Source organism: Vicugna pacos, chromosome 19 (genome assembly GCF_048564905.1).
Source record: "Vicugna pacos chromosome 19, VicPac4, whole genome shotgun sequence".
In the NCBI taxonomy this organism is placed as follows: domain Eukaryota; kingdom Metazoa; phylum Chordata; class Mammalia; order Artiodactyla; family Camelidae; genus Vicugna; species Vicugna pacos.
This window is the reverse complement of record NC_133005.1, coordinates 24,766,993-24,907,372: the sequence shown is the minus strand read 5'-3', so window position 1 is coordinate 24,907,372 and position 140,380 is coordinate 24,766,993. Positions and strand designations below refer to the sequence as shown.

The 140,380-nt window shown below is 47.8% G+C and overlaps 6 protein-coding genes across 9 annotated transcripts in view; all 6 read right to left on the bottom strand.

The window, feature by feature from the left end:
- Positions 1-25,229: 25,229 nt before the first annotated feature.
- On the bottom strand, positions 25,230-46,193 carry LOC102545183 (uncharacterized). Its single transcript, XM_006202645.2, has 16 exons — positions 46,154-46,193; positions 44,561-44,684; positions 43,361-43,577; positions 41,314-41,418; positions 38,152-38,283; positions 37,221-37,305; positions 37,051-37,114; positions 36,608-36,693; positions 35,606-35,788; positions 33,243-33,296; positions 32,113-32,265; positions 30,977-31,044; positions 30,688-30,732; positions 30,236-30,299; positions 27,502-27,581; positions 25,230-25,382 (listed from the first exon to the last, which is right to left on the bottom strand). Exons 2-14 carry the CDS (start codon positions 44,667-44,669, stop codon positions 30,272-30,274), a joined length of 1,329 nt encoding a protein of 442 aa, XP_006202707.1. The 5' UTR covers positions 44,670-44,684; positions 46,154-46,193; the 3' UTR covers positions 25,230-25,382; positions 27,502-27,581; positions 30,236-30,271.
- Positions 46,194-50,385: 4,192 nt separating this feature from the next.
- On the bottom strand, positions 50,386-68,918 carry BPIFB1 (BPI fold containing family B member 1). The gene is made up of 15 exons (XM_006202742.4): positions 68,804-68,918; positions 66,143-66,278; positions 65,355-65,462; positions 64,268-64,417; positions 63,447-63,528; positions 62,279-62,342; positions 59,818-59,903; positions 58,624-58,803; positions 57,659-57,712; positions 57,000-57,158; positions 54,808-54,875; positions 53,868-53,913; positions 52,887-52,950; positions 51,830-51,906; positions 50,386-50,415 (listed from the first exon to the last, which is right to left on the bottom strand). The coding sequence occupies exons 1-15, from the start codon at positions 68,916-68,918 to the stop codon at positions 50,386-50,388; spliced, it is 1,419 nt and encodes a 472-aa protein (XP_006202804.1).
- Positions 68,919-90,716: 21,798 nt separating this feature from the next.
- On the bottom strand, positions 90,717-102,117 carry LOC102528344 (BPI fold-containing family A member 1). Its single transcript, XM_006202743.3, has 14 exons — positions 101,358-102,117; positions 100,992-101,079; positions 99,320-99,387; positions 99,077-99,180; positions 98,780-98,840; positions 97,482-97,559; positions 95,827-95,983; positions 95,495-95,654; positions 93,917-94,024; positions 93,453-93,602; positions 92,511-92,595; positions 91,866-91,929; positions 91,407-91,479; positions 90,717-90,910 (listed from the first exon to the last, which is right to left on the bottom strand). Exons 7-13 carry the CDS (start codon positions 95,966-95,968, stop codon positions 91,442-91,444), a joined length of 747 nt encoding a protein of 248 aa, XP_006202805.1. The 5' UTR covers positions 95,969-95,983; positions 97,482-97,559; positions 98,780-98,840; positions 99,077-99,180; positions 99,320-99,387; positions 100,992-101,079; positions 101,358-102,117; the 3' UTR covers positions 90,717-90,910; positions 91,407-91,441.
- Positions 102,118-103,426: 1,309 nt separating this feature from the next.
- On the bottom strand, positions 103,427-112,204 carry BPIFA3 (BPI fold containing family A member 3). 4 transcript variants are annotated; one of them, XM_072944035.1, is made up of 9 exons: positions 112,167-112,204; positions 111,857-111,995; positions 108,678-108,828; positions 107,706-107,891; positions 106,735-106,842; positions 105,919-106,068; positions 104,659-104,743; positions 104,173-104,236; positions 103,427-103,647 (listed from the first exon to the last, which is right to left on the bottom strand). In XM_072944035.1, the coding sequence occupies exons 2-9, from the start codon at positions 111,978-111,980 to the stop codon at positions 103,613-103,615; spliced, it is 903 nt and encodes a 300-aa protein (XP_072800136.1). In that variant the 5' UTR covers positions 111,981-111,995; positions 112,167-112,204; the 3' UTR covers positions 103,427-103,612. The 4 variants fall into 4 exon arrangements, with proteins under 4 accessions (XP_072800136.1, XP_006202708.1, XP_072800138.1 ...); XM_006202646.2 differs by lacking the exon at positions 107,706-107,891; XM_072944037.1 differs by lacking the exon at positions 112,167-112,204 and having other exon boundaries at positions 108,678-108,853; positions 111,857-112,094.
- Positions 112,205-122,942: 10,738 nt separating this feature from the next.
- Positions 122,943-129,700, bottom strand: LOC102528603 (latherin-like). Its single transcript, XM_072944643.1, has 6 exons — positions 129,616-129,700; positions 128,315-128,444; positions 126,600-126,701; positions 125,627-125,753; positions 123,058-123,121; positions 122,943-122,956 (listed from the first exon to the last, which is right to left on the bottom strand). The coding sequence occupies exons 1-6, from the start codon at positions 129,698-129,700 to the stop codon at positions 122,943-122,945; spliced, it is 522 nt and encodes a 173-aa protein (XP_072800744.1).
- A 9,368-nt stretch (positions 129,701-139,068) lies between these two features.
- Positions 139,069-140,380, bottom strand: part of BPIFA2 (BPI fold containing family A member 2) — an 8,783-nt gene continuing 7,471 nt past the window's right edge. The window contains exons 7-8 of the mRNA XM_006202745.2: positions 139,697-139,747; positions 139,069-139,109 (exon numbers count right to left, since the gene is read on the bottom strand). Coding sequence (XP_006202807.2) covers positions 139,069-139,109; positions 139,697-139,747 — 92 coding nt within the window. The remainder of the gene's footprint in view (positions 139,110-139,696; positions 139,748-140,380) is intronic.

Genomic DNA, 140,380 nt, shown 5'->3' with positions numbered 1-140,380 from the left:
TTTGCTGCCCGAAAATCCTTCTGTGGGGAGACAAAAGAGACAGTTAGTTATATTCTTAAATATATAAGCTGGCTGCAGGCAGAGGCTGAGCCAGCCAGTGTACTCCATCCTCTTGATCACAACACTTGCTTCAAGGATGGGGATATGGAACAAGTCAGGTCAGGGGTTATTTCTGGATGATTGTCATTTGAGTTATTCCAGAAAGAAATGGAGGGTGAAGTTCCTGGTAGTGGCGGGACCTGCAATGCAGAGCCAAAATAGAGCCCACCCAGAAGCAGTTAGAGCCAAGAAATGGATTTTGGTGTCTTCACTTGGGCCACTGCCGAAGCTAGCGCCATCCTTATAATTTTATTGTTGTTGCTTAAACCAGTTTTGGTTGAGCTTTCTTTCACTTGTAGCTGAAACACAATTGGCGTTCATCTGATCCAGTCCCTTAACTCTAGGCTGACTTGGGGGAGGCTAAGGGATGTGTCCAGGCAACTTATAGTTATGGAGCATAAGAGCAGAGGTAGAAAACTAACACTAAGGCAAATGCTGATTTTACCGCACTCTAGTAATTGATTTGGCCACAGATACAGGGACTCTGGGGGTAAAAATAGGAATATCTAGTTTCTGAGGTTTGTACCAACATGAAAGAAGATACGTTCATGGCTGGGTTGCATACTCATTACGCATATTTATCAAGAATGGAACATATGTGGGAGATGGAGTTTCTAAACTTCTTTACTCTCTCATCTATCTTCCTAGTTCCACCCCTCATCTTTCACTGTTTTCCTAGTGATAAATTTACATAGAAACCCCATTCTTTAAACTGTTTTTCAGAAAGCAAGCTCTCTTTTCAGTTTTCTCTGGGTATAGGATTAGATAGATGGGAAGAAGGAGAAATTTGAGTCGGGGTAGCAGAGAAGGAGAGTCTCCAACAGTCACAAAGTGATGGTGTGGATGAGTCAGGCGTATGTAGTGGGGATGTTTCCAGAGGAAAGATTGAGGCATATTCAGGTCAGTGTGAGAGTCTTTGTGGGGACAATAGGCAGACTAGTTGATTATGTACTATCCAGAGTGTCTCAGTGTTAGGACTTGTATGGTGACTAGGATGATAGGCAGCTAATCTGCCTGAGAAAGAGTGGAGAGACTAGGTTGAGCTGGTGGGGCAGCTCAGAACAGACTGTGATGCCAGGGCCCACTGGCCCTATCCGTTACTCTGAAGACAAGCGCAGAGTGGGCTTTAGTGCCAAAGGAAAATATTTTTATTTCTTTCTCTTACCGATTTAAGTACTTGAACCTTAGTATTGTTTAGAAGATTTGAGGTTATTCCTGGTGGAACATTCCATTGATTTAAATTTTCTGAAATAAAGAAGGAGCATCTTATAAGTTGAAAGAAACAACGATTAGGCTGGGTTGTTTTAGGCACAGTCAACTGGAGGATTATCTCTGGATAGTGTATGGCTGTAGGAGAAATCTCTCCCCTGCCCAGTCAATGGAGAGATTTGAGTTAAGACATAGCCTCTTCCAGTCTTTTGTGTGTGTCAGGATGAGTTCTCAAGGACCGTAGAACTGTTTATCTGATGGATATTATTATGTATTGATAGAGAATTAATACCCAAGAGATATGCTGGCATGTCTGCCCTCACTATCTTGAGAAACCAGAATAATTATGCCCTGCTGTTTTGATTTCATTTGCAATACATTGAATCCTGTACATTTCATCATAAATATATACAGATGTCATTTTGTATCATATCTCTTGATGGTCATAAGGGTTATGAACTCAGACCCTTTAATTTCTCAAACCCTAGTGTCTGTGTGACTAGGTGACTTGGTCCATGGTTCCTCTAAGTGGCATGATACTGTTGTTATGAAAACACCTGGTGGGCTGGATTTCATTTGGACTTGTAGAAGAGACGTTTTGATTCGGTTTTCATATTTTGCCATCTCAAGATGCTGAAGTCCCTATCTAAAAACCAATGCTTTCTGGTCCAGATGGTGACCAGATCTGCTCTCTGCTGTGATACACTTTGCAGAGTGGTTTCCCATTCTTGTACCTTTCTTGTGACACTAACTCCTGTAGTGTTCACATTATTGGTTCCACATACCAGTAATGGCAGGCAGTAATTTCTCCAGGACTGTAGATAACACATCTTGTACCTTGTTTTTCTGGAAGACATGGGAGGAGCATTTTTGTAGTACATCTACTAGTCCCCTAGCTAGTTTGCACATCAGCGGAAGCAGTCTTGGATGCCTCTGTACACGTGGGCTATTTTTTAGGTGGAAGAAGTCTGGAACTGGACAGGGCTGTGTGGGGAGATGGATCTTAATCTCTCCCTCAGGCCTCTTAATTCTTTGGGGATTTTCAAAGGCCCTTCAGTAGGTTTTGATGCCTTGGATGTCTCCTTGACCAGTGTTTATTGGGTTCCTTTTATGTTCCAGACATTGCTGTAGGCACAGCAGTATAGCTGCGTGCCCCCAGGCCAAACAGGAATTCAGTCTTGGGGAGGATCAGTTGTTGCTGAATGTGCCTTCTTTGGATCCATTTCCAAGTCCCTCCGTGATGTGGTCCTCCTTGCTGGTGCTCTGTTTACCTTTCTTTTGCATTTCCCTCAACAGGCCTATGATTCCATGCTGCCTACCCTTTGCACATCTTGTTCCCTCTACCCAGTACACACTTTTGCTCACTGGTAAACTCCTGCTCCCCACTTCCAGGCTTAGTTCAGGCGTCATTTACAGTGAACCCACAGTCTGCCTCCCAGTTCATGCTTTCTCCACTCTGTCTTCTTCATGCTCAGTTGACAGCTGTTTGCATGAACGTCTGTTCCCTGTCAGGCAAGTAGTTACATGAGGTCAAGATTCATACCTTCTGTGCTCCTTCCCCTGCACAGACCTTGGCCTAACACATAGCTGCCTGGCATAGATGAGATGAAGCAACCCTGGGCTTGCAGCAACTCCCAGAGTCTACCTCTCGACTGACTCCCCTCTATCTCAGGGCAGACGTGGGACATAGTGCACACAGAGTCATAAGATTGTTCACCTCTGGGTGCCCATTGTGCGCCTCCACCCAATTTGTCCCTGTCCTCTCACTTAAACTAGAGGGTCCGTCCTGGAGTTTGGGACCTCAGCTATTTCATGCTGCAAATTTAGGGCCAGGCATGTAGTGATGCTCACTGAATGTTTGTTGAATGAAGGTATCAACATGTGGAAGATCAAATGTCTTAAATGTGGGGGTAGTTGGTGAAGCTTCTGTAAGTTTCCATGTCTCTTTATGGAGCCTGGTCACTGGGTCCCACCCTCACTCTCCCCGCTGCCCTCCCTCCCAGGTCTCCTCTGGTGTTCCATGTGCTTGCTCTGTAGAGCATGGGTTGAAAATGTCTAGTGGGAAGTGTGAGGTCACTGGAGTCTGGATATGCTTCTGAGAAGCTCCCAAGAGCCGAGGCAGAATTAGAATCTAGGTCATCTTTTCATCCTTCCAGTGGACCCCTAGAGTTCTTGGTGTATCAGACTCACTCAACACTACAAAAAGCACAGACTCTAGGCCTTCCTTCAGGTCACTGGCTGAGTGCAGGACTCCAGGAATGAGCTTGGGGAACTAAGCTTTAAGGGCTTCCCAGAGAGAACCTAGGTTTCATTGTGTCTGTGAGCTAGTCTGTGTGACCTTTTCCTTTGCAGCGTCTCTGTTTCGCCGAGTGTCTGGCTTTAAAATAATGTTTCACCTATCATAAATAAATGTTTTGAAAATCAAGTCGACTTACAGCCTCAGGGGGCGTCACACTGTATTCAGAGCTGTCAGGAAACAAAATACAAGAAAAATTATTTTCAAATAAAAAATATTAGCCAATTCTTAAGTGGAGTTTGGGTATTAGCTCCATTGCTTCTTAAAGTTACTTATAAAATGTTAAATACAGAAGAGAAAGAGGAAATTTAAGATAAAGAACCGCATGTGAGTAAAACTCCCATCTGATTTCCCTATAATTATCCAAGTACTTCCCAAGGGCCTTTCTGTTACTCTTCTCATGTGGTTTGAATTGGGCTCTAGATATTGCTTCCTATCTGAGAAATGTCAAGAGGGATTTTGTAGCCATAGATTGTACCTCAGAATCCTGATGCCTGCTGTCAATTTGTCTTTTGAAATCTTGCCTTTATGGGAGATGATTATAGTCTGCATTAATATAAAACAAACATGCGTTAAAAAATAGTACCTTCACCAGGCTACTCAACAAACATGCCATATTGTGATATGACCAACAAGGTCACAGGTTAGGACTGGAGTAGAGACAACCTGGTCTCAGGAGACAACCTGTGTTTATTCCCCCCTCGAGGCTGAGCCCACCAGCCTGGTTGGTCTCCTCCCCGAGAGGCAGAGCCAGGCACTCTGGCCCTCAGGGTTTTGGTACTAGCGCCCCGTACAGAATACTCTTCTTTCCACGTGACCTTCCCTCCTGCTAGTTCTCCCTCACAACCCAGTTCTGATTTGTTAGTCAGCACTCACCGTCTCCCCAGTGGCAAACTTCTCACCATTCTCTTCCACATCAACCCAGTAAGTGCCTTCGATTTTGCTGCCTGGCTGGTGGATGTAGGCTATTTTGGTGATCTTTGCATCCAGGTTATTCATCTGTTGTAAAGAATTCATCATTCAGAGTGTGGAGAGGAGGAAGGACTGAAGGACGTTGCATTATGAGATATCCATGCAGTGTTTAGTTCATTTATTCAAGTGTTTATAGATCCTGTAGTATGTGTCGGTCACCTCACTGGGTCCTGGCACAGCTGACATGACCACATAGTGTCTAATTCCAGACATTTCTCTTTATCTCATTTTCTTTCTCAGAAGGACAGTGGGATATGTAACGCAGAAACACATTTTCTATTACTCCTTATCCAGTTTAAAGCCCCTTTCTTTCTATGTTCTTGTGGCAGATAGTTCTGCACTTGATAATTTGGAGAGACTCTGTAAAGGAAACATTGTACGTTGCTGAAATAGGGCCTGACATATAGAAAGTACTCTTTGGCTAGTATTTTGTTGTAACTATTGCTACTATGCTTTCTACCACTTTGGGGGCTGGGAGCATACGAGTACCTCATATGGAGACAAACCCACTCCCCTGTGCGTGCTGTGACTATTAATAAGTTACTTCTCTCACTTTGGCACCTGTAAAATGGGATAAGAAACCCTACCTCCCAGTACTGTTGTGAGGATGAGATGACATCATGTAAAGGCACTTGGCCTTGTACCTGGCTCACAGAAGGCACTCAGAAAACGTTTGTCCTCCTGTGCCGCCTGCTCTCTCCTTTTCCCCAATGTAAACAAGGATCCACTTCGATTTTGTTGCCTGGCTGGTGGATGTAGCCATTATGACCATTAAGGGAAAACATGTATCCCATAGCATTTCCTTATGTTTATCTCTGGAAGAATGTTCCAGAACCCACTTGATTTCTACCTTCTCATACTTAGAGGTTGGTAGACTAGACTTAAGCAAAGAGGAGAGTGGAGGGGCCATGTTGATGAAGCTTACCTTAATGGAGCTCTGCTTGGCACTTTGAGAGATGATTGCTTTGAGCATTTCATGGGACAAAGTTAGGGAAACGCTGGCATTTTTAGGATCTAGAGGAAGGAGACTTCCAGGCACAGGGGATGTATTTTGGCGGAAGTGGGCCTAGAGAGAGAACAACAGAAAACTCTCTGTATGTGAGGCTACCATCAGTTTTCAGTGTCGTGGGAGGCCCGGCTATGACGTTGAGGAGTGAGGTGGCCCCGTGTGAGCGCTGCAGTGGACGAGCATGAAGGCAGAGGGCAGCTGACCTCCCAGCCTCCACGGAGCAGACTGCGGGGAGTGGTGGGGTTTGTGGAGACGGGGGAGAGGAGCCCCTCACCGAGGAGGAAGCACTGCTTTCACCAGCTGATTAGCCCTGGATAGCGTGGCTCAGACCGTCAGTCCTCTGATTTTCCAAGAGAAGCCACACATCTTCATTTTTCAGGTGAATTCCCCCATTTAAGTGTTGCTTCAGGTAATGTGTGTGTGTGCATGTTTGTACACAACTCACAGTTCCTGCCTTTCCTTACATGTTCTCCCAGTCTTAGAATGATCTCCTTGTCAAGCAAGCTCAAGGCTCATCTTGTCTGTGAAGGCTTTTTCATAGAATCCTGGCCTCCACTGAATAATTCCTCTTCCTTTCATATGTGTTGTGCCCTCTGTTTGTAAAATGCAAATTCCACGTGGCAGGGAGTTTGAAAAGTTCAGAGAAGTATGAAGAAGGGAAAAGAGATTCTGGGTGACATCACTGGTATTTCTCCTTTTTTTGTTTGCATACCTAATTTCACTTTTATTTTGCTTTTAAAAAATTAGCAGTACGTAGCACAGGGAACTATATTAAATTTCTTGAGCTGTAACGGAAAAGAATCTGAAAATATACATATATGTATATATATGTGTAACTGAATTGCTTTGCGGTACACCACATGAAACTAGCATTGTAAATCGACAACACTTCAATGAAAAATAATTTTTAAAAATTTGTTTAAAAAATTAACAGTATTTCATAAGCATTTTTGTGTGTCATTATAATTTTTGAAAAATTTCTAGTCATTTCTTACTTTGCTCAGATATTTCCTTTTTGTTCTTTTCTAATTTTTTTCTTTCTCCATCATTAATACCTCTGTTTCTTTGTGCTTAAATATATATGCACTTAAGATATTTAGTATAGATGGATTCACAGAAGTGAGTCTAAAACCTTGCATCTCTTCATTACTCCTCATGGCCCAGGTCTGCATTCCCCGGGTGGTTAGGATGGGTGGGTGGGTGAGTCTGCACTTTTTGTTTCTTACGTATTGTCTGTTGAGTGTCTAACCTGTGCTGGGCACGTCCTACTGGTCAAGAAGTGGTTGTCATCATTGAAATGCCTCACGGGGATTGTGCATTTGACTCTAATGGAAGTGAACACATGGCTGACCTCTGTGGCAGGCGCTCAGGTGTTAGGGTAGGAGCCTGGGAGATTCACCCCATGGTCAAGTTCTGGGCATCTGAGAAGGGATGAAGGCTGGATTGTCATGTATTTGGAGGGTACTTGGTGAGGTCAGGGATGGCTTCAGCCTTCCTGCAGAATTCATTGTAAGCACAAAGAATACTTACAGAGTAGAAGATTGAAAGACTTTCTGGAGAAGTCCTGACACTTTTAACGTGGTACTTGAACAAGCCAGTAGCTGCAGGTGAGAGGAAAAGAGCATGTAGAGGCCCCTGCAGTTCCCTGAGGGTGCTGTGCCCTGGGCTCTCTGCTGGGCTCTGCCCTCCAGATGGGAGACCAGCGTGGACCCCTCCCTCTCCCTCCGTCCCAGGCAGAAAATTGGTGCCTAACTGGCTTTTCCACACGTGTCCAGGAGGAGGCTATGGAGAGGAAGGTGATGCGACCGCATGGCACTGTCCCTGATGTGCCAGTTCTCTGGGGGAAGGAAATGTCTTGCTTCCCAGGCCCTGTATTTCGTCTACTCTGGGACATGGGAAAAGTCAATAATTTCCTGCTTGGACTGTCTTGGCAGCTGTGGTCCTACTGTGTCCTGTTATCTTGGTTTCCTGGATATGTTAGGGGACATTGGAGGGAATTTCTGCTTCTCAGCCTCCTTGGTGTGCTCCTAGCTCAAATTCAACACTATGTACTTTGCAAACCAGTTGGGACCAGGGAGCTACCAGAGACTCCAGAGGGGCTCTTTGTCCTGTACCTCCTGGAGAATGAGTCACAGTGGTTCAGTGAAGCAGTAAGTTGCCACATTTTCTGCTTGGATGCTTGGAGGTGCATGGTGTTGCAGTTCACAGCCCCATCCTCTCCTGCTGGCCACCTAATTGGACCCCAGAGGAGCCTTTGCCATCTCCCTCCATTGACCTCGGCAACCCCAGGGAGGCCAGGTGTTTGTACTCACCATTCTTGCATTCATTGACATCACTGAGCTCAATGTCACACAATTTTGATTCTTTAATCTGTTAAAGAACTTATCTGTTAGATTGGCCAAGGAAATGCCACAGGCCTGTCCTCTTTACCCCACCTCCTATTTTCTTCCCCTATCCTCCTTCCCTTCTCTCTGTCCTATTTCCTGGCCTCCTTTTTGGCAGAACCCCCCCCCCCAATGCCTCGCCAAATGAGGCATTGTCCTATCCTGCTGCCTTGGGTATTTGGGGCCAGAGAGGATGTTGCTTCCCCAGAATCAGGACTCCTGAAGGGCTGATGTCTCCTCTGAGTTTCTCCCAGCATCAGACCATATCTGTGGAAACGGCTTCCTGTGTCCTGTAATATGATGCAGGGTGGTGCCCTTCCTTTTCCCACTACTTACATTCTCTTTCATAGTTACTGTCAACAATGAACGAATGACATCATCCAAGGGCAGACACACAGGCAAAGAATCTGTGACCCTGTGGAGATACATGTGGAGAGCCATGTCATTCTTGCATTTCTGGTTTTGCCTCCAAACTGGAGAAAAGTCATTCATTGATGAACCAACTGCAGTAATGTCCTGCTGTTTAATTTGCTCGCTGAGCCCTTTCACTTTCAGTTTTAGTCCTTAAGCAATCAATATGTAAGGATACCAGGCATCTGATCCAGCAGTCCCATATGGAGGAATTTATCCTTCAGATACTGTGACATTAGTAAACAGACTTGTCTGGGCCCTTACTCACTGGAGTTGGGTACAAAAATTAGTAATTTGAAAAGGCAACTATTCCTTTATAAGGAACTGTTAAGTTAATTATAGTACCTCTTCATAATGGAGTACTAGGCAGCCATAAAACATGAAGCTATTTATATACTGATGCAGATGATTCCAAGCAATCAAAAAATATGAACAGAGACCAGAAAAGTGTATATAATACCCTCCATTTCTGTGTGTGTACATAACACACGTTAGCTGCATGTGCAAAAAATGTCTCTGAAAGCCAACAGAAAAGATGGGATCCATTGGTTGCTACCAGGGAGGATAATTAGCCAGCTGGTATATCTGGGTGGGAGGGAGACTTGCACTATATGGCTTTTTGTATCTTTTGAATTTTTATCTAGGTGAATATTGCTTATGCAGAAAAATAGAACTAAGTATGAAAACTATGCTTAGCAGGGGGAATGCAGGCAGAGTGAGGGAAGGTTGCTCTTAGACATAGTGGGCCATTCCCAAGCAGAGACCCTTCTCCGGCTTCATTTATTGATCATTCAAACCATTGGGTTGGCTGAGTGCATCTCTAAGGGTGGGGCCAGCAGGGATATTCTGGCACACAGGCTATTTGATGCAGAAAAAGAGAAAAATGGTCTCAGTACACCTTCAGTAACTGCAGGCTCACTTTCTTGACTTCAATGTCCTTGTCCTGGACTTGGAGGTTGACACATTGAGTGTTGTTTGTAGAAACTTTAATTTTCAGAGTTAAGTTGCTGTTCACTTGAAATCCCAGTAGGCTGACTATGGGTCCTGCTAGGCTGTGGAGAACAAAATGCAGGTGAAATCAGCCCTGGTTGCAGGATGTTGCTTGGCTAAACCAATAGGTATTTTGGGAATCATCCTCATGTATTTGTCTAAGTTTTTCGAGTGAGGGAAATTTTGGTGTTTTCCAATGTGCATGCCCCAAGGTTGGCCATTCCTCCATACACAGGATTTAGAACCTGGCTCATGAGAGGCACTCAATAAACATTGTCAGAATCACTCTCCTAACCAACCTTCAAGGGTCTTCTTTTGTTGGGGCACCAGGCCGACTTGTGTCCAGGTTCACTCTTGTGCCCAGCATCATGGGAAAAACCCACCACATACCAGAGCCTGATCTTATTTGAGTCAGATATTTTGGAGAAGACAAATGGCTCTTCCTGACACTGCTAGCTGTAATGGTCACAAATGTGGGCTATGGAGACAAAATGCCTGGGTTCAAATCTTGTCACTGCTGTATTTCAGCTGAGTGACTTTGAGCAAGGCTTGGAACTGGTTTTGCTAGTTTAAACTGGTTTTCTAGTCTAGAAACAGGACTACTTTCCTGATTAAGTTTTTAAGAGGCTTCAGTGGGTTCAGAGAGCCTCAGTTATAAGGGCCTGGCCGGAGCTCGATCGGTGACAGGTATCAGTGCTGTGTGTTTTAGTCCAGAGAGTTGTCTTCTCCCTGGTGCGATTCTCTTGCCCGGCTCAGGTCTTCCTGTGTGCCCTGGGCCTACACTATTAACCTGTTCCTCCTCCAGGGATGTTGGCGCTCACTGAGGACAGGGACCGCCTTTAGTCTTCTCTCTGTGCCCAGCATAGCATCTGGTACAGAGCAGAGTTTATTAACTATCCATTAGGTGGATGGATGGATGCGTGCATGTGTGCATGTTTAGATCTGTAGCTTCCTGAGGGCATTTTAAGCATCTTTATCCCCTGCAGCTGCCTAGGACAGTGTGCAGAATGGACTGATTCTCCTTGGGAAGTCCAGATTATTTGGAAGGTACATTTCCCATAAGAGCAGTGTCCATGTTGGTATGAAATGAATTCTCTGTAGTTTCTCTTTTCATTGCTGATCTGTAAAATTGTGCAGATTTCACATGGAAATCTGGATTTCTGGCTTTGTTTACACTATTTGAGAATGGGGCTCCATGGTGTCATTCGTCACCTTGCTCCTCTGGGCTGGAGGAGGGGGCAGCTGTGCCTGGTGCCCCTTTTGCCCCATCCTCTGCCATCCTGCCTTACTCTTTGTGGTCTCTGTTTGGCCCTTGAACACTGGATCTAGTCACTAGTCCATGCCATCCCAGTTGACTGATTTGGAAGCAGGCTCACCCTTTGCCACCTATGAAGGCAGTTGTCATGGCATGGACAAGGATCCCATCAGCTGTCATGGTCGATGTCATGTTCTCCACTGTCACTTTCTGAACCTCTAATCTGTAAAATGATAGCATCAAGTGTGTCAGTTGTGGCTCAGTGAATCAGTCTGGGTAGCAGAAGTACCTTTGAAGCAGGCAGTTAACAATCTACCAACCCATCTATCCCCGGAACTCCCTAGCTCCCTTACCCGCCCAGTTTTTTTGTTTTTGTTTTCTTAAACAGTATGACAGCTCTGGCTCCTGGGACAGCTCCACAGACTCTGTTGCTACCCTCAAAAATGTGGCCTGATTCTTTAAGCTCAAGAAATCTTGATCATATTTCCCCCTGAAAGGGCAGCCTTTCAGCACAGAGTTAGAATATTGCTTCATGAAAACAATATTCCTTTCCATGGGACTGTTGGAGATTGAACATCAGTGTCTGCAGATAGTAGCTTTCTTCTTGTGCCAGGCATTAGGGTCAAGGAAGCACCTACCCTATCAAGAGATCTTCCACCTTAATATTTCCCAGCAAGCCCTTGAGTGCGTTGTTGACGTCTTCTGGCACCACACTGCTCAGCGTGTCCGTGGTAAATTCTTTGAGCTTGTTACCAGTCAAGAGACCAGTGTTGTCGACAGGTTCTTTTACAGGATTTTTCTCTGCACCAATGAGTGGTAGACTGCCCAGAGCCTCTTGGCCCACGGACACCAGGCCACCAACAGCATCAGTAGCTTCTGAGACCAATGGCACTGGGAGCTTTGGGGACTGGTTGCTTCCTTTGCCCAGGAGACCACCAAGGCTACCATCTCCAAGGATACTGAGGGCTGAAGTGATGTCTAACAGAGACAGCACATCTAAGTTGGACACCGTGGATATCACTTCCCCCAGCACACCAGCCAGATTTATCTCCTCACACTTCAGCAGCTTCTCTATCTTCAAGGGCAGGATGGTGTTCAGATCTGAAAAGGGTCAAGAGACACGTTCCTGCTGTTGGCTGCCCATCTCGTTCAGCCAGAGGAACCTTTGCAGCTGGAGAGCCAGCACCTTGGAATTGTGGGGTCCATAGGCACTGTATATCATGCCTCCCGGAAATATCAATCCCTGCCTCTGCCTACCACAAGGTCGGTCTGCTGTTCCAGAAGTATACCTGTCCCCTCTTAAGAATTAACATTTATTGGCACCTACCTGAAGCCAACCTGGTGTTGTGTTACTCTAAAGTGATTTGGGCATGGAATGAAGGGACCTAGTTTAGCTTTTGAGCCTAGTAACCCAGGATATGTATAGTCTGGACTCTGCCCCTTGAAGGCCAAGTACCCTAGGGCAGGGTCCAGTCTTGCCCCTGTTCAGGGGTGCATGATGGAACCTGCAGTGTGGGTCATTGGGTTCAGGACAAATGAGTGATGGCCGATTTTAAGTGCTGAGTGGGGCAGGAGGCAGCTAGGGAAGTGGTGGTGGAGCTGACAGATCTGAATCCCCTGTTCTCCATCCATGTGATTTCTATGCAAGTCCCTTTTCTTCTCTAGGCCTCATTTTTCTATTGTAGGTCATTGGGAGGTTCTGCTACCTTTGACAAGCTGCCCCTACTAGGAGAATTCCTGCATCAGCTCTAATCCTCCTGCAGCATGGTTGTCATCAGGGTGAAGGAGGTGCTAACCACATCCTTGCCTCTACACTGGAGGTGAGCAGGGTGGGGAGAAGAGGAATCCTAGAAGATGGTGGGGAAGGGAAGGAGGGTCAGGAGCCAACTCGGAGAGCCATGAAGTCTCATGAACCTCTGTGCCACGTTCGATGGCCTGAGGAAGGAACTTGGAAGAAGAGGTATTACAGCTGGATGGTGGCCACCTTGCCCACCTCAGTGAAGAAGTTGATTAGACAGAGGGACAACATTCCTGGCCCTGCAGAGTAGCAGGAGGAAGAAGTCGGCTAGTATCAGCTTGTGTTGAGCTGAGGAGCCATGGCATTTGGAGCCTTGCTGCTGCTTCCTGTGCCCAGGGCTCTGCACGCTGGAGAGAGCCTTTGCCTGTGATGTGGATGCACCCCCATTCTAGTTCTGTGCCCTTGAGAATCTCTTGTGCACATGCATCCAGAGAGGTGCATGGGAGCGTTCAGGTCAGCCTTGCTCGTAGTAGCACAAAATTTAAAAAAAAGGAAATGAAATAGATGCGTAAATCGTGGAGGACTCATCAGGTACAATAGTGCAGTAAAAGTGAATGGACAAGTCCCTTTATGATTGGATTACTTCATTCTGCTGATTCTTGTTTTGTGGTTGGCTTTATTCCTTTGATAACTATGTAAATTTAAAAAGCTAAAAGTCTAAACTGTTCTTAGAAACTGATCAGTACAATATGTAAACTAAAAAAAAGTCCAGTATATTGTGTATTTGTATTTACATGCAGTATATTGTATATGTGCTGTCAAATTGTAAAAATTCTACCTAATAAAACTGAAAACTGAAAAAAGAATGAATGGACAAGTCTTTCTCATTACAACATGGATTAATCACATCAGAAATATAAATTTGAGAAACAATGCAAGCAATTCATCTTTAGAAGACTTTATAGCATGTAGTGCAAAGTTTGACATTGAGAAGGAGTATCCACATGTCATACAATATAAGCAAATGGCAGGGGAAAAATAATCAGGCCAGAGGCCTCCTCAGGAGGGTTGGTAGGGAGAGGAATACAGCTCAGTGGAAGCCTAGGGGTCATCAGCCCTCTGGCTTGTTTTACTCCTTAATCTCAGTGGTGGGTACGAGGGTGTTGGATCTGGATCTGGATCTGGATCTCTCTCTCTCTCTCAAGGTTTTTGTATGTCTGATGATGAAATTAACAACCACCACCCCAGATTATTACTTGGTATACAGCTGTCATCTGTACTACTGTCTGAACTTTTCTATATATTTGAAGTATTTTGTAATAAGGCAAGATGGTGGGAAGAGCAGAGCATTTGTTCCTAAGAGACAGAGCAGTGGATGTGTGAGCTGTGGGGCTGGGCCCTGTAGTCACTAGGCAGGTGCCGAGTCCCCCTCTGTCACCTGTCCTGTCATCCTGGAATGTTGACCTAAGCCATGGCTACAGAAGGCCATTATGTGGAGCTCTGAGGGCTTTTCTGCTGACTCCCAAAGGGAGTCACTTCTTCGCCAAGGCTTGCAATTCCTGAGCTCTTCTGCTCTCAGATTGCTGGAGGACCGAGTTCCGCATCTCCCTGAGGAGGGACGTGAGACTCAGGGAGGGAATGAGAAGGGAGCTTGGAGACTGTGAATCTGGTCAAGGGGTTTGGTGGTTTCCCATTTCCTGGCTCCTGGTCAACCAGGCTGATGCTTTAAGCACCCATGGGTGTCTGGAATGAGTTCTGGAAGCCAGCAGTGAGAAGCTGTGAGATCTCCTGGCACAGTCTCCAGGGGATAAGAGTCACTTTAAGGGCAAGTAACCAGACAGGTTGCTAGTTCCAAGAGCTCCTTTCTCCAGGGTTGCTTTAACTACTGCTACCCCATGCGGAGACCACAGACCAGCGGTCCCAGCATCGTCTTGTATCTTTTTAGGAAACAGTTCTCAGGCCACTACAGTCCTGCTGCATCAGAATGTCAATGAGTGGGGCCCAGGTAGCTGTTTTGGTAACAAGCTCCAGAGGTGATGCTGATACCACTCCTGTCTGAGAACCACCTGTTCAGAAGGCCTAACTAGCCTTTGGGCTTGGAAATGAAAAGCATGTGTGAGCGAGAGGAAAGTCAAAGGTGTGCAAGCAGAACAATTCTTACTTACAGTCACCGAGTCTGCTGTTAGACACGAAGTATCTGGCCACGGGTAGATTCTCAGCTCCTGAGGTCCCAGCTGGATGTTTTATTGGTGGAGAGCCTTTTGGAATTGAGCGGAATATGGGGATACTCGGGAGTGGCACCCTAACAGGGAGTTTAAGGGAGAGCTCAGAGGGTATAGCAATAGGAAGGTTTCCCGGCAGTGAAGGTGGGGTCAGTAGGTCAAATGCTTCTGCCTGGACAGCTAGCATGATGGCTAAGGCCCACAGGGTCAGCATCTTGTGGCTGATGATCTGCAAAGGAGGGATTCCTCAGACACCACATTCTCATGGACCATAGGGCCACCAGAATGTTTGTTTTAGATGTTCTCATACAAGGCTCCTAGCTCTTGTAGGAGGCTGCCTTTCACATTGTCAGTGTTCTAGTCTGTATACTACATTCAAGGGACGGTGTTCCGGCACATGGCAGTCAATGTCTTGAGGAAGGGTCCCTTTTTCCTACATCTTTTTCAACTTTGCACAAAGGTGTCTATAGACCTTTGAGTATAGGACAAACCCTGCCCAGTGGCCTTAACGGTAGGATTCCACATCCTCCAGCCAGTCTTCCTGACTCAAACATTCCTGGAGTGGTCTGAGTCACCAAATGGAGAACTCAAGCTTTTTGAATGATCCAGCTGCAAGTATTGTCACTCCGGTGGTGTCAAGGTCTCTCCTTGATTTCGGACAGCTAATATATAGTACTGTCCTTATTGGTGTGTGCTTGTCACGTGCCAGTCCTTTTGTGGAGTGTAAATGGACATCAGCTGCTCTAAACTCTGTACAATGCTGAGAGGGAAGGCCTGTGCCCTCATTTTTCAGTTGCTGAAACCTGTGGTACAGAGTGGGCAGTATACTCCCCTGTGCCCATTGTCTACCCTCAGCTGGTAGTTTTGTCTCGTCAGGACTAAGCCATCCGAGGAATCAGTCCCAGGCTTGTCACCCTCTACCCATTTGGCCATTAGGCTATCCTAGCATTTTAGCTCCATGTGTAGAGGCCAGAGCCATCTCCCTGTGAGTGAGGCCATCTTAGGGCTTCTCTGTCTTTTTAAAGCCTATTCCCATGTTCCAGGAGGGCACTGGCTTGGTCCAGTGGTAGCATTGGCCAGTCCACACTATTATATTGGTGGCAGGCATAACATAGCAAGCTAACTTGTGTGTAGACTGAGTGATTGGGTTATCCTATTCTTCCACTTCTGCCCCTCCTGTGTACAGGGCATTGGGTGGTCCTACTGACCGTGGGTCACCTAGTATCTTCCTCTTGGCTGGGGTCAAGCAGCCATAGCTGTTGCAAATGTGTAAGTTGTGTAAATCTTGTCTCTACTTCTTGGGATGTGTCCATGTATATCTACTTATGGTCAAGGTTCATACTGGTCAAAGTGCTAAGCACTTATCTGCAACATCTCGTACAATCCTCCCAGCAAATCCAGACACTAGATAGGATTATCACCCTTTGCCACTGAGGGGCCTTAGTACTAATGAGAAGGCAGGGAGCTGGGTCTAGACTCAAGGCAGGAAAGCTGTTTGACTCTGACCTCAGCTGTGTGACCTGGTGGTCAGATTCCTGTGTTACAATGATTCTCTGTCTTTCTTTTGCTAATGTTTTGGGTAATGTGGGGATTGAGTCTCAGGGCATTTTCCCTCAGTGAAGCAAGTAGATTCTGGAGTTCCTCTCTTTGGATTTTTTCATCAATCAAGTTTTGTAAAATCAGGCTTGTTGATTTTTACTCTTGCCATGTGTAGGCATTGCCAAAGTCAAGCTGCCTGCCATCTACCACCACCATAGGAAGAGCCACCACTGCAGAAATGTTAGGAAGGGAGGAGGATATAGCTCAGTGGTAGAGCACGTCCTTAGCATGCCCAAGGTCCTGGGTTCAATCCCCAGTACCTCCACTTAAAAAAAAAAAAAGGAAAAGAAATGTTGGGAAGGACATAATGGGAAGCCAATGACAATCCTTCACATTGAATAAATTTGGTTTTTTAAAAAACTCATCACATCTTCATTATTTTTTCATTTTACCCTCATCTGTGAGAAATGGGAATTAGTGTCTTAGGAGAAATAGAAATGTCCAATGAGGACAAACAAAAAATGTCCTATGAGGAAAAAAATAAAATTCTGTGCCTGTGACTAACTTGATGAAAAATTGTTGGACATTGTTTTGAGTGGAACCCCTTGATAATCCTAGTAATAAATCTCCCATTTTTTAAAAGCAGTTGCATAACAGGTTGTTGTGAGTGCCTACCATGCAAGACAGAGTGCTGGGCTTTTCAGCAGGAAAGGGGCATGGCTAAAGAGATTCCAAATGCAAAACCCAAGTTATCTATCCTTTGATGAACTGTCCTATGCTTGGTTCCACCCCACAGTTTCAACCTTTTCTTTTGCCTATTTGTTAGGTGAGTTCTTACCTTGCCCAGTGTTGATGGTTCTGTGTTGATGGGTGAAAGTTTTCAGAAGCTACCTCTCCTCCAGCTCTTGCCTCCCAGCTGTCAGAGGGGAAGCTACATCCCATTTTTATAGACCATTGTCTCTCGGAAAAGTCATCAGACATGTAGGGACATAATCCAACTGTGCTGATAAGGGTGGCGAGACACAGGCTGACTTCCAAGATCAGCACCTCTAATGGTTTTGGTATTTGTCAATGTCTTTCTGAGAGATATTCAGGGTTCCTGGAATTCTTTTGGAGAGGATGGCAGGCCAAGTGTCTGCCCCTTTTTTATTTTAAACCTTCATAGACCAGTTATCTTTGAGCCTTGTGGTTCCTGGGTGAATAGCAGAGTCGAGGGGTCTGTCATTGTGGCAAGTGCCAGTCTGATGAGAGCCCTGTGTTGCCGGTGCTGGGCCCTAGGCATAGTCAGCACTCAGCACTGAGTGACAAGTCCCCCATCATCAGCCCATGAGTGACTGAGCAGGAAGAGCTTGGGCACTGGAGTTAGGAAGTTCCGGGTTCAGATCCTGGTGGGCCACTTGCCAGCTGTATCCCCCTTGCCAGTGACTTAATCTCTCTGAGCTTCCATCATCCTGTGTCATTTATTTCTTCCATAAGCTGTCAGAGCTGCCAGGTGCTCTGGATATAGTGACTGGCAGAACCCAACACGGTCTCTGTTGGTGGAGAGCTTTCAAATTACTGAGGTTTACTGAGACCAACAGACGTTAATGAAGTACTTCAATGTGCACAGTCATTTACTGAGGGCCTAGTGATGAAAGGGTGTGCTCTGGTGGAAGGGACCTTAGTTCTGAGAGATATCGGGTTCACAGGGGTCCCCCTTGTGGTGTGTTATGTGAGACTTGATGTCTGAAGGATGAGTAGGTGTCATTTGGGTGATCGTTGATGTGAAACAGCATCCAGGGAGAGGGAAAAGTGTTCACAGGCTCTGTGGTCAGTGCTTGGTGAGTTTGGGGCATTCACCTCCCCTAGGAATAGCTTCTTGGGAAAAGTAGAGGAGGCAGATAAAAAGCTTAGCACAAAAGTTGACACAAAATAAAACTCTTAATAAATGAGTCTGGGTTAGGAATTCAGTTCAAATGTGCCTTCAGTAACTGGATTAGATGGTCCTTGTCTGTTGGGTTTCATCAGCACTCAAGCCACGTGAAATTCCCATGCACTCATCTATTACTCACTGCCTCTTACAAGCCCCACACTAGGCAGCACTTGTTCCCCATGGCATACTCATCCCATCCCATGCTTCATGATGAAGGCTCTGGGTCCAACTGCACTGGGTAGAAGCACCATAGTGAGCCCTCTTCTGGAGATTCTCTGAGTGTATTAGCCTGTCAAGGCCCCTGAGAAGTCCCCCATAAAGGACCCTTGTGCTCTTGTTCATTCCTGTTTTGCCACAAATACATATTGTACCAGGCACTGTTCCTGGAGGGGGTAGAGTGGTGTACACCCCAGACACGGTCCCAGCCCTAATGGAGCTGATGGTCTGGTGGGAGAGACTGACATTCCCCAACCTATCCCACAGATGAATGGATGATCATGGATCAAACTCCTAGGGAAAGGAAGTTGGTTCTGGAAGCTGCACTGGGTTTGGGTGGAGCCTCTGAAAAGTGCTCATGACAGTCCTCATGACAGTCACAGGCCTGGCCCTCCCCTCTACTACCATTTCCGAGTTTAGAAGAACCTAGATGTCCTTGCAAACATCATTATCACCTGGTGGGGTTGTAAAAAGTTTTAATTCTTGGACCTCCCTTTCCCAACTCTTTAATACTTTAATAAGTAAGGGTTGAGGTGAAGAAATTTGCTTTGAAAAGCCTCCACAGGTGGTCCATGCAAGTGGCCCAAATGTGAGAACTACTAGTCTAGTCCATTCCACACCCTTGTTTTTGGCAGATGAGAACACTGAGTTCTAGAGAGAGGAGGGCATGTGCCTCAGGACACCAAGGAGTCCAACTGATTTAGGACTTGAATTCAAATCTTCTTACTAGATACAAAACTATCTCCCTGAAACCCACTTTTTCTTTTGTAGGGGAGAGCTGGGGAGATGGGATCTTTAGTGAGTTCTTTCCGATCCCTGAAGTGGTGTGACACTCTCAGTGACCCTTGGCATGTGTACCTGCATACATTCATTCAGCAGATATCACCGAGCACTTTCTCTGTGCCAGTGACTTTGGGAGGCTGTGGGGATCAGGCAGGAGACAAGACACACAGGTACTCCACGGAGTTCACACCTTAGTGGGGGATCCTGATAATAGGTTGATTTCTGATAGTGATACAAAAACAAAGATGGTGGAGAGAGGGAGTGGGTTCCCTTTGGTCAGGGTGTTGAGTAATGAATGACATTTTATCCCCAATGTGGGTGATATGAGGGATCCAGCCATGCAGAGATCCGGGGGTTGGAAAGTACAAAGAATCTGGCATGGACAAGAACTTGACTAGTTTAAGGGGTGGGAGGAAGGGAGCTTGGCTGAAGGTAGAAGAAACTCCCCTGAGAGCCAGATATAGAGATTTCTTTCTGTTCTGGAAACCTGTGAAACAAATATGAGCCTATGGCTTGAGACATCCTCAGTGCTACTCTGTGGTAGGGACTTTGTTTTCAGGGTGACTGGACGGTGGGGGATTTTAAGCATGGTTGTTAACATAGATTACTCAGCCCCCTTTCCTTTCCCTAACTGTCCAGGGGTGAGGCTTGGATGGTGTCGGTAGCCTGCTGTGGTTCTCATTTGTTTTCAGGATTGTCCAGTCTCTAGCCCAGTCTCCTCCTCCCCTGTTACCTCATTTAATGGCTCCCCAAATTCCAGAGCCTATTCTCTGGGTCTCAGGCTTTTTCTATATTTATCTGTTGAGTTCCTAGCACTCGGTGTTTTGTGATTTTTGGATGTCCTGTCTGACCATGCTGTGATGTTACCGCAGCTTGGAGTGGGGATGATTCTGACTAATGGGATGGTTACTGCCTGGGGTGAGGAGTGAGGTGGAAAGTGGGGGTTGGGCTGGGTCCCTGCCTTCAGGTGGGCTCAGCATTTTGCTGCAGGGCCCTCTCTAACTGCCATGCAGTCCTCGCACTGTGAACCTCAGCTGCGGTGCCAGTGGCCAAAGGTCCCATTTTGGGCTTTGCTGAAATGTCAGATGCATAGAACAAATGACAGTTGACCTTTTCTCAGAGGGCAGGGCTGAGGCAGAAGCTATTCACGATGATAAGTAGAAGACAAAATTCAGCTGTCCTGGGTCTTATTTTTCTTAGACAACTGAGGGAAATGGAATGATCTTTTAGGTGGCATTTGTGACACCTGTTGGTGGGTGTGACCTTTGATGTCAGTGCCTCCAGTGGTTCTCTGGACTCAAAGAATGAACCCAGCCCCAGAGGTTGGGAAGGGGCACATCCGGGAGGTGGCCTCTGATGGCCCTTGGGGCTCCCAGTTCTTTGTCTGGCTCTCTTCTTAAACCTTAGGAGGTGGGGCAGCCTTTGATTTCTGCTAATCCAGGATGCACGTGAAGCTGTTTTACGCAGGTGTGGTTTATCAGGCTGGGCAAAGGATGTGCTTGTTCCCAAGCTCTAAGTGATTTGACCTGCTGATTCTTGAAAGAGAGGGCCCTTTCAAGGCTGGCCACAGCTTGGCTAGAATCACAGGTGCAGATGATAAGGCAGGTACCAATTCTTAATGACTTCTGTGTGAGGAGGTCTTAACAGACCTGGCTGAGCCGTGGGTGACCTGGTCAGCATCAGTATCTTGACCTTTCATAGGTGTTTCTTTACTGACATGCACACCCTTGTGTGCATATTTATATGTTTATCTGCATAGAAGCTTGTCTATGTCATCTAGTCTCCTGGAACTCATCAATCATGTGTGGCTTTCCTGCCCATTTCTTTCTCTGGTGTAATCAATCTCAGATCTTTGCCAATAGGAGGAATTCACAGGGACCTCTTGTGGGGAATTTGTATCCCTGAACACTCTTAAGTTGCTTCTGAAATGTGGGTTAATTTTCATTTCTTAGAATACATCTCTTTCATGAGATTTTCAGTGGCCTGTGTGATTTGCAGAGGTGAACAATCAGTGTTCTAGGAGGAGGCAAAGTTTCTGTGCACAGGCTTTGGGGCTAGGCAGACCTGGATGTGGTCCTGGCTCAGCTATACTGTTGTGTGCCCTGGGGATGTTAGCCAACCTTTTTGTGCTTTAGTTTCCTCATCCATAAAGTAGGGATAATATTGTACCTATCATAGGGTTGCCATGGGGTTTAAATGAGGTGAAATATGTCAAGCAGTTAGCACCAGGCTTGGCATATGTGAGTATTCCATAATTACTATTATCATCATTTATTGTTACAGCAGTTATTTTCAGATTTTTTTGTTGCCCACCTTTCAGATTTTATACCATTTTCCTAGACTTTGACGACTGATTTACATCTTGTTTGCTACAAGAAAATATGGATTTGGGGGTTATGTTTCTTTACCAAAAAAATGGATTCTTTATAATGCTTTTACCAGAATGAAGGCAGGTATAAATACATTTTATTGTCACTGAAGTTTTTATTTTCAATGGGAGGATAGAGTTTTCTTGACACATTTTACTACAACTATACATGTGAATAAACCTTGTCACAAATGCTTAAGAGGTTTCCAAAGGCTAAGTATTTACTTTAAGCCACGTTACCAGGTATCTCAGTTTTGGCGCTGTTCCTTTTCCACCCATTTACCCCACAGACGCCAATGTCCAGTGTTAGGCCTGTGGTCTCTGCTTTGTAAGTCAAAGAGGGGCTTTTCATTCATACCCAGAGGGGCTACACCTTGTTTTTGTTGTTTTTCCATCTGCTAATTTACCATCCACTGGCTACACATTGATGCTAGTGGGCACCCTCTTCTGAAAGTGCAGCAAGTTGGCCCCATGTTTAGCTACAGGTGTCACTTGCACGTGGATTCAGCCAGCTTGGGTTTTACATGGGGAAGAACTAGCTTTCTGAGAGAGGGTCATGTCGTGGAAATCACACTGAAACTTGAGTCACGAATCTGCGGCCACAACCACCAAACTCCTATTAATAGGCACTCAGAAAAAGCTTTCCACTCTTACAACCACCTGTCATCATTCTCATCGGTAGTCACATTACCATCACCCACGTCCCAATTTAGAGATGAAGAAACTGTGGCCCAGAGAACTTCTTACTCCTCTACAAAACTGGCAGGGCTGGGATGCAAGCGCAGGTGTGCCTGAAAGCAAAGCCTTGATGTAGGATATGTTATTTGTCTTCGTGTGCTGCTGGTCTCTGAGATTCTGGAGGGCTGGCCTGTCTTCCTCATCTTGTACATCCTCGTAGCCACCTTGTGCAGATAATGGTTGAGATGGAAGTAGTGGAGGGCCTCACCGATGAGGTGATTTCTAAGTTGACTTTAAAGGATTAAAAAAAAAATCCACCCCAGGCAGTGTGAGAGGAAGATGGAGAGGGAACGGCTTGGACAAGCCTGTGGTAGGGAAGATCTGGTGTGTCTGAGCGACTCGCAGACCAGTGCAGCTGAGGAGGGTGGAGGGCTGGCCTGGGCCAACTCAGGGAGAGCCTTGTGGGCTGCGGCAAAGACTGTGGATTTTCTTCTGAGTTGGATGGGAAGCCATTGGAGGTTTTTTTTCCCTTTCTTTCTGGTTTTTAAAAAAATTTTTTTAGGGGGCAGGGGATAGGTAATTAGGTTTGTGTATTTATTTATTAATTAAATGGAGGTACGGGGGATTGAACCCAGGACCTTGTGCATGCTAAGCACGTGCTCTACCACTGAGCTATACCATCCCCTCCATTGGAGGGTTTTAGCCAGGAAGTGACATGATCTGGTTTACGTTTTGAAAAGGTTATTCTGGCTGCTATGCGGATTCTAGACGGGAGGGGTAGAGTAGAAGCAGAGGGATTAGGGAGAAGGCAGTTGGACTAATCCAGGGGAGAGCGAGTTAGAAAGTAGGACCAAGCATTGGACTAGGAGTGGAGGAATCAGAGACTTTAGCCAGGCAATGGTGGTATTTGTTGTCGGTGGGGAAGTGTGAGAGTCTTCCGTGTTCTTCCTTTTGGGCCCCTTTCTTTCTTCCAATGAATTTCCCCCCATTCTTCAGGTTATCATCCCAGTTATCAAAACATATCCATCCTGTGTTCATTTCCTTCAGCATTCTTGGTTATTGATGGCCTCCCTCCTGGGTAACTCAATGCCTTGACGCCTTGGAGCACAGAGTTTCCTCAGAAGTCCCACTTCAGGGATTAGAAAGTGGAACTAAGTGGAGCAGAAATCCATTGTAATCAGAGGAGCTCCCTTGTCATCTGTTTGATGTATCAGGTTTCTTTGTAAGCTTTTATTTGAAGAAATGGATCATTAGCTTGAAAAATTTAAAGATCACTTCTTAAAAAGGTATATTTCTTTAAGAAAATCTTCAGGAGTGATGCCACTGGGGAAGAACTTAGGCCACCAGAGCAGGTGAGTAGAAGAGATTTTTTGGGCTGTTTGATCCCCAGCTGAGCTTAGAAGCTCAGATGGGGAAGGGGGAGGCCATATGGGGTGGAGGGAGTAGGAGGATGGTCTTTGGAGCCAGTGTCTTGACTTCCAGCATCAGAAGTGGTGCTACCCCACCTGGCAAGTGGGGGTAATCACACACTCTATCAGGCAGCATTCAGTGTTATTGTAAGGGTCTAATGGGATAACAGAGGAGAGTATCTGCAGACTGTAAAGTGAGTTGCATCTGATTAAGTCATGGGAGGGGAATGGGGGGCTTCTGTGGTGGGAGAGGCTCTCTCATGCTTGGACAGGTCATTTCTGCTGAGGAGCAAGCCAAGGCCTGCCCAGCTTTCTCCAAGGTCCTGAGGAAGCCTCTATTCAATTATTTTGTTCTCAGTATCGATTGGGTGCCAAGCAACGTGGGAAAATTCTGGGCTTGGTGTAAGGAGTCACATTTCCTCCGGGAAAGTGTCTCCCAGCCTCCACCTCATCTTAGGTGTGTCAGACACATCAAGGGCTAGGGGACTTTACAAGGCCAAAGTACAGGGCAATCCTGCCCTCTTGCCACAAGGCCTCTTGACAGCTCATGCACTGGGGGTCCTGCTGGGGACTTTTCCTTCAAGGTGAGACTTGTTGTTCATATTTATAAGGCAGATGGGAAGTCATGTAGAGAACTCACAGCATGGTTTGCTCTAGGCTCCATCCTCCTACAGGGTGGGGACCCTGCGCCAGACCAGGAGGGCCCCTCCATGGTTAGGGCTGCACAGTAGAGAACTGGCCTCTGGGAGGCCTCCCCAACAACTTCTCTGGTTTCAGAGGCCAGCTGGGGTTACTGGGCTGCTGACCACTTGTGCACTCCCAAGACACAGACCTTTATCACCTCCGTCCTGCCTGTGGTGGGGATTTTATCACACTCCAAATTTCTCCTTGTTTGCCTTTTTCTGGGGCCAGGCCTAACCTGCTGTGGGCTTTGGCAGGTGCCAGGTGTGGGAGGGGACATCTGTCAGCTTTGCCATCTCTCTACCCTTGGCAGCCATGGAGCTGTTTATAGTTTGGACTGCAAAGCCCTCCCTCTGGTGCTTGGTCTGCTCCCTGGCCTGCTCTGCCTGGGCCACATGGGACTGGGATCGTGGTGGGGAGGGGGGCTCCTGGTTCTCTCCCTCATGACGCCGCTCCTGGGGCAGATGAAAATCAATTCTGCTGCCTGCCAGGCCTTTTGGGGCCAGGGGAGCTCTGAGGGGCACCTGTCTCACAATCACTCACCGGCTCCCAGCTCCCTGCTTGGGGGTCTGGCTGCTTCCCCCTGTACTTGGGGCCTCCCAAATATCTCTGGCTCCTGTGGTCCCCCATTTCTCAGGGACCCCACTACTTCTCTTTCCTGCTTCCTTCCTCTTCCTCCTTTTTTGTGATGTGTGCCTGTTATTTATTCATTTTTTTCTTCTTTTTCAGTTTTATTAGTTAGAATTATTACAGTTCGAGTGCACATATACATTATATTGCATGTCCTCTTCCTCCCTCTTGAGCAGGGAACCTTTCTGGTGGGTGCAGATTCCTCGCGTCCTTTCTACTCCCCTCTCAGGGCCTGGGCTTTTGAAGCTCAAGCCCTTTCTCCATTTCTGAGGAACCTCCCTTCCCTGAGACACTGAACACAGAACTCCCTCTGAGGGGCCAAGGGGAAACTGGAACTATCAGGGAGAAAAACCCTTCATTTAAACAGTCCAAGACGGCCATGCCCCCTCCCAGAGCCCCTCAGCAAACTCTGCAAACCAGACTCCTTCTCAAGCAAGAATCATCTTTATTGCAACTAGGATTTTCCACTGTGACTATAGCTGTTCTTCGGTTCTCAAGGGTCTGGAGCACTTGTGGCCGAGGGGAGGGGCTGGCCCAGTAAGAACGGGCTGTTCCTCTGGAACGATCAGCAACAAATAATTCTGTTGGATAGAAGCAGGGAGATGTGCCCCATCTGTCCTCACCACACGCAAAACAGCCTCTCCCTGAGGCTGCTCCTGCCACCCCCGAGAGGGGCTGTGTGTCCTAAGGACGCACCATACCGTGGTGACAAGAGGGCAGAGTCAGGGACCAACTGGACAAGGGGATAGACGGGAGGGAAAAGAGGGTCTTGGGAATGTTTGTGAGGGAAGGAACAGGCCAGTCTTTGGGGCTCTTCCTGAAAGCCTGTGTACCATGGGGCCTCTTGTGTTTCTGTAGCCTTAGAGTTTGTCCAGCTTGAGTCACCCTGAGGTGGGCCTCTCACCCAGCTGGAGCTTCCACATGCTCCCACCCACAGTGCCCAAACCTGACCGTGTTGCTGGAATCCATCTGTTTTCCCTACAAGAATGAGAGCTTTTAGACGGTTCAGGGCCTAGATCTAACTTATTTCTGTCACCCAGCACAGGGCTAGGCACAGAGCAGCCAGTGACCTATATTGACTAAATGAATGAGTGAACGATGATGAGGGCAGCCATGGCAGAATGTGCAGATTGTGCACTGCCCAACCCTGGGTGGTATCATTCATGTAAACTATAGTATGAGTTGTGCGTTCTAGAGTTGTATGATATGTAACCAGCACGACAGTGCGAGGCAGCCTAGAAATGAATCAGTGAGTCAGTGAGTGAGACAGTGAGCCTACCCACCCTGTCTCCCCTGGCCTGCACAGGTCTGGTTATGAGACTGCTGCTGGGACTATGCCCTGACTTTGTTGTTTGGGGCATTCAGAGCTATAGAGGGTGCCCTGCCCTCCTGGCCCACCTTGCCAGGATTTGTGGCATCATGTCTACAGCAGCCCCAGCCCCTGTATTACCTGCCAGCCCCGGCCTGCTAGGGTCACCCTGAGCCGACCTCTCCCTAGTAGGGCCACCCTGGGCTGAATCTGAGGGTGGGGGTAGGGGTGTAGCACAGGCCTGGAGCTGGGGTTTTATGAGAGAAACTGCTGCCGTCCCCTCCTGTCTCCTTCTGCACAGTAACTGCTGGTTCTCGAAAGCAGATTTCTAGTGTTTCCTGACTGTCAGGACTGAGAACTGGGAGGCTTGGGTCCAGGATTGGACGTAAGCTGGGGGTCCCGAATCTCAGTCTTTGTGTCTGGGATGGTGGGTCACATCCTGAAAAATGTCAGAATCAGTTTCTTGTGTTTGTGAGGGAAGCCCTCACTTCCAGCTTGTGGGGAGAACTATCTTTATCTCTATTTTATAGACAGAGATGACAGGCTGAGAGAGGGCCAGTGGCTTGCCTGAGGTCACACAACCTGGAGATTCTGTCTGACTCTCTCAGCCTCGCCCCTATTGTCCCTTTCTGTGCTGCTGTTTAAGATGGGTATCTTTTTAAGGTGGGAAACAAAGAAATGAAGGGCATCTCTAACCTCTGCCTTTCCCCATCAGCCCCTTCTCAGGTTTACTCACAGAGGAAGGGAAGAGGGCCAAGGAGGCGGGGTGACTCTGGGGGCAGATTCAGAGCTGGCAAACTCCTCTAGAAGCACCTTCATGGTTCCTCTGCTGGTTTTCTCTGCTCTCTGATCTCTGCTACCTTTTACCTCCCTGTCATTTAGCCCTGGTTCCCATCCTCTGGTGGTTCACAGACAGCAGGCTCCAGAGGCACCAGCCCTGTTCTGGCGGTCGGGTCACCTGAGTTCTAGGGTGGTGGGTAGCCAGGGCTGACGGGTACAGTCTTTGAAGTCAGATGAACCTCAGTTGGAATCCTGGCTCTGCTGCCCTGGGCAAGTTTCTCTGCCTCCCTGAGCCTTCATTCCCTCCTCTGTAAAATGGGAAAAGTAACAGCATCAACTTCAAGGAGCTAATTGTGAAGGTGCCCTGTGGAAGGCGCTGACGCTCTCGGTGAGCCCAGGCTCTGGCTCCCTGAGGGATTCTTGGAGCCCCTGCAGCCTCAATGTGCTCATCTGTAAATGGGGCATCCCACTCCGGATGGCTGTGAGGAGATGGTGACGTAAGGAGGTAAAGGGCTTGCCACATGGAGTGGCTCAGTCGCCTGTAGGACCCCACAGCCTTCTGGTTCTGACCTCCCCGTGTGCCTCAGGAGGCTCCTTCTACCAGGACTTACCTCGGAGGGCTCCATTCGTGCCTGGTCGAAGGAGATGCCCTTGATGTTGGGCAGCAAGAGGCCTTGTTCTCTGAGCAGGTCTGGAGAGGGGAGGGTGCGGCTGCTCAGTGCCCTGTGGGCAGGTGTCTGTGTGTGCAGCGTGGGGCCAGGCCAGCCGACCCCTGGCTGCTCCACTGCCCAGAACAGTCAAAGGACTTGGTTCGTCTTCCTCCCTGCTCGGTCCCCCATCGGCCATCCACTCCAGAAAGCCAGGGCTCTAAACAGCTACCCCTACCCATTTATTAAAAATCTATCTTAAGGGAATTTTTCTTGAATATATTCAGTAACTATGAACACATTCTTATGCAGATACTCTTCTTAGCAGCATTTTAAGGAATGTTCAATTTGTTGAAGGCTTCTTCGGAATCTATTAATGAATTTTATTCTTCTTGTTTAACTGAGCGAAATGGCTGAAAATGCTGTGCACTCCCCTGAATGATAAAATGTTGGCAGAAACAGAAAATGTCTCAGAAAAGGATTAGGAAAAAGTCATTATAAACTGAAGAATTAACCTTAAAACACTAGAAGTTTGGTTATACTAAAAAGAAAATATCCCTTAATTATATTAAAGAAATAACATTCACAAATATACTCATTTATCAAATAAACGAAAAATAATCCTTAGAGTAAGGTTTTGGTAAATTTTAAGTGGAGTAAACTTGGAGAATTGGTCATTTTGCAAATTGAATTTCAAAGAATTATCCACTTGGCCAGTTGATTTTTGGCAAACTGAGTTTCTGAGATTTGATCTTGAGGGTCTAGCATGGGCTCCCCCTGCTCGTCCTCTGCTCTGACCAGCCCTTACGCCATGCCATTTCTTTGTCATCGCTCTGGGATCGGGGGAAGATCTGATTCACTCTTGCTGGTCTAATGTGTTGTTCTGATCCCATTGCAGGGGGTAGGATGGTGCCTCTGGTCTCCCATCTGTCCTCAGATCATGCAGAGGACTCCTTACTAGCCTTCCTGCTCCAGCCTCTGGACCCACCTCATTTCAGTCCTCTCTGTGTTGGAACCAGATGACCCTGCCTGCAGCACAGGCCTTCATGAGTCTCTCCCCTGCCAATTCTTTTACCCTTAGGCCACCTCTTACAGGCAGCCCTCCTGTGTTTTCTCGGTGGCTTTGGCCTGACTCTTTTCCTTCTTGTAGGGGAGCTTTGGACAGGACTCCAGTGTAAATAGCACACACTGGCATTGTGCAGTCCACTGGCCTGGGTGTTCAGACCCTGCAGGACTATATAGGCTTCCTGGGTCAGGCCTAGCCCCTAGCTCATCTCTTGACTCTCACCATGGATATCTGTAGTCTAGGATCCAAGATACACTTACTGAGTGAGCCACACATGGTAGGCACTGGTGAAGGTGGGACCCTTTGTCTTCATTCTTTTCTCCCCATCCCAAGTCAGGGTGCATCCTTGCCCACCTGGACTCTGGCTGCTATTACTAGCATTCCCCACCTCCAGGTGATTCCCCGTCCTGAACACAGACGCTTCATGCCCTGACCCGTCCCTGGCTACCATCGGCCACAGAACGGATGGCAAGCCCTTCAACCTGGTCAGCATTTGAGCCCCTGCCTGTTCCTCTGGCCTCACTCTGCAGACATGAGTCCTCGAGTTGGAGCAGGGAAAAGCTCATGTTGGGGAAACAGGAAGCCAGGGTTCTGGACTCAGCTCAGCCAGAGACTTGCAATGTGACCTTGGGTTAAGTCACTTAACTTCTCTGGGCCCATCTGAAAGATGAGGGGGCTGAGCCAGGTGATTTCTCAGAGGCAAGTAAGGTCTGAGCTGTTTATCTTACACATACTTTCTGAGTATCTTCTGGATGGGAGGCACTGGACAAGGTGTCGGGGACACAGTGAAACAAAGATGGGGTCCCTGCCCTCCAGCAGCTCACCATCTTGTTGGGGACAAGAACAAAGACCAAATAATCATCTGGGTAGATGGGCAGTTGTTACACAGACTGCGTCAGGGAGGTGTAAGGAGAGGAGAGTGGTGAGTTCTATGGAGCAGAGGGGCCTGACCAGGCTCTACATTCCCAAAGGACTCACTTTCCACACCCTTCCAACTTCCTGGGACCACTTCCCAACGTACTGCCGGACCTCTGTTACCTCCTGTCTTCTTCTGCGGAAGCCCAAACTAAGACAAGGGTGTCTGGGGAAAGTTTGATTTTGTCACTGATACCTAAATTTGGGAGTGATGTCACAAAAAGTTCAGCTTTCTGGCAAAGATAAAAAATATCTTGCCCTGCTGGCATTTGACTGAGCCGAGGGCTGGCTGCCCATGTAAAGCGGGACATGTCTGCCGTAGGCCCTACCTGGGCTGCTTCCTTCAGGTGTGCTACCTTCCTGGCCCCTGCAGGCCCTGGAGTTGGGGGCCGTGGGCTCCACTGCTCTGAGAGCCCTTCCTTGTCTCACTTTCCATAACACTAATCCCCCACCTCCCCCGAGAAGCCCTTCCTCACTCTGCTTCTGAGCTCTTGTTGCCACTCATGGCCTGGGTGAAGAACAGGAGGGCACACCCAGCCCCTCCCCACCCTCCTCACTGGCTGTACCCCAAATTTCAGATTTCACCCTCCTCCTGCCTGGCACGTGGGCAATTCTTAACCAGTCCCAGGGGACAAGACAAGCCAGCTCTGCACAGAGCCTCGGGCATGGTTGATGCACAGGGTATGTGGGCATGAAGAGAAACACAGTGGGGCTCACTGTTATGATGGGGCAAAAACCTCCTCTTCAGAAGCTCTAAGAGAAGGGCCTCCAGACGTTCTTCCTACAAGAGATGAAAGGGGAACAGGAAGGTTGCTTCAGCTGGGTTGGCAAATTCTGGTCACGGGAGTGGGAGGGCTCCAGTACACAGGTGCCCACATTTATTTTGTTCACTCACATCCTAAATACTTAAGACAAGACTGGCGTATCGTAGACACATAGTAGTAGCAAATGCAGTAAATATTTAAGTGTACAGAAGAATGAAGCAGGCACGTTTAAGTTCTGGGGTTTTCCTCCACCCCAGGGGCACGGGGGCTCTAGGGCAAGCTATCACCCATGGAAAGCGATGGAGGCTTTCAACCCCCTGCACCAATGACTCAGGGCCTTTTTTCAGGCCTGCTGGTGGGGCCTTCAGGACCACGGGGAGTCCAAGGGTAAGGAAAGAGACTCACCTGCTTTGCAAGGCTGGGGGGTAAAGACCCAGGGTGACTGTGATGCTACTAGAGAAAAGAGATCACCCTTTAGGTCATGGCAGCTGCTTGGGGGTTACAACCGTCAGTGAGCTTCAAGTCACAATACACCTTCCCCGTCTTTCCTTCCCTCCTATAAACTACTCCATTCAACTCGCAGCAAGCTTGGAAACTTGCACCCTGTAACCATGGACTCGCCCCACCTCCCTTGCCTCCCCCATCAGCCATCTTATTTTTTCTGAAAATCCCGAACCTAAAAAAACCACATTACCTGTTTGGAGAGAACTGGAGTTTTAATTTCTGATTTTTCGAGAAAAACACAACACTTGAAAGGAGTTTCTATGAGGAGTTGAAATTAGGTCAGGACAGGAGAAGAATTTATGTTCCATCCGGAGGGATTTCCTTCCCCCTACCCTCTGTGAATACTTGTCCGGGCCTTGCGCCTCTCACCTGGTCCTCTCCCCCCGCCCCAGCTGCTGGTTCACAGGTGTTCAGACAGTGAATGTGTGGGTGTTGCCACGGGAAAGGGCCCTGGCGGGTGCTGGGTGCTCCTGGAGGGCAAGGGAGGCCGGGCTGGGTACAAGGTGGCAGGAGAAGCTCGGCTTAGCCGAGGGAAAGCCTTTTACAGCGAGTCGTTTGGCTGTAGAATCACCTGCTGGAAGCCAGAGGACCCCTTGGTTTCCAGGGGGTTGTCTCTGGGCCTCTATAATTCATAAGTTACCTTATAAACCAGAAACCAGTCTTTTTACCACTAGCCAGAGATGACTGATCTCTGGGCCACAGAATCGTGCTGACTAAGATCCCAGGGTCCTGTTGTAATACCACAGGCTTCTAGGCTCACTTGTGGTGGGGTGACCCCCCCCACCTCCTTATCTGAGGCCCTGTCCCAATTTCAAGGTCTGTAGAGTGGGAAATAGGAATTCCAAGAGGGCTCAGAATAGAGAGGTCAAGATTTTGAGGGAGCTGTATTTCCCCAGAATTCCTCCCTCTCTAGCTTGGGTCACCTCTCTCAGGGAGCAGAGAACACAGACACATTTAGCCCTCTGTGAACTCCGTTTCTTTAATCTTTCCCCTGGTTTTGTGGGCAAGGGCTTTCAACACAGCCATCTCCAGGGGAGACAGTCAAGGGCACTGAACAGAGGATGCTGGAGGCAAAACCCTATAGTTGCTAAAGAGGTCCTTGGAGGAGCACGGGGGGCCAAACTGAGGGGAACTGGTGTTAAAGTATTTTAATGTTCTCACAGCAGGCGCAGCTGTTTGGGTGTGGACTGATGGCATATTAGCAGATGACTTGGCAGTGAGGTTTGCCACTGCCCTCTGTCATCCTGCCTCAGTCAGCTGGCCCTGGAGGGGCCCTCAAGTGGACCCAGGCCCCCTGGGGAATAAAGAACTTTGAGGCTTACTCACCCAGGAAACTGAGACGGAGGCGGTGTTGCCGGGGCCCAGCAGCACCAAGGAGCCCGGCTGGACGACTGCAGCTGTGTGGCCATCAAGGTGGACAGTCGGAGCATCAGGGGTGTTGACAGTCAGTCCCACTCTCCCTCTGGACTGGTTAGGAGTCTAAATGAGGTTAAAGCAGAAAAGGTACATGCCAGGACAGAAGATGGAGTTCCTCAGCCCCCAGCTTGGAGGAATGGGAACAAGACTGTCTTAGGAGTCAGGGTGTCTGAGTTTTCATTCTAGCTTTGCAGCAACTTGCTGTGTGACCTTGGGAAGGTCACTTACCTTCCCTGAGCTCCTTTGAATTAAGATTACATCCTTCTTCTCTGGGCATGCATAGCAGGTAAGAGCATAGATTTTGGAGCCAGAATCTAGCTCTACTCTTACACACTGTGTGGCCTGAGACAAATTTCTTCATTTCTCTGTGCCTCAATCTTCATGCTTATAAAATGGGGATACTAATTGCGTAAATGAGTTAATTTATGTAAAGTGCTTAGAATGGAACCTGGCATCCAGTCATGCTGTTGTTACCTATTGTGGTTACTGTTACTATTGTTTGTCCATCTGGTGCCCTATTCTCAGAGCCTTTGGAGACAGAACATTGAGCACGGATTTTGGAGTCTGGGACTGACTTCAAATCCTGGATCCACCACTGGCTGAGCAATGTGAGCTCGGGCAAGTGCATTCACCTTGCTGAGCCTCAGTTTGCACCCTTATAAAAGGAGGGTGAGAGGACAGGCTTTGCAAGGATTTTGTCAACACAGGGGTACGGGCTGGCACCCAGCTGCTCACTACATCTACCGCATGCCCCTCCGTCTGCCTCAGGAGGTGTGGCTCAGCAGGGCCAGGGTTTTGTCCCATAGTGAGTGATAGTGGCAGCCACAGGGACTGTCACCCAGATAGGGCAGTGAGCTATAGGAATCATCTCCTTAATCCTCATAACACCTGTGAAGAAGGGATGGTAATTTCCAGGGTCCACAGTAGGAAAGTCCAGCCAAATGGAACATGCCTCTGTGGCCCAGTCCTGTCCCCCGTTCCAGAATCTATCCTGAGATCCTGCGCTGAGGTGCCAGGGGAGAAGCTGGCAACACACCCACCTTGGGCCCAGGCTCCAGCTCTCTCAGTGACAACAGCTGAATGAGGTCGGCAGCCTGGAAGAAGGGCAAGGTGGGTGTTGGCCTTGAGAATCCTGCAGGTCGGTTCTGAGCAGGCTCATGGGGGTGTCAGTGGTGTTCAACGACATGTAATTGTCCCCAGCTGAATGTACCACCGGCACACCACTCAGTCCCAGCATGGGAGGAACCATTCACTTGGCTTTTCATCATGATTTATCTGGAAAGATTGACTTTTTATGGTTTCAATGATTTCCCCCCCCCCTCAGCATTTTACTGTGAAAATTTCCACACATGCAGTAAAGTTGAAAGAATTTTATAGAAAACATTTATAACCTCATCACCTAGATTCTTCTATTAGCATTTTCCTTTACTTGCTTTATCATATTTGTATTCATCTATAAATGCGCCATTGATTTTTATTTGTTTGTTTGTTTTTGATTTTTTGTTTTGGGGGGAAGAGGTAATTAGGTTCACTTATTTTTTCATTTATTATTATTATTTTTAGTGGAAGTACTGGGGGTTAAACCCAGGACTTTGTCCATGCTAGGCACATGCTCTACCATTGAGCTATATACCCTACCCACTTCCATTGATTTTTGAAAATCATAAATCATTATAGAAAACACTACACAAATGTATACAGTAAAAATTAGAAGTCCATCCCAATAATTCTTCCCCTTTTTCCCTAAATCGTATTCTCAGGGCTAACCATTGTTGACATTTGGGAGTATATCCTGACAGACTATTTTCTACACACATATAAGCATGAATAGATGGGGACATTCTAACCACAAGGTCCTACACCTTGTTTGTTCCTTTCAACATCAGTACATATAAAACAACCCCATTCTTTTAAACAGCTGCATGCATTCTGCCTTATATGACCATAACATGACTTATTTTACCAATTCCTTATCGATAGACACCTAGGTTAACTGTATTTTTCACCCTGTAACAAGTGAAGCTGCAAAGAACACCCTTGCACATATACCCTCACCCACTGGTGTAAGAATTTTTGTAGACAAGGAATCACAGGGTTTATTTCTAATTGTCTCAGAGCTGCTACACCTGTGTGGAGGGGCGGGAACAGTGTGGTGAGGCAGGAGACCTGGCTCCAGTCCTGATCTCACTTGCTGGGTGACTTGAGAAAGTCACTATCCCTATCTGGGCCTTGGTTTCCTCATGGGAAAAATGGAGCAGTCACATTTGCTCTCTTCCAGATATGGATCTTGGGATTTCATATTTCAGTGTTTACTGAGCACCCACTGTGTGCCCTTCATAGAGTATATGGCTCATAGTCCCTGTCCTCAAAATAGGGGAGACATGAACACACAAAGTTAAATAAATGAGCACACACAGAATACACATCTGTGTGTATGTGTGTGTGTGTATACATATATATACATAAACTTTACTCATGCATGCATACACAGTGTAATCAATGTTTTGAAGGGAAAAGAACAGAAAGAGAGAGAGGATGGAGAGAGAGAGAGAGAAGGCTTACTTCAGATATTTAGATGTGGTCAAAGAGGGGCTCTCTGAGGTGATGACATTTACACTGAGACCAACAGTGGAGAGGGGTGTTCCAGGCAGGGAGACCAGCATATACCAAGGCCCTGAGGTGAGCACCAGCTCAGCCTGAGTGGCTGGCGTGTAGTGGGTGAGGTCACAGAGCTAGAGAGGTGGGCAGGGGCCAGATCATACAAGGCCCTGGGAGCTGCAGAGAAGAGACTGGATTTTATTCAGAATGTGGTGAGGAGCTGCTGGAGGCTTCTGAGCAGTGATCTATCTGGATTTCCCCTCATTTGATCCCCTCACCAACCCTGGGAACTTGTTCTCCTTGGAGACTTCTGTATGTGCGCCTCCTTGTCATCAATGAGGCTACCTCCTCAGAGATGTCTTCACCCACTACTGTGTCCAGGGTAACCCTCTTACCTCCACAAGTCACTTGCTGATCCATTGCTCTGTTTATTATAAATAAGGTAAATTATTTTATTTATCTGACTGTTTTCCTCTTCAGTTTCTATTCCCGCAGGAAACTTTGATGTCTGCAAGGGCAGGGACCCTGTCTGCACAGGGCATGGCACACTGTAGGTCTTCGGTACATATTTGCAGCATAAATGTTACAGCAAAGGGGCCTAGGTGTTCAAGGAAGTCTTCCCAGAGGAGGGAACTTCTAAACTGGGTTCTGAAGGCTGAATAGGAGTTTTCCAGGTGAAGTTGAGATTGAGGAAGTGACTTACCTAGAACCCACCCAGAAAGGTGCTTCTGACAGCTGGGCCTTGGTTTCTTCATGTGAAAAATAGAGCAATAAAGTTATGTACTCCCCTTCCTCAAGCACTCACTACGGGGTCCTGGGAGTTCACATGGATTTCCTTGTTGGTGTAGAGGCAGGACAGGATGTCACTGTAGGTTCCCAGTGGAAAGGCCAGGTCTGCCATGCTGCCCTGGGCTAATTTTGGGAGAGGCCATGGGGGCAGGTGATCAGGCCTTGGGGCTCTCTGGGCTGGGCTGCAGAGGGTCACAAGCTTCAGAAAAATGGAAGAAGAAGGAGAAATTCAGTGGGAATATCCTCCCCAACCAAAAACTGGTTGCAGTTAATATATGTAGGGCTCACTGTGTGCTAAGCACAGTGCTGAACATTTATGTGTGCAATCTCATTTCAACCTGACAACAGTGCCATGGCATGGAAACTATTATTGTCACCATTTGATAGATGAGGAAACTGAGGCCCAGAGAGGGGAGGTGACTTTCTCAAGATCCTACACATGCTGAGAAGTGGAGCTGGGTTTTGAACCTATGAACTATGCTTCCTTGCTTCGCCCCCATGTAACCTCATTCCTTTCTCTGTGCCTTTGTTAACACCTCTCCTTCCTATCCACTCAAATCCTTCCCATCCTCCTGACCCACCTCTCACCATTCCATGGAGGAGCTGGGCAGCCAGCCTCGTTCCTTCTCTGGGCCTCAGTTTCCACATCTGAGAGGTCCCTTCCAGCTGGGCGTTACACATGGTCCTGCTGCTTCTGAGCCACTCCCCCACCCTCTGTTGGAGCCTAATTCTCGCTCATGGGACATGCAGCCTCTTGGCCTCCTGCTCTCCAGGGCTGAGCGGGACTCCCTGGGCTCAGCACGAGCTCCAGAGGGCAGGGCCTGCTGGGTCTCCCCTTTCTTCTCCGTTTCCTGCTCTCTCCTCTTTCGCCTCCCAATTCTTTTGCTTGCTCCTCCTCCTCCTTCTCCTCTTTGTGCCTCCTTTCCACAGAAGCCCCACCTCATGTTCCTCTTTGCCCAGCCTCCCACAGACCAGTGGATGTCCCCCAAGGCTCTGCCCGGCCAGGGGGCTGGCTCACCCTGACTTTCATCAGGATGGCCTCCTCTGTGAACTCCGTGGTAATGACATAGTACTGGAAGTCTTCCAGGCCCGAGCTGGCTGGGGCTACAACAAAGAAATGAAACTGGGGCTCATCCTCCCTGGGGGATGGATGGAAGGGACTGGGGAGGTTGCGAAGCAGGGAGAAATTCGTTCTCCCTCTCTGCTTATCTTTAAGTTCCCTGTGGGCTGGGCCTGTGCTTCTTGTAACAACATTTATTGAGCCATAACTCTGTGCCAGGTTATATGCATTGCAATGGTTCTCTGTGGGCCTATGATTAATCCCATTTTACAGACTGTGAGACAGGTTTGTGGGGAGAACTGAGGTCATAGTGCCCTCTTTTCCCTCCACTAAGAAGTAGTGCCTGGCACACAGTGTGGGAGACAGCAGATAAGCGTCTTCCCTGACCAGGAGCTACGTACACAGAGTGCTGTGTAACAGGTCTTTCAGCAGCAAGTTGAGCAGGGTTGTGGCCAGGGGGCACACCTGGAGGGGGGGCACGAGGGGGTTGTTATTGAGGCCGAGGTGAGGTCAAGGGGCTGTCCCTTGGGGTCACATCTCTCAGGAGGGTGTGTGGAGGTGAGCAACTTACTGTCTTCTGCAGGAGGAAGGGCAATGCCTCGTCCAGGACATCTGTCACCATCTCCAGAGCTTTGTTCACCAGGAGGGGGTCTATCCTAGGGCCACGGGAAAGCAGGTGGGGCCTGAGACACCATAGAAAGAGAGACAGGCCAGAGCTGGGAGTCCAGGGCAGGGCAGAGGAGAGCCCCAGTGGGCTTGTGTAACATGGAAGCTCAGGGTGGCTGCTTCCTTCCTCGCCTGGTATCCCTCACCTCTCCTCTCTCCTCTTCCCCACTTTCCTTTTCTGCTTATTTTTTCCCCCTTCTTTCCTTCTTGCTTTCTTTCTTCCTGCCTCTGTCTTCCTCCTCTTTATTTCTTCTTGATTCTCCCTCTCTGCCTGTCTCTTTATTTCTCTCTCTGATAAAGTTCTCTGGGATTTTTAAGGAGGGAGTGATCACACCTGGCAGTGGAAGTCAATGGAAGGCTTCCTGGAGGAGGTGGCTTTTGTGTTGGGTATATTTCATAGGTAATGGCCACTTTATGCTGCAGGTTCTGTGCTAAGTGGCTCCCATGGCTTAGCTCATCTCTTCCCCGCAACCACCGCATGCTGGCTGGGCTCTGTGAGTGATCCCATTTATTCGTGAGGAAACTGAGGCTCTTAGAAGTCAAATAGTTTGGCCAGGGGTCCCAGTGTTAGGAAGCAGACAAGCCAAGATTTGACCTGGGTGGATGTACACTACAACCATGGCATTCAACATGGAGGCAGGGGAGGCCGATGGGTGGTGTGTACAGCTGGTGGCCTTGGAGATGACCCTGTCGCTGACACCCTTGGTCACTCTAGGCAACTTAGGCTGGGGAGAGGCAGCCCCAGCCTGGAGTCTCAGTGAAGGGCTGAGCAGCAGGAGCGGCACAGGAAGGCCTACACCTGCAGTGGAAGCGCAGGAGTAGAGGTGGGTACTCACTGCTCCAGCCCCTCGATGCTCAGGCATCCTGGTGGGGTGTGGCACTCCTCGAAGGCCACGCTGGTCTTGTTCCCCGTCTGCTCTAGCCATACCCCAGTGCGGATATTCTTGATGACTTTGAGCTTCAGGATCCTGTAGGGGCAGCGTGTCTGGGCAGGCTCCAAGCTACAGTCCAAGACTGAGGCCAAAAGTCACAGGCTGGTGGCCCACTGTTGCCTGGAGGGCTCCAATGAAAAACTAGGAGAGTTTATTAAAAATGTAGAGTTCAACCTGTGGAAATTGTGAAAGATCTGACAACTCCGGGCTCGTCTCCTCACTGGGTGGCACTCACCTGGGGCTGATGTGACCTTGAGATGGACCACACGCTCTCCAGTTTGCTACCTAGCAGGCCAAGGGTCAAGTTGCATTTTTACTGCACATGATTATAGGGGCTATGATATATTTATCGTATAGCAGAGAAATATTTCTCTGTGCCCACATCTCTATCAAAGAAATGTATTTCTTTGTTCTCACTTTTCTATTAAAAAAGGAAGTGAGGCAAAGAATGCCATATTTTACAAGAAAAGCTGGAGTGGACATATTCCTCAGGGGCATTTAAGAATATTCCTGTTTCCACTCCTATTCAACATAGTCCTGGAAGTCCTAGCCACAGCAGTCAGGCAAGAGAAAGAAATAAAAGGGATCCAAATTGGAAAAGAAGAGGTAAAAGTGTCATTATATGCTGATGACATGTTACTATATATAGAAAACCCTAAAAGGTCCACACAAAAGCTACTAGAGCTGATTGAAGAATTCAGCAAGGTAGCAGGTTACAAAATTAATGTTCAAAAATCAGTTGCATTTCTTTACACTAACGATAAATCAACAGAAAAAGAAAGTAAAGAAACAATCCCCTTTAAAATAGCACCCAAAGTAATAAAATATCTGGGAATAAATCTAACCAAGGAGGTGAAAGAATTATACACAGAAAACTATAAACCATTGATGAAGGAAATTAAAGAAGACTTTAAAAAATGGAAAGATATTCCATGCTCTTGGATTGGAAGAATCAATATTGTTAAAATGGTCACACTGCCCAAGGCAATCTACAGATTTAATGCAATTCCTATCCAATTACCCAGGACATATTTCACAGAACTAGAACAAATCATAATAAAATTTATATGGAACCATCAAAGACCTAGAATTGCTAAAGCATTACTGAAGAGAAAGAAAGAGGCTGGAGGAATAACTCTCCCAGACTTCAGACAATACTATAGAGCTACAGTCATCAAGACAGCATGGTATTGGTACCAAAACAGACATATGGACCAATGGAACAGAATAGAGAGCCCAGAAATGAACCCACAAACCTTTGGTCAACTAATCTTCGACAAAGGAGGCAAGAATATACAATGCAATAAAGACATTCTCTTCAGCAAATGGTGTTGGGAAACACTGGACAGCAGCATGTAAAACAATGAAGCTAGAACACACCCTTACACCATATACAAAAATCAACTCAAAATGGATCAAAGACTTAAACATAAGACAAGATACAATAAACCTCCTAGAGGAAAACATAGGCAAAACATTATCTGACATACATTTCAAAAATTTTCTCCTAGAAGAAATAAAAGCAAGAATAAACAAATGGGACCTAATGAAACTTATAAGCTTCTGCAGAGCAGAGGAAACCAGAAATAAAACAAGAAGAAAACCTACGTAATGGGAGAAAATTTTTGCAAGTGAAACCGACAAAGGCTTGATCTCCAAAATATATAAGCAGCTCATACGACTCAATAAGAAAAAAATAAATAACCCAATCCAAAAATGAGCAGAAGACCTAAACAAGCAATTCTCCAAGGAAGACATACAAATGATCAAAAAGCACATGAAAAAATGCTCAATATCACTAATTATCAGAGAAATGCAAATCAAAACTACAATGAGGTATCACCTCACACCAGTCAGAATGGCCATCATTCAAAAATCCAAAAATGACTAATGCTGGAGAGGCTGTGGAGAAAGGGGAACCCTCCTACACTGCTGGTGGGAATGCAGTTTGGTGCAGCCACTATGGAAAACAGTGTGGAGATTCCTCAAAAGACTAGGAATAGACTTACCATATGACCCAGGAATCCCACTCCTGGGCTTGTATCCAGAAGGAAATCTACTTCAGGATGACACCTGCACCCCAATGTTCATAGCAGCACTATTTACAACAGCCAAAACATGGAAACAGCCAAAATGTCCATCAACAGGTGACTGGATAAAGAAGAGGTGGTATATTTATACAATGGAATACTACTCAGCCATAAAAACCGACAACATAATGCCATTTGCAGCAACATGGATGTTCCTGGAGAATGTCATTCTAAGTGAATTAAGCCAGAAAGAGAAAGAAAAATACCATATGAGATTGCTCATATGTGGAATCTAAAGACTCATGGACAGAGAATACAGACTTGTGGTTACCAGGGGGGTAGAGGGTGGGAAGGGATAGACTGGGATTTCAAAATTGTAGAATAGATAAACAAGATTACACTGTATAGCACAGGGAAATATACACAAAATGTTATGATAAATCACAGAGAAAAAGAAAAAAAGAATATTCCTGTTTCATGTGCAAATGGTGCCACTATCACTCCCTCTGTCGCTGTTCTGTTACAACCCCAGGCCAGCATCAGCCACGGTTTAGCAAGCGATCTGAACTCTGAGATGGGCAGTGGACTCTCAAAACAGCCAAAGGCAGTAGGGGACTTGATATTAACATTTTGTGGGTGAGGCCCCGAGGACGGATGTCTTTGTTCAAGTTGCCCAGATGGTAAGTGGGATTGGGGTCCAAGTGTGCTGGACTCCAAGCTAAGCTTGAAGCAGACCCTCCTCGGATCATCCTGTGAAAGCATCCACCTTTTACTCGGATGGGGCACATGTCCCCTGTCATGGAAGTCAGAGGGTTTTATCTCAGCTTCTGCTGCAGATTTACTGTGTGATCCCAGTCAGGTCCCTCTCCCACTCGGTGCCCCGATTTCCTCATCAGAGAAAATGACTTTGAAACTTGCTCAAGTGGAAGGGATTATTGTGATCCTTCTGGTGACATAGGCACAGGCTTTTGCTAGCTTTGCATGGCTGCCTGGAACTGAGGGAGATGGAGGGGAAGCCCCCAGTGCGCATCCTCACCTCTGGCGCGAGAGGTACAGTTTGCATTGCAATGTGACCTGCAGCAGGCTGTCACTCAGGATTTGCAGGGTGACCTCAGGTCCTTTGGCCTCTTCTATGACCAACCTGTGAGTAACATGGAGGGTGTTGGTGGTGTGGCCCAGTAAGGCCCCTGTGACTGTGGAGTGTGTGTGTCTGTATGGCTGGGATAGGGGCAGGCCCCAGGAGGGGTGGGCAGCTTTGGAACAGCCCCTTTCCTCACCCGCAGTCCAGCTGCAGAGCACTGGGCTCTAGTTCCAGCCTCAAAGCCTTGAAGACCTGGGCAAGTCCCTTTCCTTATCTGGGCCTCAGTGTCACCCTCTACAAAATGGGGAGAATGCAGTGGAGGAGCTGTCCGTGCACATATAACTGGGCTGAATTCAAATATAAGTGTTCTGCAAAAGAGACGCAAGCAGATGGGAGGCAGAGAAAGCAAGATGCTGGTGATCCCACTGCCTTCCTCTCAGGGGCACCTGCCCTGCTGAGCATCTGGGAGGAAGGACATGAGCCCTCTGCTCCCATCATGGCCTCAGGTCCCAGCATCTCCCTGAGCTAAGAAGAGCCCAGAGTTTTACGTACTTTTTGAACATTAGATGCAAGCTGGTGACTCATCTGGTGCCCACTGGTGTGGGCAGCAACAAGTTCCAGTGCTGGAGGAAGACCTGGCTGGGTCAGGCTCCCTAAAGGCTGCATGCTCCAGCACGGAACCTTCCAGAGGAGTTTTTAAGAATGACTGGGCCATGTGGGGTTTTTCCTATGGCCCTCCCGGCATGGGTGAGCAGAGGCAGGGCAAATACTCGGGTGCAGTGAGTGGTGGCCAGTCCTAGGCCTTAGGATGTGCTGGGGCAGGCATGGACCCAGCACCTTCCTCCTGAGCCTCTCTGAGACGTGCCTCCACTCTTCAGCGCCTCGCTTTTCATTTCACTTCACCCCCATCAGAAAATGTCTTCTGGACTCTGTCACCTAGGTCCCGCCTGGCTCTCCCTGCCTATGCTTGGAGATGGATTTGAGGCACAAATGTGGCTACATAGGTTGACCTTGCAGGAACCTCTGCCCCAATCTTAATAAATACCGCTCAGCTATATTGGTACTTATTTTACCAGAAGTCTCCAAATCATTTGCCTCAGGGCCAAGCAGGTAATATGAAAGGGAGGGGAGGAGGTGGCTGGGAACTGACTGAGGGACTGCAGACCCTACACCAATGATTGCCACATGGGAAGTCAGGCCAGGTGTGGCCAGATCCTTGTTACAGAGAGAATGGTCCTTCTGGGTTGAATTGTCCCCTGCCCCCTCCACACAAATTCATATGTTGAATTCCTAACCCCCAGTACTTTATAATGTGATTTTATTTGGACATAGGGTTGTTGCAGATGTAGTTAAGATGCAGTCATACTGGAGTAAGGGAGGCCCCTAGTCTAATATGACTAGTGTCCTTATGAAAAGGGAAATTTGGACACAGACACAGACGCGCACCTAGGGAGAACACCAAGTGAAGATAAAGATGGGGTGATGCTTCTCCAAGCCAAGCAAAACCAAAGATTATCAGCAAACCCCCAGAAGCTAGGGGAGAGACACAGAAAACGCCTTAATCTTGGATTTCTAGTCTCCAGAATTTTTCTTGTTTAAGCCACTCAGTTTGTGGTACTTTGTTCCTGCAGTCCTAGCAAGTTAATACAATCAGAAAATCTAGATTTTTATTAAAACTCTCCAGATTTTTAAATATTAGCAATTCACTAAAATATTTTAAAGACACTCTGCAGGTTTGCAATACCCAGGTGTAAGCTGAATGTGGAGGGCTGGAGGGCTGCCAGGCTAAGATCCCTGATTGAGACTCTGCTTTGTCCCTTGGCAGATTTCAAGTGGCTTAGAGAGGTCTATGGACAATAAAAGCACTCTTGCTGTGTGCTTTCCAGGCTGTAGAAAAGCTCCAAAGACACCCGGGCCTCTCCCCGCCCCACCCCTCCCCGTGTCCCACTTGACTGGTGAGAACACTGTGCCTTGTTGGGGAAAAGGCCAGAAGGCGACTCACCCGCCCGCCTGGAGCAGCTCCCCCAGCAGTGGGAGGTTCTGCCCCGAGAGCAGGTCCCTGACCAGCGACAGGTCTAGCCCACTACTCTTCTTGGATAGGCCTTCTCTTACGAAGGGAAGGTGGTCCAGGATGGTGACACCTTCACTCGTGGCCCCCGTCACAAGGATCCTGGTCACGTGGTCCAGGACGTGGTATTTCAACAACAGGTCTGAAATGTCTGAGGACCAGCCCTTTCTCAGCGTGGGGCTCACCCTTCATCCAGTTATTCAACAAATGCCCACATGCACTTGCTCTGAGTCTGCGATTTAGTCATTTAGCAACAGGCACGTATTAAGCTTACCCTCTTCTGGGCGCAGGGACCAGAAGCAATGGGGCTCCTGCCCCCATGGAGGTTACAGCTTAGTGGGGGCGATGGACAACAAATGAGCACTCAGATAAGCGAGCAAAGCAATTTTCAAAAATAAAATGGAGTCGAGTTCGGGTGTGACTGGGAGGGAGGGCTGCTTTAGATAGGGTGGTCAGGGAGAGCCTCTGAGGAGGAAGCATTTGAGCTTAGACCCAAATGAAGTGAAGACATCCACTACTGCAAGATCTGGGGAGAGAGCAATGTAGACAGAGAGAACGGCACATGCAAAGGCCCTGAGGTGGTAGTGAGCCTGGTGAGTGTATGAAACCGAAAGATCAGTGAAGTAGGACTATGGAGAATAAGACAGGAAGTGGATAGACAACAAGGAGTTCACAGCCAAGAGTTAGGGAAAGAGACAGACGGACAGACAGGACAACAAGTACAATTATGCTTGGATAAAGCCACAGATGAGGCTTCACCAAAGGGCTGTGAGAATCCAGTGGAAGGAGACTCCTTCTACTGAGGAAATTGGGATTGTTAGAGCTTTGCTTTAAAGGGTGAGTCAGAATTCACCATGTTGAGAAGAAGGGACAGATTGTTGCAGGCAGAAGGAACAGCACAAATGAAGGAAGGTGGCTGGGAAGCCTATCGAGGTGATCAGGGCAGGTGATGGTGGAAAAGGCTAGAGATGCAGAGCCTTGGAGATGGGATCAGCTCTGGGCAAAGGAAGGCAAATTCTGCTGCAGCTGAGGGAGAGGCCAGGAGAGGAAAAGTCTCGAGCAGGAAGGTGGTGCCATCTTCTACCCGCCCTTCCCTGAGTTCCTGTCTCCTGCCACTCACCCCTTAAAATTTACCTGATTCCAGCTGATCCCTGCTGACCCTCAAGAAGACCATGTGCTGGCCCCCACCTTGGGCCAGGGGCAGCAGCCCCCAGCAGAGCAGTGACTCCCAGAACAGCAGCATCCTCTTGGTCAGGACCTGTGGACACAGAGCTCAGAGCCCCAACTCCACGTCCTCTCCAGGGACCACTGCCTAGCTTCTCCCAGCTTCGCCTCTACTAGCACCATCTCTCCAGACTTCCTTCTCCCCCAGCTCTAGATCTGCTCGTCCCTGAGCACTGAGTGTACTTCCTACCACCTCACATTAGTGTTTTCGGTTCCTGCTGCTCAAATGTCCTTCCCCTTCAGGTATGCTGGCTTCAAATCTGGGCTTTGCCACTTCCTGAGCAAGTTACCTGACCTCTCTGTGCCTCAGTTTTCTCATCTGTAAAATGAGGACAATTGTAGGTTGTTGTGGGGGATGCATTCAATAATACATGCAAAGCACTTAGCAAGCAGGGAGCCCAACAGTGGTTAATGTGGCTGTGCAACTTTGTGAGATGTTGAAAGTTGTAGTGCTCCCTTTTAACCGTGGAGGTGTCTGGATCCTGGGGAGGTTGGGGGGCACCATAGTGGCCAGGGTAGGCACCTGCAGGGCTCGAAGCCATGGCTGTTTACCATCTAGTAGGGAAATATTTCAATATTTCAATCTGTATGTTTATACTGGTTCCTGCTGAACCACAGCCCTGCCTCAGTGGCCAGAAGGGCATAGGTGGGATCCCAGATGCAGTCTTTGGAATTACAAGGCAGAGACCCGTGGGATGCAGACATCTCCAGGGCAGATGCCACTGTCAGCAGGGCCCATTAAGGAGCCGCCACAGCCCTACCCCCATGTCCATCAAGAAGCCACTTGGAGGGTAAACGCTGCCCCCGAGCAAGGACTGGACACCCCAAAGTGCTGAGCTTACTCTGGAGTGCCTGAGAATAGCCTGGCGTTGCCTTGAATCAGCAACAACCAGTATTTTTGTTGCCTGATGGCAGGAGCTCAAAACAGTGATAAAATTGGGTACTACAGAAAGGAAGTTTTTTTGTGTTTGCAGATGTGAAGTTTGGACTGGGAGATTTGTACTCATAGCATTAGCTATTTATATTTTGCTTCCAGGCTGATCTTAAATTCATCCACCACCCATCCAGACAGTATGCAGGCAGTACCTATGTCAGGCACTTTTCTTCATCAGTCTACCCAAGTCAGGTCTCTCCTCCCTTCCTGCTCTTAGTACTTCTCACCGTCTCCCAGGCCTCTCCATCTCTTCCCTTGAGTCATACCAGCCCCGACTTCTATGTGAGTCTTTACTAAGTGGCAGGCCCCATGCTGAGAGCTTTATCAGCTTCATTGCATTATTGAGTCCTTACCAGAATGGGCTGGGGTCACTGATAGTAGGCCCATTTTACAGATGACAAAATTGAGGCACAGTGAGGAGAATGGCTTGCCCCAGGTCACACAGGTGGTGGTTGCAGAGCCTGAATTCGAACCCAGGTGGTCCTGGTGCTGAGAATCTCTTTCACCATGTTATTGTAGATGCTCTAGAAATATTTGTGAAATGCCCACGTTAGCCTCCTTGTCCTTACCTCTCCAAGAATAGGGCTGTCCTGAATCTCTCCCTGGCCTCTGTCTGCAGCTTCTCAGAAAGACACAACTTTTATAACCTGAGCTCTGAAGCTCGGGTGGGTGGGCACATGGCAGGCAGTCCAGCCTCCTGGCCAGACTTGTGCTCAGAGGAACCCTTCAGTGGAGGGACAGGTCCTCTTGGCACCAGATGGTTAGGGGCTTCTGGCCAAAACTCTGACTGCTCTCTGAGGCCGAAGGGGCAGGCTCTGGGCCTGACCGAAAGACCCCAGGGAGGAAGTGGGTGGGGTCCCAGTGGTTTGGGGGGTGGGCCCTTCTCCTTAGAAGCAACATCAGAGCTCTGGAGCCTGGGCAGGGCCTCCAGCTCTTGGGAGGGGCCCAAGGCGGCTCCTGTTACAGGATGTAGCAGTCACAGTATCCAAGGGAGTAAGGGTGTGTGAGGGGGTGTATGGAGGAGAGCGGGCGAGAGGGAGAGGTAGGACTAGGAGGGGCCCAGAGACCACTTTGTGGCCACACCCCATGTCCTTTCCATATTTGTCATCCATGCCATGCCTCTCCAGCCAGACGGGCTGGGGTTCAAATCCCCACCGTCACTCAGTTGTTGTGTAACTGTGGGCCAGTTACTTTCCCTCCCGAGCCTCACTATTCATGTCTGCAAAAAATAAATCCATCTATGTCTTTTGGGTGTTGTGAAGATTCATTAATGTAAATATCAGCACAGGGCCTGGCACATAAGAAGAATTCAAAAAACGTTGCTTCTTTTAATTTCCATTTTATAGATGAGAAAATTGAGACCCAGAGAGGTTAAGTGATTTGCTCAAGGTCACACAGCATGTCTGTGGCAAAACTGGGATTTGACATCAGGGTCCAGAGAGGAAACTGGCTATCCAAGAAGGGGAAATTCAATATTACTACATAATGCAGCTCCCAGACCTTGAGTCCTCACTCCCAATCAAAATGCTACGTAGAGGTTCTCTTACGTGGGGAATCCCGCGCCACCATTGTGAGTGCATGTACCTGACTGTGTCAGCACTGACTCCTTCATTAACCGCTGTCCGGCGCAGTCATCCCAGTGGTGGGCATGACTCATGTCTAGGCAGATTTTCGATTTTCCACAGGGTCCTCCTTGTGGCTCATTCCTTTCCCTTTCACAATCAGAGACGTGGTCAGGGCAGGTGTTAAACTCCATTCCTCAGCTGGACACATGGGGCTGAGGTAGAAGGGCTGGTTCTGGAAGGCAGCAGCTGTGCAGGAAATATGAGGTCAGTGTTACCTAGTTCTGAACGTCTGACTTTGGCTAATGCCAAAAGCCAATGGCTAATGTTATTGTGGTTTGGTACCATATTTCAGATGTACTTATTCTGTGATCTCAGAGTCATAAAATCATGGACTTTTGGTTGGAAGATGCTTTAAAAGTTGGCAGGTCTCCCTTATTTCTGTTGATTGGGTCTCAACATTACTGCCAAATGTCGTCTTCTTGCCTGGGGCAGAGAAAGGCTCTAAGGTTTATTTTCTCATCTGAGCCTCATCTGGGACTGGTGTGGGGTGTTGAGGGAAGCATGGAGGTCTCCTCTCCCTTCCAAGATCTGGCCTCTCTGAACAGGATAGAAGGGAAGATTTTTTGGCTGGAGTGCCATGGATTCATTCTGTTTACCTCATTGACTAATCTCTGCTGAGAGATGGGAGATTTCCTGGGGGTCTCCTCAATGAAAGGGAAGCCATAGGAAGGACACAGAGAGGTACTAGACATCATTACTGTCTCTGACCCTCAGTTTATTGATCTGTAAAATGGGAAAACTGATCTACAGGAAGTGTTTAGCACTGTGCTGGGAACTAAGTAGCCCTCAGGGACTAGAGGTTGTGAGTTGTCTCTGTTATTTTGAGGACGAATTAATAGGGGTTGTTGTTCTGCCGTGGCTTCCGGTGGGAGGCTGGGCCAAGTGGGTGAGGCTTGGGTTCCCACCATTTCACCGGTTCTGTGGTTATTTGAGTTCTCACCTGTAAGATAAAGATAATAACTCCTTTGTTATTGGCAGGAAGAGTTACTGAGATATCCCTTGGTGTTTTTTCATTTGCAGCTGCTGCTAAGACTCAGAGAGAAGCGGAGGTCTTTCCCCTCCCTCAAATCAGGAAGGTGCTGGAATCTTGGAGTTCTGGGCCTAGGGCTCCTGCCTCAGGGGTCCATGGAGGGTATTTGTGTTTCAGGCTGCAAATCAGAAGGAGGCTGGCACAGAAGACAACCCCTCCTCTTCTTTATGGGGGTGGAGAGCCGAGGAGGGTGATGTGATGAGGGAGCAGAGGGCAGAGGCAGGCAGTGTGGGGTAATGGTTAGGAGCTGCTTGGTCATCATTTTGAGCTGTCAGAGCCTCAGCTTCCTCATTTATCAAGTGGGAGAGCCAGAAGCTGCGGGGGGCCGGGGTGAGTGAAGGTCCATGAGACCCTTAGCCCCTGTATCTGCTGGGCAAATGCTTGTCTTGGTTTGGGATCCCCAGAAGCAGACCTTGAGACCAGGATTTGAGGGCAGGTAGTTGATTTGGGAGGTGATGCCAGGAGACACTGGTAGAGGAGGGAGAAAGTGAGAAGGGGAGACGGCTCATAAAGTTGTGTTATCAAGCAAGTGGCTCTGTGGGCACCTGGGGCTCAGTTCCACTGGGATGCTGGGAGCCAGTGTGGAGTTATTCCCTGCTCCCAAGGCATGAAGAAGCCGGGTTATTTATCCACCAACCTCCAGGAAGCCCAAGAGGTTGGGGGTGGTCAGAACCCGGGAGCCATGGCCATGCCTGTTTTGGAGAAGTAGCCCTGCGGTGTCCAAGCTGCTCACCTCTGACAGGATCCTGTGGGCTGGAATGGTGACCCTTCCATCGGGACTGGATAGGACCAAAGACCAGAGGCCCTGCCACGTCCTCCAGGCTCCCCGGAAGCCCTCACAACAGAACCTTGTAAGACCCTAGGGAGCCGGAGGAGACCTACCCCAGACAGGATGGGGATGGGCTGTGTCATCTCCCTTGGGGGTGGGGTTCAGACCCAGATTTCATATGATTTAGAAAAACAGTGGAACGTGGTGTGTGGGGCGTGGACCACAAAGTGTGGCTGGAAGTCTAGGATGCGTGGGGAGCACAGGGCCTGGCGCTTAGCAGCTGCCCAGGGAGTGTTCGCCGACCCTGGTATAAGCACCTGGTGCAGAGTCTTGTCCCGGCCCCTCTGTGACCCTCACGGCCTAGCCCAGGGCTTGGAGACAGGAGAAACTCCTTCCTGGCTGCCTTTCCACACTGTGAGCTGTCCTTATGCCTGTATTTACTCTGGTAGGTAACATCTTTTCCTGAAACACACCCCCGTCCCTTCCCGCAAGGCCCCTCATGAGACTAAAGGGCTCTGTGTGCTGGGGCAGGCCCAGACTCTGGAGGACAGGGGCCTCATCGTCTGTCCTGAACCTGCTGGCATGAGGGCGGCCAGGGAGACAATGGCAGTCACGCGCTGTCCCAGCAGGATGTCAGTGATAAGACCCAACATCCTGGAGGCCAGCTAACAGGAGTGACAATGACATCACCCACAGGTGACATTGTCTGAGCACCTCCCATGTGCCAGGGACCATTTTCTCTCATTTCATCCTCACCACAGGCTTCCAAGGTAGGGACTGTGACTCTCCCCATTTTACAGAGAAGTGAACTGAGACTCACAGAGTGGGAGATACATCCCAGAGTCAAACAACCATGCAAAGTGGGGGCCAGGCCAGAACTCACAGCGTGCCTCCAGAGTCACACTGCTCAGAAAGCCTTCGACCCACCACACTGCCAAGGTCAACACAATGTGTGTCCCCCACAGAAAAGGTTGTCCTATCATAGGTGGTCTTGAGGCTGACATGGAAGACAGGAGGGGACAACCGGCTTTCTTATTTCTGAAGGCCAGGGAGGTGGTCAAGACCTTGGACCTTGTCCATGGGTGACCTGATGTGGCCCAGGCATAGCTTGGGCATGGCCTAGATTGCCTCAAATTTGCCTGAACGAGACCTAGATGTGGCTTGGATGTCCAATTCATAACCTGCCAGGGGAAAAATGACTCCTGAGTTGGGACAAAGACACACTCCAGATGGCAGGAGTCAGAGACAAGTGTTTCTTTATTTCAGAGAGGGACAGTCTACAGAACAGACTCCCACACTCCCACTGAGCCCCAGCCCGCCCTGGGTGGCCAGCGTCCAAGTCTTCACTGGGAGAGAAAAGAGTGGTCCGGGTTTCTACTAGGAGGTTGGGGTGATCACAAGGGCATCCTGGAATTGGAGGAGAAAAGTCAAAAAAGGTTATTTTTAACATCCTGCCCTGTTGTGGTTTTTGCTGGTTTGTCCTCCACAAGGTGATCACTGCCACTGGGGGTCATGACCCTGAACTCACACATAAAGAATTCTTGGAAGGTTTGTGTGAGAACAGGGACACCATGCGGGGTCGGGGGAACAGGTAAATTATCTGAGATTATACAGGACCATAGTCTCCAAGCCTAGCAGATCACAAAACTCCCAAGAAGTTTTGTAAAATTCAGATTCCTAGGCAGCTAAATTTTTTAATAACACTCTACTCTTTTTTGAGAAACTAAGTGTGACTAGAGGAACATAATCTATTAGATTTCCCCCAACACTCTATTATGAAAATTTTCAAATATACAGCCAGATTGGAAGAATTTTGTGGCGAAAACATGCAGACTCATCACCTAGATTCTACCGTTAACTTTTTTTTAAACCATACTTGCTTTATCTCATATCTCTCCATTTATTCATTCCTTTGACTATATTTAAAAACATGTTCTAAAAAAGTGAAAATAAAAACATGTTCTATTATAAGGCTATAAAAGGGACACCGATGTGCTGCTGGTCCAAAACAAGCAAATAGAGCAAAACAGGAAATTTGGAAACAGATCCAAAGAGTGAGATGATACCTTTCCAACCCAAACTGCAAAGGATGGATTACGCTTTGCAACTTGATTAAAAAAAAAAAAGAGGACAGTTGCTAAATGCCCCCTAATAAGAGATATATGAAATAAACTAAGCTCTAGCCATCCATTTATGTGGACACCAGTTGTCTATCCAACATGAATCAGTTGCAGTATGTGTCAGATAAACTGCTTATATTATAATTGGATCATGATATGTAGTTCACTAGAGCATGAACTGCGTATTCAGACATCTGCTGGGTTTTATGGGTGAGGAAACTGGGCTGAGAGAGGTCAAAGGACCTGCCTCAGGTCCCCTGGCTAGAGAGGCAGAGCTGGGATTTGAACCAGTCCTCTGGTCACTGAGTCTAGACCCAACCTCTTTTGGTATCACCCACAATATGCCCTCATAATTCTCCATCAAAGCCAGCTGAAGCGTGGGCACGGTTTTTGAGGGTGGGCAGCTGAAAGTAAGTCAAATGTCACCTTGCCTTTGAAACCAATTAACAAAGCCTCCCCCCCTCCCCCTACCAGAACGAGGTAGGATGGAGAAAGCTAGAGGCGCATGGACCCCAGGCTAGGACAGCCACCCTCTTAGACTTACACATGAGGACGTGAGGACCTGACAGGAGAAGGGACTTGCCCGAGGTCCCCCACAAATGACCAGAGGGGTCAGGATTGGAGCACAGGCCTCCCCTCCCAGCCCAGGGCTCTCCCTGCGGTGGTGCCCTCCCTGGGGCAGGATGTTCAACCTCGCTCACCTTGGTCACAGAAGATGAAGCTTCCTTGAATCCCAAGGCTTTCACCATTGACAATGGGATCCCAGATCTTAATTTGCCTGAAATCATAAATGTGGTCAGAGACTGGTGGGCCTGGGGTGGGTTTAGGCAGCCAGAGGCAGGCTTACCGTTCCCAAGCCTGGCACGCCCGACTCAGACTGTCCCTTCTGCCTCTGCTTGCCTGTTCTCCAACTCTGGCATCCACCTACCCCATCTCTCCCTTCACTGTCTCCAGCACCAGCTTCTGGCTGCTCCAAAGGGCACCCCTCACATCCTTTCACACTCCTGCTCAAGAACCATCAGGGGCTCCCATCTTCCATAGTAGAAGTGCCTATACTTTGAGATTACTCACTCTAATAAAATAAAGAATTGAATCGGGCAGGGTGGGCAGAGGTTACTTCTCTCCACCCCTATGACCTGGGGCTGAATAAGAATAATGCCACCTTTTCTCTTGGATTCCTCCACTAGTGACACAAATAACAATGCCAACAACAGCAATGGCTAAGAAATGTTAAGTACTGACTGCCAGGCATCCCTTCCTGCCCGTTATAAACCTCTTCTTTTTGCTCTGAGGAAGGTGCTCTTATCTTTCCCATTTTACAGATGGAGAAACTGAGGCCCAAAATGATAAGGCAGCTTGTCCAAGGCGAGGCAGCCAGCAAGAAGCGGAGTCAGGACTTGAGCCCAGGTCGGCCTGAGGCACACTGAGTGTGCTCTAGTTGTCTGTTTACACCCCTGTCTTTCTTCTGCTGTCAGTCCTGTGAGGCTGAGGCATTGCCTGCCTCATCTACACATGCTTAGGTTCTGGCATGAGTAAAAGAATTGGGCTGGGAAGTTGGAGATGGGAAAGCTCATTTCCAGCTAGATAACAAGGAAGACTTCCTGGAGGAGGCAGAATTAGAACTAGGGTCTGAGGATGGGCGGAAAATAAATAAAAGGGGCTCCAAATGGAGACACAGGCAGGAGAAGAAAAGCACCTGCACTTAAAGCCTGGGGGCAGGTAGGGGGGGCAGAGGGGACGGACAGCAGGGGGACGCACCATTCTCGTGTGGCAGCAGGACGGACATGAGGATCTTGGTGATGATGTTTTTCAGAATGTCAGGCTGTGAAAGAGAAGGGGTCCTGTCAACCTGGCTGAGAATCTGAAGCCCTCCCAGTCATTCCTAGGATGGGCCCTGCTCTGCCCTGTAGCAAGGGCAGCTGCTGAAGATGCGGGAATTTCAGGCTCCCTGCTGGTCAGAGCTGCCAGGGTTCCAGGGACCAGGCGGGCTGTGGGGGTGGGGCACAAACCAGCTGGCCCTGGATCTGGCAGGCGGGGCGTTGGGGTGCATTTGTGGGATGCATCGCTCACCCCCAATCTCAGGGGCTCACTCCACTGCTCTGTTCCAGCAGAATTCCCCGAGGGAATTTTGCTCCGTTTCCTGAGTTTTTGACTTCTCAAGGGAAGCCAGAAGTCCTGATTTTCACATGGAAACTTGCCCATTAAAAAATATTTGTAAAAAAAAAAAAAGAAAGAAAGACAAGACAAAACACAAGGGCCAAAAAACCCCCTCCCTCCGCGCCACGAACAAACAAACTCAAACACCCCACCACAGCAGAAGACAGGATTCAGCCAATTTGACATCTCTGACTCAGTCTGACTCAGATGGGGAAACTGAAGTGGGGGGTGGGGCAAGGGGCTGCCCAGGGTCAGTGAGATGAGTCTGTATGAGAGAAATGAGATCGTGAATACTGGAGATTTGTTTTCTAATTCAGAGTCAAAACATTACAGAAGGAAAGTGTATCTGTGCATCTGTGAGAATATGTGTGTTCTCAGCTGTGTCTTGCATACAGCAGCTGCTCAGTAAACACCTGAACCGGGAGGTTGGACTTTGTGGCTGAGAACACGGAGGCCAGCCAGCTTACCATGGGGCTGCCCGTGGGGACCTTGTTCAGATCAAATCCTGGGAAATGTCTCCTTTCGAAATGGACCATCCTGGGCTATCCCCTGTGTCCCCAGGGAAAATCTGTTAATACTCACCTTGAACAGGCCAATGCCCGAGTTCAACAGGTGGATCCGATCAGATCTGCAACAGAAGATGCCCGTGAGAATGGTCCTTCCGAGTCCCATTCATTCAGTCATTCATTCATGCATTACTTCAACAACTATTTACTGAGCGTCTACTATGGACCAGACAGTGCAGGTTCTGGATATACAGGAGTGAACCACATAACGTCCTTGCTTCATGGTGCTTACATTGCAATGCATGGGGTAAAGGGAAGGGATAGAAAACAAAGAGTTGCCCAAAGAGCAAGCAGAAACATCAGCCCAGGAGTGAGGACCATGGTGCACTGAGGAGCTCTTTCTCCTAAAGGGCGTCCTCACTCCCAGCTCATCTGTTTGCTGCCATGTAGGAATGCAGCCCATGGCGGTCAGATGTTCTGACTTTTATGTGTTGGCAACTAATTTATACTAAATAACCCTAACCCTATGTGGGCTGATCAAAACACATCTATGGGCTTGATTTGTCCCAGAAGGCTCCAGTTTGCAAGCCCTGAACTCCCTCTGGGGCAGCAGGAGGGTGGTGGGGCAGGGGGAGAGCACGCAGGGGCGCAGAAGGCAGTGGGAGCCACGTGCTGCTGGGCCGGGCTCCACGGGGTCTTCGCATTTGGGCAAGACGGTCACTGCCACTGTCTGGAGGGGTCCAGCTGCCCAAGGCTGAGGGGATGGTGCTGGGCAGTCCCTTCCCCTGGCTGAGGTCAGCCTGCCCCAGGGCTGCTGCAAGGCTGCGCCCCTCTCCTCTTCTTTCTCTCATCCTCAGTCCTCCACAGTGGAACAGCCTTTCTGCCCTCCTGGAGCCGCCTTCCCTCCACGCTCACACCCAAGAGGCTCAAAACACCGAGTGTTTAAAGAAACCCAGTGATCGCCAGGCAGGACCCATTTTCATCACCAGAATCCTCACAACGGTTTTCATGTTTACCTGATTTTATTAAAGCTGAGCATAAGTCGGTGACCTTCCATGTAAAACTGAGCTTCCGAGGTGGCTTCCTGCAACAAGAGAAGCCCAGGCCCCACTTCTTTTAGAGGATGTGTCCGTTGTGGGGTATGGGCTTATGCACGGAGGCTCTGGAGCCAGGCTGACGTGGTCTGAATTGCAGCTGTTGGCTCTGTGACCTTGCAAAGGCTCTGAGCTCTGTGGGCCTCCACTTCCTCATCTGTGGGGATGGAATCTGTACCCCCTCCCCTCGAAGAGACCTCACATAGGACCCATGATGATGACAGTAGCTGTATACATTGAGCCCTCGCTGTGTGTCACGTGGTGTTTTAAGAGTTTTATCTGATTATCTCCTTTGATCCTCACACCACCGTGAAGTAGGTCCTATTACTACCTCATCGCAGAGGTGAGCAAACTGAGGGACAGACAGATTGGTAAATGTTAACCAGTATTGTTACTGGAAAGGTCAGAAGCTAAGCCAGATCTCAAACACAGGTGCCGAAGATGACATCATCTTGACCTGTGGGCTGGGGTGAGCCTGAGTGCCTGGCTCCAGCGCCGGGTCAGCTGCATCCAGAGAATCAGCTTCTCCTGCAGGCCTGGGCTTGGTGGCCTTTTGAAAAGTGCCTGCCATCAGCCATAGAGGGGAAGTCACTAGGGAGTGAGGCTGGCTGGGGCTGCAGGTTGGGGGATCAGAACATCCCCCAACACAGGAAGCCAGGGTGCCGTGCATCCTGCGGGCTCTGTGGACGGCACCCCCTAATGGTGCGTGCAGACCACCTGCATGGCTACCTGCGGCCACCCTCCGGTAAGGGGAGTGTAACGTTAGCTTCTTACAACCTGGCACTGTCTGGCCTCCTCGGTGATGCATGGAAGGACTCAGTGACCCAATGCTCAATCATGAATCTCGCCTTGCCTCTTTCTTCTCCTTGTCCTCTGTAGCATGAAGGTGGTGCCCTATTCATATCCCTTTTTTGGGGGCGGGGGGTGTCCATTCCTCAGCTGCTGAATGCTGCTTCTAACAGTTCACAGCTGTGCCTGACCCTGGGGAACTGCCCTTGCTTGACCAGAGCTGCCTTGCTGGGAGGTTCAGCGTTACCTACCCCTGGGGGCAGTTAGTGACCACCAGTGACTGACAATGGGATCCAAAAGGCCGGCCTTCTTGTTTCAACCTGGGCTCGACTCTATGCAACCATCTTCCAGAGGTCCCTGTGGGATGAGGCGGAAGCCAGCCTCCAGCTGAGACCACATCCTTGCCCAGTACTCCTCTTGGGATCTCTCCCCTCATAGATCACTTTATAAGAATCTTTGTCTCGGGCCTGTTTCTAGAGGCCCCACCTAAGATACCTTCCTATTGCGCTTGCCCTTTGATGACCACCACCCCCACACCTTTACCCACAGGGTCCCCCTGGATGGAAGCTCTGAGCTCTGACCTGCTGGGGTTACTGAGAAAATCAATTAAGAACTTATTTGGAAATGATTTAATTCTTTTCATACTTCAGAAGAGGAATTACCTCTTTCCCTCTCAGGCCTGTGGTTTGGATAGAGCTAACCCCTATCCCCCAGCTCTGGTGTGTGTGTGTGTGTGCGCGCACGTGTGCACATGTCCCAACTCAGAAAATTTACATATTTCATTTTTCTGGCCATACTGATTGGTTCATGAGTGAGCACTTGACTCTAGCTCATCCAATGTGAGTTAGCTTTGGAACTTTTGCTGGAACTACTAGGAAAGAGAAGCTTTCCCATTGGAGTTGCCAAGCTGATAGGTTATAAGCCTGATGCAGCTTGGGGGCACTTTCACGAAGGGATAACCTGCCTGAGGATGAAGGTAGCAAAAGGAAACAAGGCCGCCAGATGGGAAGAGAGCAGAATGAAGATGACATTGCTTGAACACCTGGATCCAGCTATTCCTGAAGCCATTTTGACTTGGACTTTTCAGTTATATGAGCTAATACAATTCCTTTTGTGCATGTGACTTTAAATTTCTGCCCCAAGATCCTGACTAATAAAGAGTTGGGCCCCCAAAGCTTCTGATTTTTAGTTCAGAATTCCCTCCCCCCACCCCTGTTGGCTAAAAAGAATGGTGGAAATGTTTAGCAAAGAAGAGGGGGTGAACAGGAAAAGTGAACAGAAGGGCCCTCCAGGTTGCTGCCAATGTCTCAGACACTTGAACTTACGATGCCCAGAGTGAGGAGGGGACGCTTGGCTTCACTGGTGGTGAATACTAGCAGCACAATCTCTTGGGCCACCCTGGCAATGTTCTGGTCCAGAAGGAGATCCAGGGTCCCCTGAATCAGGATCTTCACAGTCTGTTTGGGCCCCAGCTGATCTGCAGCCTAGAAAGACATCAGACCAGAGTACAGCCTCCCAAAGGCCTCACCGTGGCTCACAGGCCCCATGTGGCCCCGTGCGGCCTGGCCGCTGCCCTGCTTCCTGGCTTCCCCACTTCTTCTCTGTGCATCCTCAGATCCTGGAAGAGACTGTTGCTTTCCTCATCTCACAGCCTGTAGTTTTGCTTCCTCCTCTGTCTGGAATACTTTTCCCTTCAGGGAAGCCCTCCCTAATTTCCCAGACTGTATCAGGTGCCCCAGTAGTGCTCTCATACCCCTAGAATCTGTCCTTGATCACATTTGTAACTGAAATATTATCTATGATAATTATTTGATCCAGGTCAAACTGTCCTGTTAGATTGAAATCTCCATGAGGACAGGGACCAGTCCTTTCCAGTCACCAGTGCTGGAAGAAAAGAGCAGTCCCATGTGTGTTTTATTGCCCAGAGGCCAGTGAACAGACCACAGCAAACACCCTTCAAGCTGCAGATGGTAAATGGACCAACCTTTTCACTAATCACCTTGATGCTTGACTTCAGCAGGTGGTCCAGGTCCGGAAGCTGAGGAGGAGAGGAAGACAGAGCAGGCCAGCTGGAGGGGAGGGGGAGACACACCTCCAGCAGCCCCACTGCTGGGGTCCCCAGAACCCCAGAGCAGCCAAGAGGGCCCGGTGGTCTGGTGCACACATCTGTCCCTGGTGGGAAACAGCCCCTAGGTCAGCAGCTGTGGGGAATGAAGTCCCAGCTGGCCTGGGCTTTTGTGGTGAGTTAACAGGGGTCCTGGGTTTGTGGGCAGCTCCTCGTTCCCAGAGGACATAGAGAAGTGACTCAATTCTTACTACCCTCAGGAGTGTGGTTGCTGGTGACCACTCCCCTTTTCTTACAAGTCCCTTATCCTGGCTTCTAATCCCTGAGAGCTTGGGGCTCTGTCAGATGACCTGAAGCCCTGCCCTGCTCCCATAACTGGGCCAACTCTATCCCCCTCTGGGCCTCAGTTTCCCCATCCATCCCCCGAGAAGAGGTAGCACTCCAGCTGACTGGTGGTCATCTGCTGTGCGGGAGTGATGAGGATTCCAAGGCTGTGTCATCACCTAGGCTCAGAAGGAAGGAGGGCCCTGAGAGATTCGTGCTGTCTGCCAGAGGTCCTGTAGTGGACAGCAGTGGTGTGACTGCCGCCACAGGCCAGTCAGTATCTAAGATGTCCTTTGGGCAGGACTGTTATTTGGTAGAGGAAGAGGTATTTCAGGTTCCAAGGAGCAGAACTAGGATGTTACAGGGAAGTTTTCAACTTCAGTGTTAATGTCAGAGGCAGGGTCTGTTAGAGGCAAGACTGAGCTCTCCATTACTGGAGGTACGTAAACCAGCATGACAGGGGATTCCTGCTCAGGGGCTGAGGGGGCCCTGATTTGATTCAGGAACTCCCCATGATGCAGCAGAGGTGGCTCCATCTTCTGTCCCATGCTGAGTCTTACCACAGACTCCAGCAGGACCATGAATTCTTCTGGAGGGAGCAAGGCAGCTACTGCAGCTTTCACCACATCCTTCCTCACAGTGAGGCTGAAAGGGACGTCGTACAGGGTGGGCATCCTCAGGGAAACCAAAGACACATTGAACCACTTGGTCACCTTTCCTTCTGAGTTCAACAACTTGGCCTAAGGAGACACAGAGCAGAGAGTTGGCTTGGAACTTTAATTCCACTACATATTCAGTAGTAACCCAGAAGGAAATGACACCATTCAGCCTGTTTCCCTTTTTGCATTTGCTACCAGGAAGCTTAGCCTGGAATTCAGTGCCTTGCTGTAGATGATACCTTATCTCAGGTACCTAGCAACATCTACTCCACTTGCACCCTTCAGAAAATCTCTAATTTTAAAAAAAATCTAGATGTTTTATTTGACATTTAGGTTTCAACTTCTCAGATACCTCCCGGACCCTTTCGATGAAGGGAAGATTCAAAACTGCAACAAAATGGAAGGAAATGTTTGATGCTGGTTTTCCAAGGGATCCACAAAAACTAGTCTGAGATTCGTGCTGCCTTGCTTGGCCTGGTCCCCCAGGGCATCTAGTGCCAGTGTGTGTGTGTGGCTCCACATTTTACAGAGAGCTGACAGTTCTCTCCTCTTGCCTGCAGGCCCCATGCAGCCTCATTTCATCCTCTCCTTGGGGACTATTATGATTACATTTTATACACGAGGAAATTGAGGTTCAGAGAGGTGAAGGAACTTGCCCAAAGACACACAGCCAGGGAGTTCTGAAGCTGGGAGAGAAACTTAGGTCTGTGTGATCCTCAGTGATGTGTCTCAATCCTGGGCTCTTATTCAAGGTCACCAGATATTTGAGGATTGGGCGCGGGCTTGCTTGAGAGAAAGGCCAGGAGACCCAGTGCACACACTCTGGCCCCTGACTGGGGAAATAAGGGTCAGAGGAAATCAAGACACTGGGTCAATGTCCTGTATGTGGCCCTTAGATTGTATCTGCTGGTTTCTCTCCCTCAGAATGGTTTACAAGGGACATGTTCAGCCTGTTGAGATTTTTCTAAATCCACCTGTGTGTCCTAACCGTGACCTGTGTTTTCTGCCCTGAAACAGACTCGTGGTGCCTGATGCTTGGCAGTCAGAGAAGGGCAGTGATGTCCCCGCTTACCCTTGAGGTCCCATGACACTCACCCCCAGGATGAGATGGACAGCATTACTGAAGATGGCAGAAGACAGAATATCAAACTCCAGGTGGTTAGAGTTGAGAGAAATGGACACTGCGCAGGAACAAAGAGAAAGCATTGGATGGGGTGGTGTGGGGCTGCTTTTGGCTAGAGCTGCATTATTGCATAGGGTGGGGTAAGTAGGGAGGAGCAGGAGTAATGTTGATACAATGATAAACATAATGATGATCATGACTGACACTTTTTTGAGCGCATACCATGCACCAGGCACTGCGCTAAACCTTTACTTGTGTTAGCTCGTTTAATCCTCACGATGACCTTATTTTACAGATTGGGAAACCAAGGCCCATAAAAGTGAAATGACTTGCTCAAGGGTATACAGTGAAAGGATCTGAACCCAGCCGGTCCTATGCCAAAGCCCTGGTTTGGAACAAAACTGACCTATTGTTTATAACTCTCCACCTCCCCCACCAGTTTGATTTGACCCACCTCAGCAGGGTCTGAGTCTGCCCAGGGGATCACTTGTATTTGCCTCGGGATTCCCCATTTGGCCGCCAGGTGGCGGTGGAGTCCCATCTCCCACCGGCTGTTGGGTGGAGAACGGAGAGAGGACCACAGAAGGGCGCAAGGGTGCAGGGGCCAATTGGTCCTTGGTCCGCCTACTCCAGGGGAGACCTCCCGCCCTGCCCCAAGCCTCCTCCTGCTTCTGAACCTTAGTTTCCTCATCTTAAAATGGGGAGGGGGTAATAAAAGCATACCTACATCATAAGTTGTATAGGACTGCTACATAGTAAATTTGGTTCAAATCTGAATTAAGCCAGACTTGGAACTTGAAGAATTGGGTTTTAAGCCTTCTCCTATCACTAATCTCCTCTGTGAACTTGGATAAATAATTTAACTTCTGAGCCTCAGTTTCCTGATCTGTGAAGTGGGGGTAATGATCCCTACCTACTACACAGAGTTGTCTGAGGAGTCAGTGAGACCATGTATATAAAATACCCTGCCCAAGGGCTTGGCCCAAAGTAGGTGCTCTGTGGAAGCTGAATGCCTATTGATTCTGCTCTTCCCACTCTTCTCTGGTGGCTCTTTGAATGAGCCTCTTCAGATCCCAAAAGAGTAGACGGTAGAATTTTCTTCTTCCCACCCACCCCTCTCTGAGGGGTCCAAGAACTCAGAATTCCACTCTGAGGGATCTGAGGATACAACCTGTTTCTTCTCTTGTTCCTGCCTCTCCAATAGCCCCCAGTGGTCTCTGTATCATCTATCCATCCACCCACATCAATCCAGCCCCTCTCTGTGTCAGGCAGAACACCTGCTATGTGCCTGGAACTTTTCTGTACATTCTTTTTTTGGGCAGAGGAGGGAGGGAAGAATTAGAAAAGAACAGCACTTTTGCTTTGCCAGGCAAAGGGGAAGCACAGCAGACTAGTGCCTTAGAGACTGTGAATCCATCTTGGGACTAGTGTCCTGAGGTTTTATGGAAAAACTGGGTAGAACAGAAAGGCGACAACAATCAGGGCATTTTCCAGGCTTAATTTTGATGAATCCACCTGGCATCTCAGAGAAACTCTGGAGGATCTGTTCATTCTTCTGAGGCTATCAGCCTGCGACCACCTTCCCAGAACACAGCTTCTGTGGTAAAGGATAAGATATTCTGGGTAAAGACTGTGTAGGGAGAGTGTAGAGGAAATGATAAAGGAAAAAATGGAGTGAGAGAGGATGGCTGTGTCGCAGGTCTTGGTCGAGTCTCTGGGACAAGCCCTACCAAGTGAGGGTCCTTGGCTTCAAGCAGGAAAGAATTCAAGAGTGAGCTATATAGAGTGAAGATGGAGAGATACACACTCTATAGACAGGATGCAGGCCGTCTCAGAAGGCCAGAGAGGCCATGAGGCATGGGGGTGGGTGTTCAAAGTAAAAGTAGATACACACTCTGTAGGCAGAGGGTGGGCCGTCTCAAAAGGCAGGTGAGAAGGCCTAGGAGATACACATGCCACAGGCAGAACGTGGACCATCTTACTCAGAAGGGAGAGCGGCGGCCTCAGAGCATGGAGCCGGCTGGGAAAAAAGAGATCAGGCCTCCTGTGAACTCTTAATCCTCACCAACCATCCTATGAGGTAGGGACATATAAGCCCCATTTTACAGATGAGGAAACAGAATAAGGAGGTGGAGTTGGCTTTTTCAAAGCCATGGAGCAAGTCAGTGGCAGAACTTGATTTGAACTTGGGTTTATCTGGGGCATGCACTGGCTCACACAGAACCTCACACATACTATGTGCTTTTGAAGTCACAGCTGTGGGGATTTCCTGTCTGCTCATCCTGGGCAGGGATCAAATGATGCTTGTCTCGCTTGCTCCTGGGCTGGGTTGCTGCTCAGGCCTTATCTGGGGAGGACTGCCTCGGCCCGAGCCAGGGCCTGGAAACCAGCTCAGCAGTAAAGGAAAAAGGTGGGAGAGAGTGGTGTACCTACCCCTCACCAGGTTCAGGAAGTCCACACGCATGTCCTCAAAGGCCGCCTTGACAATAGGACACAGCTGCAACCGCACAAATGCAGGGCCTGCATCAGCCGGAGGCCAGCACACAGCCCCACGGTCACCTGGGCCCAGCTCACCTGGGCTGGGCTGGTCGCTGTGCCCATGGCCAGCCAGATTTTCACCCATGGGGTTGAGGACTCGGTGATAGGTCCATTCCCCCAGCCATCACCGCCGCTCAGAGCCCACCACAGTCCCCTGGTGTCATCTGGGATCTTTTGCGATGGTTTGTGCCCTACCCTGTGTCCAGGGTGTGCCTGGCCTGCCAGCTGCCCTCCCCATCAGACTCACTGAGTTCACAAGAACCCGCGTTTCCGTAAGAGGGAAATGGAGAACGCTCTCCTTCCTTCACTTATTCAAACAGTTGTTACTGAGTCCCTCCCACACGTCAGATTAGAGCAGAGGCCAGAAAGATAGACCCAACCAGACTCGTGAACGACTGTTGTGGGTTTCTAGCCCCGGCACATCTCTTTGCCCCCTGAATTCCTCTCCCCTCAAAATTCCAGAAGTTCTCAGCAGGGGGTAATTTTGTCTCCCGAGACACTTGGAAATTTCTGGAGATGTTTTTAGTTGTCACAGTTTAGGGGGATCTAGTGGGCGGAGGCCAGGGATGCTAGTGAACACCCCACAGTGCAAAACTCATTGCGTCCTGATTGTTTCCTTGTGTTTGACTATTATCTATTGCTCTCGAGGTTACGCCTGGCATATCTGCATGGAGGAAATGCCATACAAGAGCGAGCTACTACGCATCTCTTCCTGACTCTGCTCAGTGACGTCACATTAGTAGCCTGAATTGGCCATGGAGGGAGTGTTTATACCAGGGAAATCAGTAAATGCTACATACACATCAGGGCTCCCTTCCTTCAGCCCCTCCTGAGTCAAATTGTTGACAGTTTATCAGCACATCACTGTTCAAGGTCTCCTGGCTGACTTATAGCAGTTTCATTACCTTGACCTTGACCATCCACTGCTGACAGATTGACTGACCCACGCCCAGAAGCTTCCCACTCAAGGAGACTCAGGTCTCTTAGCACCAACTTGCAGTTCCACCCCAGCCCCGCAGAGGGAGCAGTCTTCACAGGCCAGAGATACCTTGAGGCCACTTACCTCGCTTTTCACCAGTTTGGGCAGGGCTGGTGCCAGGAGGTTTATGACCTTGTTGGCTAAGGAGTTGACCTGGAAGGAGTACCTTCCCAAGAGGAGAAGAGGAGAGAGATTAGGCGGGGTCAGAGATGATCACCCCTCCCCCATTTTACAGAAGAGGGGACTGAGTCCAGGGGAGGAAAGAACTTGCCTGAGGCACAGGGCCTGGTAGAGACAGGGCTGGGTATAGACCCAGAGTCCAGTGTAGATGGTGGCAGAGAGTTCTTAGGGACGGGGGCTGGGGCTTGTCTTTAGAAATTTGTGCTAGACACTGGGATGAGGGCAGTTGGCCTGCTAAGGAGGAATGGAGGGAAGCACCGTGTCTTTGAGCATCTGCTGACTGCTGAGGGCTGCTGCCCCATCTAATCCTCTCACTGTGGCCTGAAAGGCGAGGTATGGGGAGGTGACTTGCTCAGCGTCACCTGGACGCAGATGAAGGAGATGCGTTTGCCTGACTCCACAGTTCTTACCCATGGCTCCACTTAGCCCTGCCCACTGGTTAGAGGAGGCCTAGGAAAGAGCCTCCTCTCCACCTTCAAATGTTTGCCGCAATTTCTGGCATGATGCCTGAAATCCCATCCTTCTTGCTTTGCCCCTGGTGTCTTGAACTCTCTTTGCTATTACAGATTTCCTGGAGGGAGCCTCAGATCAGGAGTCAGGAGGGACAAATCCCTTTCTTTCTGTGGGCCTCAGTGTTCTCCATCTGTAAAATGGGGGCAAGGCCACCACCTAGCTTCCCTCCCAGATGTGCTAGGAGGTGGCCAATGGGAGGTGACCACACTCACTTTTTCAGTAGGTTGATGTGCAGGCTTCTGCGGATGTCGGAGCAATTGCTGAGGACCAGATGGCTGTGGCCCGCCTTGCTGGTCTCCACTTGGATGATGGTTTCAGCCTCCAACTGCATGTGCATCTCCACAAAGGACTTAAGCAGGGGCCTGTGAGTGGAGGAACCCACTGCTGGGAGCTCCATCCCAGCCTCAGGCTGGAGCAAGCCTGCTGTCCATCTCTGTCTCCCGGCTCTGGCACCTCCCTTCACAGTCTCCTTGCTGGGGCCTCCTCATCTTCTCAGATGTTTACCTCATTGGTTCCCAGGCTCAGTTTTTGGAATCCTCTGCTGGTTTAAATCCTCTGCATATGCCACTAGCTTCCAAACTTATGCCAAACTCCTTACTCAAAGGTTTTACAGGCATCTCAGATTTAATGTATACAGACGGAACTCTGGACCCGTCCCCAAGCCCGCTCCTCTCCCGATCTTCCCTGCCTTGTTTGTTGGCCACTCCAGCTGCCAGTTGCCCAGCAGCCTTGACTCCTCAATCTCCCCTGGCCTCTGGCCCCGCCCAGAGCCCCCATTCAATCCATCAGGAAATCCTGTTGTTCCTACCCACCTCCAGGACATATTTGGAATCCGACCACTTCTCACCACCTCCTGCTTCCAAACCCCAGTCCAAGCTATTATTGTCTCCTCCTGAACTGTTGCCGTGTCTTTGGGATAGCCTCCCTGCCTGCACTTTCGCCCCCATGCACAGCAGCCAGAGGGATTTTTTAAGAATGTCATGTCATGTCCCTCTTCTGCTCAGAGCCCTGTATGGCTCCCATCTTGGTAAAACCAAGTCCTCAGCTTGGCGCACAAGGCCCTGCATGATCTGGCCGCAGCTGCCTGCAGGCCTCACCTCCTACCACTCTGCCCCCTTTCCCTGCCCCCTATGCCTTTCTCTGAACAAGGCAAGTGCACTCTTGCCTGAGGACCTTTGCACTTGCTTTTCCTTCTGCTTGGAAGTCTCTTTTCCAGACACCTGCATGGAAGATAGGGGCGGGGAGCACCTAGTAGGTGAAGCTGTCAGGCCCGCTGTGTCTGACGGGGAGAACACTCACGTGTTGAATGCAGCTACCAAGTCCAGGGGGACCTTGACTATCAGCTCCTGGTCTTTGGCCCCGGGTTGCACCTGCAGCTGGAGGATGCTGGCTGAGGTGATGTTCAGCCTGGATGGGACAAAAGAGAAATGAGAGCCATATGTTCAACTGATCATCATCTCCATACCAGTCCCCTCCATTTTTTCTGGCCCCCACCCAATGCCCAGCTAGCAGGTGGACTCAAGCCCTGACTCCTCCTCAGCATGGTCTTGCCCCATCCCTTCCCTTCACCCCTGCCCAGAACACTTCCATGGCTCCCCCTTCACTTAGGAGATGAATCTGAGCTCCTGAGGCTGACCTGTAAGAGCCTCTGTGCCCGGGCCAGCTGGCCTCTCACTCTTCGCCTTGGGGTCTAAGCACCAGCCATTCTGACTTTCGCCCTCTGTGCCTTTGCTCAGGTTGGTCCCTCTGCCCAGAATGCCATTTCTCCTTGTCTCCTGGTGAGCATGAAGTCATTGACTCACCTGTCACCTCTACTGAGAAACATCACCTTGTCTCTTCACCGTCCCACCCCAGGCAACCTTCCTCTGGGGTTGCCCCTCTTGGAGTGCCTATGTCACTCTTATGGTTATTGTTAACTCCTCTGGGAGCCTCTGAGGGGAGAGGCTTTGTTTGATTCATTCTTCATGGTCAGACACAGAGTTGACACCAACTGATATTTGCTGGCTGATCAACTGAGCGTGCAAAGTGTGTTTTGGGCAGAGATGTGGGCTGAGAGCGAGCTCCCAGCTTGGTTCTGCTGCACTTACTGAGTGATATGCTTTAGGACGGACTTCACTAGTCTACTGATGATGCCACTGGCCGGCTCCTTGTGTATGGTACTGAGCAGCGGCAGCTGCTGGAGAGTGTTGACAGCATCTCGATTCTTCAGTTTCTCTGCCAGTTCTGCAGGCAGAGCCCAGAGATTAGGGTCCAGCAGGAGGGAAGAGAAGAATGGCTTGGGGCAGGCTCCAGGCTGGGAGGGGACATCACTCAGGGTTACTTGGACTGGGACATAAGGCAAGGGGATAGATGACTCCATTCTGACCATCTCCACTGTGTAGATGTGACCTTGAGGATGATGGTCCAGATGGGTCATTTTCATAGGCAGTCTGCAATGGGGACACATGTGGGACCATTCACACCCTTGAACATTGCCAGCCTCTGCCAGGAGTTTTGGCCAGGACACCTGGCACAAGAAGCTGCATCCCTCTCACTAGCCAGGGGCAAACACTCCAGAGCCAAGAGGCAGGGAACTCATAAGGCCCTGTTTGGGGTTGTTCCGCTGCTGAAACAAATTTACTGATTCTCTGGCATCCATATCCTATGGGCCTGTGGTCCAAAGAGCCCCGGGTGCTGAGCAGAGAAAGGAGGAGCCAGGTGCCCTGGGTTCAAGTCCCTACTGTACTTTTTCCCTGGCAGCCAGAGCCCTTTTGGCTTGTGTACAGAGTAGGTCCGAGTGCTGGAGAGCTGATGCTCTGGAAGCAGCCCACAGCCAATGACTGATGGGAATTGGTGTATAAATACCCCAGCTCCCTCAACTCTTGGGCAGGATGATTCAGGTGTGTGTGTCCCCCACTATGTCCCAGAGTCCCTGTGTGTTATTGCTTCTCATTGACAAAGCTAGCCTTTTTGTCTGCCCTGTGATAATGGAGCTGGTCCCTGTAAACATCCTCCTTGCCCGGCTGGTGCAGTGTTAAGTCCTGTCAGTGGGAGGACGTGGAGGAGGAAGGAGCTTCCCCTCTTGGCACTGGTGTGCTCCTCTTGCCAGACTCCAGTGGTGTCACCTCCCAGGGCTCCCGGCTGCAAGTTGAGCAGCACTCCACAGGCAGCTAGTGACTGCGGGCACCCCAGCTCCCTTCCAGGCAGTTTGCCAGAGACAGCATCCCAAGGAGTCAAGAGCAATCCCTTCCTCCTGGGTCTGCTTCCCAGAGAATTCCATTGGCTCCCCGGCAGGCTATTCTCTGCCAGCTGGTCTCAGCCTGCCAACTGTGAAATGGCTCTGACCCAGGCCAGCTCAGGGGGCTTCAACCCCTCTCTTTCCACGAGGTCTGGGGAGGATTCTCCCCTCAAGTTTCTACTGTACATGGATTTGAGCCCCCTGCTGTACCCCAATACCTAGGGTATCCTTTGGAATTCTCTCTTTTTTCCTCCTTAGCCAATTTCCCATTATTCCAATTCTTGCTAATAGTTCTTTATACAAACCCATCTGTTGGGCTTACTGCATGGTTTCTGCCTCCTGCCTGGCCCTGAATAACGCAGATGCCCAGTTGGACTGAGCTTCAGCTTGCGGTGGTAACTGGCTTGCCCTTACCTGGGTTGCTTCCCATCTCCTGCACATGTTTCCCAGGATTGCCTGAAATCCCCGCACCGGCACACTCTCAACTCAGACCCTGTGGCTGGGGGAACCTGGCTGGCTGCTCCTCTCCGAGCTCCTTCTGGCTGAAATTCTACGTGCTTGCAATTCAGTGTTGGCCTGGGGTACTTCTGCCTCCCCGCCCAGCACCCAGATCTCTCTGCTCCCCATCCCTACTTGAGGATCGTTCCTCTGGCTACAGTGCCTGTCTGGCCCTGCAGGACCTGGCCCGGCCCTGCCCATCCAGCCACAGCCGGGGCCCACTGCATGCAGAGGGTTGGTCTCTACGTGCTTCAGTCCCTCCGGAGCTGACTGGTTCGTTCCCTCTCAAGGGACAACACTGGAGCACTGGTTCTCAACTGAGGCAGTGTCCCTTGGGAGACATTTGGCAATGTATGGGGACATTATTGGTGGTCACAGCTGGGCCCAGGATGCTGCTAAACACAGGAAGGACATGCACAGGACAGCCCACCACAATAAAGACGTATTTGGCCCAAAAGATCAGCAGTGATGAGACTGAGAAGTTCAGCTGGAGAGATCATTAAGCTCTTGTCACTTCCTGTCCTACTGGGTGATTCCAACAACCCGGGGAGGAAGGCCCTCTTCTAGAGGAGGAAACCGAGGCTTGGAGACTTGCCAGGGCCACAGAGCTGGAGCGGGATGAGGCTGTGCCAGGGCCAGGCAGCCAGACTCCCAGCCGAGGGGCTTTGCTCTGAAGACTACTTGCGTCCTGGGTCTAACTCAGGGAAGGTTCTCTGGCAATGGGGTTTAAGCAAGAGTGGGCAGAGAGGTAGCTGCACCGTCACATTCGGAGGCCACACACCCCTTCCACAGACCAGGGAACCACAGAGTAGTGGGTTTTGAAATCATGGAATTTAAGAAGAAGGGGACCTTGGAGTCATGGACTCTTGATCAAAGACACTCCCAGTCTTTGTAACTTACCCAATCAAGTCTCACCCAGGATCTGGGATCCCAGTGGGCCTTGCACACTCCCACTGATGGGGAGCTCCCTTCCTCCTTTGCTCCACCTGCCCCCTTGCCTTATGGTGGTGAGGCCTGGGTGGCCAAAACTTACTTTCTTTGATGATTTCTGGGCTGAGGCTGAGAACAGCAGGAGGGCTGAAGTTGGCTCCCACCAAGTTGGCTGCCATCAAACCACAGAGGAAGATGAAGGTCCGTGGGCTGGCCATCTTCCTGAGGGTTGGCCAGTAGCAGGCAGCAGGTGGCAGAACCTGAAGTGAGCACAGAGGGCCCGGTTAGCCGGGCAGAGAGGCCTGATGACGGGGGCGTGGGGTCCAGGAGAGGCTGTTTAGTGAGATGGTGAAGAGAGTGGGCTCTGGAGTCCAGCTGGGCCTCTGTCCTTAGACAATCAACGTAATCTCTCTGTGCTTCAGTTTTCTCATCTGGCACGTGTGCATCATAACTCCACTTATAAAGTTGGGATTAAATGAGTTCGTATCTAGAAAGCGTTTAGCACAGTGCCTTTCAAATGGCAAGCTTTTGGAAAACATGTTATTTTCTTGAAGGATCCCCACCATCAGTGCTCAGGACAAAACACTTCTGCTGCTGATTTCCCCCACCCTGTCACTGTGGCACTCAAACCCCCCCACCCCAGCCAGCTTCACTTCCTGCCTTCCCCCTTTTGCTCTGTAAAGTTCCAGTCACTGCAAGCTGCTTGGAGCTCCCAGAACATCCCTGTTCACTCCCGCTGCCTTTGCCCTTGCTCTGCCTGCTTCCCGTAGTGCTTGCCCCCTTCCTCCCCTGCCCGCCGAACTCCTACTTGTTCTTTAAAACTCTACCTCTGCATCCCTTTCTCTGTCAAACTTTCCCTTTCCTGCAGCCACGGACCCTGGAGAAGTGTTGCCCTAGCGGCTGGTGCATGCCCAGGACAGGAAGTTTGGAAGCAGGAGAGAGATGAGAATTCAGGTAGGACTCAGAGGGCTTTGCTTAATCCAAGAAACTCAGGGAGGGGCCTGCAGAGGGAGCGGGTGGCTGCTAGGAGCCAGGGAGAGGAAGGCAAAGAGAGGGGAGGCCCATGGGTGGCCCCTGGGAGAGGAGCTTAGGGTACTCTGGCCCCTGGGCTGCGCTGTCTTCTCCAGGGGATGGGACACCAGCAGCTGTAACCTCGTCCTGAGCTTCCCAGCTTGCACCCTGGCTCTGCCTCCAAGCCCCCATGGAAGCTTCTGCCACCTGCGGACTGTCTTGCTCGGAGAGATGGAGGATGCTGACCCAGAGACCTGAGCCCTTGCCTGGCTTAGCACATGGGCTTCCTGTTGCCAAAGACAAATGTGGTATGATGTGTATCTTCCGTGGGCTGAACAGGGTGGGCTCTTTGAGGCGCTGGCAAGAACAATTCAGTATCTGCCTCCCTGACCAGGCCGTGAGCTCCGGAAAGAAGGGTTGGGTCTACCTGCTCCCCACTGTATCCCTAGCACCTGGTCTAGTAGGTATTTAATAAATAAGTGGTTGCTAAATGAATGAATGGTCTCTGGGACACCTGCAAGAAGGAGGGAATGTGACCCTGATGGAGGTCTGGGCCATGGGAACCCCAGTTAAGTCACAGGACCCCTCTTCTCTGTCAGGAAACCCAAGGGTGGAAGAGAAAATCATGGGCCTGGAAGTCAGACAGACCTGAGTTGGATGCCTGCCCTCACTACTTGCTGCTGTGATTATGACAGTGTTTTTTGCTAGTACTGGGGTCAGAGGGAACCGCCTTGCAGTCAAAGCCAGAAGACTGAGGTGACACCTCCATCCAGCTCTTTTACCTGGGAAACCCCCCATCCCCAAGCCATAACCTTTTTCTTTAAATTACCTTAATTCTATTTTTTCTCCATTATTTTCTCACACCCCTCTGTCCTCCTCTGATCAGGGGCACTCAGGGAACCAAGAGGAGAGTAGCACCCCCTCTTGTGGAAAATTATCTCCTCTGCACATCCAATCACCATAAACCCTCCCCACCAACCCCCTGCACACGTGGCTTCTCACTTCTTGGCCTTTGTGTATGCTGTTCTCTTTGTATAGAATACCTTTCTCCCTTCCTTTGTCCAGCCAACTTCTACTCAGCTTCTTAACCAACATATCACCTCTTTCAGGAAGCCTTCCCTGACTGTCCTCCACCATGTTGTCCCTGGGCTTTCCTTGAGCACAGCCTGGACCACATTGTCTTGTACTGGAGTTTCTTGAGGGCTTGAGGGCCAGGACTGCCCCGATGCTTCTTATCCCCAGAATCACCACAACACAGGGCTGGGCACAGAGCAACTGGTGTGTGCAGAGTGGGCTTCTGTCATCGGGATGAGGCCAGGGAAAAAGACTCAGCCTGTCCAATTCCTTCATCACTGCTCTTTGGTCTTCTGGGCCCTGGAGCTGGGTACCTCTCTACGCCCGGTCCTGACCCTCAGAGGGTCCTCATGGACTGAGGGGCCTTAACCCAGGGCCAAGCCTCCCTCCTGCTCCGACCTGACCCCCACTGTTGTCTCCAGCTAAGACCCTTCCTGATGACATAGGCCTCCAGTTCTTTCCCTACATCTTTACCTGGACACACGGAGTCCTCGGCCCGCTGCTCTCCTCATCTGTGAAGTTTATCTGGAAGTCCAGACTTATATCCTGCCCACCCTCTGCATTTGGGCTGAGGTCTCCAAGGTAAATATTTGTGGCTATTGGTGAACCACAGTCCTGGCCGGAGTCAGCCTTGGGACTCCAGCTTCCTGTGGTTTGGGGAAAGGAGGATCTGGCTGACCTGAGGGGTGGGTGGGGCACTGGGCACGTGGCAGGGAGCTGGACCAGGCTCATTGCGGCCTGCGCAAGGGGCTCCCTGCCTCCTGGGCAGCCACTCCCATGGGGACAATGCTGAGAACTGGAGCAGTGATAGCGTATTAAGCACCAGGTGTCACTCCAGTGTTATCAGTGGAGTCTTAATCCCACCAGAGTCAGTGCTGTTACCCTGTTTTTACCATGGAGGCGCCAGCAAACAGCAGAGCAATGATTCAAAACCTATCTAAGGACGTCCCCGTGGCCTGGCAGACACAGGGGGTCCTGGGACAGACGGAATTTGAGTCCTGGCTCCACTATCTCCACACTGTGTGACCCGGGGCACATTCCCTAACCTCTCTGAGTCTCAGTTTCTCATCTGTGAAATGGGGATAATGGTAGCACCTCCCTCACAGGCTGCTGAGAGCATGCACTGAGGTGTGTGCTCACCCAGGACTTAGCACGTGCTCTTAGTCATTCATTCTGCAGCAATTAACACTGACTTGGCCTTGCCTGTGCCTCCAGGAATCTCAGGGATTATTTGTGGAAAGAATGAATAATGACCGTGAACCGAGGGGACAAACGAATAGGCCCATGGGACCCCTCTCACCCGCTGCCTAGGTGCAGAACTTGGCTCCCTTAACCTGCACAGTCACCCAGAGTGGGGTGTCAGCAGCCTTGAAATTCCCCCGTGTATCTGAGGCCCAGAGAGGTGAGTGACTTGCTCAAGGTCCATGCCTCAGGGTTCCAGAGCTGGGATTGAGTTTATCGTCCAGCCCAGACCAAGAGCTCTTCACTGCACTGTCCTCCCCCAGGGACTCCAGGTTGGTATCAGGGAGGAGGACCCAAACAGGGCCTTTTGGCATAATCTGGAATTATCCTTGCTGCCTGACTTCAGTCTAGAAGCTGGGATTGTGGTTCAGAGCCAGGTGGGCCCTTGCTGAGTCCTGTCTCATGTGCAGGGGGATAAGAGGGGACAGTGAGGGGCACGGGGCCATCCAGTGCACGGCCAGGCGCTGGCCGCCCCCCTCTCCTGGAGCTGTCAGAAGGAATAAGGCAAGAGCGCAGGCCGTCCTGCCACTTGAAATGCTTCTGGAGCCAGAGTCCTGCTGGAGGGACCCTGCCAGTCCTTGAGTACATCTCCAGAGAGGTAAGCGCCTTCTCCTGGGCCTTCAGCTGGTTATGCTGCCGCCCATGGACAATGCACCTGTGTGGGAGGCCTGAGCCAGTGCCAGGGCCTGGGCCCGCAGTAGCTCCCGCTTCCCGCCTCTTGGATCTGACACGCTCGCTGGGGTCAGCAGGCCCGGTGCCCCCGCAGGCCCGGCGCCCCCGCAGGCCCCGCGCATTTGGGAACTGCGGGTCTGCACCGCCCTGCCCTCAGTGCTGCTCAACCCCCCAGCCCTGGGACTGCTCAGGGCCTCTTTGTCTCGGCCTCATCTGCTGTGTCCTCCTCCTGGAAGGCTTCACCCACCCCTCTGAAAACGCTCTCCTGCCCTGTCTGGGCAACAGGGCCCGGGAAGCGTCTGGAATCCAACAGACGTGGGTTGATCCCTGCTCTGGGCTTATCAGATGTGCGGCTGTGGGAAAACGGCTTCCTTGGGAGCTTCTTTTCCCTCAGTTGTAAAACGGGACTGTTTTCAGGGTCACAGAAGATAAACTGAAATGCTTGGAGTATCTGAGAATTTAGTAAATGGGAAATGCTGTTATCATGATTGAAGTATTAACATTACTGACCGTTAAGGCCCCGTTCAGAGGCAGTATCTGACCTGTGGAAGCTGCCTGACTGCTGCCCATTCGTGAGTGTCCTCACTAACGTCTATTCAACTCCAAAAACTCAAGTGTTGTCTGAGGCGCCACAGTTCTACGGATGCTATAAACCAAGGGGAGGGGCCAGACCACAGTGCAAGCTGGTGACCAAGAGCCACAGGCACAGCTCTTGGGTCCGTCTTGTGGGGGCTCCTGATCCAGATGGAGGTTACAAAAGGGTGAAGAGGGTAAAGGAGGAAGTTCTGTGAAGACATTTCTTAGGAGACAGCTGTGGTCCCTCCTCCCACTCTCTCAGCGAGGACAGCAGGGAATGTCTGTCCCTCACCGTGCAGGCCCGGGGGTCGGGGGAGGGTGACCCTGGAGCAGGGACATGCATTGGACTGGATTCTGTCTCCTGTCTGAGAGATACGGGCTGCTGAACTGAGTCACCGGGGCAGAGTGGCTTCTGCGAGGGAAAAATGACTGCTCTCTGCTAGGGGTCAAAGCACATGTGTGTGTGTGTGTGTTTATTAAAAGTATTCTTTCCAGCTAGAAAAAAGACTGGAAGGAAATGCACCAAAATGGTAACAATGCCTATTATTGATTGTATCATCAGAGGTGACCTTTACTATTTACTTCGTGTTTTGTTCAGCAAACAACCCCATGAAATGGCTTGAAGATGAGTAAATACAGGTTGGACAGAGAACAAAGGAGTGGAGGGAAGCTCATTCCTTTCCCAGAGCTGGGCCACAGCCCCCACCAAGTCAGGATTCCGGGGGAACACTGCCAGGGGACAAGGTTAATAGCTGAAATAAAAGCTTGGTCACGCTAGTCCTGGAACCACCAGGAAAAGGAAAAAAGAAATCTGTATTGAAAACTTGCAGGTATAATTCCTCTTTTGTGGGACAGAAATAGATTAGAGTAAAGGCAAACAATCCTGACTACACCAGACTCCTAGCTCTGGGAGGGGTGGGGGGACAAAGAACAGATCTGTCCTGTCACGGTTAAAGTGATAGAAAGGACAGGCATTGGGTCACAGGAGAGTCAATGTGGGCAGAGGGCTGAGCACTGAGATTTCCCTCCAATGCAGGAGCTTGCGATGAGGTGGCGGCCAGCTGGGCCCCGGTAAGTAAGTGCTCTAGCAAAGGGAAACCCAGACAGCGCGATTGTGCTGTGATGGCAGCGAGCCCGGGCCCAGCTGGGAGGTCTGTGACGGAGGCCGATGTGTGGCACACAGGCAGAGGGTGTCAGATGGTAGAGCAGGAAGCTTGGTCCACACCCGTCTTGAAGGTGACAGTTGCCAACAGCCTGGAGGAGGTGCACTGCCTGATTGGGGAGGGGGTTAGTTCAGAGAAGGTTTCATGGTGGCTTTTGGTCTGGGCTGATGAAAAGAGACTGACGTGGAGGGTTAGGAGAAGAAGGCTTTCCAGGTGGAGGGGCAAAGAAAGGAGGTAGGTTTTGGAAACAGTGAGTCTGGGGTGGGGACTTGTCTGTATAAGCAGATAGGTTAAGGGACCCCAGGAGAGAAAGAACCAGAAAGGCTTCCTTGACATAAGAGGGGCCATTGTGGCCATAGCCATTTTGTGATCTAAGCCTGGCCACAGTGCTTGTGCTGGACCAGGTCTCAATAATCAATGATTCTAAGGGAAGTGAGGGAATGGGAAGCCTCAGTTTGGGGGGGCTCAGGGCTTCAGCCTCATCTCCCCACAAATGGACATTCTCAGAGACAGACTCTCAGGGCTTGGCCCCACCCGACCCTACCCCTGTTCCCTAAGCTCAGGATGGTGATGGAAGCCTCAGCAGCAGCCCAGGTCAGGACCAAGAAGATGCCTACGCCTGGAGCTTGAGACTTTCCTGTGTGGGGGGGCTCGTGCAGTTTTAGGGCTCTGTCCCCAGTATTTCTCCCGACTCCTTCATTCTCTTTAATAACTCAGGTCTGTTGGGACAGTCAGATGCAGTCAGCAGTCAGTGGGCCAGTCAGCTAACTGGACTACACATACACCCTCTGTGTGCGGACACAGTTCTGGGTGCTTTGGACATAGCAGGGAGCAAACAGACTGCCCCCTGCCCTCCTGGGACATTCTCCTAGGGAGACAGAGAGTGAACCAGAAATGGACAAAGAAATGGATAAACACTGTCAGTGTTCAGTTGTCCTAGTCGCAAGGACAGAGGATGCTTACGGGATGCGGGAACGGTACCCACAGTGTCAGGAGAGTTTAAGCAGCTTTAGTCCCCTGGGAACTGGTTGCCCTCCTTCAACACCTCGCACACACACACACACACTCACACACCCCCTTGTGTAAATCTCTCCTCATTCGACTTTCACATTTCCCAAGTTTGGAACAGTTTAGGGGGCTAATGATGTATGAAAGGAGAGGCTGCCTGACGTATAGGACAGGGACAGCTCACTACCAGCCAGAATGAGCTTCCAGCCTGCACGTTCACTGCTATTCTCCTCGTTGCACAGATGCGGAAATGCAGGTACACACAGGTGGGGAGACTGGCTTAAGGTCACACGGCGACCGGGATAAGATGCCAGGAGTTGAACTCTGGTCTATCTGACTCCAAAACTTGTGCTCCTAATCTTCCAGCCGTCATCCCCACAAACCTGTTGTTTGGGTACCGCCTTCTTTGCGTGTCACAGCTGCAGTTACATTTTGCCGTATCTGCCAACCCCTAAGTTTTCTATTTACTCAACATGCATTTTGGTGAGTGGAATCACATTTGCAACTTAAATACACTTGATTTTCTACTTCTAACAGGAAGCTGTATAACACTCCCCAAAGTTAAAGAACAACCTTGTGACATACTTTTTCCAAAGTCACAGTGAAAACAAACAGAACACATTGTGGAGCTCTGGCTGGGGATGTCGCCGGCTCGAGGCACCCGGGGAGAACAGGCGTTGGAGATGTACCTGAATTCTGCTGAGCCTTTCGCCTACTCGAAGGACTGGGAAAAAGCATGAGGCGAATCATTATCTCCCAGTGATGGTGTCTGGGGCAGCTCTGCTGCTGGAAAACGCCGCGTCAAGCTACCTCTCATGCATCAAGAAAAGCTTGGAGCTCAAAGTGTGTGTGAGCCGGGTCACAAATCTCTTACCGTGTGGGCAGCTGTGGCCAGTGGCACCAGCTCCAAAACACGAACTGAATGAGTCCTCAAACCTTTTTGCACCTTTTCTGGACTCTAGAGCTCCCTGGATTATGAATGTCTTGCTCTGCTTATCTCGACTTCCTGGAGGCTGGGAGGGGAGCACGGGGACCCGTTGGCACCTCCCTCGAAGTCACCCCCTGGGAGGTTTCCGTGCTCAGTCACCCAGTCCCCTAGGAGAGGAGAAAGGGGAGTTAGTGGGCGGACCAGGAGACCCAACTGGAGGTGGGGGCATCGCAGGAACTCTTTTCCTTGTTCCGCTTTGTGTTGGGAGGGGACGTTCAGGACACCCTCTGGCCCCCACCCGCCTCTGCTTCTCTGCACTTTCAGTGTCCGCCGCTTTTGAGAGCGGCCATTCCAGGCTTTCACAGGGGGCCTCTCTTCTGAACTGTTTCCACTCATTTCTCACCTCCCGCTCACCTCCTGCGTCTTTCCAGAAATGGTGTTTCTGACTTCCCTCCTCTCCACCACCCGCTGCTGGCCTCACCTTAAGCCTCCTCATTTCTTACCTGGGGCAGTGGAAGCAGCCTCCTCACTGGCCTCCCTGAGTCTGGTCTGGTCCCCTCGAATTTCCCCTCTGCACTGTAGCCAGAGCCCTAATATTTTCTCAAGAAAGCTTTAAAATACAGAGCAGTTCGTATTACAGATAACACTAAATTTTACCACTGAAATTCTGCCCATTCATTATATTTGTGTGATGCATTGCAAGCTAAGTTGCAGATGTCAGTAGCCTTCCTATTAAGTACTTAGCACCCATATCCTAACCTAGAGTTCAACACTTGCTTGCAGTTGGACTTTGGCCCAGAGGAGGCCAAGGTGCACCTGTCTCTGGTCGTCTGGCATCTGGGTTCATCCAATACCAGCTCCTCCATGATGCCCACGTTCAACCCAACAAGATCAAAGTCGTGTGCCCATGAGAAAGCGGGTGCCACAACTGCCTTGGCCTCCCAAATTGGCTCCCTGGGTCTTCAGAAGCAGTGATGACAGTGATGACAGTCAGGATGGCCATCATTAAAAAGTCCATAAACAATAAATGCTGCAGAGGATGTGGAGAGAAGGGAACCCTCCTACACTGTTGGTGGGAATGTAGTTTGGTGCAGCCATTATGGAAAACAGTATGGAGATTCCTCAAAAACCTAAAAATAGACTTACCACATGATCCAGCAATCTCACTGCTCGGCATTAGAGAGAACTCTAATTTGAAAAGATATAAGTACCCCAGTGTTCATAGTAGCACTATTTCTAATAGCCAAAACATGGAAACAACTTAAATGTTCATCAACAGATGACTGGATAAAGAAGATGTGGTGTATATAAATATATATATATATATATACCACATACACATATATATACATATACATATATATATATACATACATGCATATAAATACATATACACACAGTGGAATACTACTCAGCCATAAAAAGAATAAAATAATGCCAGTTGCTGCAACATGGATGGACCTGGAGTTAGTCCTTCTAAGTGAAGTAAGCAAGCAAAAGAAAGAAAAATATCGTATGATATCACTTATATGTGGATTCTAAAATAAAGACCCAAATGAACTTATTTATAAAACAGATACAGACTCACAGATATAGAAAACAAACTTAATGGTTACCAGGAGAGGAAAGAAGTGGGACGGGATAAATTGGGAGTTTGAGATGTGGAGATACTTACCATTATATATAAAATAGATTAAAAACAGGTTTCTTCTGTATAGCACAGGGAACTATATTCAATATCTAGTAGTAACATACAATGAAAAATATGAAAATGTATATATGTGTGTATATATATGACTGAAACATTATGCTGTGCACCAGAAACTGACACATCGTACACTGACTATACTTCAATAAAAATGAAAAAAAAAAAAAGGTTAGTGATGACATCGCCAAGACAACTTGTGACTAGAAAGGTCTGCAGATTACAGTGGAACTGACCGTTCAGAACACACAGTCCCAGACTGAGAGGTACCTGATCATCACAGCCCTCAAGGAACTACACAGAGACAGAAAGGAGCAGAAATACATTAAGAGCAGAGGAAATGTCACTTTTGAGAAGACTATCAACACTGCCTGACAGATGCGGCCCCTATCTTTAGCCAGAGAACTCTCTGGAACCATTAAAGTGACCCTGGGGACTGCCCAGTCTGTGGGCTGCAATGGAAAAACGTTCAATATATAATGAAAAGCACAGATCTTAAGTGCCCACTTGCTGAGATTTGACAAATACATACATCTGTGTAACCCAAACCCCTTTCAAGATACAGAATTTCACCATCATCCAAAAAAGTTCTCTTATGCCCCTTTCCAGCCAGGTTTCCCCCAGACCTCTGTGGGGGGTGAGTTCTGATTTTTTCCCGCCGTAGGTTGGTTCATGGTTCATCTGTCCATGGTCTCCATGTTAATGAAGCATGCAGTGTGTACTCTGCTGCTTCTGGCTTCTTTCACTCAGCCTGCAGTGATCTTATTTACATAATAATTTATGTGCTTATTATCTGCTCCCCTCCCCCTGCCACTGGACGGGGAGTTCATGAGAACTGCAACTCAGTTGTGTCCCTTGTGCCTCCCCAGCACATCGCCACACTGCATGGCACACAGTAGGGGCTAAGTAAGTGCTGGCTGAAAGAGGAGCAAAGGATGCCAGCGCCTGCACTCTTTTAATAAAGTTTAAGAAAAATCAGGCATAAAAATGATACATAGATACCCTTAGATATTTGTGCATTTCATTCTGTATGAATTTTACCTTAACATTAAAAAACATAAACATGAACTTTAGTTAATGAAATGTAACCTGAGGTGTTTCAAGATAAAGTGAACTGCTACTTGCAATTTACTTTGAAATGTAATGTACTTTGAAAGGTTGGGTGAATGGAAGGATGGAGAGCAGCAGGTATGACAGGGCAAGCATAGCAAAGTGTTCGTTATGGAATCCAGGTGTTCTTTGTGTGTGCTTACTATGTAATTATCTCAAATTTCCTGTATGAATATTTTTATAGTTAAATGTTGGGGGAAAATCATACACTTGTAGGATAAAAATTCCACCAGTACAGAAGGATATTGAGTGAATTACAGACAGACAGGTTCCTCATCCCAACCCACTGTATTCCCTGGAGTTTTTAAAAAATTGAAGTCTAGTTGATTTACAATGTTGTGTTAGTTTCTGTTGTACAGCATAGTGATTCAGTTACATATATATATGTATATATATGTACATATATAGAATATATATATATATACACACATATATATATTCTTCTTCATTATAGGTTATTGCAAGACATTGAATGTAGTCCCCTGTGCTCTACAATGGGACCTTGTTGTTTTTCTATTTTATATATAGTAATTTGTATCTGCTAACTCCAAACTCCTAATTTATCACTCCCCACTCCTTTCCCCTTTGGTAACCGTAAGTTTGTTTTCTATGCCTGTGAGTCTGTTTCTGTTTTGTAAGTACTCTCTGGAGTTGTAAGCACTGTAGACACTTCTGTTGATTGAAATAAAATGCACAACCTAAAAGTTGAGAGTGATATTTTATTCAGCAGATTTTCTGAGGACTCAAGCCTGGGACTCAGCATTTCAGATTACTCTAAGAGGCTGTTCCAAAGTGGCAAGGTAGAAGCCAGGATATATGAATTTTTGCAACAAAGACCAGGTAGTCAGAACATCAAAAGATTACTGTTATATAAAACCAGATATCTCAAGTTAAGGAATTTAGTGCTTTTCTGTGTATGGGAAGGTGTAAAGTTCTGGGCTCATCGAAATCATTCCTTTGATATGCACCTAGCTATGTAAGGCCAGTATCCTGTTCCTTCCCATCCTGAGTTCCCTCAGGGGCAACATTGGGGGTGACAGCAGAGGTGGGCTGCCTGCTTGTCTGCATTCTGAGTTCCCTCCGCTCACTGCTGGGGGTGACGGTAGCAGCTGATGACTTGATGGCCACAGCATTCTTTGTTTATTGACATAGCTGGCAATATTTTTTACTCACAGTGCTCCCCCTTGGTCCTAAATTTGACCAATATTTTGGGAGACATTTCATGACCAATTTTGTCCCATGGCACTAGGAAAGCTTATTCTTAGATCAGGCGAAGATTCTGTTGATACACCACTCAGGGTGCTAATTTCTGGATCAGGCCCTTTTGATGATTTAAAATTCTCTGGATAGCCTGTCTTACTAGTCTGTTACTATCAAGAAATATTTTCCCTTGTTGCTTCTTCCCATACTTAGAATCACACTATTAAAATTATTCAATGCAGAGTTATAAATGTGATCTATTCCCTCCAGGTGTCTAGTCATCAATTTTGTTGAAAGCCTGGTTACATACTGGGTAATGTAAGAGACAACAATCTTATAAAATAGGCAGAATATAAGCAATACAGCTAGTAACATTAATAAAGTCATACAAGGCATAACAATCTGGAAACAAAGAACACATGAAGACAATGACTAGTATAAAATCTGGTTGCAATAATCCACAGGAGAACCAGCTGGAGAAGTCAAATTCTGAAAGGATCAGGCAGATAGAAAAAGACAAATGTTTCATCCTTGTTTATAAAGGCATACATTATCAGCTTGTGGTAGGTCATAGCATAAGAGGAAAGGTTTTCTGGAAAATAAAGTTAAAAGGCCAGGATATTTCTCAAAAAGTCATAAAGTTATCGATTATATTTATCATTTCATTTAGTCCCATGTAATTAATTCCTGTTATTTGAATGAAGTCATCAGATTTTCCATTAGAGTTTTATAATTTAAACCAGTTCAGTGGTATGATCTAAAGGTTATCAGATACATGTTGTTTAAAAGTCCCTTTTTATGAATCTTCCTGTCATTTTATAATGTCAACTGAAATAAAATCACACAACATGAGAGTTGTGAGTTAAGTTTTATTTGGGGCAGAATGAGGATTGTGGCCCAGGAGACAGCATCCCAGAGTAAAACAATGGTTGTTTATAAATGACAAGACTTAACACAGCATGGTTAAAGATTTGATTACAATGCAATTAACAAGCAACTTGGAGGGCAGCCACCTGCCAGCTAAGGAGAGAGGCCTCAGAGGAAACCAACCCTGCCGACACCTTGATCTAGGGCTTCCAGCTTCCAGACCTGTGAGAAAATAAATTTGCTGTTTAAGCCATCCAGTCTGTAGTATTTTGTTATGGCAGCCCTAGCAAACTGGTCCCGTGATCATTCATGGGAAATTTACAAAAGTGATGCTGCAGTTGATCATGAGAACTTAACTGATACACATATCCATTCTCAGTGGTCCTGATCCTCAGCCCTTCTGCTTGGCCAAGCAGCTGGTTGGTCACCTGAATGGATGGTACCATAGCAAGTGCTCAGTGTTGGGCCCTGTTGGTGGCAGGTCATATATACCTTCAGTGGCAGTTACTTGATCAGACTTGGCATCCCCAATCTCTAAATCTTATTTCTTCCAGGTCCCTGACTAAATTATTTAGCCATTTGCCTCAGCCACGAGACTATAAGTATTTGGCCATTTCTCTCTTTTCTCAAACTCAGTGACCAAGTGTTCAGCCTGAAGCCTCGCCCGCTGGGAGGATTTCCCCTACATCCTTGTCTTTCAGGGTCACTCCTAAGCAGGGGTATTGAAACGGCATCCACTTGCAACTTACACAGATACAGATACAGAGCTGACCCCTTCATGGACCAGGCTAAGTTTTTTTCCTCCTCCATAAGCTGGTCGAGTGGCCATAGGTGTGAACCAAGGAGGAAGTGTAGGGGCAACACTAGTAGGTGACATGGGAGATGGGTATCTGGGCCACCTATTCATGTAGCTTACTTATGCCCCCTGGACCTTGAGCCCAAGCTAGATGTGCTACTTCTACCTGATGATGGAGTGCTGTTTGTCCTGCCTGACCTTATGACTTGGTGCATGACAGTATCTAGTGCATGATGGGAAGTTCTGGCCTCATGGTCACTTGATGGCCTATGATCAGGTGGCCCTTCTCTACCAGGGGCCAGTAACAGGTCAGGAGCTGTTTTTTTTTTTTTTTCTTCTAACAACGCCCAGTTCTCTGCTGAAGATGGCATGGCCTTGCTCCAGAACTCCAGTGGTCTTCTCTATGACTCTCTCACTGGGGTTTGTCAAACACTCCACGTGGCATCTTTACTTCTAGTACCAGATCACATGGCTTAAGCGACAGTCCTGCTTGAACTGCAGCCTGGAGCTGCTGCAGAGGCCTTGATTGCTCTGGGCTCCACTCAAAACGAGCACAGAGTGGATGCTCAGTAAATGGTCCCCACTGTGAGGGAATGGGATACAGGGCAGGAGTTAGAAATGCAAATACCGGTAGGGTAAGGTTGCCAGAAAAAAATACAGGAAGCCCAGTTAAATTTGGATTTCAGATAAAAGATGAATAATTTATAGTTTAAGTATGTCTCATGCAATATTTGGGACATACTTACACACACACAAAATTTATTGTTTATCTGAAATTCAAACTCAGCTGTGTGTCCTGTATTTATATTGGTAGATCAGGCAACTCTACTTTTGGGGCCGAGCATTTAACAGCGTAAGACAATCTGGTATAATGAATTGGGGGAAAAGGTGAATGCATTTACAATCAGTAGCCAACTGGAGAATAGTTGGCACTTAAAGTAATTTAAAATAAGAATGGAAAACAATGTGCCAGAATTGGCTCGAGGATTATGAGTTTGCAAACTCTGGCAGAGTTTGGGCTCTAGAGTTTGACGTCTGGGATTTGAATCCTGGAGCCACTGCTCGCAAGTAGTATGACCTTGAGCCTTAGAGCCGCCCTGTCTGTGAGGATTAAGTAAGATCCTGCATTTAAAGGGTTTAGCAAGGTGCTGGGCCCCCTATTAATACTAAATGAATGTTCATCTTCAAGATATCTGCTGGGGTGCCATGCAACAGCTCCCTCTAGTGGTCACAGGGCATATGAGTGAGCGCTGGTGCAAGGCTAGGGTGCGGAGGTCTTTATGGTTTCAGAGTGTCCAGTAGCTAGGCTAGCTAGGTATTGGAGAACAGGTCCCCAACGGAGGAGGACTGGTCCCCAGGCTCCCCAGATTCCGGTCATTCACATATCACCTCTGTGATTTCTGCCACATTACCTTTATCTACTTAATATTCTCCTTTGGATTGTCTCTATTTTTAATTAAATCTATTGTAATAGGAAACGTCTCAATTTTCAGTTAAAACCCCCAGAAGCAACTTTCAGAAATAGAAGGTAACCAGCAAGTAGTTACAAATTAAACAGGAAAAATGTCAGGTTTTCCTGGATAATGTGGGGAGAAGAATTGGGGGATCTTCCTCTCAAGAGAGATCATAGCAGATTCACTCAAATTATCGACGACAGGCTAGCTCCCAATTGAGACTGTTCTAGCTGCAGTCAGAGAAGGGGAGAAGAATTAAAAAGAGAACAAAAACCTCTCCCCTTTGTGATTCCAAGTTATTTCATGCTCTGTCTAAAGTCACTCACACTCCAGGGGAAGGACCATCACCACCAGCAGAGACACAGAGGGCAGAGATGTTGGAACTGTGCCCTTCAGCTCCACTTCAATTAGAATGTTTCTGCTTTTATCTGGTTTCGATGTAATGGGAAGGGAAAATTGCTATTAAATGATCAAGACAACAATAATACAAAACCCAAACATTGGCCTGCAGCCACTTCTAGGGAGGCTGAAGATTTTATCTGAGGAGAAAATGCTCATTTGCTTAGGAAAACATGCTCCTGAGCCTTTGGCAGGGATAAGATCTGGAATGGAGAGGGGAATAGTGGTTTTAAAATATGTCCACAAATTTTTTGTTGCTCCCTTCAAAAGGGAGACTAATTCTTCTCCACTTGGGTGTAGAGTGCATTTAGTGACTCACTTCTACAAAAGAGAATATGGCAGAAAGTGATGGTGTGTTACTTTTAAGACGAGGGCATAAAAGGTTCTGCAGCTGCCCCTTTTCTCTTGGATCATTTGCATTGGGGGAGGCCAGCTGCCATGTTGAGGACACTCAAGCAGCCCTGTGGAGAGATCCGAGTGGCCAGGAACCGAGGCCTCCAGCCAACAGCCATGTGCGCAAATCATCCTGGAAGTAGATCCTCCAGCCCTGGTCAAGCTTTTGGAAGATGCAGTCCTGAAATCATTTTAACTACAACCTTATGGGAGGCCCTCATGGGAGAGCCAGAACCACCCAGCTAAGCTGTTTCTATATTCTTGACCCACAGAAACTGTGATATAATAAATGTTTATGGTTTTAAGCCACAAACTTTTGGGATAATTTGTTACACAGCAATAGATAACTAATACAAGGGGGAAACTAAGGAAGCCAAGTATTTAGCTGCAGCATAAATAAAATAGTGCTCTTCCTGGGGAAAGAGTTTTATCTGAAACAAGGACTCAAGTGCGAAAGTCTCCCATTTCACAACTTAGAAGACTGAGTCACAAAGAAGAGGAGTGAATTGTGCCCAGGTTCTCAAATGGGTCCATCAGAGGAGCAGGAACCCTCCCCAGCACCCCTCATCTTTGACCTTGGAGCCTTGGAGATGGGGAGACACAGATGCAGCTTCCAGTTTGTCTTTACTTTTCTCCCCACTCACATCCATCCTCCCTTCCTGTCTGCCTGCCCTGCTGATTTCCAGCTCCACCATCAGATGCAAAGGCAACAGCCTAACAGAGCCCATTCAACCTGCTCCCACAGTCATGTGAGCTGTAGGGATAAGGGATCCCCACAATAAACTCCTTATTACACACATCACCCCTGGTAGTTCTATGCTGATTGCTCCCTGACTGACCTTGTTGCTGATTCCCTCTTGTAGATCAGATCTAGATCCTGGTTGATCTGCACTGGAATCAATGATTCCTTCTAGAAAGATTTTGAAGCTAACTCAGGGCAGCAACGTTTCCTGAGCACCTACTATGTGTCAGGTCTTGCACACATTATTTTGTGTTCACAATAATGCTACATACCATACTACAACACCTCCTTCTACCTTTTTTCCCCAATGATAAAATGAGGCTCAGATAATTTGCTTGAGGTGCTATTCCAGGAAAATGCTGGCATGAATGTTAATAATGGCTTATTTCTTGAGTTTTTACTTGCGTTTTACATGTATTAGCTGATTTAATCCCCACAAGTACCCCTCTGAGATAGGTTCTGTAATTATCCCCTCTTTTTGGATGAAGAGACTGGGAAGGAGGCTTGTGGAAGGAGAATGGCTGGCTGTGGAATGTGAAGGAAGCGATGCCTGCTGCTTTTTGGCCCAGCCCTTAACGATGTCCTGTCCACTGGCCCTCCCTGCCCTGTCTTGGGGACTGAGGGGGTTGCACATTCCAGATGGGATGGCTCCAAGATGGCACATGGGGTGAATGTGTGAGTGAAGAATCAAACTTTACTGAGTCGCTCTGCTGAGGTTTCAGGGCTCCTTTGTTCCTGAAGCACAGCCTTGCTCTGTTCTAACTAATACCACAAAACTTTAGAATTCAATTCTTAAGAAGTGAGCAAATTCTGAGATGTTACTGTTGAGGGTAATTAGTGAAAGATGGAAATGAAGAGTTGGGCATAGACGGCATGAAAACAGGTGGCAGAGAAACTGCAGACGCTTTATGATGAAGACTTGGGAGAGAAGAAGGAAGCTGAGAGACAGTAGACTCAGGCCCTTGTGAGTAAGGGGATGGGGTTGGTGGGGGAGATAAAAGAAGTCAAGTTGTTGAAGTTTGATATTAATGATCAAACAGAGATGTGATGCATGTTGTCAGGGCAGGAAGTCAAGCACACTCCCTCCTGCTTTCCACTGACTGACATTCAAGGCTGACACTGTGGTTCTGCGTGGCTGGTCACTGTGGCTGGGCTGCCTTCCTCCTTTCCTCCTGGGAACGCCTCTGCCAGGCAGCACCCTGTGCTGGATGGGGCCAGTGCCGCCCCCTTGTGTTCCAGAGAGTTCATGATTATGGTGAGACATGAATTCTCCTCTCCCCCTGGTTCATCAACTCCAGCTCATTGATACTTGCCATGTGTGTCCCATGGAGTCTTTCGTGGCCTCTGTAGAATAAGAGAGGAAATGCCATTGGGCAAGGGAGGTGCACAGAGCTCAGGATGAAAGGCAAAGACTGTGAGTGAATTTATCCAGAGATAAGATAGAGCCTACCAGAGCCAGACAGCCTGGGTTTGAATCCTGGCACCACAACTTAGCAGCTGCGTGTCCTTGGCCAAGTGACTCCATCTTTCTGTGTCTCAGGCTTTGCATCTGTGGAATGGGGCAATAACAATACAAACCTCAAGGGTTATTGGGAGGATTAATCAAATTAATCTGTAAGGGATGCTTCCAGCAGAGCCTGGCACTGAGTCAAGGCTCACTGAGTCTGCTCTTGTTATTCACCCTGCCTCTCCTAGCAATGCCTATGGGGGCTGTGGGCTGGTGTTGGGGGACAGAGTTGGGGTGGGGATGGGGATGTTGATGGGGAATGAGAGAGAGCTCCTCTGATCTCCCTCCTGTGGGTCTGGCTGCCTGGGCCCTGCCCCTGCCCCTTCCCCAGCCCCACCTCGCCCAGCTGGGTGACTTTAGGGATTTTACTCAACCTCTCTGTGTCTCTGCAAAGGGAGGCCAATAATAACGGTACCTACCTCAAAGGGCTGTGTGGAGGATTAAATAATCAATTACAGGTACAGCCACAATCACTATGAACCAGAACTTTCCCCTAAGCCTTCTTGAATTTCTTATCCACAGAAACCATGGAACACCATGAGATGAGTATTGTTGTTTAAGCCACTCAATTTTGGGGTGATATGTTACACAGCAGCAGTAACTAAAACATGAACATGAGAGGACCCCTTCTGACTGTTTTGTGACAGAGCAGGGGCAAGACTGAAGGTGTGTCAATGTTCGTCCCAAGTGAAAGCAAGGGATGAAAGCCTGAAGCAGAAGCTGTTCCCAACTGGTAGGAACATTTGAAAGGTAATTTTGTGTCATTTTTTTAGATTCCACCTATAAATGATGCCATGGTATTTGTCTTTCTCTTTCTGGCTTACTTAACAGTATGATAATCTCTAGGTCCATCCATGCGAACTTATTTACAAAACAGAAACAGCATCACAGACACAGAAAACAAACTTATGGTTACCAGGGGGAGGTAGGGGGAGGGATAAATTGGAAGTTTGGGATTTGCAGATACTAACTACTATACGTGAAATAGATAAACAACAAGGCTCTACTGTGTAGCACAGGGAACCACATTCAATATCTTGTAGTAACCTATAATGAAAAAGAATATAAAAAAGAATATATATATGTATAATTGAATCAATGTGCTGACCAGAAATTAATACAACATTGTAAATCGACTATACTTCAATTAAAAAAGGGTAATGATGACAAATTGCTGAAGACTGAATGTAGACTAACTTGAAAGTTAAAGACTTCTGGGCACCTAGTCTTTTTTTTTTTTTTAACATTTTTTATTGATTTATAATCATTTTACAATGTTGTGTCAGATTCCAGTGTAAAGCACAATTTTTCAGTTATACATGAACATATATATATGCATTGTCACATTTTTTTCTCTGTGAGTTACAATAAGATCTTATGTATATTTCCCTGTGCTGTACAGTATAATCTTGTTTTTCTATTCTACAGTTTTGAAATCCCGTCTATCCCTTCCCACCCTCCGCCCCCCTGGCAACCACAAGTTTGTATTCTATGTCTATGAGTCTGTTTCTGTTTTTTATTTATGCTTTGTTTTTTTGTTTTTGTTTTTGTTTTTGTTTTTTAGATTCCACATATGAGCGATCTCATATGGTATTTTTCTTTCTCTTTCTGGCTTACTTCACTTAGAATGACATTCTCCAGGAACATCCATGTTGCCGCAAATGGCGTTATGTTGTTGGTTTTTATGGCTGAATAGTATTTCATTGTATAAATATACCACATCTTCTTTACCCAGTCATCTGTTGATGGACATTTAGGCTGTTTTCATGTCTTGGCTATTGTAAAGAGTGCTGCTATGAACATTGGGGTGCAGGTGTCATCCTGAAGTAGGATTCCTTCCGGATATATGCCCAGGAGCGGGATTCCTGGGTCATATGGTAAGTCTATTCCTAGTCTTTTTAGGAATCTACATGCTGTTTTCCACAGTGGCTGCACCAAACTGCATTCCCACCAGCAGTGTAGGAGGGTTCTCTGGGGACCCAATCTTAAGGTCTGTGTACCATTTTGACAAATGTCCTTGGGGAGAAGACTATTCATGCTGACTGTGTGAACTCTGAGTCAGGTCAAGTAAAGACAGCCTGGAGAATGGGGTCTTCCAGGGACAGTCAACTAATGATAGTTCTCTGGGAAGGTGGCTTTGAAGTTGTTCAAATCAACCATCTTCTGCTTGTCTCCGTGCCTGCCAGGCTACCGGTTTTCACCAAGAGTGTGGACTTTTGGTTTTCAAATCTACTGTGGAGCTAGAGCATGGGAGATAGGTAAGCTAAAATGCCACAAAGCTCGTTGTTCTGACCAAGATTCATCAATTTTTATTGAATGGCCGCCTTGCCATCCCAGATTATTGCAATTCTGGAGAATTTCAAGAGTTCTGAAAAAATTGGTTCTGACAATTTTTGCCCACTTTCTGACCGTTTTCATATAGGAAAGAATTGTTGGAGGCCTTTAATCTGCCATTGCCACTGACAACCTTCTGGAGAGCTTTTGAAATGTGAAAATGTCGCTATTAAAAGTCATAAATGTGTTCTGATTAACCTAGGCACTTGGCAGATTATTTTGTATCCAGGGGAATCTTAGAATAGTTAATTAGGAATTGAAATTGTTCGGGGAGGGAAGGACACATCTGTGGGCTTTAGAAAGAAGTCTAGGGGGCAGTGGGAACATCGGATCCAGAGATGGGCAGTGTGTGTATGTCTAGGCGGGAGTGCAGTTTGGTGCCGTGGTCAGAGGGCAGCAGGACCACATGGGCATGCCTGTCCCTATCCACCGTGATTCTTGGGGCCTCCGTCATGGGGGATCCTCAGTCCTAACGTGAAGTCTGCCCAGAAGGGACAGAAGGTAAATAACTGATGCCTGGGTTCTCTCCAAGCCCCATCAGGTTCTGGTTGCTGGTTTCCAGTCTGAAAGGTCTTTCTGTACTTCAGGTCATTGACTAGATGGTCACAACAATCATTCAGCTGCTTACAGATCTTAACTACTCACCCTGGGTTCAAAGATCTTCTACTTCTGTGAGTGTGGAAGATGCCTCCCCTCTTAAATCCTTTCCCTATGTGAAAGGTAATTTTGTGTAAACTTCTTGCCGTTCTGAATCTGCTCATTCCCACAAGGCCGGGGGCTCTCCCAAAGAGCAAGGGACGGGTTTTCTGTGAAGTCTATGATATGTCAGTCCTTAATTTGCCTTCTTGTTCTCTGTGACCTTGTGCACGTCATTCACATACAACCCAAGGCCTCATCTGTGCAGTGAAAGGATTGGGCTGAAAGCTGAAAGGTCCTCTAAGGACCTCAAACAATGATAGCATATTTATTTTTTATTTGGGGGACAAACTCCCCCAATCTGGTTTGCTCTGTTCTTCCTTCTTGCGTCCATCTTTTTCATAAATCTTATCTGCATTCAGTCTCAACTTCCTCACATCCCTTGTCTTCTCCGTTCCTTTAAAGTCAGGCTTCTTCCTCTAAAAATATCACTCTTACCCAGGGCGTCAATCATCTTTTCACCCGCAACTCCAATGACCCGTTCCTGAGCTTATCTTTCCCAAGTCTTTCAGCAATGAACACTTTGGACCCCAGTTTGTCCTTCCTCCTACACTTCTTCCTTGCCATCTTTGTCACCCTCTTGCTGAGAGAACAGAGAAGAGGCCAGTGTGACTGGATGCACGAATGCAGAAGAGGACTGGTGGATGGCTTGTACCCATCAGCTTCCTGGACCCGTCCCTCGGGGTCTCCCAGGCACTTCCAGGCAGTGTGGCCACAGCTAAAGGATAACCTTCCTGCCAGAATCAGCTCATCTCCCACATTTACAGTTACCTTTGGGATCCCTCACCTGAGGCATGGGAGGGAGCCTCACTGCTCACTCACCTACACCCTTGTAAGTCCACCTCCTGAACACCTCTCTGCTCTGCCATTTTCACATCTTGTGTGGTAACCTGGCATGTCATCATCTCTGCCTGGAGAGTTATGTCTACCCAAAGGCCTGTCCACCCAGCCTAAGGACCACAGAGCAGTCACTCTGAAATCCACACTCATTCGAACACCTTCCTGTTCTGCTTAAGGCCAGTAAGATCTCCAGTGTAAGGTCCAAACTCTGGTCCACGGCTCCACCCCCCCTCCCCAGACCAGGCCTCTTTCCAGCCTCTGAGCCCTCAAGTGATGGTGAGGAGTGACGAGGCTCCTCATACAGAGAAAGCAATTTTATTTTGCAGGGAACATGGAAAGGAACACATGCGTGGTGGGAAAGCCGGGAGAGCTGTTTCCTTGGGGAGAAGGCTGCTCTGGTCTCCAAACGTGGCTGTGTCATTGTCTGGGACTTGGGCCAGCCTGCTGTGAGCCCTCAGCAGCCTAGCAGTGGATCAAGCAGCAGGAAGTGTTTCTGCTGGGAGAAGACCCCAAGCGGAATGGAGAGTCAAGGTCACTGACTCTTGTTGGTATTGACCCATCGTCAAACCTGACTCCAGGGTTGGGAGGAGGCTGAGACCCTGGGCCTCGGGTGTCTTTTTTCAGCCACAAGCGGAGCCCAGGCCCAGGGTCAGGGGGCTCCTTGTGTGTATGTTTGAGTGAGTGTGTGTCTGTGTGTTCACATGTACTTGTGTGTGGTGAGTTTGCATATGTGTGTGTGTGTGTGTTGATGTGAGTGTGTGGGCTGGAGTGTGTGTGTGTATGTGTGTTTCTCTTTGTAGCTGTGTTGTGGTGCCGCCTCTGTCTCTCCACCTCTGTCAGCATTTCTGTGGGCTTCTCTGTGCCCCTCTGTGTGTGTCTACATGGCTGTTGGTCCCTCTCTTTGGATGGTACTGTCCCAAATCCCCCTGCTGCCCCTACTAGAAGAACAGCCAGCCCCCTGAATCCTGGGGAGTGGGGAGCAGCCTCACCAGCTCAGCAGAGGCCAGGCCCTTTCCCAGAAGGCTTAGACCTTGATGACAAGTTGGCCGGAGATCAGCTTACCTGGAAAATGGAAAAAAAAACAAACAAACAGGCAACCACAGTTGAGAGTGATGGTCTCAGTGTGAAGGAGTCCAGGGACCTCCATCTTCCCCTGGAGGCCTGGGGCCGGGGAACGGGAACTCTGAGATGCAGTCAAGCTGAGAATGGTCTTAGAGAGGCCACATGTCCCCCACCAGCCAGCCCAATTCTCAGTGTCAGGGACGACAGGGAGAGACAGGGCCTAAGCCTCAACAGTATCTGGATAATTCAAGGCAAAAAAGAGACTTGGAATGGAGAGAGTTTGAGGCTGGAGGGACCCAGCTGTCCTACAATATGCAGGACAGGGCTCCTTGGGGGACATCACTGCTCCTGCAGAGGGGAGGGAGAGCCTGGGAGTGGGACCTTACCGACAAGGGACTGCACCAAGGAGACATCCAAGTGGCTGAGAGCCTCATTGACCAGAGGGCACACCTGTCCCGAGGTAGAGAGGGGAGTTAGGCCAAGTGGCACCTTAGGGAGACCCCAAGGTTGATATTCTGGGGAGATTTTCTGTCATTTTTCTGTGTCTGAGAGTGTTTGCTTCTAAACAAGCCCACAGATGAGCGCTCACACTTCCATACTGGGCAGAAGAAGAAACTGAAGGCGCGTGTGTGGGGTGCCCGATCACACAGGGGGCTGTTGTTCATTCTGTGATCTGACATGTTTCTGAACCGGGTGAACTGCTCTGGGAGTGATGAGTATCTGGTTGTAGGAGACACCCAAGCATAGGCTAGGTGAGCACTTGTCTGCAGCCATGGCGGGGTGGGCTGGGAGCTTCCTGGGGCAGGAGCCAATCTGTTTCAGCTGTAGTGTGGACACGCACAGGGCCTGGCCCAGAGCAGAAACCAGTCAATGCATTTTGAAGGATGGAAATAAGAAACATGGACAGATGGAACAATGGACAGATAGACCAATAGATGGAATTTATTTATTCAGCCGAAGGGCTCAGAGAAGCTAATCCCAGGGGCCACTTTCAGCCAAGGATAAGGAGCCTCCACTTTTACCCTACTTACTTTGCCCTGCACCAGCTCAGGAAGGGATTTATCCAGGATCCTGGTGATGCTGTCAAGAAGGTTTTGAGCAGGGAGGGAGACAGGTCTGCAAGAGAAAAGCCATGGGCAGTGCAGAGGCCTGGGCTTGGTAAGGAGAAGCCTTCAGAGGGCCACTGTGCCCACTGCAGTCTCAGCACGGAGTTACAGGAACGGGGCCTCGTCCATCCACACTGACATGCAGGCAGGCAAGGGGCCCATGCAAAGGGAGTGACCCCCGACAGCAGTGCATTCACCAGGTACATAGAGAATAAACACAAAGTGCCAGCACACAGTAGACTTTGTTCAGTAAGACTTTGTGGAATTCATAAATGAGTGAACAGTACTTAGTATGTCATTATCATGAGGCTTCAGTGAGACGATATGTGTGATGCACGATCTAGGTGTTCAGTAAATATTAGCCATGACGGAGAAAACTCCTAAATTCAGGCCTTTGTCTACCTTGCTACAGTAACTGAAGTAAGTAACTCAGGCAGGTTCCATAGCTATTTTACCCCTTCTTGGGACAAAGCACATTCACACCTAGTATCTTTGGGGATTCCATCAAGAACTCCATGTAGCTCCATATTACAGTTATCTGAGTAAGTTGAGACTCAAGCTGGGGAAGCACTGCCCAGATTCACTCAGGAAGCTCTCCACCTCTCCCCATTCCCCACTGGAAGATGGGGCTTGAACACAGATTCTCCTTGCTTAATCCAGCATAAAACTGGTCAGCCTAGCCTAAGAGGGGTAAGTGACAATTTACCTATTCATTCATCCAGCCATCCACCCATCCATCCCTCTATCTGTCTTCTCTCCCTTCCATCCTCCACTCATCCATTCTCCCATTCTTCCATCTTCCCAACCATCCATCCATCATCCCATCCTATTGTCTCTGGGCAGGAGCAGCCACCCCTCTGGCCTCACCCATCAAGCAGGGAGATTTCCAGGCTGCCAGGGGAGTGAGTGCAGTCGCCAAGGACCAGGTGGACATTCTTCTGGTCATCTTCCACAGCTTTGACCTCTGCAGTGATGTTTAGCTTCACCTTCAGCTTTAACAGACTTCCGACCAGGGGCCTGCAGAGGAGATCATCTGTTGCATCTGTTCCAACCACATCCCAAGGCAGAAGAGGCTTTTCCCCTTGACAGGAATGCCAGCCTCGCCTCACTCCATCTTGCCCACGGCTGTACTCATCTCATTTTCCAGTAGGGGAAACCAAGGCTCAAAGAGGTTGAATGAATTTCCCAAGTGACCCAAGGTCACTCAACATGGCAACAAATGAACCAAAGTTGAAGAATCAGTCTGTTATGTAGACTCCAACACCCTTTTTTGGCTACCCATGGTCATCTTTGGTGAGCCATCCTCCCATGCCCCCTTGGGGCCCACTCACGTTTTCACATTGATGACCAGGCCCAAGGGGATGGTGACATAGAGACGAAGGTCATCAGGGTTCTGCACAAGGCCAAGTTCCAGCAGCTGGGGATCAGTAATCTTCAAACTGCCCAGGGAGAAACATTGGAGGGGAAACATTCAATTCTCCAGCCCTAAACCTAGAAAGCACATTTAACCCAATCTTACCCATCCAAGAGGTGGAGCTACCCATGAGGTGGGATGGAGGAGACAGGAGGGGAGTCTTGCAGCAAAAGACACATGGGTTTTGAGTCCCACATCAGATGTTCCCTAGCTATGCCCTGGGTCTGATCCTGACACACACATGGCCATCTCCTCACCACAAGTCTATGAGGTATTCCAGGATAGAGACTGGGTCTGGATTATATTTGCAGCCCGTGTGCCAGCTCAGAGCCTTACAAAGAAAAGGGCTACTCCATATTGGTTGACTCTGTGGACTGATGAACAGATAGGTAGATGGATATGTGGGTGGATGTGTGTAAGTAAAGTGATTAGACGGAAGGGAGGATGGACAAATGGGTGTATGGGTGGTAAGTGGATGAGAGGATGATGTATGGGCAACTGGAGTAAGTCCTTCACAAACACTTGTGGGTAGGAATCACTTATTCTGCCCCTCCTTCAATGGCAGCTCAATTAACAATGTTTATCATGGAGATCAAGGAGCAGGAAGTAGGGGGGAGTGGAGAGAGGTTGGGAGTAAGCCTCTTTTCTCTGAGCTAACCACTGTGCCAAGTGATTTACACCCTCTTCAGTCCTCCCAATAATCTTTCTCTGTGGGTACCATAATCTTCATTTTGCACGTGGAGAAACCAAGCCCAGAGAGACTGAGTACCTTGTCCCTGGTCATCCAGCAGGGACATGGTTAATAGAAACATCAAACTCAAGGCTATTTGTCTGTCTTTGAGTTACGGGCAAACACCTGAGTGGGTAGGAATTTGGAAAGTGGCTTTTATCAAGCCCATGAAGGACCCAGGCTTTGCCTGCCCACTGGCCTCAAGCCCTTTCATCATTGCTCCTTGCTTAGAGAGCTCTTAGGTGGCTCCTGGATTGTTCATATTGGATAGATTGTTCCATGGACATCACATGATGATGTAATTGAGGAGAGCATCTTACACTTTCTTGCTTACATCAAAGGCCACCGTGTTCTAAGGGATTTCACAGGTAAGGAGAACAAAATTACCATGGTGTAGAGGAAAAGGCCTTGGCTTTGGACTTAAGTAAATTAGAGGTAGATCTCCTTATTCTAGTGGTGTGAGTACAGGCAGCTTTCTGGGCCTTGGTTTTTCTATCTGTAAACTGGGGATTATTAAATTGACCTCAGAGGGTTAGAGTGAGGATTACAGATGATGCTGGGGACTCAGGACTGGGGACAATTGCTGTTTCAAGAGGGCTGGTGTTCCCTGCTAGACTGTGAGAAGGGTCTCAGACTGAGTCCTGGCCTCATGTTCAGACCACCACCCTCCCTCCTTCAGGGCCACTGCCTGGGGCCGTCACATCTCCAATGGGGGTTCTCGGGGCGGGGGGGGGGTGTCCCAGGCCCTATTTTAGGGCTACTCACTCAATGATATTGTTCAAGAGAGAGGTCACTGAATTCACTTTCCTAAACAGGCCTCCCACCAGGCCACTGGAAGCATCCGCTCCAGACTTCAGGGTGTCCAAGAGCGGAAGCTTTTGGAGACTGTTCAACAGACCCCCAGAGAGCAGGTTGTCGCTGAGACCTGGAAATGGAGATGGGGTCCTTGGGGGTCAGATATGACAATTACGAGTCTTCAGTCCTCTCCCCTTTTGCCCCCATCTTCCCAACCACTGGATAGTTGGACACACACACACACACACACACATATGCACACATATACACACCTGAAAGTGTTGTCACAGACCCTCACTTACCACTAATCAAACTTGCAGGAAGATCTGAAAGAGTCGAAATAGGAACCGCGGGCAAGTTGTCGTCCAGGGGCAGTGCTCCCAACTGTGCCGTGGTCTGGGCCAGCAGCCCACAGAAGACAATGAGGCCCGCAATTTGAAACATTTTCTCTCTTGGTATCTATGGACAGGATGTCAGGTCCAACGTGGCATGGGGACCAGAGAGGAATTCATCCGCTGCCTACCCCCATCCCCAGCACACCAGGGAGTGGATATCAACAGCTAACACCACTCAGCCTTTCCTCAGTGCCAGGAGCCAGGCAGAGTGCTCCACACTCAGTGACTGATTCCATCTTTACCCTCAGAGGTAGGCCCTCATCACCTGCATTGCACCGGTGAGGAAATGGGGGCCTAGTGAGTTTAGGTAAGTCTCCCCAAGGTCACAAGTACACAATGGGGATAGAAGTTGAAGCCAGATCTCTCTGACCCAGAAGCCTCTGTTTAAGTGACCATCAGATTTCCTCTCCAACTGGCCTTGCTCACAATGGCTTGAATCAGGCAAAGCAAATTAAAAGGCTTAAACATGCTAGTGGCTGAGGAACTGGACTGCTTTGCCACCATCCTTCCTAAGTCTTTTGGTCTGTGTGTAGCCTGTGAGGGTTTGTGGAAGCCCTTGCAAGTCATGAGAATATCAAAGGTGGCATGGTTGTAGCTACCATCTCATCCAGACGACTGTTTGGAAATACTGGGACCATCCAAAGTCCTCACTGCACAAGGAGAACCAGAGGACCAGAGAGGGGTAGTGACTTTCCCAACACCACACAGCAAACTGATGGTAGAGTTGTGGTTGGAGGTAGGTCTCCCTCCTACCCCCGACCCCTACCCCAAAACATACACACTATCTTTTCCATGACTTTCTTTTCTCCCTCAAGATGACCTAGAGGAACTTGTGGGCCAGCCCCTGACATCTGCTTGTCTTGTGCACCAGTCCCTTCCCAGCCCGCCAGCGCTCTCAAGGGTCTATTTGGAAGCCAGAAAATGTGTCCAAAGATGGAGCTAGTTTCCACACTTTGGAGACACTTGGCTGCTTTGGACAAAATTCCATCAATTGGCTGATTTGACCAAAGTGCTATCATTGCTGTGGCTGAAATCAGAAGGGCTTTTTGTTCTGAAGAGACAATTGTGGCCTCCCTGGGGAGGTGAACTTGGCTTGTGGCCTCTGAATCTCTTTTGGGCAAGAGATCTTTTAGCTAATGGAAGCTAAGGATTGTTGGTCTCAGAAAAATGTACAAAATTGGGTAGATTTTAGGTTTGTAGCTAATGGTCTGAATCCACAATGACAGCCTCAAGTTAAGACTCTTGCCATAGAGATTTGGATTTAGGGCATGAGGAGCGGGCCCACGAGAGAACGCTAATGTGGAATTCAGCAGTGCGCCTACAGCCACCTGCTCCCCAGCGCCTTCAAACAGCCTGCTGCCAAACACTTCTACGTCAATGTTACTGGTCTCTTAGGGAAGCAGAGTGAAGAAGGGCCACCCCCATCTCCCCAAAATGGCCAGTCCTGTTTCTCTTGAAAGACCCCCAAAGAGTGATGCTAAACGCGGTCAGCCAGTGCTACCCCACAGCGAGGAGGTGGCACCTCTGCCGCTCGGAGCCGGGGTAGAATGGGCGGATCTAACCTGGGCTTCTCGGAGGTCCCGGTGGCTGTCCTAGTCTCCTCTTCCCTCTCCTGCTTGCTTTGGTCGAGGAGGCAGCCTCTTTTATAGTGTGGAAATCAGGAAACATGTGATCAGATTATGGGTTTCTAGCAATTCAGAATTCTGCAATCTGGTGGTGTCTTTCAGCGCTCTCCAAAGTAAATAATTGCCAATCACATTCATAGGTGGAACAGTTAAGCTGTTTGATTGACAAGAGAACAACTTGAGATGGGAATGTAACTTAAGACTTTATGGTTTATGAGTCGGGCTGGGGCTGGGCACCCACACTCCAAGGTGACCTGGAAGATCACATTTGGAACACCAGGAGAGGCAGCTGGCGGAGCCTGGGAAGGCACCTTGGTCTCATATCCAGGCTCTTTCTCACTCCTGGTCCACTGATTTTTCTCCAATTGGAGGCTTCTTGTTCCCAGCGAGTCAAAAAAGAGTCAAACTGCCTCTGATTTCCCTACATCTGGGATGCCCCTCAGTTCCGGGGCAGGGGTCTTCTGGCTTCTGAACCCCAGTTGCCTTACAGTCACATGCTGGGAGCTAGACAGAACCCCGGGAGGGAAAGATTACTGCTCCTCCTTTGCAGAGGAGGAAACTGAGGCCTGGCAGGCCAAGTGTCCAGGGATGCAGCGAGGACGGGGCACAGTTAGGACTCAACTCTTCAGGTGATAATGACAACAAACCCAGTGTCAACAGCTAACACTTACAGAGCTCCCGCTGAATACCAGTCCTGGCACTGTTTTTCACATGTAGCCCCTCACGAATCCTCACAACCCTGTGTGGGGTGGCTGTGAGCACCCCATGTTACAAGGGGGAAACTGAGGCTCTCCCGAGTGTGAGGTGACACGTCCAGAGTCGCACAGTGGGCATGGAGCCCAGGCATCCACACTCTAGTCCTTTCTCTTAATCAGTTGGCTGAGAGGTGAGAACACCTTCCACATGCCCAGAGCATTTTACGTCCCCACGTGTGTGAATGTCACGCTCCCACGCCTCCCACTTTGCAGAAAAGGCTTTCCAGTTTCCCAGGCCTGTGGGACTGTGTGGCATCCTGGTCTTTGCCCTGACCCTTTCTTTTTCCTTCCCCAAATGAAGTAATAAGGCCTTTGTCCCCCTGCTTGGGCCGTTGGGGTCTATTTTACAGATGGTAAAACGGAGACACAGGGAAGTCATGGTCTTAATCCGGTGACAGCAGCTCTTGCCCTGCAAAACTAAACCCCTTATAATCAAAAGCAGAGAGAGAATGAGGAAATGTACATTTATTGAGCGCTTACTATGTGCCACGTGCTCTTCATATTTGAATTTCGTCTTTGTCGGGAGTGGTTATTGTTGAACCTTAAATGTCAGATAAGAAGATTGAGGTTCAGAGAGGGTGATTACTTCCTAAAGACACACAGTGAATGAGTGGCGGGGTCAGAACTCGCCCCCGTGTCTAATGCCCATGTAATCAGTGAGCCACGCTGCCTTCCCCTCCTGCCAGACCCTCACTGGAACTGCTCCCACTTGCTGTGAGTCCGGCCAGTGCCTCTGAGGGGCCGGAGCCGTGGCTTTGAACTCAAATATCCACTCACACACTCACGAGACTCTTCCCATAGCTTGTAGGTCATCCTCGAAGGGGTCCTAGTTTTTGGTTATCTTGGTACAACTCTTGTGGGTTGAGTCAGGTTTCTGCTATCTTTGGGGGAAAACGGAGGCAGATAAGTCAAGGAATGGGCTCAAGTTGGTGCAGCGAGTTTCGGGACAGCTCACCGCTGCTGGTTTGAAGCCAGGAGGCTGTTTGTGTTATGACAGAAAGGAGATGGATTTGGGCTCACATGGCTCTGGTTCAGATCCTGTGACCCTGGGAAAGTCACTCCAATCTTTTGACCTTCAGTTTCCTCATCTGTAAAATGAGAGGGTGATATTTACCTCAAAGGCCAGTGGGGGATAATATCTGGGGAGGTGCGTGAATTTTGGTTCATAAACTCATGTGTCTACGTGTTTCTTTTTTTTTTTCTAATGTGTGTATAGTTTACTTAGCATTTCAAATGTCATTTTGCTAAGTAACAGAAACTTCCCCATTTCCCTCTGGGGTTTTATTTCTGTTCCGGGGGTTTTATTTGTGCCAAGGCATCTGAAAGAGGCTGCCCTGTCCCTGTTTTGACTGGAGATATAGAGACAGTCATAGGCCATCTGGTCTCTTGACTGCTGAGTCCATGTGCTTTGCTTCCCTTCTGTCCAAGAAGCCCCTTTGAATTTAGCATTTACTTTTCACTCTGTTGCAGGACACCCCAAATTTTCTGCATCTCGATTCCTTGGGCCACAAGCAGGACCATGGGGGCACTGCCCCAGACCATCTGCCTGGACCACTGAGACCCTCCAGTTAACCTTCTCTCCCTGGGGTCCCCTCTCCAGGCTCTGGAAGGGAACATGGGCACAGTAACTCTTTCTCTTGAATCCGTACCAACACAACATGGGAAATTTTTTAGTCTTGAAGGCAGGAAATCTTGCTTCAATTCCTTCAATGTTGCCATTCTTTTTTTTCGAATTTTTTTTTGTAGGGGGAGGTCATTAGATCTATTCATTTATTATTAGTTTTGTTTGTTTGTTTTTTTAATGGAGGTACTGGGGATTGAACCCAGGACCTCATGCATGCTAAGCTTGTGCTCTACCATTTGAGCTACACCTTTCCCCACAATGTTGGTATTCTTAATGTCCCCTATGTTCCAAGTTTTGAACTTGAGAAACCCAGGCTTAAAAATTAAAAATAAAACCTACAGTAAAATTAACTATTTTTTTTTTTTTGGTGCACAAGTCAAATGAGTTTTAACGTGTGAAAAGTTCTAGGTAACCACCATAATAATCAGGATACAGAACAGTTCATCACCCCCCCAAACACTCTCATGCTGCCCTTTCATAGTCACACCCTCCCTCCCCTTCCCCTCAACAGACCAACACTGATTTGTTCTCTTTCACTACTGTTTTGTCTGAGACCAGGCTTTGGAGACTCAAAAGCCTTCTCTCTGCTTTTACTGAAGTTGTCCTTCCTTGAAGCCACAGGTGCTGCCTCTTCCACTGCCTAGAGCAGTGCAAGGGTTATGGGGCACAGGAAATGTGGACAGGCACGTAGCTGACATTTCAGGGCAGTGCTTTCCGCATTGGTGATGTCAGTGACATCAATGCCTTCCCAGTTTGTTTCTCAGAAACTGGAGGTCACGCCCTTTCCTTCCTACACATCAGATTGTGATGGCGTTTGGGAGTCTGTACTGGTGACATTTTGTGAATCAAGAGATCCATTTTTAAAGGGCAGAGTTAATTTTATGTTTCAAGAGACTGAACTACGTATGCAAGATCTGTTCTCCGGAACGTGGGAGTGGGATGCTGGTTTCTTCCCTGGGAGATGGAACTCTGCAATGGAAGGGCATGGAAGTCACGAGCACAGACAGTTATGAGCTGGGCCTGGAGCAAGCTTCTGAGTATTGGGGGCTAAATTTCTGCTTAAATTACCCGCGAACCTGGACCCCGGTGTCATAATGGAGCTCTGTTGTGCGACAGGGTCTTCCAGGAGAAAACATGAGTCTACAGCTCTGTGAGCCTTAAAATAAAAGAAAATCAAATTTGAGAAACCTAAGGGGGCCCCTTGAGAAAGCCACCCCCGGAAGGTGTCGAGGGGAAGGCACACAAAACCTGTCCCCACCCAGGGACCAGGTAAGCTTGCCAGAGGACGGGGCCCAGCACTGCCATGTGTGCTCTTTGAATCATGAGGAGGAAAACCCCCGTAAACTCAAGGCTGTCAAAGGGAATCCTTTGTGTGAACCTGGGCGTTTAGGGTTACAAACCTCTGGTGAGGCATTTCAGCTTAGGGAGTCTGACCTGAAAGATGGAGACATGAGTATCTCATCTCATGAGCTGTTGACACTTCCTTGTTTGAGCTTGTCGACCTAGCTGAACTCATGTTGCATCACTTTCCACTCAGTGCAGGGTGTGTGTGTCAGGGAGGGTGTTAGGAGGACAGGAGGGAAGACTGAAGGGGCGATCACTGTGGTCAAGACTGTGGGCTCTGGAATCTGGCTGCCTGGGTGCTGTCCACTTGGTCATTTCCTGGCTCTGTGACCTTGGGCAAGTGGCTTTCTCTCTCTGAGCCTCAGAGGCCTCATGCATAAACAGGGTTGCAGTTTTGTATTTCTTGAGGTTGCTGTGAGGATTTGACAAGATGCTGAATGTAAGTTCATAGCACCAAGCTTGGCACATGCCGGCACATGTGGTGCTACTATTATTAATGTGCATGTGTGTTATTCTGCCTTGATTTCTCAGTATGTTTTCCCTTCCCTTGGGTGGAAGAGGGAAGGAATCGATATTTAAGAATTGAATAGTCATTAGTCAAATAATTAATGAATTATGTGGCTTTTAGTAAGCATTTCCTCTAGGAGTTTGGGATTAACAGATACACATTACTATATATAAAATAAATAAACAACAAGGACCTATTATATAGCACAGGGAACTATTTCTTGTAATGAGCTGTAATGGAAAAGAATCTGAATATATACATATGCATGTATAACTGAATCGCTTTGCTGTACCTGAAACTAACACTGTAAATTGATTACACTTCAATAAAAAATAGGAATTAAAAAATGTAAAGATTAAAAAATAAGCATTTCCTATGGAGCTAGTGCATGCTAAACATATTGCAAAATTTTTTTTCACATACTCCTACAAACATCTTGCATGGTAAATGCTTTTTCTTTTCAAACTTTTTTTTTGGTTTAAGTAAAACATACAGAAGAAAGATGCACAGAAGTGAATAGTTCAATGAATTTTTGCAAACTGAACACCCTCCCCATAATGAGTACTCAGATCAGGAAACAGAACGTTACCAACCCTCCAGAAGCTCCTCACGCCCCTCCCATTCACTAACCCTCTCCCCGAGGGTGACCATTCTCTGGATCTCTGACAGGATGGAGCAGGTTGGCTGGTTTTGAGCTTCATGTAAATGGGAGATGTGTGCTTTTTTCGCTCCTGGTTTCGTTAGGTGTGTGAGAGCCATCCGTGTGGTGGTGTGTGGGTGTAGGTCATGTTCATTACTGTAGAGCATTCTGCTGGTGACTTTCCTGCAAGACACTTACCCACTCTATTTACCCATTGTTTTGATAGACATTTAGTGAGTTTTTGCTTTGGGGCTGTTATGACTACCTCTACTATGAACCACCTTGGACATGTCCTGCAGTGGCCACGTACACGTGTTTCCAGGGTGCATGTACCTAGGCATGGGATTTTGGGTTGGGGGAGTTATAGGCTGCACTTCAGAAGATGCTGTAACCGAGTTGTATAAAGTGCTGGCACAACTCACCTCCCACCAGCAGTCTGAAGGCTCCCATTGCTCCATCTCCTGGAAGATTTCCACTCCCATTTGCAGGGGAGGAAGACCAAAAGTTAATGTGTCTCAGCCCCATCACAGCTAGTGAGTCAGAACATTGGGATTCACCCACGTTTAACCACAGGTATTTGCTGAGTTCACACTCTGTGCCAGGCCTCGGCTGGGGCCTTGGGGGTCATTGGTCACCCTGAGGCACATGTCCACACCCTCACAGAACTTCTCATTGGGCAGAGCTGAATTTGAACTCAGATCCGTTTGGTGCCAGTGTTTATACTTACCACTCTGTCACCATTTTCCCACACCCCCTTGGGGCCCAGCGAAGTGTTTGGCACATGTTAGGTGCTCAGAAAATCTCAAGTTGAATGAATGAAGGACTGGGAAGCCCCAACAAGACCTCTTCTGCACTGATGGGTTTCTAGCTGCAAATTACAGGAAAGGAAAGTGTTTTCTCTAGCATTCCTGGGTTGACGAGCTAACCCAGGTATACTTAGTCTTGAGATGAACCTTCATTAGGTCTAACTTCTGGAACCCAAACCTCAGGGCCCAGCAGGGGATCTCTGCACACTTTAGAGCTAGAATTTATTATGGAAGAAGACAGGAGGTCCACAGGGCCTATGTTAAAAGCTTTCGGGGCAGCAGAAGCCCCACTCTGAGGGAGACTTCATGTCCCCGAAGGTGGAATCTCCTTCTGATTATCAGTGAACCGTGGGAGGACACTGGAGTCTGGCTCGTGGAAGGTTGGCTGGACTCAAAATTGGTTGAGTTCATGAGCAGTCTCCTGCTCTGTAAGGAGAAGAGGCAGAGTTAGTCACCAAGTGTCTGCCCTCCAACCCCAGGTCCACACTGAAGGGGTGTCTCTCATCCATCCCTGCCAACCAAGGCCCTGTGCCAGGAGCATTCGCATTAAAACTCTTCAGTTGATATCTAGTTCTTTGCTTCTTGTGTCTTCCATGCACTGAGAGCTCTGTGAAGGTGAGGACTGTATCTCTTTATCTGCAGCAGGAGTAGGGGATAGGCTCAGGTGGGATGGGGCCAGTGCTCCCTAAAGGATTGAGTGGAGATCTTGGGAGAATCTCTGGTCACCTGGTGGTTTGGGTGACTTGGTGAGGGCACAGCCTGCTTTTGAGGGGTGCTTTCTGCTGTCCGAGCTCTCTCGGGGGACAGTGATGGACCCCATCATATGGTCACCTCAGAGCACATGTGGACACCCCTGAGCAGGCTCAGTGGGGGCGGCAGCCAAGGCTTCTTTTGTGGCCATTTTCGCATCCTGAGCACCCCCTCCCCAGAGGGACACAAGCACCCACTCACCCATGAGGCTTTTCAGGAGTTTCACATCCAGCTGCCTGAGGATTTCATCGATCAGAGGACACACCTGGGCCACCAGCACAGAGCAAAGAGTCAGAGCAGGGACTGGGAAAGGAAAACTGGGGGGCTTGTGGCCAGAGGCCATTGGATTTCCACAAGGACTCATGGCAAGAGTGACTCCCTTGTGCAGAGCCCCAACTACGTGCCAGGTGCCATGCACAGCTCCTCCATGCTTTGTCCCCCTGCATCCTTGTGACATCTCTGCGAAATTGAAACTGTGAAGGTTACCATTCCTCAGGTGGGGAAGCTGAGGCTCAGGGAGGCTGCGTCATTTGCCCAAGGACACACAGCCAGTAGATGGCAAAACTGAAACATTTAATTGAGATTTCTCAGGTTCTAAAGCCCAATTCTTTGCTGAAATGTCAATAAATATGCCTTGACCCTCCGACTCAAGGATGCCCAAGGCGAAAATATTTTTCTCAGACTTACCTGACTTTCTATCAGGTGTGGGATAACTTTTTCCAGGTTCTCTCTGAGGTTGCGGAGAAAATGTTTTATCTTTGGTGGGATATCTCTAGAAAGAGAGGTATTATGTGCGGAACAGAACAGATAAATACAGGCAATACTAACGCCAGGGGCCGTGTGTGGCACACATCTCACACAGCCATTTAATCCTCAGCCAGCCCCACGTAAGGGGCGTCATTGTAAGCAATAGTCAGTGGGGCAGCTCAGAGAGGTGATGTGTCTTGCCCAAGGTTGTACAGCTAGTAAGTGCTGATTAGATTAGAACCAGGTCAGTAGCACTTCAGAGTTCAGTCTTTCTCCTCTTTGTGGCTGCCTGGCATGATCTAGGCATTCAGTGAATGTCTGATGAATAAATGAATGAACATCCACTGAAGACCTAGTTGCTTTCAGTGAGCTGGAATTACAGAGAGAAGTAAGACACAAATCTTGCCCTTGAGGGACTCCAAGTCTGTTGACATTGATATCCTTGGGTCAGCCAGTCTATAGATCTTTATTTAGATTTATTTTTCTATCTTACTTATTACTGTATCCCTAGCATCAAGTACGCTGTGACTGACACATAGCAGGTTCTCAGTAAGTATCTGTTGAATGAATGAGTGAGGAGGAGGAGCTTCAAAGAAGGAGGAGCATTCAGGCAAAAGGATCAGCATGTGCCCAGGCACGCTGGTGTGGAAATGCATGGCGTGTTGATCGAGGGGACATCTTTCAGAAGGACTCGAGGGCACAGGGCTGCAGAATGGGGCAGGAGACAGGACAAGGAGGGCCTTGAGTGACACCCAGGAGTTCACTCTTCATCCAGAGGGCATTGGAGAACCATTGGAGGGTTTGGAACTGAGGCTGGGGAACATGACCATATTTCTGGGCTAGAAAGTTATGTCTGCTGCAAGGGGAGAATGGAGTGAAGGAGGTGAGGTCTGAGACAGGGAAAACCAAAGGAGGCTCCCGCAATGGTCCAAGAAGTGGATTCTGAGCCAGGGCAGTGGCTGCAGGGCTGGAGAGAAAGGCAGTAAGTGAGGAGTGCCAGGAGGTCATTGATGACAAATGATGAAGAGGGGCTGGCTTCTGGGAGGTGGCAGGACATCCCTGGGATGCAGATGCAGGAGGAGGAGCAGATCCAGGGGAAAGGGTGAGATCTGTTTTGGGCTCAACCAGGAGGTGGTGCGGTCGTGGCTGGGGCCAGTGAGGGAGGGGCTTGGCCCTGGAGAGGGGCCACTGGGACCTTACTCAGTGAGGAATTTCGTGTGGACGCTGCTGGGCTCCACGCGGCAGTGGCCTATCACCAGATCCCTCCGGCCAAACTCGTCTTTCTCCAGCCGGAACTCCACAGCGAGGTTCATGTGTGCGTGTGTCCTTATGATCTGGTTATTGAAGGGCCTGGGGGAGGGATGTATGGGAGGAAGGGCAGGAGACAGAGAGAAAAATAGAAGGAGGAGAAAACAGCCAACATGAAGAGTGGCTCTTTCAACAAACCAGCCCAGTGGGCTCCGTGTTGCCTGCATGTTAAATTCTTCGGTCAGTGATTAAAGAGAAAAATGTTATTAGCCATTTTTCTGCATTTTCAATCTGAAAACCCTTTAAATAGACCAGATTAGTGGGCCTTTGAAAATTCAGAAGTGGAGAGTTAATTTCATTCTAAAACTCTTTACCGTTAAGAGGAGACCTCCCTTTTTGGAGGGGCAGCAGATGTTAAAGTGTAGTTTAAACAGGAAATAGGCAGGGTGATGAGATCATTAAAGAGTTTCCCTCTCTCTTTTTTTATATCAGCATAGGGAACTCACATAGGTGTAAATGAGCAAATGACCTGCCTCCACTGACCAGTGATCGCCATCCATATTGTAGCTGAAGAAACCAAAGCTCAGAGGTGTGAAGTAACTTGCCTAAGGTCACACAGCAAAAGAGTTCAGAAACCAGGATTTGAAACCTGGTTGGCGTCAGAAAGATCTAGTTTTCCCAGGCTACCAAATTCTCCCTCCTCCCTGACTCCCAGGTTCCAAGTGAAGAGAAACAGTGCCTCTCAGACCCCGTTTCTGTATAACTCACAGTCTCAAGTCAATATCAAATCCAAGTGAGATGTTTGCCAAGAACCACTCCTTATGGAAAGACGTCCGGATCCTGCCATAGTCTAGCTGAACGTTGGTGATGTTGGCACTACACAAGGGAAGAGAAGAGGCGCGGCAAGAGTGAAGGACCTTGGACCTCAAGGCCTTGTACTGACAGACAAGGCTGGCCCATCTATTAAAAGGGCCTGGCAGTGGGATTTGGAGTCAGAACCTTTTACAGATGCTCTGAGGGCAAGAGTCCCCTGCAGGAGTCCTGGGCGGCAAGCCATCCCTGCCGGTAACAGTTCCACACAACTGTCTTGTGAAACCCACAGCCATCTGCAGACCCAGACCCTGGGCCTGTTCTCAGACCCAGCCTCCCCCTCTCAGTGGATGGACCACCACCTGTCCAGAGGTCGCAGGCCCAAACCCTGGAAGCTGTCTTCAATTTCTTTCCATCCCTCACCTCCACATTCAACCCATTAGCAAATCACGTTGGCTCTGCTTGCAAAATGTATCCTAAACTGGGCCACTTCGCATCACTTCTGGCGCTTCCATCTGGTCCAGGTGGCCATCACTTCTTGCCTGGAGGTGCTCTAGTTTCTCTCTGGGCCCCTAGCCACGATCTTGGCTGTTCCCCAAATTATTCTCCAGGTGGCAGGTGGAGGGGCCCTAACGCCAGCATTCTCCACTGGTTTCTCAAAGCTCTTGCAGTAAGATTCAAAATCTGCATCACAGCCCCTAAGACCTGCAGAGTCTGGCCTCACCAGTCCCTGCAGCCCCACCTCCCTCCACCCTCCCCCTTGCTCACCCAGCCACACAGGACTTTTTCTCGTCCTCAAACACAATGATCTCCTTCCGACCTCAGGGACTTTGCACTGCCTGTGCCCCAAGTCCTTCCTAAGTTTCTACTTAAGGGGTTATCTTTTTAGAAAGATCCTCCTGGTCAGGCCTTTCATTCTCACCCCTTACCTTGCTAAGTTTGTCTTCATGTTACATCCCTTCACCTGAAATGACTTATTCACTTTCATGGTCTCTCTCACTGACAAGGATGTAGGATCCCAAAAGGCAAGGACTGTGGGTCTGTTTATCACTGTATTCCCAGTACCCAGCCGAGGTGCTGGTACGCAGTAGGGGCTCAATGAATTATTATAACAACTGTCAAAGAAATGAATGAAGGAATGTATTTGAGGCTGCACACATCAAGGGACGCTCCCCCTGGGGAGGACTGGCGCTGGTGACAATGGACAGAATGACAGATTCAAATCAGAGAGAAGGTAGGTCAGGGGCACCACAGGCTGGAATAACAGGGTTACAGTTGAGCAACTTTGAGCCGGGGCAGCTGAGGAGGCCTGTATCCACTGAGAGGAAGGAGCGAAAATGGAGGTGGAGGACAGGCCCAGTTCTGAGAGGTTAATTATGCCAATAGTTGTGCAACCACCAGGGGCTGCAGGGAAAGAGTCTAAGAGGTCTAGGAGGCAGGACAATCATGCCCATTTCACCGATGAGGGCCCAAGGCTGAAGCTCAGGGAGCTCAGATGCCTCGCCCAGAGTCGCACAGCATTCAAGCAATAGACTGGGGTTCAAACATCTGAGTTCCTTTGGCTCCTCAGATGTTTATCCAGGCTGTGCTCTGGGTACCCACGTTATACATGAGGCCACAGTGGTCCAGGAATTTCCCCCAAATTGGTGGCAGACCCAGGATTTAAATGTAGACATTTTACTAGTGAGCCTTCACTTTTAAATTACCCTGCTACGCCTCCTCTTCCAGGGACCCCCTGTCCTGGGCCCCAGCTCATCCTGGTGTTGGGCCTTACATCTCCTCCTTTCAGTCTTCCTTCCCTCCCTCTTCACAGGCCTTGCCCCTCCAGGCCCTGAGCTCTGCCCTCTGCCCTAGAGCTTTATAAAGAGTCCCGGGGCAGGGGATGGGGTTCAGGGTCTCACCTGCCTTCTGCATGCTGCTGGAGGCTCTTGCTGCCAATTAGCCAGCCCACCACCCCCGGGACCATCTGCCCGGAGGCGTTCAGACTGTCCAGGGAGCGGATGTTCTGGATTCGGCTCTCTGTATTGTGCTTCATGAGGCCCTGGGCAATAACTGGAAAGTGACATTGTATGATGTCCTGCAAAAGTGGGGGTGTGAAGCCAAGAGGCCCAGGCTGGCGCACACACGCTTCTGCTGAGATTGGCTGAGTCATCCCCTGCCCCCAACGCTGAGACCCACCTTCTTCGTCTATGAAATTATGCTTGGTGAAAGAAAATAGAAAAAGAAGATGCAAATTGATTTTATGAGGCTAATACAACTTGCTTCAAGAACAGTACAAGGAAAGAAAGTCACACATCGATTTTGTGCATGAAAAATTTGCTAAAATCCTAAATAAATTGTTCGTTAACAAATCTAATAGCTAATGGTACATTAAAAAAATCACATTGCATTGTAAAGTATAAATTTTAGTTTGATGCATTATAAATACATTATAGTACGTTATAAATATATGGTATGTTATTAAAAAATCATGTTTATTCCGGGAAAGCTAGGTTCGGTTCAACATAAGAAAATCTATTAATACAGTTTATTAAGTGAATGGAACAGAAGAAAAAATTCATTAATTTTTAGATGCAGACAAACACTTGTTAAAGACAAACACTGATTTTATGATTAAGAAAAATTTAGGAAACTAGGAATATAAGGGGATTTCCTTAACATGATAAAACTATATTCAAAAAACCTACAGAAAATATACTTAGTGGAGAATTCTGACATATTCCATCCCTATAGGAGGCCTAGCTGTACTGCAAGATAAGAAAAAGGCACAAGAAAGATAAGGTTTAGAAGAGAAAAGATAAAACTGTCAATTTGCAGATGATATAATCCTCTACATAGAAACTTAAACAGAATAAATAAGACAAACTATCAGAAGTAATAAGAAGTCAGCAAGACTTGGGGGGAGCAGATTAATTTTTAAAAAATCAACAACTTTCATCTTGCCTATACCAGCAATATCAACTAGAAAATAGAACAGAAAATTAGGTAAGATTCACTGTGGCAAAAAATACCACAGATTCTCTAGGAATCAATTTAATAAAGCATGCTCAAACCATTTATAGAACTTCAAAATTCTACTAAAGGGTATAAAACACAATCGGAACAAATTGAAAGATACACTAAGTTTGTAATTGGGTGACCTAATACGGCAAAAATGACAATTCTCTCTAAATTAGTAAACAAATTTAGTGTTAAATTAGTTAATTTCCAGAAGATTTTTTTCTTTTGGGGAGAACTCAACACAGTCAAAAATTCATGTGGAAGAAGAAAGGTCTACTAGATAAAACAAAATTTTACAAAGATGTAGTATTTAAAGTGTTATGTTATTGGTGTAGAGACAGCTACACAGACCCAGAATACAGAACTCAAAAAGGGATCCGCATGTTCGGAAACTTGATCATTTGGCAGATGGGTTGAGAAAACGGACTCACGTGGAGAGAAGTGAAGCTGTTATCTCTATGAGCATACATAAACATGGCTTCCAGACTGCCTCCTATAAAGCTATTAGAAAAAAAAAAAGTAGAGCAAGTCTGGGGAAGAGACAAGGGCTTAAGACTCACCAAATATAAACCATGAGATGAAATTTTGTTGAGTTTGAAAAAATTCCTGTTCAGTGAAGGATCTCCAAACAGAGATAAAGGATGACAGTTTGGGAGAAACGTGAGCAACACTTAGACCCGACAAGGGACTAACATCACGAACAAATGTACGTCTCCTCAAATCAAAGAGGATCAAAATGACAGCAACAACAACAACCCCAGGGAAGCAAATAGGAAAACGGGCAAAAGATAAGAACAGGAAATTCAAAGAAGTCACAATGGCTAAAAAAATAAGTCAAATTGCTTAATCTTCCCACTAATCAGATACAGTCAAGCTAAAACCATTAGGTATCGTTCAAATATGCATTAGACTGGCAAAAAATTAGAAAGTTGATGTTATGTATTGAATTGTACTCCTCCTCCACAAACTAGTGTATTTTAAACTTTAATCTCCAACATGACTATATTTGGAGATGGGGCTCTTAAAGGAGGAGTTAAGGATAAATCAGTTCCTCAAAGTGGGGCCCTAAAATAATGGGACTGGCATCCTAATAAAAAGAGAGAGAGATATCAGAGTGCACTCACTCACCCTCTGTGCACACACAGAGAAAAGGCCATGTGAGGACACACTGAGAAGGCGGCCATCTGCAAGCCGGGAGGCGAGGTTTCACCAGAAACCAACCCTGTGGGCAACTTGATCTTAAACTTCCAGCTTCCAGAACGGTGAGAAAGTAAGTGTGTATTGTTCAAGCCACCTGATCTGTGAATCTTGCTGTGGCAGCCCGAGCTGACTGATACAATGGAGAGGTGGATTCTCCCCAGTGTGGGGAAACATGCTTGTTTGTTACTGGAGCAGATGTAGACCAGCACAGCCACTCTAGGAAGCAATCTAGAAGTCTTTAGTTAAATTCAGTTTGCTTCTGGCCTAGGGACAAGCCATCCCCATTGAGGATATATCCCAGAGAAATTCTTCCACAGATCCTAAGAGAATGTTCATCTCATTGTAGATTATAATAGTAGGGATCTAGAGACAACTGTTCATCCCTAGGAAAATGGCGAAGGGGTGGTGAAATGGATGAATTTCATGGACTTTCCTGCACCAGGCTGAAGCAACAGATGTTAACAGCGTAGTGTCCAGTGAAGGCAGTAAAAAACAATGAAATCTATATGGCAATACCATTTATGTAAATCAAAACACTGCATGTTTTATAAGGATATGGATACACTTGAACACACATATTAAACAGACTGCAGTGCCTGCCAAGGAAGAGGGGAATGGGAGAGAGGATATAAGATAAAGGGGAAAATAACATAAAATTAAACACAATAGGGACCTCGCCATGGTTCATGATAATGATAGTGCACTATGAATAAGCATATGATCAACTCAACCTCAGTTTTCTGTACTTTAGGTCTAAGAAAAAAGGAAGAAAAGAGGGTAAGTAACTGATTCCAGGTCATCCAGCAAGTCAGTGGTGGCGCCCGGACAGTGCTTTCCCCACCCTCCCCATGACAGCGGACAGGGCATGGGCTTAGCTTACTTGTCGCCAGAGCAGATTTGCTGTCTGTGTGGGCCTTGACCAGGCTAGGCCAGTGCTGCTTGTGCAGTGCCGAGGGCAAGGCCAGCAAGCCGAGGATGACCAGGAGCCTCCAGAGTGAATGCATCTTGGGTTCTGGGACCTGTGGGTATCAAGAAAGGTCAGATGGTACCCAGGTGGATGGCTGCAAGGCGGGCCACCTGGATGGATGGACTCATGGTTTTCTCTAGGAAGATGATGCCAGCGTTAGCCCCCAGCTTGCTGAGGGGAGGTGTCGTGATGGGCTCTGGCAGCTGCCACGGGGCTTGCTCACATGGTGAGGGCAGCAGGTGGAACCCTGCGGAGAGGCCAGAGATCTAGAGGGAAGCCTTGTTGCTTGGAGACACCCAGTAGAGCCCACTGTTGGGTCATCCAGTGGGAGTCCTCTCCCAGATCCTGCACGGGCTGGAGGGCTGGACTCCTCAGTGAAAAATAAATGAATGAAGAGATGAGGGTGGCTAATCCAAGGCTTTCCAATTGGACTAAGACATTCTTAAGGGCAGGATCATCTGCAGTGCCTACCACAATGCTTACTTGCCAGAAATGAAGTGCTGATGATTGTTGGTTAAGTGACTAAGTGAATGAACGCATGAATGAGTGAGGATGGCTAATCTCTGAATCCCCCACCAAATTATGTTTCTGGAGTGCAGGATGTAAGTTTAATTAATCCTCCCATGCCTCCCATGTTTACCACATGGTAAACTAGTGATAGTTCGTTGAATGATACAAAGGAATGAAGGATTAATTGGATGGATGAATGGATGGATAGTTTGTGAATAAGATTTACAGGAAGTGGACAAAGAGCCTTAAAGCCAAAGCATTAAGTTTACCTTGCTGCTCTGGGTTTGAGGATCATAGAGAATTCAGTCCAAATATCCCCATCCTCACCGTCTCAAGAAATGGCATCCCAATCCATCCAGCTGCCCCAGCCCCAGCCCCTGGAGTCCCCCTTGACCCAGCTTTCCTTATCTCTCATGACCCATCTGTCACGAAATCCTGTCAGCACCTTCCAGAATCTGATCACATTTAACAACTCCTCGGCTGCCATCATCTTGGCCTGAGTGATTGAGGGGGTGGCCTACTTGCTGTCCCAGCTTCTTCCCTTGCCTGCCCACAATCTCTTTTGCACACAGTTTTTGAGTCTGATGCTCGGAGGTTGGTGGATTGGCTCTTCTTGATAAATTGGGGGGAAAAATGTCCCAGGAAGGAGAGTTAGGGAGAGAGGAAATGGCATTTATTAAGCTCCCATTCTGCAACAAGACACACGTGAAGTTTTTTAGAGACATTATTTAATTCTTGAGGTCAAAATTGGCAGGAGTCAGACCATGGCACTCCTCTGCTGAAAACCCTCCAAAGTTTCCCATTGCACTCAGAGCAGAAATCCAACTCTGAGCGATGCCTTCCAGACCTTGCAGGGTCTCTGGTGTCCTCTCTGACCTCATCTCCCACTACCCTGTCCCTCCTCCGCTCTCCTGCAGCTGCACAGGTCTTGAGGGTCTGGGACCCTCAACTGAGCTGCTGTAAGCTCAGAGACAAAAGTACTTTCCACTCCCTGTACTCTCCCTACCAGCTGTGGGGGACGGGCTGGGTCCTGTGTAAATTTCACGGAAGCCCCAGGCCATCCTTGGACACTTCACTTCTGGTTTTGTAAATTGAAAGCTTTAGTTCAGGGTGATGGCTTTCGTGATTTGAGATCCTCTCTCAGGGTTCATACTCCCCTTGGAGATGTTTGTAGAATATCAATTACTTTGAAATGTAATTTTCTAGTTTTCCTGGTCTTGTGTAACCAGTGGATTTTGTTAGTCTTTGCCAAGAAAATTGGAGATGAGTGGGCTCTATTGTTCTTGGCTCTTTGGAAATCTGAACTGAGGGTGGAGGAGGTTGTCAGTCCGCCTCATCACAGGTTGTGGTTCTCAGGGCCACTGAGTCTAAAGAAATGATGACGTGGAGGGCGTAGACTTCCTGAGCCTGGTGCATGTCAAGGGAGAAGGAAGGCACTGCTCAAGGGTGAGCCCTGAATTTGGAGACAGCTGAATGCATAACTACATGCCGTTAAGAGCCTGGGCTTCTGAGTCATACAGACTAGAGTGCAAATCCTGGCTTTCTCTCTTGGTATATTCAGCTTCCAGATCTGTTAAACGAGGAGGGTAATATTGCAGGGCTGTAGTGAGGATTAAAGGGAATTGTGTTCAGGGCAGTGCCAAAAAACCAAGTTGCTGATTGCTGTCATCCTCATCTTCACCTCTCTGAGCCTCAGTTTCCTCATCCGTAAGCTAGGGAAGCTGGTGGAGTGAATGACACCAAATATGAAGAGCCCAGAGATGTGCACTGGAAGTGCACAGCATGTCAAGGAGCCACCCCTCCTGAGCACATTTGCAAATGAGCATAGGGCTGTTTTTGCAATTCTAGCATGCAGGAATTACAACTGGGGAGGGGGGGTTGCTAAATGGCAACCAAGGCTATGATGGTCTAGGGCCTGGAGGGAGCTTGCAATTCTGATCAGATGGTGGGCTTTGCTCTTGTTCATGCAACAGACAAATAAAGCAGCTAACGTCATTCCAGTCATATCCATCACAATGTGCAGAACCACCTGTAAAATAAGCTCAAGATCTTTTTCTTCTCAGTCACCAACCATGAAGCCAGAGGGATGTGTTGGGGGATAAGAAGCAATGCAGCACAAGGAGTGTGATGTGATTTATAATAAGAAATATATATTTGGTCTGTCTACCGTCCCTGGCACATAGCTCCTAAAACTCTTGTTGTTTTCTATATAGGAGCCATGGGAGCATGTTTTGTTATAATACTATGTCTTTTGTCATTGCTTCCTGAAGTAGTTCCAGAGCCATCAAATGTTATTTTTCATAACAAGCCCTTTTTGACCACAACTGAGTTTATGTTAATGGAAAGCCCTTAAGGATGGGGGTTGGTTGCCAGGGGAACCAAACACATGATATGGGTTTGGAACTTTTAGTCCCACCTCACTGACCTCCAGGGATGGGAGAGATGCTGCACATTGAATCAGTCACTAATGGCCGGTGATTTAATCAATCGTGCCTTCATAGTGGAGCCTCCATAAAAACCCAAAAGGAGAGGGTTTGGTGAGGTTCTGGGCTTGGTAAAAGTGTAAAGATGCATGTGTGCTCAGAAAGGGCATGGAAGCTCTACACTCCTTCCCACATACCTTGCTCTAGTCATCTTTTTTATTTGGCTGTTCCTGAGTTACATCCTTTTACAATAAACTGCTAACCTAGTAAGTAAGCAGTTTCTTGGGTTCTGTGAGCTGCCCTCACAAATTAATTGGACCAAAGGACGGGGTCATGGGAAACTCCGATCTACAGCCTGTGGCTCATGAAGCACAGATAACAGTCTGGACTTGTGATTGACCCCTAATGAAGACAGAGGGGGTGTTCTTGTAGGACTGAACCCTTAACCTGTGCCCTTAACGCCATCTCCAAGTAGATAGTATCAGAACTGAGTTCAATTGTAGGATAGCCAGCAGGATTTCTTGATGTGTGGGAAAAACTCACACATCTGGTGTCTGAAATGTCAGAATTGGTGGATAATATTTGAGAGTACTGTATGTAACACAAATGAAAATAATGATGTGTTTTTTTCTTTACAAGGAGTCAAATATATGAGTCATCTACTCATAAAAACTGCTTGTGACTTTAGGACCTGCCCAGGCATAATCTCTTATATACTGTTCCAAACGGAGAAGGATTGTTGCTGTGGGTGCCCAATATGAAGACTTGATAGATCAGATTACACATTGTCCATGAGGGACAGCTCAGGTTGCATGGTCATTTGATGTCCTCTGGTTAGATATTCATCTCCACCAGGACTCAGTAGCAAGACAGGAGCTGTTCTTCTAAATCAAAGCAGTTATCTGCAGAATAGGATAGTACTTTTCTCCAAAAGTCCTGGTGCGCTGTGTTTCTTTTATTAGAGCGTTCCAGAACATCCACTCCACATCTTCATTTGCTAAAGATACTGTAAAATTATCATTGGTCCTGCCTAGGTCATAAGGACAAAGTGGCAGAGAAGTTTGCACTGTTTGCTGGAGAGACTTTTCTTGCACTCATTCCTACTCAAATCTGATGCTTAAAGAAGTTACTCAGCAAATGCATCAGAAAAGTACTTGTAATTGTGGTATATGTTGCCTTAAAAATTAAAATGGCCATGAAGCTTTGTGCCTTATTGTAAGAATAAGCATTGCAAGGGCACGGCAATTTGTTTTTTTTAATCTCGAAAGGGATATCTTGACATGCTCTTAACCACAGTCCTCTCAGAAATGTCATCAAAGTAATGGGGTCTGGGGTTTTCATGAGATCCTGTCTTACCTTTCTACTCATGTCTATTTTGTTAATGCATTTAAATGCTTGCTGATTCCTACTCCTCAAGTCAAATAAGCATAATGTTAACATTGTATTGGGCATATGTGGTGTTCTATGATATCAAAATAATCAAGATTTTTGCAGATTATATTATGGTAGAGAGCAAGATTGCTGACTAGCCCAAAGGAAAACTATGAAGGTGTGCAGATAACACTGCCAAGTAAAAGCCAGCTGATTCTGATGGTTCCTACAACTTGGTATAAGGGCAGAAAATGTTTTCCAGGGCAACAGTGTATCCCAGATGCCAGGAGCTGTGGACAGTGAACAGTCCTGTTAAGTGGGGGTGGGGTAAGTTTTTTCCCCCATGTGTCAACTTAGCTAGGCTAATGTCCCCAGTCATTTAATCACATCTGAATCTAGGTGTTACTCTGAAGGGAGTTTTCAGATGTAATTAAAGTCCATAATGAGATGACTGGATAATTTAGGTGGGACTAATTCCATCAGTCAGAAGATCTTTAATGCAAGGCTAAGGGGAGGAAGAGAGATACAGAGAGACAAAGAAGAAAAAGGAGGAGGAGGAAAAGGAGGAGGAGAAGGAGAAAAAGAAGAAATATTTCTTGTGGACAGCAGCTTCAGCCCTTCATCTTCTTTTCCTGATGGCTTGACCTATGCCTTTTGGTCTTGCTTAACCAACCCTTGTAATCATGTAAGCCAATTCCTTCTCTTTCTCCTTCTCTGAATTAATCCTGTCTGATACAAGTATCATCATCCTTTTTTCTCTCTAATTTAAATGATAGCCTTTGTCTCTTTAATTTCCCCCAATTGATTTTGGTTTATTATCCTTTTACAAGAGAAAGCTCCAGGAGTTTCTGCTTGGCATTTCCTCCTCTCACTCCATGGATCAGAGAGCCAGCTGGGGAGTCTGCCAGTTGCTAATTATGTCTATTCCAATTACACATTTATGAACTGGGGAAATAATCCCAGAACGGGTCCCTATAATTAGCTGGCCCACTTTGAATCAAACTTGTGCCAGAACCCCATTTATCACTCGAAAACCATAAGCCCACTCTAACTGGTGGATCATAAAGGCATTTTGAGTTCCTGGAAAATAACAAATTCAGAGCCAGTATCTCACATTCTTAGAAGTTTGAGTATTTTTTCATAGTAAACTATGATTCTAATAAATGTTAACAGGCCAATTTAGGAAAGACTTGAAAAAGATTTACTGTATTTACAATGGCAATATTGCCAGATCTTTTGCTTTCCCTTTGATCAATGGTTTCCTGATTCTGAACTGGCTTATAACTGGAAATTGGGTTAGAGGCTCTGATTCTCCATTTTGGCAACCCGAGTCAGGTTTCTGGATTCCAAACCTGAAAATCCCCCTGATCAATTAACATTTAGTAGAGGGACCATCTATTTCCTTTATAGGGGAACTGTGATCAATTAGAAATTGCCAAATATTCTGATTACCAATTCATCCTTGCTATCCATTGCAATAAGCATGCCACCTTTTTTTTCTGCCAGTTAAGCTCTGCACTTGCTGTCTGTTATCTTTACCTCACGATCCCTATTGAAATCAGGGAGTCCTTCTCAATGGCAGCATTTCCCAAGCAACAGAAAACAGCCATCACAGAGCACTTCAAGGATGCTGATGTTCTCCTTACTAAAGTATTTCTCAATTTCCTAGTAAAGAGATTGATCTTCAGGCTCCCTCAGGAGATGTAATGGTGTCGGTGCATATGTTTGCAAAAGATAAATCCACTCCAAAGGTTCCATCTCCTTAAACTTTTGGGAGACTTACTTTAAGTAAAGCCTTACTTTATGTTCAACCTGGGAAGTTCTGGCATCTCAACCTCACTGAATGAAGGCCATTGTTGAGTTCAGTTTCGAGTAATCAGCACAGTGAACTATTAAGCCATTTTCTGCTGTGTGATCTAATATTAAATCTAGAACCTCTGATAAATGTACCCATCAATTAATTAAGAACAACCCAGTGCTATAGTCTATCTTCCTTTGTCTAACATATTTAGAATAAATTGCTAAAATATTCCCTGTATCTGCTTATGTAAATTAGCTAAAAATTGCAACAATTTTAAGTACATAAGTTATTCCATCCTTTATTTTTATCCCCCTGGAGCCTGCTGATATCTGAACTTAGTTATGGGTCTTGTGGTAACAAAAAGTGGTGGGGATGAGTTTTGAGGATCTTTAAGGAGGAACCCCATTAAGCTGGGGAGAAAACTTCAGAGGAAGGGATACCTGTTGGCTGGTGCAGTATTCTAAAGGGGCTCAATAAGGCTGGTTTTAGGAGCATTAAAAAAAATGGATAAGCTCAAACCCACCTTCCCTAGCTGGGTAAAGAATCATTTGCAGGTGATGCTTAGAGGAATAGGAGCAAACAGGAGAGAGGAGCTTTCTTTTCTCCTCTTCCAGTTTTGCAGTCTCCCTCTAGCAAACTCTATTGGCGGACTCTAACAAGAAGCAAACCAGCAAAGAAGATATGTGGTTTGCAGAGTCCCAGACCAACACCACTAAGCAGAGTACAGAACAATAGATTTGGATGTGAGAGGCAAAATCTTAATAACCAACAAAGCTTATTTAAAAGAGTAAGTGATGTAATGTATGTTAAAGACACAGAAGAGTGCCAGGCATGAATCAAGGTAGTAATAAGGAAGAAAAAGAGGAGGTGGAGCAGGTGGGGAGTAGGTTGAAGTAGTCATCCAAAGTGTTAAATGCTGGTGAATGGACGAACATGAACAGTGAATAAGCGTTCCTTGGTACTGGCCTTGAAGGAGTTCATAGATGACCTAGGACAAGTTATTTTGAGGAGTTGGGGGAAGAAGACAGATTATCCAAAATTGAGCAATGGATGAAGATAAAGAAGTCAAGGTAGTGAATATCTATGTCTTTTAAGGAGTTTTGTGACACAGAGAAGAAAAATGGAATTACCATGACAGAGATAAACTTTCTTCCATAAACCACAACTTGTAGACTGTTCTTGCCTGAGGGCACTTAGACCAACATTGTCCTTTCACAGTGGGGAGACTGTGGCCCAGAGGCTGTAGTTACCCAAGGTCACAGAATCAGTTCAGAAAACATCTTATTTGAAACAGGAAGCCTTGTTCCTTAGCTTTGGGGAAACTCTGGGTCAGAGTGTTCAGGTATTTCTGAGATAAAAGCTAAATTAACCAGGCATCTTCCCCCACCTTGCAAACTTTTGTTATGATCAGACCCACTACCATCTCTGGCTATTTTTGCCCCTGCTCACAAGGAACTACGGAAGCTGGACAGTCCACAGTTCAGAGCTGCAAAAAATTTATTGTGGGTAGATTATGGGAAATCATCACATGGATTTTGGTGAGGATTTATATGGAAATAGCCTTCATACCCAGAGAAGTAGGGGATCTTTGGGTCCAGGGTGGCTAATGAAATTCTAGGCAGCAGGTGAATAATCAACATGAACATCTACACAAATGATGGCCTGGAGCTTGGAGGACATTCCAGGGAGGAGACCAGCCAGCCGGATCTAACTCTGTGTGAGATAATCAAGATATTAGCCAACCTCATACTCTTTTTAAGGAGGCTATAAGCCAGAGCTGAGAGCCTTTCCCCCTCCTCCACCTTCTTTCACATTAGTATTGCTGTCCACTATCCATGGTGCTGAAACACATTCCTGTCCAGCTGCCCATCCTCTGCCTTTCCCTGGATAACAATTTCTCGATGTTCCTTGGACTCTCATCAACTAAGACAGATCTTCCTCCTCACATCGGCAGATTCATGACACAAAGATGTAAAATATTGCCAGATGTTCTGGTTGATCAAAAGACATATTTCTTCCTTTTAATATTGGCAACTCATGCACGCTATAAATAATAGAAATTTATTTACACATTATAAATAATATAAATAAAACACATTTTATATACAAATATCAAATTTTATAATATACTTTCTAGGATTAATAAAATATGTCTGTGAACTGAATACAATATAGGGGACACAGTTTGGGGCTTCTGTGATGTATTGGTGGGGATAAAATGAGATGTTCTAGGTCTTTCAAAGTTTTGCAACTAGCAGCAAATTAGCTTGGTTAGAGCTGTACTGCCCAATATGGCATCCAATAGCCAGATGTGGATGTTAAGCACTTGAAACACAGCTAGCCCTAATTGAAATGTGCTGTATGTATAAAATACACACTAGCTATCAAAGACCTAGTACAAAATAGAATAGAAAATGCTTCATTAATATATTAATATTTTCATATTGATTATATGTTGACATGACAATATTTTGGGTATACTAGGTAAATAAGCTTTTTTGCTAAAGTTAATATAATCTGTTTCTTTTTCCTTTAAAAGTGTTGTTACTAAAAAACTCAAAATTACATATGTGTTTTGTGTTATATTTCTATTGAACAGCATTGGCTTAGAATGCTACATAACTAAGTTAGTCCCCCATGCACCCAGAGTTTCTCCCCATTGTCCAGAACACAGATACTTTCCTATTTCTGTGTATTTGCACATGCTGTATCCTCTGCTTTAATGTCTTTTCCCACAAGGGAACTCTTAATCGTCTTTCAACACCCAGTTTAAATCCTGCCTCCTCTGTGAAGCCGTCCAGTAAGTCCCTGGACAGGGCTGCTGGATCTTGCCTCTCTACTTCCACAGAATCTCAACCAGAGTGCCTTACTTGCATATACAATTGCCTATTTATTTGCCTTATTCCTTACTACACTGGGGGCTTTTGAGGTCAAGGGCCATGTGTAAGCCATCTTTGTAATCTTGACACCTGGGATAAAATAAGGAATAAGACAAAGTCTTTGCCTTCATGAAGTATACATTCTAGTGCAGGAGACAGAAAAGAAATGAGTAATATAGTAGGAAGTCAGATGAATGTCATGAAGAAAAATAAGGTAGGGAAGAGAGTGGCAGATATGCTTTTTTGAGAGACCTGAGATGGTGACATTTGAGCAGAGTGTATTCAGCACAAAATAATTGCCCCCACCCCCCAAAAAAGACATGATAAGTGAATAATGGCATCCTCTTTTACAAAAAGCTCCCTCTTTTCTATACCAAATAGCATCCTTATAAAGACACTTCCTGTAGCTGAGCCCCTTTCACACTCCAGGCACATTGTTCTTCTTTCTTTGCTTCAAAAAGGCAAGTTCATTCCTTCAGGGCTTTTGCACACGCTCATCCTTCTGCCTCTGATGTCCTTTCCCCCTGGGGCTTGGCACAACTTCCGCTTGATCATTCAGGTTCAGGTGAAAGATCTCCTCAAAGCACCTTCTGCTGCCCTATGCTATCTTAATTTGATGCCTTCTTCCCTGCCTCCACCCTAGTCACTCTTCTACTTTGTTTTCTTTGAAGTACCACTCTCTGGAATTTAATTGACTATGTATTGATTTCCTAGTTCATTGTTAGAACACTGAACTAGGATACAAACCCCAAGAGAGAAGAGTCTTTGTGTTGTTCATGGTTGTATCCCTAGTATCTAGCACGTAGTAGGTCCCTAAACTGAAATTTTATGAATGAATGAATCACACATTTATAATGACCATAAAGGCCAAGCACTAAGGAATGGAAGATACTCTGACATCTTACCGGATTGGTACAAACCTGGCTTCTTCACTTTGGGGATATTTAGATGGCAACTTGGTGTGTGCTCTGCTGCAGCAGCACATCTAGAATGCAAAACAGATACTTCAGACAGTGGGAGCGAAGACGTATCAGAGAGGCCAAGGGAGTTTCCTCTGCTCTTACTGGGTGCAGGGCAGGGTTGGGAAGTGAGCCAAAGGCTTGGAGACAGGAGGCTAGGGCTGGAGGCTCTTTGTCACTGGCTGATTCTGACCATTTCACTCATAGTTCTGGACCTCATTTTTCTCATCCATAAATTGGTAACAACGGTCCTTCCCAGAGAATCACTTGGGAGCTATACACTGAAATGAGACAATGGAGGAAGTTTGCCTTACAGCAACCAGAGTCTCCATTTGCCTGGCCACTTCTCTAAAGTGGTGGCCCAGTATGAGCGGGATGAGGGTGTTGGTTGAGCTACTCCACTCATATTTACTTTGGGGAGCCTGCGGACCAACCTTTGGGAGCTTTAAGGCTCATCTAGATTAACTGCCTCGAGCCTCCTACCTCATAAGCAGTGAGCTCCTGTCAGTGGAGGGATGTGAGCAGAAGCCAGAAAACTGCTTGCTGGGAGAGAACCTCCAGCATCTAGCACTTGGTAGAATTAGTAAATATTCAGTGAAGGAAGAAAGAGTTCTTTCAACCCAGCAATTCTATTGGTTTGCAGATTCCAAGTGGGAATTCTCAGTTGCCGAGATTCAATCTTGCATGGTTGTTTGGGGTTCTGGCAGATGTGGAAACTTTGGGTGCTTGGAGGTAGAAACTACTGGAAGGAAGCAGTTTTTGTCTTGGCTGAAACTAGGCCAATTTTCTGTTCATAACTGAACATCCAAAGTTTAGGAGGAGGACAATGGAGACAATTTTCTCCCCCAGAGAAGCCTCCATTCATATCTCAGCTTCTCTAGGCTTTTGGGATCAGAATAGAATTGGAAGTAGCATGTAATTAACTAGTGGTGGAGGGTCAGTGACTAGCGCAAACAAGATGTTTAGCCCTGGGCTTGGCGCACAGGACTCCCTCAATACACGGTGGCTGAGTTCATTAGGACTGTTATTATTAGGGACTGTTCCACCTCAGGAGGGTCAGGATTTTTGATCTGGGAGAAGAGTCAGGGTGAGGTAAGGGCACAAGAGATGAAAGGAGGGGTTGGAGTTTTCTCCCAAAGTGTTCCTGTCCCTTCCCACTGCCAGCACTTACTAATCAGCTCATTAGCCACCTGCGGGTTCAGGTTATAGAGCCATGAATTAATGAGGGGACATACCTGCAAGACAAGGAAATATGCAAGAGTCAGGAGGAGGATTCTACCAACCAGAGAGTGAATAGGAGTAATCAAGGCAAGTTCTTCTTCTAAGCCAATGCATCCTAGGGAACAATCAGGTAATAAAGTGGTTTTTGGGGACAGACAGATTGCCCTGGGATCCTATGTCAGCTGAGCCAATTGGCAGTTATATGACTTGGGTAAGTCATTCTTCTCTGAGACTTCTTCTTAAATCTGGAAAATGGAGATAATATTGTTACCTGAAATATAAGACTGTTAGGAGAATGAGATAAGAAGATCCATCTAAGATACTTAGCACAGTATCTGTGTGCTTAAAGAATATTAGCTATTAATTTTATTATTACTTTTACTTATTTTACAGATAAGGAAACGGAGTCTTGGTGAGGCTTATCAACTCACCTTCAGTCACACAGCTGCCAATTTTGACCTCAAGAATTAAATAATGTCTCTAAAAAACCTCACGTGTGTCTTGTTGCAGAATGGGAGCTTAATAAATGCCATTTCCTTTCTCCCTAACTCTCCTTCCTGGGGCATTTTTTTCCCCCAATTTATCAAGAAGAGCCAATCCACCGACCTCCGAGCATCAAACTCAAAAACTGAAGTAATCTGGTTTTGTAGACTTACGTTGGCTCCCAAATTATTGATGATCAGGTTTTTCAGGATTTTCTCCACGTTTCCCACAACAAAATTGGATATCCGGGTGTTTCTAAATGAAGAATGACAGAAGTTGGTAGAACAGATTAATTTCTCCCAAAGCCTCCTTTCTTCATCTCACTTCTTTGCTCAGTGGACCCCAAATTGCTCAAAGTCTACTCCTTGTTTCCAGGGTGCTTCGTGACCTTGCCCTCCTGCTCTGACCTACCTCTTAGGGCTCCTTAAAATTAATCTTTCAGTTTCAATCCCCTTGCCCTTATCATTGCTCCTCTTATTTCCCTCTCTGTGTCTATTTTGTTTTCTCTCTTGGAAAGCCTTCTTCAACTCCTATCACCCTTCTAGGTCCAGCCAACCGGTTTCCTCCAGAAAGTCCTTCCTGACCTCTCTAGCCAACCCTGAGTCCTCTCTGGCCGACTCTCCCATTTCTCTGATTATCTAATGCTACAATAGAACTTATCTCCTTGGCCAGGTGGTCGTGTATTCATGGAAAGAATGGTATATTATCATTCTTCAGTGAGGGGAGGTGAAAAACAAGCAGGAAACAGCAGTGAAAAGGTATCTTCATTTTCGTGACTCAGTCCCTAATGAGTCACTTGAGTGACTAGTGGGTCAGGGTAAATCTAAGTCTCAGACAATGGTCTGTGTCTTTATTCTATAAAATCCTTGTATGTATGTCAGTTGATCTACCACTTCCAGCCTAACGTCTCAGATTTCCCACAAAAAACGGGACTTATTTTCTTCAACGTATCAAAAAACACGGGAGCCATATATAGTCTTCCTAGGGGGAGATGGCTGTGAGTCAAGGAGGCTGTAGCTGGCCTGGTTCTCACTTATGTTTGAACATGACAGTACCAGACCTGTATGGTTTCAGAAAGGAGTCCACACTCAGTCCTTTCTTGTAACTGTGAGAGACTGGGAGATGAGTCAAAATAAAGAATGCAGAAGTGAAAAAGACACGGTATAAAATACATTGGTGACGGCTATTGCATTCAGTTAACTGTGGATGTCAGCCTGAGTTTAAAAGAAAAATCTTACCAAAGAAGACTGTAAAAAAGAGATTATAAATTTATAAGAAAACACTGAAACTCTAGTTAATAAAAGGGCAAACCTTTGAAAACGGTTACTCTGAAGAGGAAATGTCATAGACTAGTAAAGGAAATGTCATAGACTACTACTGGTAGCTAAAAGGAAAAGAAAAGAAAAAAGAGAAAATAATTGCATTCATGACATCTCCTACCTGCTGAAGAGAAATGTGCAAATAGAATAATTGGTATTGAGTAAATATGCAGTGAAACTGATTAATACCAGCCAGAAACATGTCACTTAGTTCAATTCTATTCGCCAAGTATTTGTAAGTGATTTGGAATGTCTTAAAACTATTATATGCCTTAGAATTTAAAAGTCATAAAAATGTTTATACTTTTCCAATAATTTTAGGAATCTACAATAAATAAATGATTCTATTTATAATTCTATTTTTGGAAAAATGTACCAAAATGCTCAGGATGACTTATGATAGCAAAAAATTCAGAAATATCTAAATACCAACCAATGATCAGGTGATCCTCTTTTCTTTGTCCTCGGTGCTATGCAGTAAACCTCTCTTCATGTCCATAAAGTTATTATTTTTACAATATTTTTACAATATTTTCATTGACATGATGTTCTATTTATAGGATGCACAACCTGCTGCATACAAAAGGCTCATTTTGGAAGGTACTGTTTTGCTGGTGACACCTTTCAGGTGAAGCCTTAAGATGGGCTTCATCATAACCAGCTGGATCCAGAGAGAGAAAGACGGAGAACTCACAAACTTCTAGGTTCGATCCATACACTTTCTGGAACGAGCCTGCAGTGCCCAAAGGCGAGTAGGTATCTGCCATCTACATCCTTCTCCAAATGAAGCTGGACTTTCATATTTGTCCGCACTTGAAATAGAAGGGAATTAAGAGCTGGGAACCTGCAGGAGGGAAGAGTTAAGGCTGGTGGAAGAGAATTTCAGAGCTCACTACACCCTTGTTCATTTCTAGAATGAGGGTTCCCATGTTTGCACAGGACCCTCAAAATCCCCCTATTATGATTCTTTTCTCATTTTTTGGAAGAGGTGATTCAGGACTAGAGAATGGGAATGACTCCAGCCATTGGCATTCAGGACATATGACTGATACTACCTCTGGCTCAGGGGACAGTTAGAAAGGAAAAAGTTAATTTCAAGAATAACATCCTATCAAAAGCAAGAAACTGAGACTTGGGAAAGTACTCTTTTAGATGTCTCAAAATCCACTGCCTCAAGGGCCAGGCTGGAAATGGAAATGAATGAAATAGACCACAGCTTAGTTTCACAGGGAGAGGTGAAAGCTGTAATATACTGAAGAATGCCCAAGCTCTCTAAAAGTACACCATGTAGACCCAAAAATCTCTCTAGGCATTGGCAGCAAGGAGTGGAGTCTAGAGCCAATTCCTAAGTCCTCATCTTAAATCATATTCAGTCAGAGCTAAATGGGCTCATGAAGTCCAAATCAGTGAGTGGGGGCTCTTTGGATGAAGCAGGGAATAGAAAGTTGCTTTTCCTCCCTCCTTACCCTGGAGGAGCCCCAGGATGGGAGCATTCAAGTAGTCTTCAGGTCCTAATTCTACACACAGGGTGACCCAGGCCCAGAGAGGGAGGGCGTTCCGTCCAAATCACACAATGAATCTTTCCGAAATTGTGCTGGATGCCCTTTAATTATGGCTGCTTCCCCCTTCCCTGCTGCACACCTGTGCAAAAGTGGACAGAGCTGTACCTGAAACTCACAGCTTTACTTACTTCACTTGGATAGAAAATAACAATGCTACCAGTAAGTCGGCCTCGTTGTTGTGGGAGTCCTGGAGGGAGACCTGAAGGAGTTCAGGGTCTCTCAGCTGTATTCTGGGTGAAGAAAGAGCACAACAGGGGAAGGTTGCAGCTCCAGCTGAAGGCAGACCTCACTTTATGCAAAGGCAGGTCCCCTGCAGAGCAGAAACTGAAAGTGTGCAAAGATAGTTACTTGCTTGTTAATCATGTGATTTATGGCACAGCTACTATGTGTTATAAGCACTGGGAATGCAGCCTTAGCAGAAAGAGGCTCTTGTTTTAATGTACCTCAGAATGATTGCATCCAGTCCTTTGGCCAGTACCAAGCAGGCTGGAATAAATGAGTGAATAAATAGTAAGGAAAAGATTGGGAGCCATGTATAGCACATGCTTAGGGAAAGTGTGTGTGCACAAAACAGTAAACCCAGTAAATGAATACAGGTAAATTGTGCCAGGCGATAGGTGCTGTGAAGAAAAGGCCCTGCAGGATCAGGTGACAGAGGGTGGCATTGGGAAGAATGGAGTTTTAGGTAGGGTAGTCAGGGAAGCCTTCTCAGAGGAGGTGACATTTGGGTGGAGTCATAAATAAAGTGAGAGTACAAGTCATGAGATTAGCCAGGGGAAGAAAGGGCCAGGCTGAAGACAGCAGGTGCAAAGGCCCTGAGGCTGGAACTTGGCTGGCATGTTTAAGCAACAGCAACAGGCTCAGTGTGGCTGGTGGGAAGCGGGTGAGGGAAGACTAGTAGGAGAGGAGATGAGGGAGGTAGTCGGGCCAGTGATAAGGACTTTGGGTTTGGTTCTGAGAGCAACGAGAAGACACTGGAGGGTTTGGGCAAGGGATTTACAGAATCTGGCATACTTCTTGATTCTTCTGGATACTGGTGGCGCAGAATGGAGGGGGAGAGGTTAAAGTGGAAGCAGAGGATCCTTCAACAGTAAGTCAGCGGGGAGGCGATGGTGGCTCAGACCAGAGAAATTGGAGAAAATAGTCAGATGCTTACATGTGCTTTGAAGGTAGGGCTGACAGTCTGGATGTGGGTGTGAGGGAAAGTGAGGAGTCTAAGACGACATCCGGATTTTTGGCCAGAGCAACCACATGGATGGAGCCATCACTAACTAAGATGGACCGGGTAAGGGCAGGAGCAGGCGGGTGGGGCCGAGGGTGGGATCAGCAGTTAAATTAGATGTGTTAGGACAGGGATCCGGGTCTTCTTCACTCTGGTGGTCAGACAGCATTGATTCTTCTGTTACCACATCCTTATTATAGAGGTTACTGTTACTGTCACTGCCGCTTGGGGTCTTACTAAGGGTGGGGAGCTGTGCAAACATTTTATATACATTATTTCATATACTGTTCACCGCAGTCCTCTGGGGGTAGAGGCTATAATTCCCCTTTCAACAGAGGCAGGAGTTGATGCCGGAGCTGATGGTGCTCTCAGGGTGATGAACAGCCATCCTCCTCCCAGACCAAACCCCTGTCTGTCCACCTCCCCAGCTCCTGCATCTCCCACCCCTTCACCCACTGTGGGAACTTCTTCCAACCAGTGGGTGGATGTCAGGGCCTCAGCGCTGGAAGGGCTGTTAGATGAGGAAAGGGCCTCTGTAGACTCAGAAGGGTGGGGGCAGCTCTAATAAACCAACCAACCAGGAGAGCCTGAACCTGGGGTTTGTGATCAGGGTCCACTCACCTAAAATTGCTGTCTCTACTGATGTCCAGGAGGTCTGTTGTGCGGCTGAAGACATTCTTCAACGAGCTTTGGAGTTCAATTGTCTGCAGGCTGGGAAGAAAGCCCTCACTGAGAAGTTCTTGGGTCAAAGCTGAAAAACAAGTTCCCGCCCCACAACCAAACTTAATCAGATGTTGAGATGCCAAAGATTCTCAGATGTAAACTTGACCTCTGAGTATATCCTTCATGAGGTGCTTCCTCTACATTCATCTAGTCTTTCTGGCCTGCTGGGTGCTGGTCCAAGTTCTAGACATAGTCATTCAGTGAATACTCATAGGGGCCTGTGGCATGCCAGGGCCATGCCAGGGATGGGGCTGCACCAGTGAGAACAGGCAGAACTCTCTGCCCTCATGGAGCTGGTGTTCCAGGGAGGGTGAGGGGAGAGAGACGACAGAGGAGTGAATAAAGAGACACGCAGGAGGCGGGGGCAAAGAAGTGTTGGAAGGGGGCTTGTTGCAAAATATTTAGCAACCAGCTTGGCATGGCACCAGCCAATCAGAAAGAACATCAGCCAGAGCTCTGTAGCCTGGTCCTGGGGATCCTGGGCTATGCCAGGTGTTAACTCTTCAGATTTTGGCTGATGAGGAGGCTGGGGGTGAAACTGGGCTGGTTCGGTGATGAGGGGACACTTAGAGAGTCTCTGAGCAGAGGCTATCTCCCAAGGAATACAGAAAACATTGTCAACATTTTAACCACTAAGCCATACTGACCATACTGGTGCATTCTGCTCCATGCTATTTATGTCTATGAAGGAAAAAATAAAAGGCTGAGTGAGAAATTGAGGGTATTGGGTGAAGGTGCTAATATATGTAGGGAGGTCCAGGAAGGTCTTTCTGCAAACGTGGAATTTTAGCTCAGACCTGAAGGAAGAAAAGGAACTCTGCTGATAAGAGAAGAGTGATCCAGGCAGAGGGTATAGCAAGTACAAAGGTCCTGGGGTGCGCTTAATATGCTGCAGAGGCTGCTGTGGCCAGAGGGGAGCGAGTGAGTGTGGGGTGATAGGAGAGGTGGACAGGAGGGTTTGATGGTGGATCTTAATAGATGAAACAGGGCAAGAGACAGGAAAGAGGGGAATCTTGGGAGAAGAGGGTTAAATATAGTAACATAGTGATGATTAGAACAGCTAATGATTAATGGTGTTAACTGTGCCCCAGACACTATGCTAATAAGAACTTAACTGACATTGGTTAATGACCTAGACCTCTAGGGGAGTCTTATGGGTCTGACGAGACTAGGCACGACCCAAGGCTAGACAGTCTCACCATTGGTGATCTGGGACAGGACTTCTTGAGCAGAGGATGAAGCAAGCAGCCCACAGAGAACAAAGAGGCCGGAGACCTTCAGCATCTTGGGTCAGGTACCTGTGGGGAAGCAGGGCAGACAGGGTGAGTTGTGGGTCATTCTCTGAGAGGATCAGAACTTGAGTGCAGGATGGCTACAGAACTCAGGTGGACCCATTTTACAGACGGGGTCATTGAGGCTCAGACAGGAGACATGCTTTTCCTCATGGTATAGAGCAAGAAATGGAAGTTCCTGCCCAAGGCTATACAACCATATTTATGCCCAAGACACCTGGACATACTGTTTTTCCTGCAGCCTTCCCCAGTGGAGCTGCAATGGCTCCTGTATGAGGGTTTATAATGTCATAGTTATGAGAATGGCCTCTAAAGCCCTCCACCTCTTACCAGGTGTGGTATTGTGGGATGTAGGGCAAGTTGCTTCATCACATGACATTGTGCGTAGGACATATCTTCCCTTTCCAGGGAGATGTTGGCGGTGATGTGCACTGGCTTCAGAGGAAGGGACCACAGCGAGGGAGCCTTGAAACTGGTGTACAAATTTCCCTCAACTCACTGGACTACTCTTAAGCTCACCTGTGCAGTGTGAGACTTGTGAACTGTGATTTATAAAAAGAAACATATATTTGGTCCTTGTCGCTGTTTGTAGTACAGAGCTCCTAAAACCCTTGAAATTTCCTAAGTGAAGAGAGTAATCAAAGTTCTTTTGTTATGTTAATTAAGTGACCTTTGGAAAGCACCCCAGGATGGGGGCTGGTTGCAGGGGAACCAAACAGGTGGTAGAGGGTTGGAACTTTCACCATCATCCCCCTTCAGGGAGAGGAGGAGGACTGGAGGTTGAGTTCAAGCACCAATGGCTGATGATTTAATCAACCGTATCTATGTTATGAAGTCTTCATAAAACCCCAAAAAGATGGGTTCACAGAGCTCATGGGTTGTGAACACGTGGGGATTCAGGGAGGTGAATCTGGATGGGGCACCCAGAGAGAGCATGGAAGCTCTGTGCCCCTTCCCACATATCTTGCCCTATGCAACTCAACTGACTGTTCCTGAGTTATACATTTTTATAATACACTGGTAATCTAGTAAGTAAAATGTTTCTCTGAGTTCTGTGAGTCACTCTAGCAAATTAATTGGACCCATGGAGCAGGGTCATGGGAACCTCTGATTTATAGCTAATCTGTCAGAAGTGCAGGTAACAACCTGGACTTGAAATTGGTATCTGAATTTAGGGGCAGTTTTGTGGGACTGGACCCTTTACCTGTGGAATCTGATTCTATCTCGAGGTAGGTAGTCTCAGAACTGAGTTAAATTACAGGACACCCAGCGGGTGTCAGAGAATCGCTTGGTGATGGTCGGGAAAACCCCCCACATATGGTAGTTGGTGTCAGAATCATTAGACTCCAAGGCAGAAAACAGCAGCAGAAAGTTAAAAAGCTGAGCAGAGATTTCAGCACCTCTGCTGTGTGGTGATGGGGAGACAGTGATCGAAGTTTAAGGACCATTGAGGTGGAATAGCCTTGGTAGACACTTTGGGCTTTCAGTTAAGATCCAAAAGACTTTGCTGGAGGAAAAAGGGCCATGCCCTAGAAATAAAGGCTCCCCACAAGGAGTAGGAGCAGAGCCAAAATAGTTCCACCCTAATAAAACATAAATCTAAGCCTCAACAGGACCAAAGCAATCCATTTATACTCTGTCTGTTATCTTCCTTCATCTTTGGAAACACATAACATTATTTCAAGCCTCTGCAACTTTCATCACCGTGTTCAGCATTCAATCAAAAAGCACAAGGCATGTTTAAAAAAAAAGGAAGATGGACTGAAATCCAAGAAATTGAAACATACAATATAACAGACCCACAGGTGGTTCAAATATTCAAATATTGAGGAGACGACAGCCCAGAGGATGAGAAAGAGGCCTGAGGCCTTTAACATCTTGCGGTGGTACCTGTGGGGATCCCAGGTAGGTAGAGTCCGTTTCAGGGCTACTCCGAGAGATTCTTTTGGACCTGCAGGGGTTTCAGGGATAGAAATCAAAGGACTTGTCTGGACTTCTTCCTACACACCCCAGTACTCATTTCACTGATAGAAAACTGAGGCTCAGAGCAGGGTTATGCTTTTCCTGAGGCCACTCATAGTTAGTGGCTAGAACTTGGCTCTCCTGACTTTCGGTCGTGTGTACTTTACCCTACACATACTAAGTACAGCTACTATAGGATTCAACAAGCATTCTGAAAATTGCTTAGCCTGTTGGCACTAAATAGAAGTTAATTTTGGATTTTGCAAGCTAATGTTTCTCTTTATCCCTTCTTGGTCCTGCTGATGCCTTTGGAAGATTCACAGATTAACAGAGCCCAAAGGAGGAGACGATGGCCAGGGGGCATCGCAGGATGCTCAAAGAGTGCTGGGGGGTCTGCAGAAAGTCCTGGCAACAGCCCTGTCCTATGGACCTATTTTAAAGAGCGGGAAATGGAAACTTGGCGAACTGAAGGCACCTGTCCATTTTTCTCTTTCTTTACAGAACCCCTTTATTTTTGAGAGCAGAAAGGGACCTAACAAAGAAATTTTCTTTCTCAACCTTCTTTGCCACCAGGGATGGTCAATGGAAGTTTTAGGCTGGGGTTTCTCAAAAAGTTCATTAAATGTGGCTGACCCAGCTTTTGTTTTCCTCTCCTGCTTTTTCCTGATTGGATATCAGGCATGATGGCTGGAGCCCCACAGCTGTTTTATTAGCACAAAGAGGAAAGCCACAGCCTTGGGGGAGGCAGAGAGAGGGAAGAGCTGGTAGGATCCCCCATGCCAGTGTAACAGCCTACCTCCGGATGTCTCATCATTATTTAAGCCACTGTTTCTTTGTGTTCTTTGCTAGAAATGATCACAATTTGTAACTGGTGACATTTATCAGAAGTTTAATCTGGTTTGGCATCTGATGAAAAGGCAGGCTGGAGAGGGTCATTGCATCGTGCTCACCTGGATTTCTCCGGTGCGTTGTAGAGATGCCCTGCGTCTCCGTCAGTTGGTTCCCGATGGGTTGCACACTGGGGCAGACTTAATAAAAGGTGAGTGACCCCATCGCAGGGAGAGACGTGGCATTGAGTGATGGACAACTGGGAAATGGATGAGAAGCCCTCCATCTCACCATGTCCATCCAACACCTCCAAAGCAAACATTCCTGCATAGAAGGCCCAGGGGATTAAATGGGTAGAGAATCACTTAAGCCACTTGATGAATGTGTCAATAACATATTCCGAACTGTACATCATTAATGTCACCATATGCTGAGGTGTAGGGAACTCGGAAAACACTAACACAGGCGGGAGACAGAGTTCATGGCTCATTCATGTCCCTGTCCTGTTCTGAACTGGTTTTCTCATCTGTGCCATGAGTGAGGTGGACTCAGGATGGTGAGGAAGGAAGCCATTCAGTCTACTCTGAATGGAGGCAAGGGAGAGTGTACCCTGGCCTCAGTTCAGGGAGCCCTCAGTTCTAGCCTGGCTCTGCCCATCCCTTACTATTTGACACTGGGCAGCTCCCATGCCCTTCCTGGGCCTCAGTTTCCCCATCTGTAATAATACTAGCTGACATTGACAGGCAATTTTCAAAAATGCTTGTGGAATCCTCATAGCATCCTTAAGATATAAGAACTATTGTTAGTCCCATTTTACAGATGAGAAAACTAAGACTCAAGAGAGGAAAAATTTTGCCAAAGTCATAAAGCTAGTCTGCAGTAGAGTCAGGACCTGAATATAGTTCTGCCTTATGCTCAGGCTTATAACCTTGACTTCACATCAAACATTCCTCCTTGCAGAGCATAGCTGAGGCCTCCTCGCTGGGTGGAAGTCATAATTCTCTGTTGCACTAAGAAGGCTTGTTTCTCAAGGCTCCAAGGACAGGCACTCTCCATCATTTGCTCCAAAAGCTGGGACCCTCCTTCAAGGCTTAATTTTAAACTTGTTTTAAAATATGTATTTCAGATTATTCAAAGAATTCATGTTTTTAAAAGAATATTTTTAAAATATAGAACTGCATAAAGAAAACAATGTCTTTATTTAGGGCTAAGCCCTACTAACTCTTTAGTTCATTTCCCTCTAGTCTTCGTTCTGTGTGACTGGATATAGACAGACGTAGAGACATGGTCAGCAAACCACCCTCTTTGCGGTGGGTCCTTTTGAAGGGAGAACTTGGCGATGTTCTTCCTTGTCTGCCACATTAAGTCACTTAACCATTCTGGGCAAAGATCAGACAGTCCTGCAGAGGCCCAGCCGTGGGACCCTCGTCATGCTGATCTCCACCAACCATCCCCAGATGCACGCTGAGTCCACAGCTGCTTACTTGTTTCCCTGGAATGTCCTGCTTCTCCTGCCTCAGGGCCTTTGCTCAAGCTGTCCCTATGGCCCGCCCAAAAAACAGCAGAAGTTCCATAAATTTGCATTAAAAGAATGAATGAATGAGTGAATGAATGACATTCTTTGAAATCTTGCTCTAATTCCACCCTTACCTGGAAGCTGTTCTAGACTTCCCTGGTAGAAATGAGTTTCTGATTCCAAAGCTGATCGTTTGTCCCCCTGTTCAGCCTTAGGTCTGAGTATATAAGTTTCTGCCACTATTTGTCGGCTCTTAGGAGCTGTGTCTAAGTTTTGCTGTCTCCCCAGACCCTGTGCTTTGTACTTTGCACATCACATCTTATATCAACCTCTCCAAACCCTGTTAGAGGGTTTGGATCGATGCTCTAATACTCACATTACAGGCACAGACTGTGCTCCGAGAAGCTGAGTAAGGTGCCTCCGGCCCCTGGAAGAGTCAAGATGCACAACCAGGAGGCAGACCCCAGAGCTGAGCTCTGAAGCATGATTCGGTTTCATCCAGTGTGTTTGCCACCTGCTGATTCATGTTACAGCCAGAATGCCATTCTAACTTGGGTCACAGGAGAACAGAGTTCCCAGTAAATGTTTCAGCACAACTGCTCATCAAAACATTGCTGCTTGCCTCCTTGTTACGGAACGTGGGCCAGGAAGTCCAGGAGAGGGGGCTGAAAAGTCACACTGGATCAGATTCTGATGGAAGCACAACACCAGGCTTGGTGTCTCCACCCTAGAAATTTTCAACATTTTTAATAGACTTCATTTTTAAGAGCAATTTGAGGTTTTCAGCAAAATTGAGTAGGAAATGCAGAGAGTTCTTGTATACCTCCTTGTCCTCCACCCGTCCCAGCCTCCCCCGTTATCAACATCCCCCACCAGAGAGGGACACTTATTATAATGATGAACTTATGTGGACACATCATTATCACTCAAAGTCCATAGTTTACTCGAGGGTCCCTCTTGGTGTTAGGCATTCTGTGGGTTTTGGCAAATGTGTAACAATGTGTATCTGGCATTATAGTGTACAGAACAGTTTCACTGCCCTGAAAACCCTCTGTTCTCTGTCAATTCATCCCTCCCTCCCAACCCCTAACAACCACTGATCTTATTAGAAACTGTCTCCATAGGTTGCCTTTTCCAAAGTGTCAGAATCATACAGTGTGTAGTCTTTTTACTTCACTTCGTCACGTGCATTTAAGGTTCTTCCATGTCTTTTCATGACTTGATAGTTCATTTCTTTTCAGCACTGAATAATATTTCATTGTCTGGATGGAACACAGTTTATCTGTTCACCTACTGAAGGTTATCTTGGTTGCTTCCAAGTTTTGGCAATTATGAATATAGCTACTATAAACATCCATGAGCAGGTTTAGTGTGGACCTACATTTTCAGGTTTTTGGAGTAAATACCACAGAACATGATTGCTGGATCAGGTGGTAAGACAGTCTGAAAGTCTTGATCAGTGTGTGACAATCAGATCCACAGGTACCATTGTCAGCACAGCTGCTCCCATTGGTGGCCACGTCAGCAGAGGCTCGGTTGGATGGGCCAGGGTTTGCAGGACAACATGGACAAATGTTGACTTTGCCTGCAGACTTAAGTAGATGCCAAATGGTCCTTTGTTCCCTCTTCTGGAACCAAAGTTGAGGTCTTGCTCCTTCCTGCAACACTGTCCCCCTCCCAAACTGAAGAGGGCAGAATGCAGGCTCCTGGGCCATCAGCTCTGGCCGTGGAACCTAGTCCAGGGGGCTCAGGATGGCAAAGGCTCAGCATGGGTGAGTCACAGGAAGGCCATCCCTCTCTCGTGATCACCCCTTCCCTGGCAGCCACCCTCTCTCCCCGCTTTTAGCCTAGCCATCCACCCCAACAGCTCCTGCCCTGGGACGGAAACTTCCTCAGTTCGAGAGCTCAGATGATCTCTTCTTGGCTCAGAAACCTTCTATGGCTCCCCAGCGACTAGTCCAGTGCCTCTCAAAGTGTGGTCTGGGGACCCAAGTTCCTTTCCAGGGGATCTGCAAGGCCCAAACAAATTCTAAATTAATTCAAATACATTATTTGCCTCTTCATTTTCATTCTCTCACAAGTGAGGGCTGGAATTTTCTAGACACACCATGACATGTGATTTTGAAACAGACTGCAGGCAGGGCAGATGTGAGAATCCAGCTGTCCTCAGTTAAGCCAGACGTCATGGAGATTTAAAAAAATGTAACACAGAGCGACTCCTCTGGCTAATGATGTTTTTGGAACAGAGGGCTATTTTTCATAAAAATATGTCATTTTGTTAAAATTCAATGAGTTTATTATTATTATTTCTAAAGGAATCAATAAATATGGATTTTTAAAATTTCTCAGGGTTAGTTTCTTTTACAGCAAATACTGATGGACGAGTTCAACACAGACAAAAGCTCTTGGAGGTCTTCAGTTTTTGAAAGTGTGCTAAGAACAGAGAAATCTGACTTCTGTCTAAACCACCCCAGCCTGGCATTCAAGGCCCTGCCCTCCACTTGACCCTCCAGAGTTGATGCCCCAGCAGAACGGAGGGCTTGTGGTTCCCCAGGTGACACTAGTTTGATTCTCACCTTCCAGCCTTCTCTCACTTGGTTACTATCTCTTGCAATGCCCTCCCCTCCCTTCTGTCTCTGTCATCCTTTCAGTTTTAGCTTCATCAGCAGCCTCTTTGGGACGGCTTCCCAGACTGCCCCTCGCCTCCAGGCTGGGTCAGAAGTCCTTCCTCTGAGTCCCAGCATTCTGTCACTTCTTCCTAAACCCGCTCCCCCAGGAGGCTGTGTGCCTTCCTGGAGGCAGGAGCAGGTCCTGGTCTCTCCCTGCCCAGCCCCTTCCATAGGTGCTGCACACCCAGGAGGGCCCTCACTGCGGCCTGTGCTGGCCGGGAGGGGTACCGCTTCCGTCACCCTGCAGGGGGCTTGACTTAACCCAGACACTCAGCCGTCTTCCTACTTTTTGAAAATCCTTTTTATTTCTTGCATAAACTTTAACACAGAAATAAAAGTCACCTCTAACAAATGAACTTTTGTCAAATTTCAGCATCACTTTTCAGTCCCCCCACCCCGTTTGGTTTTTTGCATCGTTGTGATTCCAACCAAACAGAGTTCCAGCATCTGTATTTTCACCCAGCTATAAAACACAAGTATTTCTCAGTTTTTTTTAAAGTTCAGAAAATAGTCTATTGAATTGATGTAAAAATTGACTCTCCTAATTTGTGATCTTTGGCTTTTCCAATGTAATGAAGTTTATTCTCTTGTCATTCAAAGAGCAAATATATTTTTTTAAGTGTCTATCAACTGGCAAATACATGGTGAAATGTATATACTCTGCCATCGTAGTGTAAATAGGAAAGATCCGGTTTGGTAGATAATTTTGTGATGTATTCTTAGGGTCATAAAATGCTCCAAGGCATAGAGGTAATAATTTTGATCCTGAGACATTATCCTGAAGGAATGTGCAAATATTGAAGAGATCCAGCATTTACTTAACTGGATTAAGCCTTCAAAAGAGTCTGCACTAGAGATTGGCACTCAGGTTTCTGGATGACTCAAAGTCCGCTCAGGTTTTGTTTTCATCCAATATGTTTCCTTATGGCAGACAGCCTCTCACCCTCTCAAAGCATCCTTCTCTTCCCTGAAGCCTCCTTCATGGGGTGTCAGTGCCTCCAGGAAATCTTCACCCCCTTTGAGGTCTGTGCCATGTGGGTGAGGAGCCAGAGCTGGTCCTGAGAATGCCAGGATCACAGCCGGAGAATGCTCCCTCCCTTCTCCACCTGTCCCCTTTTCCCTTCATTGGCCACATCAGTCACCAGTGGGGCCGAGTGGCCATGGCCACTTTTGTCCCAGCTGGCTCTGGTTACCAGAAAATAATGACAGGTCTCCGATATACCCCCAATTCTGGGTTGCGAGAATTTTCCTTTTCACCACCCACTCAGCTGTCCTGGAGATGGCATCTGACTATGTACAATCAAAGAGCGAATCATTCATTCATTCATTCAACATTGGTTAATGCCTGTTGCGTCTGGTCCTTTGCTGGGTGCTGGGGCAGCTGAGAAGAGGGAGGTACCTGCCCTTGAGGAGCTCACAGGCTTGCGGGGCAGAGACAAATAAGAAGAGTGGGAGAGGGATGTCACTAAAGTGGAGACCTGGGTCGTTCCTGACTTTGCTCCCCTCGTGAGAAGAACACTGAAGCAGTCCTTCCTTCACAGAGTTGTGTACCGAGATGGCTGCTTGGCACAATGGGAAAAGGGTCCCTGGGCCTTTTGCCAGGAAAGTCAGAGGCCCTCTGGGAAAGGAGGGGCTGCTGGGAACCTGAGGCCACTGCCCGCGTCACACCTCTGCAGGGATGAATGCAGTTGTGAGTAAGGGGCACCGTCCTCCTCACTCCAGGGCAGAGGGGAAACTGAGGGCTTGCTTGTTGCAGAGAAAGAATCCCTTGACAGATCCCATCAGTCCTGGGTGGGAGAAAGCAGGGCCAGGAGAGTGGGACCTGGTTGGGGCTGGGGAGAGGTGACCTGAGAGCCAGCAAGTCACCTCTTAGGGCCGTGGGTTTAAATCCTGGCCTGCAACTTGCTACTCTGTGACCTCAATGAGTCACTTCGCCTCTGTGAGCCTCAGTTTTCTCATCTGTCAGATAGGGACAAGACCAGTGTCTCCCAGCATAAGGATGTTGTGAGGAATTAACGAGGTCATGTGTGCTGGCGAAGGCAGCCCACCATGATGGTGTCGTGTTAGCAGGGGCAGAGTGATGCTGTCTTTACGTGACCTTGGGTCAGTTTCTTGCCCATTTGGGCCTCAGTGTCTGTGTTTGGAAGACAATAATGTGGGGCTGTATAATCCCAAATGTCCCTTCCAGCTTTGGCTCCAGGGCTCTGCTGCTCCAGGGGCACGCACCTTGCCTCTGCCCAAATCCCCATGCAAGGAATAAGCAGGCCACGCAGGAGGGGCAGAAATGCTTTTTTTTTCATTGCTGGGGGTAGAGAGAATGAGCACAGGGACCGCTGTCCCAGCTGTGAGGAGGAGCACCTGAAAGGCGGCGTCCTTCAAGCCGGCTCAGGCTTTCCCCTGGGTTGAATCGGTGGCAGCACTGTCCCCTAGGGAGTTGGTAAAAGAGAATTCAGTCAAGCCTCTGGAACCAGTCTGGAATGACACCATAGGGGGAGAGGGCAGGGACAGCGGGGGGGCCCTTACCGGCACCTGCCATTCACGGCTGCCTGAGCTCTTTCCCATGACACCCTGCAAGGTCTAAGTCTAAGAGGGACTGACATCTGTGGTTTAGGGTCTTTCCCTGGCACCTGGCACTGACCCATCCTCGTCCCCTCCTCCTCCCATGATCTCACCTTAGGAACCACGGCAGATGTGAAAAGACTGATCAGAAGCCGGGATGACTCAAGGTTAGGGCTCAGTCTGTGATCAAGATCGTGGATCTGACTGAGATCAGGGTTGGGTCTCAATCTGGGACCAACATCAGGGCTCAGTCAATTACTGGAATCAAGGCTTAGTCTCACTATGTTACGGGCTCAGTTAGGGACCAGAATCAGAACTCAGTCTGGGTATGTGATGAAAGCTCAGGGCTCGGTCTATGACCAAGATGAATCATCAGGGCCTAGTCTGTTTCTGCTTCCCCTCAGGCCCCTGTGGAGGACCCTCATCCTTGCTCAGCTCAGAGCCCGGCCCTCACCAGCATCCTCTTCAGTTCCGTCTTGTGGCTGCTGGTTCTCTTGAAGTTCAGCTGAAGGAACAAAATCAGGAGCAGGGCTCAGTCTCCACCACTGGAAAGCTGAATAGAAACTGGACCCCAGTGGCTGCCACTCTCCAGTGGGTCAGCCCGACAGCCATGGGACCTCTGGCATGTCACTTCACCTCTGAACCTCATTTGTTCATCTGTAGAATGGGTATGCTGAGAGTACCACCCACATTGCAAGGATCATTGCAAGGATCCAATGAGATGGTTTATGGGAAGCAGAGTGATTGCCCAAGGAACTGGGTCTGTGGCTGTTTCTGAGAAGGGCCACCTCTAGGACCCTGCCCTTACCCTATTTGTGTTGCCTCATGGTTGCAGCCACCCCAGGCAGGCCTGGAGACCCAAAGGTCAAAGGAACCCTGGAGGCTCCTGGAGGAGAAGCCACAAATCCTCATAGGAAGGGAAGGAGAAGGGGCGGAGTTTATCAGCAAGGACCCTGGATATTAGGTTCTTTATGTCTTTTCTTTCAATCCACTCACTAACCCTGCAATCTCGTCTCACTTGGGAGGAAACCGAGGCTCAGAGAGGCAGAGCCACTTGACAAGGACCCCACAGTTGCCAAGTGTTTGAACCCAGAGCTGCCCCATCTTCTTTCTCGCATCATTCTGCCCAGCAGGCTCT

Excerpts from the sequence above, each read along its gene's own strand:
- LOC102545183 (XM_006202645.2), bottom strand. The coding sequence starts at position 44,669 with ATGCTGCTGTTCTGGGAGTCACTGCTCTGCTGGGGGCTGCTGCCCCTG. Across the intron at positions 38,284-41,313 it reads CTGTACCTCTCGCGCCAGAG|GATCCTGAAGCTCAAAGTCA; the intron begins GTGAGGATGCGC and ends CTGCCCCTACAG. Across the intron at positions 33,297-35,605 it reads TGAACTCCCAGGACCCCGTA|GCTGCCGACCTCATTCAGCT; the intron begins GTGAGTGCTTGA and ends CCCTTCTTCCAG.
- BPIFB1 (XM_006202742.4), bottom strand. The coding sequence starts at position 68,918 with ATGGCCAGCCCACGGACCTTCATCTTCCTCTGTGGTTTGATGGCAGCC. Across the intron at positions 58,804-59,817 it reads CTGTCCATCTCATCCTGGGG|GCCAAGTTGTTGAACTCAGA; the intron begins GTGAGTGTCATG and ends GTGTCTCCTTAG. Across the intron at positions 52,951-53,867 it reads CGGGCATTGGCCTGTTCAAG|CCTGACATTCTGAAAAACAT; the intron begins GTGAGTATTAAC and ends TCTCTTTCACAG.
- LOC102528344 (XM_006202743.3), bottom strand. The coding sequence starts at position 95,968 with ATGTTTCAAATTGCGGGCCTCATTGTCTTCTGTGGGCTGCTGGCCCAG. Across the intron at positions 94,025-95,494 it reads CTCTTGAACAATATCATTGA|TTTGAAGATTACTGATCCCC; the intron begins GTGAGTAGCCCT and ends CTCCCTGGGCAG. Across the intron at positions 93,603-93,916 it reads CTGGTCATCAATGTGAAAAC|GCCCCTGGTCGGAAGTCTGT; the intron begins GTGAGTGGGCCC and ends TCTCCTCTGCAG.
- BPIFA3 (XM_072944035.1), bottom strand. The coding sequence starts at position 111,980 with ATGCATTCACTCTGGAGGCTCCTGGTCATCCTCGGCTTGCTGGCCTTG. Across the intron at positions 106,069-106,734 it reads TTTGATATTGACTTGAGACT|GCCCTTCAATAACCAGATCA; the intron begins GTGAGTTATACA and ends TCCCTCCCCCAG. Across the intron at positions 104,744-105,918 it reads CACACGAAATTCCTCACTGA|AGATATCCCACCAAAGATAA; the intron begins GTAAGGTCCCAG and ends CTCTCTTTCTAG.
- LOC102528603 (XM_072944643.1), bottom strand. The coding sequence starts at position 129,700 with ATGCTGAAGGTCTCCGGCCTCTTTGTTCTCTGTGGGCTGCTTGCTTCA. Across the intron at positions 126,702-128,314 it reads AGTAGAGACAGCAATTTTAG|AATACAGCTGAGAGACCCTG; the intron begins GTGAGTGGACCC and ends TTCTTCACCCAG. Across the intron at positions 123,122-125,626 it reads GCAGGCTCGTTCCAGAAAGT|GTATGTCCCCTCATTAATTC; the intron begins GTATGGATCGAA and ends CTTGTCTTGCAG.